The 142,430-nt window shown below is 41.6% G+C and overlaps 7 protein-coding genes across 11 annotated transcripts in view; 2 read left to right on the top strand and 5 right to left on the bottom strand.

Moving 5' to 3' along the window:
• Positions 1–3,800, bottom strand: part of CHRNA6 (cholinergic receptor nicotinic alpha 6 subunit) — a 10,077-nt gene extending 6,277 nt beyond the window's left edge. The window contains exons 1-2 of one of the 2 annotated variants that reach the window (XM_005530917.2): positions 3,013–3,131; positions 543–682 (exon numbers count right to left, since the gene is read on the bottom strand). In XM_005530917.2, the coding sequence (XP_005530974.2) occupies positions 543–682; positions 3,013–3,091 (219 nt within the window). In that variant the 5' untranslated portion in view covers positions 3,092–3,131. Of the gene's footprint in view, positions 1–542; positions 683–3,012; positions 3,132–3,791 lie in introns of those variants that run through there. The other variant, XM_088054102.1, reaches the window with a different exon arrangement.
• Positions 3,801–26,510: 22,710 nt separating this feature from the next.
• Positions 26,511–72,039, top strand: IDUA (alpha-L-iduronidase). The gene is made up of 14 exons (XM_005530915.3): positions 26,511–26,651; positions 29,785–29,925; positions 58,321–58,403; positions 58,925–59,032; positions 59,677–59,772; positions 60,330–60,532; positions 60,967–61,146; positions 62,768–62,984; positions 63,571–63,786; positions 64,403–64,524; positions 65,799–65,924; positions 66,531–66,607; positions 67,408–67,508; positions 69,092–72,039. The coding sequence occupies exons 1-14, from the start codon at positions 26,527–26,529 to the stop codon at positions 69,190–69,192; spliced, it is 1,896 nt and encodes a 631-aa protein (XP_005530972.2). The 5' UTR covers positions 26,511–26,526; the 3' UTR covers positions 69,193–72,039.
• On the bottom strand, positions 32,229–48,612 carry SLC26A1 (solute carrier family 26 member 1). Of its 2 annotated transcripts, none has more exons than XM_014259664.2 (3): positions 48,582–48,612; positions 38,356–39,006; positions 32,229–36,995 (listed from the first exon to the last, which is right to left on the bottom strand). In XM_014259664.2, the coding sequence occupies exons 2-3, from the start codon at positions 38,974–38,976 to the stop codon at positions 35,475–35,477; spliced, it is 2,142 nt and encodes a 713-aa protein (XP_014115139.1). In that variant the 5' UTR covers positions 38,977–39,006; positions 48,582–48,612; the 3' UTR covers positions 32,229–35,474. The 2 variants fall into 2 exon arrangements, with proteins under 2 accessions (XP_014115139.1, XP_005530971.1); XM_005530914.3 differs by lacking the exon at positions 48,582–48,612 and adding an exon at positions 45,400–45,570.
• Positions 72,040–74,588: 2,549 nt separating the features above from the next.
• On the bottom strand, positions 74,589–81,509 carry LOC102109447 (purpurin). Of its 2 annotated transcripts, XM_005530916.2 has the most exons (6): positions 81,395–81,509; positions 80,367–80,484; positions 78,788–78,924; positions 77,220–77,332; positions 75,963–76,175; positions 74,589–74,802 (listed from the first exon to the last, which is right to left on the bottom strand). In XM_005530916.2, the coding sequence occupies exons 2-6, from the start codon at positions 80,481–80,483 to the stop codon at positions 74,792–74,794; spliced, it is 591 nt and encodes a 196-aa protein (XP_005530973.1). In that variant the 5' UTR covers position 80,484; positions 81,395–81,509; the 3' UTR covers positions 74,589–74,791. The 2 variants fall into 2 exon arrangements, with proteins under 2 accessions (XP_005530973.1, XP_087910474.1); XM_088054348.1 differs by lacking the exon at positions 74,589–74,802 and having other exon boundaries at positions 75,949–76,175.
• An 11,637-nt stretch (positions 81,510–93,146) lies between these two features.
• PDE6B (phosphodiesterase 6B) lies at positions 93,147–114,987 on the top strand. The gene is made up of 22 exons (XM_005530913.2): positions 93,147–93,805; positions 95,734–95,886; positions 96,221–96,310; positions 98,625–98,765; positions 99,800–99,874; positions 99,965–100,029; positions 100,999–101,065; positions 101,210–101,257; positions 101,443–101,592; positions 102,626–102,769; positions 103,344–103,409; positions 103,970–104,116; positions 105,645–105,752; positions 106,774–106,883; positions 107,949–108,036; positions 108,577–108,677; positions 110,080–110,187; positions 110,512–110,575; positions 111,346–111,420; positions 112,325–112,408; positions 112,689–112,845; positions 113,958–114,987. The coding sequence occupies exons 1-22, from the start codon at positions 93,395–93,397 to the stop codon at positions 114,014–114,016; spliced, it is 2,511 nt and encodes an 836-aa protein (XP_005530970.1). The 5' UTR covers positions 93,147–93,394; the 3' UTR covers positions 114,017–114,987.
• Positions 114,988–120,559: 5,572 nt separating this feature from the next.
• Positions 120,560–122,889, bottom strand: ATP5ME (ATP synthase membrane subunit e). Its single transcript, XM_005530912.3, has 4 exons — positions 122,735–122,889; positions 122,537–122,591; positions 122,168–122,266; positions 120,560–120,687 (listed from the first exon to the last, which is right to left on the bottom strand). Exons 1-4 carry the CDS (start codon positions 122,768–122,770, stop codon positions 120,662–120,664), a joined length of 216 nt encoding a protein of 71 aa, XP_005530969.1. The 5' UTR covers positions 122,771–122,889; the 3' UTR covers positions 120,560–120,661.
• Positions 122,890–123,569: 680 nt separating this feature from the next.
• TMEM175 (transmembrane protein 175) lies at positions 123,570–134,994 on the bottom strand. Of its 2 annotated transcripts, XM_088054572.1 has the most exons (11): positions 134,846–134,994; positions 134,463–134,501; positions 133,273–133,370; positions 132,138–132,189; positions 131,919–131,960; positions 131,245–131,280; positions 129,794–129,877; positions 129,017–129,181; positions 127,629–127,707; positions 126,369–126,510; positions 123,570–125,815 (listed from the first exon to the last, which is right to left on the bottom strand). In XM_088054572.1, the coding sequence occupies exons 1-11, from the start codon at positions 134,981–134,983 to the stop codon at positions 125,152–125,154; spliced, it is 1,539 nt and encodes a 512-aa protein (XP_087910698.1). In that variant the 5' UTR covers positions 134,984–134,994; the 3' UTR covers positions 123,570–125,151. The 2 variants fall into 2 exon arrangements, with proteins under 2 accessions (XP_087910698.1, XP_005530968.1); XM_005530911.3 differs by lacking the exon at positions 131,919–131,960.
• Between the last annotated feature and the right edge of the window lie 7,436 nt (positions 134,995–142,430).

Genomic DNA, 142,430 nt, shown 5'->3' with positions numbered 1-142,430 from the left:
GCAACATTCATTCATCCCCACCTCCATGCCTTACAACACCACTCTTCCACTTGCCACACTTTTCCCTTGACGTCATTTTGAAACAAATAGATTGGAAAAAAAAAAAACCCTACATGCAAAAAAGGAGATTTTTTTTCCCCTGAGGACTACTGGGAAATGACAGTAGCCCCATAGGTCACATGCTACACACAACATGGATATACCAGGTGTCTCTGGTGTGTGCTAGCCCTGTGAAGAGTGCGCTTGAACATCAAGTACTTCTGCCCTGGGCTCTGGAGGCTGCTACCTGAAGCAGAAGGTTTGATGCTACAAAGTAAGGAAATTTATCTGTGTCATTCAAAACACTTGTTCAAGCAACTGGAACAACTCATCTGACTGAGAGAACAGCAAAGGTCTCAGCATGTGTGCTTAGACACGCATGAAATGAAAGCTAGGAGAGTTGTGGGTGTGTGCAGCCATCACAATCACATCTCCTGCTTCAGTGATTTGCATGTGTTTACAAACACCCCCAAAGCTCAGCAATGTTCTGTAGTGAGTCTTACCACATTTGTAAGCTGGGTAATGGCCAGTTCAAAATACACTGTCACAGGATCAGACACATTTTCCACCGGCCTAATGAACTGGTTGTACTGGGAGAAGAGTTTGTGAAATAACCGTTCCTCTGATTCGCAGGCTGTGGTATCTGTATTGGTAAAGATAAAGAACAGCTAAGCCAGAGGTAAGAAGAAGGGGAAAAGGGCGCTGGAAAACATACTAGTTTGTGCTATATTTCTGGATCATGTGCTTGTGACCATGTTTAAAGCCACCAGAGTACAGAGAGGAGAGGCTGCCAGAATGCTGTCAGTTGAAAGCATCCTCCTGCAGAATGTTGGTGCTCCTTGTTTCCTCAAATAGTAAGGTAATGACTTCAGTGGTTGTGTCCCCTAAGCTGGATTTAGCCTGTGAGCCTCCATTTGGCCCACCCTGGTATCACACAAAAGTAGAATAAGGTGGTGTGAAATATGAGAAGTAGAAATGTGACAGATTAAATCTTTGTGAGCCTTTGTGGTAAAACAAGGTGTTTATGAAAAGCATAGCTACTTAGGAATTAAAAGCTCAAGGCTGGAAACTACTGTATCAAAATCTCTATCAGGCGATTAGTAGACAACAATGATGCCTCCTAATCTTAAACACTATAGCTGCATTTTATCCTCAAAATTGATATTTCCACTCATTAGATAGCACAATTTTTCTTTGCAGAAAGTTCATTTATTAAGTTCTATGAACAAGAAAACAGTGGAAATATTAACAGTTCTTACAGAATAGCACACATCTATGTAATACAGAACTGTTCCTTGGGAGCAAGCAGATCACAGCTGTAACCCCTCATTAATGAAGAACAGACCTTAAGAAGGTCTGAAGACTTAGGCTTAGAAGAAACAAGGTATGTGACAGGCATTGAGCTGACTCACTGAAGAGTTAAGAAGAATGCTCCTAACCTGTTACACATAGTCTTGAAACAGTTATTTTCACAGTGGTAAAGGCTATACACTTTGATTTGAAAAGGAAAATATTAAATTTTATTTGCTCTGGTAACATCAGCTCAGAAGAACAATTTTCTTGAATAATTTTGCTATTACAATACATTACGGTAATTCGCCACCTAAAATAGAAATACTTTATAAGGTCAAGATTTAGAATTCCCTTCTCATGCTGTGCACAGCTGTGTTACTAAAGCTATATGATGATCCTAAAAATGTTACTGATACAACTGAGGAAAACCTTGTTTTCAGACTCATTGTCGTAACTTTTTTGCTTTATTCCCAGACTGCACTAGAACACATCAGACAAGCAACCATGATAGGCCTTTATGATTGCAAATATTAAACATAGAAGGGGTTTGTGCCAGGCAGCATGGTCTCTGGCGCAGCACAGGACATAAATTTGCAATTTACATATCCTTCAGTGAACACAAGGGCCTGTGGATGTGCAGGGAGACACTTGGTCTCATTATGCTGCACTTTCATGATTTTACTCTCCTTCCCCTGTTGTTGAAAAAGACATTTCACCTCTAAGGCGATACAAAGCATCCTGAAATTTCAGGGGATTGTCATTACTGCAAGATGAAATGTTGGCTACTGGTCACTTACATGTATGGAAAGAAAATTATAGTAAAATTCAAAAACTTGATGTTTTATTTCATCCTTTCAGCATCATTCAGAGAAGACACATGGATGTCTATAAAGTTTGGATGCATTTATATTATGTATTGTTCCATTCAAAAAAGAACTAAAAAAATTCTTTTCAAATTTCATCATTACCACCCATAGCATTGTGATTAGAAGTACACTACTGTGGCTACATGAAGTCTGATGACTAAAGTAAATGCATCTAAAATCATGTTTCATTTGAAATTTTTCCACTTGCTTCTTAATAGACACATGCTTTAAAATAAAGTAACAAAACCAAGTATTTAGGTCTTATCCCATGGTGCTGCTTTAAGATAATTTCTTATGCTTTGCTAAGACAAGCACTATATTTAATACATATCTTGATCATCCACAGAAGTGAGATGTTCAAAATAAATGTGTCCTAAAAGCAAAAAATCCTGCCAAACTCAGTGAGAGTTGTGAAGAGAAATGACTGCAGCATATTTAAAACACAGATCATAAACAATAGTGAACAATAATAGATTAAGTTCTCACTTTTGAAAGTGTGAGTACTGACCATGCACATTCATAGCCTGCATTATTTAAATATTTGCAAATTCAAGCACCAAATGAAATTACTAGGACCTCTAATCCATTTCTAATGTTTTCTAGGAACAGTTCTTCCATTAGTTGCCAAACAAAAATGAAGAGTTTTACGTTGGAAATCTAGAAATGCTTTAGCTCTTTTCAAACACTGTTGAAATGTTAAAGATTTCAGGTTAGAAATAGCTGGTGGAAGCTTTACATTGAATTTATTCAAGAAAATAGAAGCAGAGATAGTAACTAGAAAATATTCTAGAAACTGGTATCAAAGAGAGCCTACCTTTAATCAAGGGTGTGAACACGAATGCCCACACACAGAAAGCAGGGCAACACCAACATAGCCGCGTCTCAGGATGCATTGCTAGCAGCAGAATAGAACTTCCTTTTGAGAACAGAGGTTTGAGGGGAGAAATAAGATGCAAGAAGACATATAAACCTCCTGATGGTAAGTAGGCTGTTGAAGGATTGATTTCTGTTTTGCATGTGCAGCAAACTCTGCAGCCTGCTGAGCAGAGCAAAGCCTCGCAGAGTTTCTTTCACTACCACTAGGCAAGGAGAGCTTATGCCGTGCAGAGCAGAGGGAGTCAGGCAGCATCCTATCAGGTGGCTTCACATCTCCAGTCACCCGCACCCCTGCCTCGGGGAACGTGTAAGAGCGCAGGAGAGAGAGGGAAGGCAAGACACAGGACAGCCATCATGGAGCAGGGGGAGCATTCACTCAGCTCTTCACCCAAGGGTTAACAACTCTCATCATGCTAAAGCAGCTGCTTTAGTTATTGTCCAGTGATCACCTGAGGGTGTCACTCAGAATAGGCAGAGGTGAAACACCTTCAGTTTCTTAGCTGAGGACTGATTCTTCAGGTGATAGGAATGGAAGTTATATGGTTTTAGCACATCTACCAGAAGCCATGCAAACCTTCAAATAAGCACAGCATCAAGTGATAGAATTGCTCGATAGTATTCTCAGTGAATAAATCCAAGACAAGTAGACTTATTATTGCCATCTGACAGGAGCAACAAAGCATGCTAAGCTCTTTCCTGACAGTCAAATCAGCTTACAACATCAATTATTCTAACTTTTTTTTGCCTTGTGTGTGCAGTCTCCTGTGCCTGTATGCTAGTGTGGAAATGGAGGAGCAGAATAAAGGAAAAAAACACCAGGTGCTGTTACAGACCAAGTTCTCTGCAACAGGGTGTCATTTTTGATCACAGAATTAAAAAAAACCTGATCTCATGATCCTTTAGCAGTTGATGCATGCTCCCTCCTCAGGTGTTCAGTACACATGTCCTTGAAACAGGAATGCCTGAAAAGAATCTGTAGGAAAAGGATCTGAGAAACTGAGGGTCCTGTTTAGCTGCGGCGGGGTGGAAGGCACCACAGGGTACTTGGTACCATCCGGTCCCCCAGAAAGCAGCTCAGACAGGGACTCTGCTTTATGTGTGCTCAATCCAGCATGAACTAGTCTGAGTGACTGGATGAATGATTTGATCAAAACAGAAATGCTGCTGCATTTTTAGGCACTTACATTGTTGTGTAAGTGTAGAGAGAAGAAAAAAAAGCCAGAAAATTAAAAAAGGATGCCCTTCATACTACAAAACGCAGAGGCAAAGCTGCAGTGCAGAATAAGAAAGTAATTTGTCATTTATACAAATTGTTACAGTATGGATAGGAAGGAAGAGGACAGTCTGGAATAAAAAGACTTAGGAATGAGTTGACTGCATAAAGAAGATCCCTGAAGTGGGCCAAGGTGCCAATGACAAGTTTTGAGGGATGAAAAGTAAATATTGAAGGATTACAGGCACCAGCCTTGCTCCAGAGCTCACTAGAGAGAGGGTGCCTTCTGCACAGAGATGAGAAAGCAAAAGAAACAAAACTGTGAGTATTTGGAAATCTAGGAGTCATTCTGCCCTCTCAAAAGCAGCAGTGTAAATGTAGACCACAAGGCTTGGCTATGAGGCTTCTCTAAACTGAAGTTAGATATGAATTCTTCTTGCAAATAATTTTAAGATGAAATTGTGGGTTTCAGCATGGTGATTTTTCTTTTAAATTTCCATTTTGGCAACATTTTCCTGGGAGAAAAGTAAAAACCACAAAAAAAAATCTGCTTTATGCCAGATTTTCCCAAGTTGCAATGTTTTATAGAATGGTGTTAACATAAACTTGCAGTTTCCTCACCTTACCCAATGAAGTTCATGCTTTCTTCTTGAGCTGATGTGCCCAATGGTGCCCTTGGCTAACAGAGTTTCACAGCCATACCGCATCAAAGGACGCCTGTGGCTGGCTGCAGTCATGGCATATGTACTCCTGTTAAAGTCCAGTGCTTCTAGAAGGATGACATATGATAAGATAGTCAGATATAATTTGAAAAAAAAATTCACCCCAGCTTAAAATGCTTTGACATTTTCAAACTTTTTGCTCTTTCAAAAAATGTACCAGGCCAGGGAATCAGGCGGTAGAAGTTACCAGATCTGCACATGCATGTCTGCAGACTGAAAGGTCTTCAGAGGTGAGGGCAATGAGTATGCTTCCCCTCCAGAGAGAAGGAGAGCAAGGCCAACTGGCAAGGATGATCCTTATAGCCACACTTGAGGGAAAGAATTCCTTTGTTATGGGGAGCAAGGAACTGGGGAAGGAGGCTGAATTTGGAGGCAGTACAAGACATTCAGTGAGCAGATGGCAGGAAGGATTGTGCTACTGAGACCCTGCTAGAGTGGGTGCTACCTTTGGGAAAGTCTGAAAAGGAAGGCAAAGTTCAAACTTTTCACTTGAAGTGCCTTTTCACTTGAAGTGGCTGATGAGGCATCCAGATGGAGAATGCAGAGACACCAGCTGAGTTACTGCCCCAGCACAAGGATGCCAGCTGGAAGCAGAGCAAAAAGTTGTGAATCATTGCTGCTTGGGAAGGTACCTAGTTTAATCTAATGTGAACTGGCGTAAAGAGGTATCAAAATGCCAGGCTCAAAAAGAAAACATATATTCACAGGCTTTCATCTTCCTTTCACCCTCTAAATGTGGGAGAAGATGCTGATTTAGTCCTTTCACATGTACTTTTACCCTCCAAGCATATATTCACCCAGAAAAAAACCTCTGGTTTCTTTTCTTCAGGTAAGGTGGCTCAGGAAAAAGAGGGCAAGCTACTTGAAGGGATGCACAAAATGTGTCCACCAAAAAGGTTTCTAGCACATAGATGCACTCCACAACTGGAGCTTGATGTAAAAGCTGCATGGTATTGACAGTGAAAAAAACCAAGAGGACCCATTTGGAGGGTTGCCTATACACCCAGGAGCTGAAGGCATGCACCCTGTTGTTATTTGCAATCCTAATGTCAGATCCATTTGGAGGCTCAGGTTTGAATGACTGTTTTCCTCCTCTAGAGCCAAGCAGTCCTTTGTTGAAGAGCTGTATCTGAGTTGTTTGTAGGATTTGACAATGCAGTGGATTAACCTGCAGTGGGACGGTTAGAAACAGCTCTGTGACAAACACCTTTTCAATCATGAGACACTCAGGTCCTGATCATCTGCTGAGAAGCTCCTGCATCCAGTGGAGAAGTTCACAGTCTGTCAACTCTTTGCTAACTACCACTAGCCAAGTGAGTTTGCACTAGGGGCACTTTTCACCCTTTACTGCTATGGAAGCACTGGAGGGTTCTGAGCCACTTCTCACTGGTTTCTTGCTCAGGGCCACCTAAACATTTGCTTGTGGTGCCTGCCCTGAAACTGCTGAGTGGGACCCCAGCAGCATTTAATTTTATGTCTACTCTGCTACTTACTGGTTCTGCAAGCAGACAGCTATTAGGGAATCAACCAACTCATCTAGAGCTTGGTCCTCTTCACATATTCACACACAGTGCTTCTTTGAGCATGGGGCAACTACTGCTAGTGAAAAGGGACACCAGCAGAAGGAAACTGTAATGGAATAGTGAAAGAATCAGTCAAGTCCTGCCTTCTGACTGACAGTACTGTAGTCAGCCTTGGATAGCTTGTGGCATTAGCTAAATTAAGGTAAACAGGCAACTCATTAAAGCTCACAGAGTGGAGATTTCTGAGAATGGGAGATAGTTAAATTGGGAAGGCAATTGAAGGAAAATCTCTAAAGGCTGGAACATGAAGCTCCTTAGGTTCTGAGTGATGTCAGAATAGTTTAGTTTAAAAAGTTTATATAGACTAGTGCTTTTTCCATGTCTGTGCTGCATGGGCAATTCATCAGCATGATGAAACTGATATTTTACCATTAAATGCTCTGTTCTAATTCATGGCATTTGGATACCATCACGTTCCAGATCTTTCAAGACAGTTGACTGTAGAAATAAAGCAGACCATTCAAGGCTTTGCATTAAGCAGGGAGGAAGAGACCACCTGTGACAACCTTCTGAGGGAAGTGTTTGATCTCAGCAAGCACAGGGCTTAAAGTAGGACTCCCCAAGAGACATTTTTCAAGTAGATAGGCAAAAGGGTCACAAAGATTTACACCTTCTGGAGGCAAAATCAGAATTCTATTCTTTTGTGTTGTCAGAGTTATCCTTCATTAACAAATGTGCATCTATTATGAAGGCAGAAAAAATCTTTCTGTGTTCTCCCATCTGACATCACCCAGACATTTTCTCAGCTGTTTTTCTTGGTTACTCCTGCTCTGTTTCTGAACTGCATTCTCCCAGTCCTATCCCTTCTCTTCCACTTCAATAGGCAAATGATTTTCTGATGGGCTCTTGGTCTATGCTCCTCTCGTTTCCCTCAAACAGTATCATTTCCTACAGCTTCACAGAAGGAATACTGACAGCAGCTGTACCTGCCTCTTATGTGACAACTGCAGTCTCATACAGGTAAAAGATTGCTGTTAATCCATGTTAGCCCTGAGTGCTGTTGGGATCCACTGTTTTGTTTCAGCTTCTGGTATTACTACAATAAATTAGGCTAATAAAGCATTTATCAGAAGAATATTAGGAATCCAGCTATCACTGCCTTGTTGGAAGCCATTCAACTATCACAGAAGCCCCTCAAGGACACTATCCTTTGCTAAAGTGTTATTACAGTCAAGCTCGCCTAGTGTCACACCCTGAGCTTTATGTTCACACTCCCTGCAGCAAAAACTGGATCTCACTTGTGTAATTCCTGGCCTTTGGCCTCTCTCATGCTCTGGAACCTTATATGCCAACAATGTTTGCTCTCTGACCCACCAGACACTGACCAGTGACTTCCAGTGTGCAGGAGATGTGAAGCATGAGTGAAGACAGAATTTCAATGGCTACTGTATGTAGAATACTGTGCTCATGCTTCAGGATCTTTTAATTTAAAGTCTTTTTGGTTTTTTTTTCAGTAGTCATATTTTAGATGTGTGGAAAGAGTCCTTGAAGCTTGGATTGATTAGGGCATTTCCACAAACCTAGCACAGGATTTCTTCAGTAACTTGCTTTGCAATAAAGTCCTTTCTTAATTTTTCTTTTGTATTAAAGAGATTGAACCACATCATCTCTATGAGTCTGCCTCTGCTGCCCCAGCTATGAAGTGGGCAGTCATTAAGTCAGGCAGTCAATATGCACTGAGTAGCCAAGCACAAGAATGGGAATGCCTACTCCCCTGATCCTTTCTGCTAAGCAGATTCAGTAATCAGAGTAATACACAAAGATCCATCTTTTATAAGCTAAAGCGTCACTGATAGCAGCATCCCCAAAGCACTGTCCATTGTACTAACAGCATCACTTGTTTTAACCTTCACTGATCTTCAGCTTGGACCAACTCTTCTTGTAACTTGATGAAGATTATATAGGCTGAAAAAACCTCATCCATTTCAAGGAACTAAACTTCAAACCAATCACCTCTGTTCAGCTTTTTTAAAATTCTCTACTAAAGCACACAGTTCATAGGAGCAGGTTTTGAACATGTAATATATGTTTCTATACTTCTCTAATGTAAATACCTTTCCTTGCTGCAAGCATACTTTGACACTGTAGGGAGGGTGCATTGGATATTTATGTACCCTCTTTTGAGCTCCTTGCCGTAGATGCCATTTTCTCCTCAATCCCAAAATGGGATCAACTCTAAAGAGCTATAACAGAGAGAGGCTGGCAGAAATCTCTAGCTTTATGCACACAGTTGTGCTAGAAGACCACACAAGTTTGAATAGAATCTTGTGTAAGCCACCAAATTCTATATTGATATATGCATAGCCTCTAGGGATGCTAGTATAGCCAACATTTTATTTCTAAGACATTTAGCATTTCTTAAGTAGGAAAATAACCAAATCAAGCAGAAGTGTAAATACAAATGCTTAAAGGGATGCTATTGATGCCTTGAGAAGGCTGACTTAGAACAGAGGCTAGACAGAGTTAAGAATAAAGTTGGTATGTTTTGAAAGGCCTTAAAGGATACACCTTGGGCAGTACAAGAGCCTGACCAGGGCTACACTCAAGATGGACCTAAAAATGGTAACAAAAATGGACAACTGGTCATGAAGTCTCACATTTTTATAAGTTTTGGTCCATCTGCATATTGAGGTTTATTGTCCAATCACTGCTTCAGGTTATGAAGTCCCACCCTTCTTGTTTTCTCTCTTCAGTCCACTGTTGTTTATGCTTTTGGAACTGAAACTTGTAGTGATTGTCCTCGCCATCAAGCCAGGAAAGGAATTGTTTTGTCTACCTACTTTGTGAAGAGAGCTCACTAACAATATGAAGCTCAAAACTACACACCTAGGGAAAAATATGAAAGCTTAAACTTAAGGGCATCACTGTGACATAATATAATGAAAAGGCTGGATTCAGTGACTGTGCAGGGGGGAGGGGGGGCGGTCTCCTCATGTCCTTTCCCTGTAGTGAAAGTGTAGTGAGGATAATGGATATAGCAGCAATATTGTTAGGGAAAATACAATAGCAATGAGTGTGGTAAGTGGAAAGAATGGGGATCTTTAACAAAAGGTACAGGGCCAGACTGAGCTAGTGAATGATGGGAATATGATTGCAGTGAAGAGTTCTAGACTGAATGTCTGAAGCTGCCGAACCTAAAAGGGATTAGGATGCAAGTGCCCAGTTTTAGCCTGTATGAAATAACAAACCATTGGAAAGAGCAAGTAACTCAAGCATCATGTGAACAGCACGCACTTAACAGTGCTCTTGTTGATCCGACAGTTCATGGCTGTGATCATACCCTGGCTGAATAACTACTCTGAGGCTGTGTTCTAGTGAACTGAGATTTAACCTTAACAATATTTTAGCAAATTTGTGGGTGTGTTCTAAAGAAATAATAAAATCCATGGAGAACTTGGTGGTTGGGGAAAGAAAAAAATGAGGAGAGGGGGAAAGAGTCTTTAATTTGTGTGGAAAAAATCCAACATTTGAAAAAGAAGAACCATAGGAGTCATTAGGGAAATGGGCTGGTCAATGAGCTGGAGGAGTGATGGAACCTTATTTTTTGTATATGCGTCTTTTCCCTCCAAACTTCCAATATCTCAACAGCTCTTGCTCAGTTTTAGATCCCTAAGGATCTAAAGGATCCCTAAGGAGTACAAAGCAGCATGTGTAGAAGCTAGGCAGGAGCTATGTGTATGTATGGTGATTAGTGAACTAATGTATATGCGCTGACTCACCATGTGACTTCTACCAAATGAGGTATATAGTCTCTCTGTTGTTTCTTCAGATGGGACAAATCTCATTTGAGTTGTTCCCATAATGCAGTTTTTGATTCACGACAAATTTACAGACACTTTATTTGTTTTAAAATTCGTTAAAAATTGACCTTTGGAAGGGTAAGCAAGTAGACAGAAAAATATGTGATGAAAAAATATTGTTTGAGCAGGAAGCAGGGGTGGAATAAAGAACAGTTCTATTATTGCTTCAATCATTAACAACGTATATAGAAAACAAAACCATCAGATGGGAAATAAGTTAAATACACTACCTGTCCTAATTTTTATCCAAAATTTGGAGTAGGAAGAACACCAGCTTGAAGAAGAAGGATAAATCTTTTCAAAGAAGATTTATCCCCTGGAATATCTGGGCCCCAACATATCCAAGTGCAGCAGAAATAATAAATGTTTGACAGTATGGTGATAAACACTGTATCCATTTATATAATTAAATGTCAGATTCTACCTGGGATAAAAACCTCAGAAACACACCACATCTAGACCAGGCAACTTGACATTCTTCTGTCACTAGTCTTCTGTCAGAGGACAGAACTTAAGAGAAGCTAAGGGGGAAGGGTTTGTCAGGCTGGATAATGAAGTAAACCCATTTACCTTGCTGATGATGGAGGAAAGCCTTAGCAACGTGTTGGTAATCTGAAAGTTGAGCTCACAGCAGGCACCCCATCCAGTAAAAAAAAAATATGTACCATTTGAGAGAATTTGTAAATATACAAGGTAAATAATCCAAGTCTGTAGGAATTCTTCTGTTCATGTCTCAGATTTCCCCTGTCATGAAATTAATTAATATCCCTTTGAAAATATCTATGGTACCTTGGACTGAAATCTGAAACACTTTCCCAGAGGATGAAAAGGTTGAAGGACACAGCTTCTACACATATCAAAAAGAGGTTGAAAGCTTTGTTTGAAACTTCTCAGGACTTCAGCCCTTACTCCTTATTTTGGAACATTGAAATGATCTACTAGTGTTTCTCTTAAAAATTCTTCATGTCCAACTCTCCAACATTTCCCAGGACACTACCACGTTTTATGGACACTGCAAGGATGTTCGCACATGGCAAAAAGGACTCAATATGTTCAAGACATAGTCAAAATTTTGTGTGGGAACTTGCCTTATTAAATGCAAACAAATGGGAAAAAAACTGAACCGGGGCTGGGAGTTTAAGTAACGCTCTTTGTTTCAGAGTCTGTGAGATGCTTTTATCCTTAGTGTCCTGTAGATTTTGAAGAAACAGTCTTGTTTGGGATTATCTGTGCTTGGTTTTGTCAGTAATGTCAATCTGTTGTGATTGGTGAGCATGTTACTCTTATTAACTTAGCTTATTCCCTTTTTTGCTCCTGAAGACTGTATCACCACTTTGCAACAAGAAAAGTAGTAGTAAAAATGATTGTGTCTGACAGAACCCAGTATTTCCCTGTTCTCTGCCTGTTTTTCCAACCTATCCCAAAGGTTTCTGGAGTTCCTTAATGCCAGTGGGAAGTGAGGATGTAGTCATGTAACGAGTGGGCAGCCAAATTTCAGTGTCAAAAAAGTTCCGGTGTCAAAAAGATTTACTTTGCAAGAGCTCTGCACAAACACACTGACAGGCAGACAATCTTCAGAGGTGTCAATTTCTAAACTGGTATGAGAGGCAAGGCAAGGAGGAAAGCAGGAGCTCAGTGGTCACATGAACAACTGGAACAGTCAGCACTGAGCAATCAGGGGAGTCAATAAAAATTGAACATGAAAATGTGGGCTTCAATGCACTAACCACTTACAGATACTTTCTGGACAATCAGACATTCACAATCATAATTTCATCTGAAAATAAACCTCTTTTTCTGTTTTTCATCAGATTACACTGGAAATTGGTCAGGGGGAATCCTTCTGGGAAAAATTATAGACACAAGTTCTTGAAAAATTTTAGAGCAAAATCAACAACAGAAACAGGCAGGAACTTAGTCAGTCAGAACTCAACAGTCCTGCAAAGATTCCATGTGGAACTATGAAATGGTGTAAATTTTTCTTTAGACTCTGTGAAAACCAGTCATAGCACAAAGATTTAGAGCAGCACTGATATCAGATCCTTAACATGCAATAAAGCACATTAAGTGTGCTTGGATTTCCCACCAGCTGAGACTTTTGTCAGAATTCTTCACAGAGGACATTTTTCCCCTCCAGAAGGAGCTGGTGCAATTCTCTGAAGAATTTTGATCTCTTTGGAAAAGAAAATTGTTATCTCAGTGCTAAAAATAAGTCTGTACTGTGCCATAGGACTTGTACTCAGATTGTGCCGACATGCCTTAGTAGTGCAGTTTTAAATAGCCCAAAACTACTTACCTGAGCCATCCTACAGTTTATAAGAAAATCATGCAGATTCTCACAAGCAATTTTAATTTCCTTTTAGGCAAATTGCAAAAAATTAACTAAAGGAGTATTTGACCAAACCTAAACTTCCCCAACAGAGCTCCTGGTGAGGGGAAGCATGCTATAACTGCAGTGACATACAACACTCTCAGAAGAGCAAGCAGCCAAGTGACATCTCCCATGAAATCTCATCATGACATATCGCCTCTGCAAAATATTTCAACTGCCAGTTAATTTATATGAGGGACAGGGAGTGGACTCTTTTATCCTTAGAAAATGGTGTCATCCTTCTATAAGAAGAACCAGTCAGACAAAAAAACATTTCCTTAGCAGAGAATATTTTTAATCCTTTTAAAAATTAATTTCTGAACCCCTTAACTCTCATCCTTCTTAACTGATGGCTCTCAAATGAAGTATGCTGAGGAAAAGACTGCTATGGGACTGACAGAATTTAAATCAGCAGCAGCATAAAGAACAAAGACACTGCAGTGTAAGTGACCAGAGGTCCTGAAACACGATTTTTTAACCTTTCAGGGCTGGCTTAAGTTTGCATCTGGAAGGAGAGCACTTCAAGTCTGCCAGAGGAGACTAGCAGCCCATTCCAATTTAAATGGATAATGAATTAAGATCCAAATCTTCTGGTAATTCAGAAAGAAAAAAGTAACACCTCCTCCTCTGTTATGTGAAGAGAAATCCTGCTAAGAAAACAGTCATTTTGTAACCGAAGGCACAAATGGAAGCATTTAAGTTAGCAGGAGCTAAGTGGCAAGATTCTGCCTCTGGTAGGTCAGTGGACTTGTCCATCTCTCCTTATGGATAATTTTGAATTAGTGAAGGAGGCAGGAGGCCATCAGCAAAGTTGACTGACTCTTCTTTATATAGCAAAGCTTTATTTTTGTTCAATTACTGTCTGACAGCTACAGAGTTCTGTACACTTAATTTAATGCATGGCTTTGTGAACCTCATGCGTTCTGACATTTCTAGGACAGGCTGAGCCATCAATACCTCTTATGCCTCTGGCCAAAAAGTGTAAGAGAAAGCCTGATGTCATTATGGTCAGAAACCATCTTTTCTTTTGTGCTCTGTCTGAAAAAGCTTTTGGAAGGAATATCAGAAACATCATAATTGGAATTGTGACTGAGAGAGGGAGAAGATGGAAAAATTAATTTAAAACATAATCTGCTTTAGTTACAGAAGTATTACCACTGGCTATTACCCCGAAAGGCTGTGCCTAAAGGGGAAAGGCTTCAAGTTTTGTATACAGCCTTAGGATTAGACCAGGAGTGTTTGGTGATCTGATGCCAATGCACAGTCTTTGTGACAAAATTTTAGGTTTAGGCAGAGCTGAGATATTCCTGCCTTTGCTTCAGGCAGAAGTAGATCATCTGATTAATGGGCATTCATTCCATCTAGCTCTAGCTGTACAGAAATGAGGCATCTATTTCAAGGCTTTCTTTGCTATCAGTAGATTTGCTGCTGCAGAGACTTCAAAGACATCTCAGAGCCTGTTCTGCAGGGACTAGCTAACTCTGCCTTCTGGATGGTTCAGGCTAGCTAGATCCCATCCTTTTTACCCTCATTTTTTCACCTGGCACAAGAAGATAACTAAGTTTTGCATCTCAAATCTTCTCTAGGCTCTGAGAATGGCACAGAATCCATTCTCTGTTTGCTTGTACCACCCAACACCCTCTAAAATTTGACACGTAGGCAGTTACAAGAAAGATGTTCAGATGGATAATCATCAGGGTAGACTTACATGAGTAATGAGAATAATATGCTTGATTTTATGGACAAAATTGGGTGACAGAAGTGAGGAAAAAAATGACAATTCCTTTGCAGGCCTCCAGAGGCTGTGCAGCAGGTCCTATGTCAACTTTATATGATAGATGCCTTAAGGCATTGTACCAGTAATATTGTACATCTATGGTGTTTGAGGTCATGACTCATCTAAATCAGTATCTGATGAAGCAAAAACTGGTGCAAAATATGTGATAAAAATCAGCAATAGAGTCGGGCAGCTGAGTGCTGAAACTAAGTATTGTGATTTGTTTTTTGTCAGAGCACACAGTAATACATTATTAAAAGCATCTTAAATCATCCTGCATTACCTGCTTAAGGAAGGATGTAAATATGAAGATATAATTGAAGCCAGAGCATGTGTTGAGATGGAATGTGCATAAAAAGACAAGTTTCAACTGTCATTAATTTGTACTATGGAACATGAAACAGTTCTGAATCAAAAGTGGAGAAGTAAATGAAAATTGGCAGGACACCCCTTGGATTCAGGGTGCAAATTCAGTTAAAATGTTCCAGGGTCATAAATGCAAACATTAGGGGGAAGACATGATGAAGAGGAAAAACTGACACACAGTGTCAACTGGGCATCACAGCGTGTTGGTGCCATGTCAAACATCAGCACCAAGACAAGCAAGAGTGGGTCACTGATTGTCTGACATATTTACATTGTCATTGAGCTGCAGCTTGACAAGGAAGAGCAAAGGGTGAAATTCCCTGAGCAGACCATGAGAAGTGAGCAGCAATGACAGCTAACATCTGCTGGAACTAAAGTGTTGATAGCTCAGCCAACAGGATCCTGTTGTTTAGAGATGGCTAGAAGCCTTGCAATTCAGAAAAGATCAAAGTTTGCAAGATGGCAGAAAATTTAATGAAACACATTTTTTGCAAAGAGCACCTAATTTTTCTTGGTTACCTCTGTGGCCAGCAGAAATTTTTCAGATAAAATAATTTGTGTTTAAATTCTAATTTGATGGGTTTTTTGCAGTTAGATCTCTTTAAAAGAAAATGGTTTGTTTTAGGAAGGGAAAACTATTAAAATTCAAAGCCAGTCTGATAAACACCTCTGGATTTTACTGCCTTGGTAGTCTGTACCCACAGAATACTTTGTTACTTCTTAAATAATTAGCTATCAAAGATATTTATCAGTTCTATTTTGTTTCTCTTGTTACTATAGCTTGATTCATCCTTCCACCTTCAACCAAAAAAAATCCAACAACTGTGAAAAAAATTTTATCAGTATGGTGGAAGTTTGCAAAACAAAAGTGAAAGAAGAGGATCTGGTTTGGAAAATAAAAGGTTTAGTCAGATGGAAATCTGGGAGCAGCAAAATATGCCCCATAAAGGAAAACGAAGCCACCATGTAGAAAAAGGATAATGTAGGATGTCAGCATTCTAAGGAGACCTATTTGCAGACAGTAACCACTCATTGACAAGAAGTTGAGAGTTGACTCTCTTGGTAAGAGTTTTGTGTTTGTGTCTCTGTATGCATATACATTTTTACATGTATCATTTTGATAGACAGAGAAGGTTAAGTGCGAGGACTACTTGAAATGGATGCACTGTGTTAATCTTATCCCTCCAGTAGTGCTGTTCTCTCCAGATCACGCTGCACCACAGAATGTAATGGTACAGATGCATATATCCATAAAATCCCAAATGAGTGTGCAATGCTCATATCTGCTGAGCTGCTAAATGTGCTTTGGGCTCTGGAGGAAAGCAGGTACGCTCCAGCTCAATGAGTTTACCAGTCTATTTTCAGAAAGAGGTAAAACTAGGAATTCTAACTGTGCAGAACAATTCACATTTCTGTGTGGGAAGCAGCTGCAAACCCTTGAAGCTGAATGACCTTGTGGTCTCTTTTATTATGTTGTGTGATCTTCAAAACCAGCCTATTTTAACATGCATTATTTTAAGAGTTCTTTTCTCTGAAAAAAAAATACTCAGTCAACTTAAGCACACCCACTCCGCCACTGTGCAAATGTGAAAAACTTACATGGAAAGATTTCCCATTAATTATCTACCCACAATTATAACCTACACCTTCTCCTTGAATGGAAACGCGTGGGCAAACACAGCAACAATCTTTCAAGCCATGCAACAAGTCCACCTTACTTTAGCTTGGGTACCACTGTGCCCACATAATTTCAGGATTACTTGTTTTGTTGTCGTTTTAATTAGGAACGGCGAAAAGAACGACACAGACTCTCAAGGGAGTCAGAACAGGAGAATTCCTTAGTTTATTGCTTTTGGCTTGTCTTATAGACTAGTCCGTGGAAAAGTACAGAAAGGAAACTCTTATTAGTTAGTTAACTGCTACATCACCATCATTGGTCAGTGGTGTACACCACCTCCTGACTTTCTCCTGCAAGGAAAACAAGAGGACAGACAAACAGCACCTGGCAGTTGTTTTCTGTCTCTGAGGATTGTTTTGAATTCCTCCTATGAATTTCTCAGGCTAGCTCTCAGGCAGGGAGCAGTTTCTGCAGGCTCCCTGCAGCTTGCTCCAAAGCTAGCATCCACATTTTGTCGCTCTGCATCAGGCTAAGCATGGCTATAAGGCTGAGGTACAAACCCTGGGGTTTTCACATGACAGTACTGTGTGCTTTAGCAGACTCCTGCCATTACAGAAAGCCTGTAGGAAGCACTGTATAAAATAATGAAGCAGCTGGCAAGAGGCTGTTGCCCTGGGACTGGTCATTGCTCCTGTAGAAGAATGGGCTTCATGGGGAAGCTGTATGAAACTCTGGCCATGAATATTCTGCACTATCATTTGGAATGGCAATGAAATGGGAATGTTATCACAAACTGTCACCATTTATTAACGGCTCATGTAAAACTGTGAGCACAGATAAACTGATCAAGATACGAGGTCTGTTATGAGTCTAAGACAGGTAGTGCAGGGGAGGATATATGCCAAATAATCAAGTACCTAAAGGAGATGCAAAGCCATATCACAGAGAGCTTGAGATTGCCCAGCTCTGGAGGGCTTAGGTCACAGATTTGTTCTGGTACTGCAAGGCAATGCACCTGCAGAGCTGCCCAACAGCTGAAGTTGTTGACATCTCTTCCTTTCTCCCTTCTGGTGCCTTATCTGATGCCCCAAACACTGGGAGAACACAGAAAGGCTTTTACCAGCCTTTCACAGCACACTTCCAAGGCCACGCTAAGACAGCAGAGATATCTGTCATCCTCTAGACACCTTCAGAGACCTGACAGTTAGTGCTACTTCTTGATGGAGAGAGAACTGTGTAAACCCATGGAACAAAAATATTGCAAGTTTTGCACTGCTGAGAAGATATCTCTGAAGCACAGCTCCTCTTCTACTGCACTAGCATTAAACCTTTGCAAAACAACTAAAACAACTTAATAAATTATTAGGAAAAGTATTTCCAGTGGCTTTCCTGAGCTTTATTCCTTCAGTTTCTAAGTATCACTTAGTGGCCTGTTACCCTGCTCTGTTCTGCAGTTCATGACTAAAATAGAAAGGCTGCAAAGCTACAGGGAAGATACTGATGGACAGCTCTGCAAATTGTTCCAGCTGAACCATAAAACTGTCAAACAAATGATACATATTAGTTGTGATGGCCCCGTGCCTCCAAGAAATAAAGTGATTCCTTAATGGAAGACTTTAGTAAGGAATTAAACATTAATTAGGGCTTATACGAGATAGACATAAAAGGGATTAGAGACAAACCACAGGTTTGCTGTAGCACTGGTAGAATGAAAGAGCCCTTCTTTCTGAACTTTGGTGGACTGGTTATAAGCAATAAAGCTGAGAAGGCAGAGGAAAACATCTTTAGTCCTTGTTTTGAAAGGGGTAGTGCCCCAATGCCTTTAGTTTTCTTCACCTGTTTCACAAGCACAGTGCTGCAAAAGTACTTATGTTCTCAGTTATTGGCATGGTTCATAACTGGAAAAGCTTCTAATAGGTTGACTCACAAGCTCATGTCATAGCCACAGGAAGTCTAATACAGAAATTATGGCTATACTTGGTGTCAAAGTGGCAAATAGCTTTTTAAAGGAGATAAAATTTCAACTGAGTACATCTGAGTTGGCTTGATTAGACAAAAGTGCCAACTTAAGCTTTCCAGAGGACTCAGAGAGTGCCCATTCTGATTTTTCTAGAGATTTGTTATTATTTTTGCCTCTGCCTCTCCACAGCCCACATAAAACATCAGTTACAATCCATGTCCTATGGAACAAACAAGTCAGGATGTGTACATCCTGTGCTTTTCCATTTTGGGGGCAGACTTCCAAACGAGTATTTATTAATTGTTGACTGGCATCTAACCTGTTCCATCCATGAGTCATCCTTTCTACTAGCACAACAAGCATCACAGATTTCCAAAACTTGCTTTTAGACTGAATACAGAGGATTTTAATTCTAATTCACAAAAAAAAAAAAAACCAAGATATATAAATAATAAACCCATCTGTACCAGCTGCAAAATAAAAGCTGGCATGCATGGCTTGTAGCTTTTGGGAGTACCTGAAAACTGTAACCATAGATGCCCCAGCTACCAGTGGCTGATCACAACCTCACTTTACCATGAAGTATAATGTCTCTAAGAAAGGGTTAAACTGGTTAATGTTCTTTGCATGGTAGTTGCTGAACCACTGAATTTGAAAGTTTCCCTTCTGGTGTTCAGCTATTCCCAATTCTGAAGAAGAAAGGTGCTGGGATAGGATATAATAAAGGTGCTGATATAGGATAAAATAGATCCACTACCCCTTGTCATCCAGACCCAGTGCACATAAGGTATCAGAGAGTTGCAGACAGTGTATACCCTTGATCTTTGAGAAGCCATGGTGGTCAGGAGAGCTGGCTGAGGACTGGAAGAAAGGAAATGTCACCCCAGTCCTCATAAAGAGCTAGAAGAAGAACCCAGAAGACTGGCCAGTCAGCCTTACCTCAGTCCCTGAAAAGGTGATGGAGAACACCTCATTCTGAAATGAGGCCATCTCTATCCACATGTATGACAAGAAGGTGGTCAGGAGTAGTCAGCATGGATTCACTAAAGGGAAATCATGCTTGACCAACCTGACTGCCTTCAGCAATGAATGGATGAATGAGGGAAGAGCATGTTGTCTACCCTGACTTCTCTTGAAATGAGCTTGGCAGAGCAAGCTGTGGAAATCAACTTTCCATGCTCTGTCCACTGATGCCAGTTCTAGCAGCAAAGACAGTATCAAATACTGTTGGGGTTTGAGGGACAAATCTGTTCTTCACTCCACAGTCAGCCTCCCTTCCTCAAAGCAAGAGGTAGAACATGCTCTGGCCATAGGTAAATACATGCAACTCTTCATTCCACCCAGGGACCTAAAGGAGTTGTAAAATAAATTACTATGTAGGGTGCCACAAAAATACATGGCAATTTTTACCCTGAAGAGCTGATGCAGCCAAAGAGGGAACTGAGGAGAAAAGGTGGCTTGTTAGAAGGATGCAAGGCAGTGTATCACCCTCAGATAACCAACATAGTGCTGCCTTGCTTCTACCTGACTCCATTCATAACAGATATGATTGCCATTAACATCAATGCCATTCTCTCCGGTATCTCTACAACGCTCTTCCTACATTCTAAAATGAATTTTGCTATGGGCAAAAGGGAATACAGATTATATGTGGAGCTCAGAATATATTATTAATTTAATTAGGGTCTCCACAGTCTAACTAAAATACAGGAGGTCACTATCTTTGGTTCAGTTACAGTAAAATCAACACTGTGAAAATAAGAGTGAGACTGATACAAATTAAATTCCTACTATCTATCCTTTTTCTCTATCCTTAAGTTTAGCCTGCCATTGTCCTTCTGAGTCCTCAAACTTAGGGAGGACACAAGCTCTCCCCACACAGAAAGCTGGTATCACAGTCCTTGGCATGCCAATTTCTTCATCAAATGTAGGCTCTTGGTCATTCTAGTGTGGTTGCCTGAGCCCCATTTAGGACTATTTTGGATGTTTTGTTAATAAAGTCTGTTCTGCTTTCAGTAGTTCCCATCTAAACTTTGATACTCAGTGTTCCTCTTTATTTAGGGACAGTGGAGCAAATCCAGAACTTTACAACTGGTAGTAAAATGTTTCAGATTTATTTCCCTCCCAAGCTAAGTGTAGATGGAATACATACTAGTCTCAAGCCCAATGCCCCAATCCTCCTGAAGGGGAGGAGCTGGTACTTAACCCATTATAGGAAGAACACTGCAACTTTACAGTAGTCCTTTCTATCTATGAGAACTAAATATTGTCATTGTTTGCAACACCTTTCCCTTTCAACCCAGAAGCCCCATTCCAGAGGGGTTTCAACCCCTATCCAAGCTATCTTGCACAAGTGCTGATCTCAGCATGGCCTACATCTGGCCACAGATCTTTGATCTAGACTGACTGATTCATAGACTGACTTCCCAGCTTGGCCCCAGACTTGTCCTGTCACAATACTTGCCTGGTCCAATTTAATGACCTGGCCTCAGGGCTGACCCCATTTGTCACTCAGCCCCTGCCTTGCACCTCAGTTCAGAAGCAGTGGATGGGGCTGGTGATAAGGATCCAGTTTCCTCTGGCAGGGGATAAGCCAGCCCTTGCTGAGGCCTGTCACATTTTACCCTGGATGCTATTCACTGAGCTAAGCTGAAAAAATTTAGGAAGTAGTCACACAACTATCAAACAGTCCTTACCACAGCTAAAACAATCTCAGGCCCAGACAAGCCCTAAGACTTGTCAGGCCAATATGAAGCCCTCAGCCTAACAGTCATAATGACAGAATTAGATGTCTGATGCCAAAAATAGTTGTACAGTGCTGAACTGCAGCAAAACAATCCCCTTGAGTCATGTTCAATCATGGTGGAATGGAAGGTGACATCTGGTCATCTGGATAAGGTACATGTCCCTGGAAAAATGAGAGAGAATTTAACAAATAACCCTAGGCTACATGCACTGGATGAAATATACTGAGGTATCATAAAAGCAAGGAGATGTCAAATCCTGGCCTTGAATGTAGCCAGCTTTGGGACATTAGAGATATGTACATGGATGGTGTCTAGAATTTCAAGTATTCACATAATAATTGTTAAATTTGTTGTATTCAGCAGAGGTGATAACAAGACTTCCTAATCACCTCTTAGGCAAACTAAGTATGATGAGGAAAGCACTTGTAAAGAGCTGCAAAGTATTTTCATCACTCTGAGTCTGTTTGCATCTTCCCAGACTATGTTGTATACCAGCACTTGGTCTCCTCAGGGCACAGAACACCTCTGCCTTTGCTATGAAGCCTAGAAAGTCCACTGGAAAAGCCATGAAACACTTCTTAACTTGTCAGAATTGTATCTAGACCAAAAGTGGGAGTTGGAAAAAAAAAAATATGGCATCATACCAGGAAAGAAGCAGAAACTAAAAAATCTGAAGCCCTTGGGAGCAAACAGCACACCACATTGTACAACAGAGTAACGCACCCTCTTCTCTCCTATACAACTGATCAACCCTCAGCAATCCCACGCAATTCTACCATGATACGTCCCGGAAACCTTCAAGCATTCAAGCTCCCTCAGTAGTGTACCCCTGTTCCTGCATCATGTGCCACTTCTGTCTGGGGCTGATCACTGCAAGAAAAGCAAGTCCAGAACACGCAATCACCACCATGGAGCAGGTATTATGTCTGTCTGCAACCTGCACAGCCTGTGGCAGAAATTTAGTGCTAGAGGTACTGCATGTCTCGAGGAAGCACAGCACTGCCCCACCAAGGGGAAAGACAACAGATAGCTGCAGGCCACATGCAGCTCAACAACTCATCCCAAAGGCTGGAAATAAATGGAGGAAGTAGGAAATCTTGAGGGTCACAAAGGCCACTGGATCATAGGTAAAAGCTGCAACATTGTCATAAGCTGAGCTTTGAAAACAAGCTGTCCATAAGAAAAGCAGGACTAAGATCCATGCCATGTTGCTGACAAGATTCCCAATATGAGATATGTATGTCTGATACCTTTAGTATGTTACAGAAATATGAGTGCAGCAGCAGTTTGGTGATTGAGATGGGTGTATCAAACTGCTAGACTCTTGCAAGAAACAGGATCACTTCAGAGTTACATTTTACAAGGCGGACCATTCTATGGAAGCCATGAAGATGCAAGAGCTGGAGCACAATTTCATACTATGCCTTTCTCTAGCCTACCAGCAGGCAGTTCAGTCAGGGCCAGTCTCATTCTCTCCTGCCTCTGTCCCTGTGCTTCTTCTTTCGTGGACTACCAAGCTTCACAGCGTCATGTCTCTGCAGCTTACCAGAAAAAAAACAGTGCACCAGAAAACAAACTGACTCAAAAAAGGAGATGCTTCCTAGGCAGTCAGCTGGATGAATTATCCTCCTTTGAGCTTCCTTGGTATTGGACCTGACATATGGGAAACAACAGAACAGGCAAGTAGTGGCAGGGAAGAAGAGCAGGACAGAAGTCCCAATTACACTGGATTAGATGTAACATGAAACTTGAGACTATTCAGCCAAGTGCATCTGCCCAAAGACCAGCTGCTACCATGTGGGAATGTGTAGTCATTAAAGAAGCAAAGGCTGTCATAAACCTTGGAAGGTCTCACCAGTAGTTAGTAATTTACAAAAGTAGTTAGTTATTACAAAAATATCCAGATAACTCCAGATGATTTTCTAGACTTCAAGTTTCATATGCTACAGTAAAAGTCTTGTTCCTGCCATGTGGCATGAGATGGCTGCGTGACAAAGCCATCTTGGCATTTCCAGGGATGGTCTTTAAAGCCAAGCTTGTAATTCAATTAGGTACTAAATTAGCTGGAGGCATCTGAACAGAAAAGCACACACATACATTCACAACTCACACACACACAACACTCCTCAACGCATACACCCAAATTTCCAGTGCATAGTGCAGGTATCTCTTCACAAAGAAAGAAAATGCAGCAGGAAGTTACCAACTCCTTGACATGTCTGAAGGAGCCTGGAACATCTATATTCTCAGAACATCTTCAGGGATGCTGCAGGGAGAGCTGCTGGGACTAAATGCCTTAAGCACTCTTTCTCAGAGGAATGACTCAGCTCAGGAGTAACAGATTTTACGTCTCTCATCTACCCAGTTTGAGACACTGGATTTTAAGCTGGCCAGACAGCTGGGAAGGGTCAGCATCAATAGACTGGAAAGAGACAGTGAACAGTGCTGCTCTCCATTCCCAATACCTGTGTGCCTCCTCAGGAATGCCTCAGTACAGGAAGAGCTCTCACTCAGTCTTTGCAGGGAGATGGGGAGAGGCTGTGGTAAAATCCTCCGTGTACTTTGGGTGAGAGTGTCAAGTGTGGGAAAGCTCCCTGGTAAAATGCTACACAGAAAAAACTGCTGCTGGACACTTCCCAGCCCTTGGAGGAGCAGAACAGAAAGTCAAAGGAAAAAGGAGAATGTCCCCTTGACCAAGGTTTTTATCATGGCTCTGCCTGATAATCTCTAGAACCATGCTCACAGAAACCTAAGCATACAGGTTTAACACTGAATCAGATTTTTAAACCTAGGCAAACTGTGTGTTGGAGGTAATCTGAGGTACTCTTGGCATTTGTGCTGCCCCTGGAAGAAGAGGACTGGGAGGATTGATGAGCAGACAACTGAGCTTCACCAGTGTAGTCTGGCATCTGATCTGCAAATGCTGCCAGAACATGTTGATCCAGTTGACTACCTTGATTGGGAAAAAACAAGCCATACGCTCCCAGCTGCTCTCTCTCCAGCAGCCCTCAGATGCTTTAGGAACAGAGGTGTATTGGGCTCCTTCACGGGGTGAAGATGACTCTGATAGATTTTCCTTCTCTGGCAGGAGGCACCAGAGCAGCTCTGGTTCTCTCTGTGAGAAAAGATTTCCTGTGGGCAATTGCAGTTCTTCAGAAGTACCTTAAAAAGTCTTGTTAGCTACTTTTTTAGACATGGAAGAGAAACCTGTGGGTGACAGAGCCTTTTGTTGAGTCTCTCCTCTAGCAGGGGTTTTGACTTCTCTTTTGTCTCCCAAGTTCAGGCCTGGTGTGGCTGGTGTGCTACATGCAGGACTTGCCCATCCATTGGGATAAGCTGCATAAACCAAGGGAGGCATTCTCTTTAGCCCCTACCCCAATCTCTGAGAAGGACCCTCCTGGAAGTGCTCTGGAGGTCATGTTCTTGTCAGACTCCCAGGGAAGAGACTTTCCTGGAGCTCTGAGAGAGACTTCTCTGAAATAGTAATGGAGCACCATTTTACATCCATGTCCCTGTGGTGTTTCAGGACTTTCTAAAACATGCCTGAGGATAGACAAAGTTTCCTGGCCAAAAAGAAATTTTGGTTTTGGTTTTGGTTTTACACCTTGTCTTCCAGACTGGGCATCGAAATCAGCCAAGCTGAACACAACAGTTCTGTTTTAGCAGTCTCTGAGGAAAAGGCAGCTTGGTCTCCAAGGGTCAAGCCTTCCTGATGTCAGTGGGAATGGTCTGTGGTAGAACCTTGGGGAATTCAGGAGAACTCTCCCTTGAAAACAACTTTTTGCTGAAATTTGTGGACAAGTCTTTGACTGGGGACTGAGCAATTGGCTCCTCTGCAAAGGATAGTTTCCATGTTCATCACAGCTAGGTGCTGGAACTGCTGGCATCTTGTGCTGGCACCATAATGAACCTTCCCCACTTAAAGACAGAGAGGTGCAGGGTAGGTGTTAATTAGCCAGAGATCACAGTATGGTGTTTGATTGTCAGATGTTCATCTCCTCCAATCTATCCCTCTGAAGGGAAAGCTAACAAAAGAGGTGGCTTAAGTGGGTGCAAGGTCCTTCTCTCACTGATCGCCCTCTCCAACTGGCAAAATGCCATCAGCCCTCACTGAAGCCCAAGCAGCAGCAGTCACCCAAAGACAGCTGTTGTCCCACCTCAGGGTGCAGCTAGCGTAGAACTGGACTCCCTGCCTGGAAGCCTTGACAAGATTCCTGAAGGCACAGCAACAGGTAAACAAGAATGATCCTGAAGACAAGAGTGACACCCCATGGAAAACCTCAGGTATTCATGGTAACAAACAAGCACTTAGAGAATCAAGCTGCAGGCTGTGTGTGATAAAGCACATTTAAAGCTCTACATAGACTCATGGTATTACATAGAATGTTAAAGTTTGGAAGGGACCTTCAGGATCATCTAGTCCAAACATCCCCCTGCCATGGGCAGGGACACATCCCACTAGACTGGGTTGCTCAAGACCTTATCCAGCCTGGGGGCATCCACAACCTCCCTGGGCAACCTGCTCCAACATCTCATCACCTCCACAGTGAAGAACTTCTTCCCAATAACTAAGCTACACTTTTTTTTCAGTTTGTCTCCGTTATTCTCTAGGACTGAACAGCCCCGACTTTCTTAGCCTGTCTTTGTAGGGGAAGTTCTTCAGTCCCTTTATAAACTTCACGGCCCTTTTCTGGACTTGCTCCAACAAGTCCACGTCCTTCCTGTAGTGGAATCCAGAGTAGGATGCAGGGTTCCAGGTGGGGGTCTCACCAGAGCAGAGCAGAGGGGCAGAATTCCCTCCCTCGCCCTGCTGCCCACACTGCTTTGGATGCAGACCAGGATGCGGTTGCCTTTCTGGGCTGGGAGTGCACGCTCCTCTTTGGCAAGCTGAGATCAATAAATTGGTTTACACGTAGCCAGCGGACACAGCTCCTACCCTGTCCCTACGCTTTTCCGGGGAAGGAGGGCGGTTCCGCTCCGACAGCGCGGCCTCCCCGGCCTGGCACAGGGAGCGCGGGCGTGGCGGTGCGCACCGCCCCCGTGTGGGGCGCGGGAGAGCCGCAGCCGCCGCCGCCCGCCCCGCGGGACCGCCGGGGGGAGAGTCCCGGCACCCGGCGGCGCCGGGACAGCGGCCACAGCGCTGCCACTCGTGAGCAGCGCGGCAGGCAAGAGGCCCCCACCTCGGCCGCGGGGCTCCGGGGGGCGGGGGCCCCTCGGCCCCTGGGCGTGCCCTGGCGCGTCGGCAGCGGGCGGCGGGGGGGCCCCGCTCCCCGGCCCCGCGGCCCACGCGGCGCCATGGGGCCGCTGCTGTGGCTGCTGCTGGTGCCGCTGGGCGCGGGCTCCGCGGCGTACGAGGTGTACGTGGATGCCCGGCGAGCCGAGCGGCCCCTGCAGCACTTTTGGAAGAGCACTGGCTTCTGGTAAGCGCGCACCGCCCGGTCCCGGGCCCCCAGCCGCTGGGCTGAGGCTCTTCGGCCCTCACCTCGGCTGCGTCCCGCCCTCTCGATCCCCAGGGCGTGCGGGCGCTGCCTTCCCGGAGGAACCGAGGTTCTCCCGGGCTTGCTGCTATGGGGTCAGAGAACCCTCGCTGCCCCTTGCTGCTTAGCCTGGTGTTGGACCAGCTCCACAGTGTAGGGTGGGATGTGGGATGTGGTCAGTTAATATGAACTGGCCAAAATAGGCCTAGTCGACATTCCTTCCCCTTCTCTGACTTGCTTCCTTGCCCCTTCGAACATACAAAGTCCATCTTCTTTCCCAGCACAGTACATATGTTCATACTCAGAACTAATTTCCCTGTACTTTTCAGTGTTTCCATTGCCAAGGCCCCTAAAGGGCCCCAGGAAAAAGTTCTGATAGTTCTAGCACTACCAAACAAAAGACTGATAGTTTTAGGAATTTGTTCTTCTTGACAGACGTTTTCCAGATGCACCACCGGATGCAGCCAGTGGGTCAAGTTGACCCAAGTTTGAGGGAAGGCAGTGACCATGCAGAAATCCCTGTATTCTGGTCATGCCTTCCTGGAGAAAGTCTGGTCTTGCTCAGCTAACTGGGGTTGGAAGAGCCTTTAAGTTTTGTGAGACTACTGAAAGCTTTTAGCAGGCATGAAAGCAAGAGATAGTATATTCCACTGCCATGCTTGTATCTTACTTTAAAGTGATTATGATCTCCTTAATTTAGGCATATAGTGGGTTAAATAACACTTACATGGAAAAGAATTGCAATAGGGATGGAATGAGCATGTGCTTTGGAAACAGGAATGTGTGCACTTTTTTTGTATAATGCATAAAAGTCCCCTAAAAAAAAACTTCCAAGATTTTTCTTTTGTTTTCTTGGGGAGGAGGTGGGGAACAAAACAGGATCTAAAATACATTCTGATGAAGAGAAATGTTTGGGCTTTCAGGTTTGTTTTTGGTTTTTTTTGTTTGTGTTTTTCTTTGGGTTTTTTGTCTTGTTTGTTTTTGTTTTGTTTTAAATTTTTCTTGCAATATTAGGAAACATTAATGAAAATCTTCCTTAAATAAAGTCCATAAAAAGAGTTTAGCCCATTTAAACTGCAGCCTGTGAAGCAGTCCTAGTTTTAATTGTGTGACAAACTTTGGAAAGCTGCAAACATGAAAGATGTGCAAAGGAAAGACAGAGGAACAGAAGCAGAGGCTATCCATGGGTCAGCAGTTACCTGGCCATCACTAGTATTTCTGAAAATCCCTTGAAAGCTCATGCAGTGGCACAACTGCGTTACAGCTGCTAAAGCTTCTTTTCTGGGAAAGTGCCTAGCTGTGGATCAGCAGCTGAGAAAAGCTGGGACAAGGCTTGAAGTTCTCTTGGATGGGCACTTTGCACTCAGAACAGGAAAGGATGGATACTGATAACACCACTAACAAAACCCAGTGTTCTGTCAGCTTTCTTTTGTATCCCATCATGGTTTCTGTAAGATTTCTCTTAGAAGGTGTGAATTTCAGAGTATTTATTCAGTGTGGACTAAGGAAAAATAATTGTCTTTGCCACTGTTGAATGGAAGCCAGTTTGAATTTCAGAGTAATAGTAAAGCACTCTATCAGATCTGATTGTTACCATTGTCCTTATTCACTGGCACAATTAAAAAAACCCAAATGGCTGATGCATTTTTAGTAAGAGTGTAGCTGGTAATTTCTCAATATCACTTGAATGACTTGAATCTGTTTTATGGAGATGGTTTTCAAGTGCCTTGCATGCTGGTGAAACTGCAGAGAGGGGCTCACATATATCGGCCAGTTTGTAATAGGCGTTACGAAGTGGTTTGTGGAAAGACTTGAACTTTCAGGTAAGGATGCAGGAGATGGGGTAATAGATAGGCAGTCTCGGTTGTGTCAAGTTCTTGTCCAGGTGGGGTCAGGTGTTTCTCCCTTTGTAGACAGATGGTTATACGGTAGCAGATTCACTGGGTAGGGCCCTTGGTGGCAGGATGATTATATGGATGGGTACGGAGTAAACAAGGATGACATAAATTACTCCTCCCAGCAGAGGAACAGTCAGCAAAAATCTGGCCAACATCATAGGAACCAGACTACAACAGGCAAGGCATAGACTAGAACAGTTTTTAACAGTTTGTATATAGTGTGTAGTTAGAGCACAAGTCATCTCTTGCTGCAGTGTAAAGACATATGGATGTATTTTACTAAGCCTGAGGGACAGTGTTGTTTTATCCTTCTTGTCATACAAATGGTTTATCATTCAGAATGTGCTTGATACGAGGAGGCTTAATCCAAGTCCTTAAGGATACCCAGACCCAGTGAACTGTGCAGCATTCCAGGTTGCTGACTTGTGAAGGGTGGAATTGAAATCTCCATCTTGCAGTATTTTTCTGTGGAGATAGGGACGACAGAATTTTGCCACAGTGTAATGTTAATTTCAGTGGAATAAGTAGACATCAAAGTCGATATGATTGTTGCTGTATAGCCATGAGCCTGTTAAACTGCTTGCAGAATCAAGCATAGAAACCTCAAACTGCACATTCCTTTGCTTTCTAATGCATAAGAGCTAGCTGAACATGGCTGAAGAATGTGAAGGCTCTAATTCTGCTTCTAAAAAGTGTAGTAGCTTCCGCAGCAGAGAAAGAATTGGTGTCATTACATGAACTTCATGTAATGCAGGAAGGTCAAGCCCACCTTCTTCTTACTGCAGATGTCATCAAGTCTGACTTCCACTGTAAAGCCTGAAAGACAGTGAACTCCTTTATGATTGGTTACTCAGAGACAAGGCATTTGTCACTATTAGGTTTCATCTGGCCACTGTTAGCTAAGATCATTGTCTGTGCAGCAGTGACTGCTGACAAGGTTTTCCTTTGAGCGTAGCACTGAGGTGCACCCAGGTCTACTTTGCCAAACAACAATGTATAGCCAGTTGGCCTCAAATAATCTGCAATTCCATTTTGCTTTCATCTCATGTTAGGCAGTGCTCCTCATGCCATGTAGGAACATGTGGTGGTGTATGGCTGTAACAGGAATATTTGCATGCCCAGAGGAGCTGTTACTTAATATTTCAATGTGTTTCTTTTCTGTCCATGTTTTCCTGAAGCCCTCCTTTACCTCACAGCCGTGCTGACCTGTTTGACCTGAGCAAAGATCAAGAGCTGAACCTTGCCTACATTTCTTCTGTTCCACATGGCGGCATTGAACAAGTTCGGATTCACTGGTTACTGGAATTAGTTGCTCTTAGGTAAGCAAACACCTCAAGTTGAGGTCTAGGAAAACGTGACACATTAAAGGGTCCAACAGGTGCTCACTTTGGTGTTTATCTTAGCTGAATTGCAAGCTGGGCATATCTTTGCTCCTGTAGAAGTCAGCTAAGTTCCAACAGATGGGAATCATGCTGGAATTTTAAGAGATGAAGAAAGACACTGTTTCTACTGAGAAGCTGAGGGACTTGAAAGATGGCTTACTTTTTAGTTCTTTAATGTAGGAAACATGATACAGAAAAAAAAGTCCAACAAAGGTAGACACAAGCCTGATTTACTGAGAGGTCCAAATGAAAGCTGCCACTACTCCTTCTGCCTATATTAGGAATTACTTTTTGCTTCCTGAAGCCTCCTGTGCACTGTATTAATTGACAGGTAGTGAGAGTTAAAACAGGGTGAATTCAGGTAATACCAGTTAATACCCTGTTCCAAAAGGTTTCATATACAAAAACCTTTAGTTTTAGGAAAATACATGTCAGAGTTTAGGAGAAAACTTAGAATTCATTGCCTTTCAAGTTCCTTTTAACTCATCTTGAACACACTGTTACTGTTATTCAGTGGAAACAGCTGAATAGCCAGATGCCTAGAGCAGGAGCAATTGGTCTATGAAGAAAGACAAACCATAAAAACCCCATGAAAAATTGTAATAGCTCTTAAAAGTTCTGCCTGGCTTAGGCTCTTGCTGAACTGAGCATATTTACAATCCACATCATTGTTGCATCTACTATCCCAGGCACAGAAGAATGGGAATTTACCACTGTGGGGAAGCAATAGGGAAGGAGAGCTCAGGCTCTGAAAATGGCGTGTGAGCAGAGGAGTAGGGAATTTCATAATGTGCATTAAGAACAGAACTTTTCTTTCCCAGTATTAAGATATGCTTGTGTGTGTCAGTTTTTTAGGAAGGTGGTCATAAGTCCTGCACACAGTTAAGTACTGCATCAGTACTCTAGGATGGCCTCTGATAGTCCATCTGTGAATAAAGCAGGTAACAGAGCTCCTCACTCTCATCTTTCCCTGTGGAAGTTTCCATTTAACACCCTTTCCTGTGTGTGTTTCCCTCTCTTACTGGGCTGTGGAATATGTACTCTTGGAGTGAACCAGTGTCAGGGACAACTGTCACTGGTCACCACTTCCGGAGTCCCTGTCTTAGAGATTTCTCCTGGGAGATGTATTGAGTCTTCCAGATTTCTGTAACCAACTCACTTAGGAAAAATCAGTAAGTACCTTTGGAAAGAAAGCAGCCACACCTACACTTGGAGCCCAGAATCCCCTCTGGCAGCCTGTCTTAGCTGTGCCATTGTGTTGAATTGGGCTTTACACATGACTGAGGGAGAGGAATGCATCTGTTATGGATTCTGCTCAGCCTTTGTGGACACTGAGCCACTGAGTCTTTTAAAAAAAGTGGGATACAATCCTTGATATGATCAAAATCCTAGGACTGTGTAAATATAGCAACCAATGAAGAAGTCCCCAAAAAAGCTGTAGTGTTTTAAAGGTAGGATGCTAAACTACTAGTCTCAATCTTTAGCCCATCTTTGATATGTAAAAATTAGAAACTGGTGCTGTTTACAACTGAGCTAAAATGTCTCATTTTGCAAAAAAAATGTGCATTTGTCAAGGAGAAGAAGACATTTAAGTTGTGGGAGAGCAATCAGTGCGCTAAGTGTTGGCAGTTTTGAAAGGGGAAGGAGCATGGAGCCTGCAGACAAACACTGGGACTGAAAAAAACAATAGGAGCAGGAATGCAAGTCTGAGCAGAGTTCAGTGCTGATGCTTAATTTTGTGTATGTATAAATCTCTTTCTGAACCAGTGATTTCCAAAAGGATGTAAAGAGGCTTTGAGTGCAACCATCTGATTGCAGTACTGTATTAGATCATGGGGTTGATGAGTAGAGAACAATCCTTGGAATGTGGAGATGGGCACTTGACTGAGGAATAGAACTTAGAAAAAACAGAGGACCTCTGTGAAAATCTAACAGAGGCTTTGCTTTTCTTCATAGTTGCTGCCATCTGTAAAAAAGGTGACACAAATGTTTCTGCCAAGAAGTAGATATGCTCAAATAAAAGACTGCCACCTTCCCTGTCTTATTGCTGTCATGGTCTTTCTCATTGTTTTCTAATCCCCCAATATCAAGTGCATCCCTTTATTTTAACATTTCCTAGTAAGAAAGTGTCCCTCTTCACCTTTGTCTTTATTCAGAGTCAGCCCATTATTTTGCCACCTGTGAAAGGACACCATAAGGCAAACTGTTTCCAAAGAACTCCTCGTTTTATTTTCCAGCCAATAGCGCACATTTGTCTCTTGGTCTTGGTCTTGTGACACAGGAATATTCATGATTGTGGGGAAATCCAGGGTGTCATTCATAGACTGGACAGTTCCCAGTAAATAGAGCTATTTTGACACTTCGACCACACGTTCTGGCCATGCTTCACTAGTCAACAAGACAGGACACATTGAGCTGAAAACTCTGGCTCTTTGCCAAGTTCCAAGGGACACACACAGTCCACAAGTTAAGAATCGTTTCCCACTCTTACGTAGCAGTACTAAGATCTGTTGGATATATGATATATGGTAAATCACAAGGCATCACAGTGAACAAAAACAGTCAACCTACATGAAGCATTTAACATTTCCTAAAAGGCATATAATGGTTTTTACTCCAATATTAGTATTAACCTAGTTGGAATTACAAGCCTATCCCCAGCTCCTTTCCAAGACACGATAGCTAATTTCTGATAGATTAGGAGAGAAGAGAATCAGCAGTTTTTGTTAATTTTCAATCTTTGTATCTTTAATCTTAGTATAACTCAGTATAGCAAACATAGAGGTACCAGAAAAAGGCTTGCTTTTTTAGTTACATTTTACATACTCCTTAGAAATAATTCAGTCTGCCAACATCCCTACATCATAGCGCTGAAGCTGTTTCCATGCTTTGTTTGACAATGTCCAATGCAGTAGATGGTGAACCAGCTCTGCCAATAAAACCAAAGCACGAAACTGTTCTTACAGTTTCTTCTGACCAATAGTTTCTTTCTTCATAGCGTAAGTTCTAAAGTTTACCTTCTGTCTTATGTGTAGTTAGGTTTCTTTACTTAGGTATCCTTATTCTCTTCATTATTCTCCAGAGACTCTTGCAAGGATACACCTTCCATTGGAATTTCTTTTTTTTTTTTTTCTTTTTTGTCTTTTAAAATGAGATTAATCTGGAGTTAAGGGTATCTTTCCATTTCCATGTTTTTTCTTTGTGTTCTATGTTGGTAGCTGGATCCATAAAGCTAAAAAAAAAGCGTAGATTGGTAGGGTGTTTTGTTTTACTTCCAATGACAGCTTGCTTTAGCACAGTGGCCTAAGACTGTCTATATTGAACACTGTCTGGTAGTAACCCTTCTAAACCCACTTGCCTTGCTGGCCCAAACAGGACCTTAAAAGAGGTATTACCTGATCAAGGAATGGTTACAAAAGCAGGTACAAAGCAGTTTTTGTCCTTGGGCCCCGCTCACTTCCTTTTACAACTGAAAGAAGCTAATCATACCAATTCAGCAATTTAAATAGTAATGTGGATTGTTTTATGACACGAAAATACTGCTAATGATCAATCCTTTAATCTCATGTCAGATGTTTCTGTCAGGTTTTGCTGCTTTAGCATTACTAACAGTGTGCAGCTGATAGGCTTCTTTTGTAATGAGAGCATGAGGCATCAGCCTTGAATAACCTAAATACTGTGCTAGTCCTAGTCCCCGTGAAGATACTTTTTGTCTTTTAGAAGTGCACTGCTTTTCCTCTAAGAAAATACTTGTTTCTGAGAGCCAGACAGGCTCTGGGACACTTGGAGAACCTCAGTTTGTTTATTCTTTTACTCAGTGACCTAAAAAGTTGAAATGAGCAAGTCATATGATGTGTTGACTTCACTTCTTTTTTTTTTTTAAATGGGACAAGAAATGGCTTCTACATATATGGAACATGTTTCTAGAGTCTGCTAGTTGTGAGATACAGCTGTGATAGAATTTCCTTCCATGCTTGGTGATGTCTGAACCTGACGTGAAAAAGGAGAGAGAGTGAGCACAGCTGTCTTACCTTCTGTGCAGGTAATTATGAACTCGAGTATGAAATGGAACATTCTGCCCATGCCATGGGCCAGAACAGTGAATACTGCATTACAATCAAAACCCAAGTATATTCTTATTTTTGAAGAGAGATATGCATATACAGCAATACAATTGATGACATAAAGCATAATGAACAGCAGTTAATGCAAATTATTATAGAAAGTAACCAGTCCCAGAAAATACAGTCTAGTAGACCTCAAATCAAAGATTAATATGATAGGAAAAATATACCAAACAAACAAAATCCACACAACATCTGTAGTATGTACAATCAGTGGTGAAAGTTTTTCAACATAGAGGGATACACAAGTTACAAAGCATTGCTTCATTTACTTGACCCATGTATGTTACTTGTAATACTTTATTAGCATTGCATCAGAGAAGACCAGCCAGGCAGTTCTGACTGATCCATCAATCCCCTTCAAGAAAACTCACAGATTTACCTTCCCACCCTACCCTTATTTTCTTTTGTTTTTCTTTGAACCCAGGCAGGCATTTGTAGGAAGATAGTGATGTGCTGCAACACAGCTCTGAGGTTTTATGTTTGATGGTCCTTATGTATCCCTGAATTAGAGTTGCATCTGCCCACCAGAAGCAACTTATTTTACAGGGTGGTACAACTAGCTAGGTAGCTGCCAGTTGAAGCCATTCATTTTTCTTAATCCTGTTTATCCTTTTACTAGTTAAAAAGTTGTGCATCAGAGTCATATTTATTCCAGCATAATTAGGGGTATTACAGTAACTAATTATGACAGATTTAATCCAGTAGAACAGATGAGTCCTGTGACTCCAAAGCCAGAAATTTTTGGAAATGGTAATTTTGAGAGGAACCTGAAATGGATCATGTTTTCTTCTCCTGTGGCAGGTTATGCTGTTAGGCTTGTGTGATCAAGGAGGAGAGATATTCTACATTCCACAATATTTTATACATTTTATTTTTATGCTAACAGTGGGGACTTGTTTAGGTGTACACCTAGAATGATTGGAAGGGGCAGGGCCTTGCAAGTCACAGTTTAAACCATTATGTGTCCAGAATGCCATATTGATTGCATTTTCATGGGAGTGGCTTAGCCTTCTTAATACAAACCAGCCATTAAATCACTGGGAGAGCAACTGGGAGAGCAGGCCTTCCACCACAACAATTCCCTGACATCCATGCTGGGTCACAACTGATCATGGTATCATGGACAAGTTAATCCAAACTGCCTTTGCCTGCATTTTAAAGTGAAGGTGGGAGTCTAACCTTTCCATGCTTGTCCTGGGCTGCCTCCCCAGTGGCTGCTCTTCATGGCATATGATATAAAGTGGAACACTTTGTGGGGAATGGCTTTACAAAGCCAACAGTGTATCTGATAAGTTACTTGTTGCAAACTACCCCTCTCCATCTGTCTCTTTGTAGTGAATCATCCCAGAAGACACAGGGTTAAACTGAACAATCTGCTGGAAGCTTTTGGTCTTTTGCAAACAGCACAGCATTATGTATACTGTAGAATAGCATTTCCTGCATACATCCAAAATCCTTTCCAAAGTAACCTCCCCTTTTCAGAGAGTCTATCACTGAGGGATTGCAGCAAGCCAAGAGAACAGAAATGTTTAAATTCTTGTAGTCTTTCAGGATTTCCTTTAAAGTATTAACTCCAGTGGTGTCCAAAAATGAGATGGAAGAGCAATCTACAACAAGGGCTTGGAACTCAATTTGCTTAGGAACTAGTTGCAAAGTGGTTTCTCCGATGCCCAGTCCATTAGGAGTTCCGTGATTTCCCTTTTTCAGATGCTGCTTTTCTTTCTTCTCATATTTCTTCCTCATAGCAGCTTCTAGGTTAGGATCTAAATTGGTCAATCTGTATAGAGACTTCAGGAAGTAATTTCTATTTGCATAGTAAAGTGGGGCCTCAAACCGAAATATTTTGACCTTTGGAACAGTAGAGAGATTTTCATATTCTAAATCATCCTCATAAAAGCTTGTGTCTTGGATCTGAGCAAGCAGGGCTGTCCGTGGCCGCTGGGTCCGAACAATGATGCATAGCATGGAGAAAACAATGCCAACCAACAGCCCTATTTCTGTGCTGACCAAGGCAGAGGCAGACATGGTAACTACCCAAACAAGTGTGTCCACCTTATTCACATGGTACCGTGCTGGCACATCTCGGAACTTCCTCAGGGCTCCCCGAAGGCTGACAATGATAATACAAGCCAGGACACACTTCTGCAAGGAGTAGAAGAGAGGTGCCAGGAAGAGCAGCACCAACAAAACCACCATTGCACTAATTACTCCAGAGATTTGAGTCTGGCAGCCTGTAGATGTTTTGACGAGTGTTTTTGCCAGAGCTGCACTGGTTGCAAAAGAGTGGAAGAAAGAAGGAATGATGTTGCAGAACCCCACAGCAAACATTTCCTGATTGGCTCGGATGGTGTAAGCATATTTCTTTGCAAACATTTCAGAAAGGGATACAGTGAAGACAAAACTGACTATGGCAAGAGGCAAAGCATCTAGAGCAACTCGGAGCATTAAGTTGAACTCTGGTACCTTTGGAGGGATAAATCCTGTTGGAATAGCTCCAGAAACACTGGATGCATACACTTCATTTAGCTTACCATAGTGTGACACTAATGTTGCCACAACAATAACTACCAGCTCTGTGGGAAGAGGAAATTTCAGTTTATGCTTATACCGATCTCCGAGTTCCTTAGCAGTGACCAGCACTACAATACAAATGGCACTTGTGATGACATCACAAAGGTTAGCCTGAGAAATGTTCCGGAAAATGTTAATCCAGGTAATAACAAGCATCCCATGCCCTTGGCTACGTGGAATTTTTATTCCAATCAGATACTTCACTTGAGCTGTTAAAATGGTTAAGGAAGCACCAGTTGCAAAGCCATCTAGTACGGACTCAGATAGGTACATAGATACGAAACCCAGACGGAAGATCCCCATTAGAACCTGAGGAAACAGAAGAGGAAAAATAAAACAAACCATGAGCTGTAACCATTACTGCAAATAATTAGGTTCAGATGGGGGAGAACTAGCTGAAAGCCAGTATTGGCTAATGGCTGCTTCTTGAAACAGGAATTATAATTTTTTGTTTCCAGTCTGTTTTAAAACGTGATTCCTTTTGCTGTTGTGGAACGCTACAAACCCAAGAGGTGAATGAGGAGTTTGAGACAGGGTGGTCAATGGAACATATGTCTGAAGTGACTCACTGAATTGGCTTGCCTGATTTTTATTCCACATGCAAAAGAAGAGTGGGTCCAAAATACTTCTTTTATACCAAAGTCAATTTTCATTTTTTTCTGTCTTAAAGTGAATAAAGTTAAAATGTATGGCCTATTCTGTGTAAACAAAACTTAAGTGACAACAAATAAGATTCCTACTTTAGCTTTTGTATTAAAGAACTTTTAATTTTAGCCCTGTGGACAGAGGGAAGAATGGAGCACAGATGGCCTTTGTGGCATGCGTAAGATCAGAAATGGCAGAGCAGCCCACAGAGTCCACAATTCTTTCCTTAACTAGTTGATTCTCCTTCCTTAGGCGGCTTTGAAGAACCCAGCTTCACAAGGGGATTTTTTGTTCATATATGTAACCTGAAATTTCTTACTACAGCAGGGAGATAGGTAGGTCTTTCTGCATTCATACATATATACATACACACACACACACACACACACACACACACACACACACACATACACATATATACACACAGAGTTAACAGATAAGTATGTTCATGATGCTTCCTTCTGTGCTCTCTTGATATCCTTGTGACGGCAGCATGTTGATAAGTGTCAAGCACAGCCATTTTCTGAAAAGTAGGTTAGTCAGTCTATTTCTCGTCCGTTCTTCAAATTATCTTTAGGACAGCAGTTAGCACCCCCTGTCAAAATACTGAACTGCATATTCTGAACATGTAGAAGTAGTTGAGTAGGTACCCCTATTAAAATATTAAGGGAAAGAGAGATGTTTCTTCATTGTTAAGGTCAAAGCTGCATGGGAATTTCCTACATCTGTATTGGACCTCATTGTCCCATGAAAGGAGCAAGGCCAAGAAGCAGAAGAATATCAGAACAATGTTAATGGTTTTTTTGAAGACTCTTGTTTTACCTGTGTTTGCTAGCAGCCAAGAAAACTGCATGCCTTATGGTGTCTCTGAGTTGCCTACAGTTAGGCTTCCTGGAGAAAATATGTCCAAGGTACATTCAAATTAACTGATGATGTATCTCATTGAAAGACAGTCAAAGCTTAGGTCATGCAAAAAAGCTTTAGGAGCTTCATACCTTGCCTCTGGATGTCAGCAACCACTTACCTGATACACTCCAGCCATGAATGTCAAGGCTGTAGCAATGCCAATAGCGTAGCACTCTTTCCCACACTCGGCATTTATCCCCACAATGGTAAGGTTGAAGGCAGTTGTGTTGGACAGATTGTCATTCTGCAGTGAGCCATCACCCGAGGCTGGTGAGGCATCATCATTCAAGTCAAATCCAGCCAAGAGAAGTTCTCGGTCCACAACTTGTCCCACCATTAAGCTTATCAAGCTGAAAATGCCAACTGAGACATGTCGGGATGTGCCCATTAAGAAATAGATGATGTTGGCAAAGAATGATGTGTAAAGGCTATAAATGGGCTTCAGACCTGCCAGCAGTGAATATGCAATTGCTTGAGGCACCAAAATGATCCCAATCACTAACCCAGACATAACATCCCCCCAAATGTACTCTTTGCATCGGTACTTGGGAAGCCACCGTAAAACGGGAAAGAAGTCCATAAGAAAGTTCTTCAGCTTCTGTGGCGTGCAGGTGCAACTCTTTCTCAGCTTAGCTAGCATGACTTCTTTCCGGTTAGTCTTGACATGAGTCTTTCTTTCCATGAGAAAGCAGGGTGAAGTGTTGTCTTCCATTCTGGTAGCCTCAAGTGGTCTTTCCATTTTCCCAGTGTTTACTTCATTTATGTGTTCCTGCAAAGTGAAGAAAATCTCCATCAGGCTGCAATTCGTGAAGGTTTTTTTTAGCACAGTTCCTTAACTCTAAAAGTTTATCATCTGATTTTGCTCCTAAGGAAGCATCATCCCAACAAAACACTCTCACAGGGCTCCAGTGATGCATAAGGCTAAAAAATTAATCTGCCCTTTCTTGCACACATTAAGGAGTACTTTCGATTGAATCCAGTTTGTTCTAATAAACAAAAATGGGGTTAAATTGTTCATTTTTGTATGACAAAGATTTCTGTCATCTATTCTAAATGTTCTGTCATAAAGGTCTTTTTGACCAGAGGCAGCACTTGATGGTGTGCAATAAACATGCACTAGTGAGGTAGGCTGTAATGTTTTTGTATAGCAAGTACGTCTTGTAGTCATTGATTAATAACTCTCATGGGGTATAATGATCTGTCACTGCAGTTGTCATCAGTGCAGAGGAGAAAAATGTTTCTGGTAGGACCTGTAAAGCAGAGTTTTCTGGAGAGCAGCAGTTTCGTCATACATAAAAGATATGTACATAAACCATTGATGGACTCTTTGTACCTGCTATGTAACATGAACTTGTTTGTAGATTCTGGATTGTTTTGATATGCAGCTTCTGGTAATAAATATCTACTCACAAATACCACCATATTGGCAACATACGGACCGAGCACCATGACATTACCACATTGGAAGAGTGCTACATGCTATTATTTTCAGGTTTAAACCCACAGTTACCCAACTTTGTTATCCCAATAATGAGCTATAACAAATAATTATATGTACAGCAGAACAAACACAGCAGTGTTTCCTATGGTTCTCCTAATTGTTTTCTAATATCTGATGGCTGAGATTATTTGTATTCCTCTGATGGGGATGCTTTTGATGTCTCTTGCCTCAATGGACACAACTGTTTTCACCAAATTCGACATTAACAGCCAGGATCTCTGCATCAGAGCTGTTTGGTGCCAGGAGTGGCACTGCAATAGTGTCAAAGCCTGTCTTCACTTAAAAGCTATTTCTTTCCTCTTTCAGTGTTTAGAGGCAGACTCTGTACCCATCAGTTTCATAAAACTTGAAGTTAAACTTACTGGCACAGTATTCTGTTGGTAAATTTTATTGGTTTTAGCAGTTAATACACAGTTTAGGTGCTACTGACAGAATTCTCTGTAAATTTCATAGGATTTTTTTGTTGTTAAGAAGAACGTTTTGATTTATTAATGTTTGGTCACAGCCTGTTAAGGTGTAAAATTCTGAATTTAAAAAAAGCATTAATGAATCCAACCTGGAAACATAATTTAAAAGCAAAAGAACAGATTATCAATGGCCTGTAAGCTTTTGACCTGGAGCAGTCCAAATAGAGAGTGGCTTACTAGAAAGTGTTTTGTCTATCCTGCTTAGAAAGAGTTTTCAAGATTTTAATAATTGTGTTTTGCCACCAGATTGAAAATAAGAAGATGTGTATCTGTAACTAGTGCAGAACTTTAAAACAAGTTCCCAGGTATTATGATACAGCATACAGATAAGTGATACAGCATGATTTCAAAGGCTATTCAAAGTTTAACCACAATTCAAAGCAGCATTTTCAAGTGTTATAGGTAATTTGTAATGTGGTAAAAGGCAGAGCAGAGATTCTTGTGAGAATTGTGTGGACTGATTGTCCAAGTTGAAAAGGACCTGCATAGTAGTCTAAATATATTTTAAAAAATCAGTAGATTTTTATCCATCCCAATTACATAAACCCATTTTTAGCTCCCATTATATACATTTCTTTGTGTGTGTAAGTAAGGTTTATTTCCATCAAAAGGGAACACTAATTGCAATTTAATGTTATTATTTATAAAGATCCATGTCTGTTTTTTTTATCAGTGCTAAGTTTGCTTTAGACCCTAATAAACTGCATAGTTATGCTAATCAAGATCTGCTTGGACAGGAAAATAGATTGGATCTAGTCTTTGTTAGAATGCAAAGGTGACAGAAAAGATAAATGAAGTTACAGCACCAGGTGAAGTACTTAAGAGCATATGAATGAAGTTTACCAAATACAGAATGCTAGCAAGTTTAATAAAGACACTCATTTTTAAAAGGCAAAATCCCAATACTTCCTGTCTTACCTAAATTAGTTTGGAGAGTGAGAGAATTGTGCATGAGGACAGCAAGTCTTTATTCAAATGCCACTCACTTCTTACAGCCAAGTGAATTCAGCCAGCCAGGAAATAAATATTGTGCCCTTGCTCTGCATACTTAAAAGCTAGTGGGCAGTGCAATATCCAATGAGTGATTTTTATAGGCTACATCGAAGAGATTGCATCAGCTTCTGTACACTAGGCTCATATATTTAATAGCATAGTTGCTGTTCTCAGATCTCATACAATTTACCTGGAAATAATTTGCCATTTACCAAAAAAACCCCATTACAATTCAGATGTGTGTGTTGTTTGTGCAACTCCCTGAGGGATAGTAGTGATTTTTAATACATAAGATGATTGGAGCATAATTTCTTTGGAAATCTATTAAGAGATCTTGTGTTTGAATAATAGTTTAGTAATATATATACTACCTATACTGGCTTACTGGATAATCAAAATAATAGCTTTTTGTAAAAAACAACTAAGCCTCCCTGCCTCCCCCCACTCCTCCCAAAAAAGATAGTACAGTAAAGTATGTCTCTTCTGTGTTCAAACTGACAGGAAGCAATTTTCTTCAGTTTTTTTTTTTTTTTCCTGAGCATAAGGATTTCCTTCATGTAAGTTACTGTTTATTCTGCTATATATGCTTTCAAATTCCATGTCAAATGAACATGGTAGCTATTAAGCAGTCAGCTCTCAACCTAGATTGGTATGCAGACGCTGTTAATATTTAAAGTTTCCTTGTTGCTTTTAGAATGCCATAAAGCCACACCAAATAAGGGAAGGGGCATTGTTATCAACAACCCATTTTTCAGCTGTGTAACCCAATAATTGCCAGGCTGTGACGCCTGTAATTCATTGCTTCACCTGAAGGAAATGGGATTCCACCCCAGATGTGTGCTATCCCCTTACACAGCCTAACAGAGCTTGGAGCTTCCAGGGTTCTTGCTATCTCCAAAGACAGAATGGAGGAGAGGAGATCTGTCTGCTGTTGTGCACATGAGCAGACTCCAGCCTTCTGCTTCTGGCACTGAGAGACAACACCATCCTTCCAAAGTGGTAATACTTTAGCAGAATGCAGGAGCCCTAGCGGGGTCAGGTTACTAGTTCACCAAATGACCCATTTACAGCTTAGGCTACACTAACAAATGGAAACCCACTGTTCCTCCCTTTCTTCCTCCAGAGCTCCACAGAGCATGATGTTTGCATTTTGTTCAAGTCATCATTTGCTGATAGAGCTGTTCTTAACAGGGCTGCACAGATGAAGCAGCACGTAGCATAAAACATGTTAGTTTGTTGCATTTGACTTAAGTATTGGAACAACTGTTTAAAACAAGTGAAAGTTTTGTGCACATTCATGTACATGTGTAACATTCACATAATTACAACAGAAAGTAGTTCTGGTTATTTTACTTGTACTTTTATGTTTTGAATCTTCACAGTGAAATTTTTTCAAGTTTCCCTTGACCATATAAGCAAACATAATTCAGCAGAACCTTGTCTGAACCATTTATTCTTTCAGGTTAAATGCACTGACTCATTTTATTTTGTGAAAAAGAGAAACAAGGGAAGGAGCCATTCAAGCCAAACGAACTGCTGAGTTTCCAACTTGCCTTAGTCCCACCTTTCTTCCTATCTTTCCATCATGCCTGTGACCTGACAAAACGTCTCTTTAGGGGAAGAAACACTAATCACAGTATGTTCATGTGTAATTTCTCTTTGCAGATTCTTCAGCAGCAGATTGTTGCTGCTACTGCCTGTATCACCATTCTGAATGAATGAATTGTTCTTTGTGAAACAGCACAACCCCCAAAATCTTTATTCTTTTGCATCCTTTTGCCTCCCCATCCTGACTGTCCACCAAAAAGTCTGAAGCTGTATCTCTAAAAAGCCCAGAAGAAGTAGCAAGGGTGAGCCTGTCTCCCTCTGCTGAGATATTTTAAATGCTTTATTTAAAGCAGAAGTAAGATGGTATCACAGCTTTGTAGCAAAATTGCTTTCTTGCTGAAATAGTGATTTCAAGTGTAAGTTAGGATAGAGCCATTTAAAGAGTTTGAGCCAAGTGATGTTTGCTGTTTTCTTCACATTAGAACTATGAAAAATTCACTAAAAACTAATATGGTTAGTATGGATTTTGAATTTATTTGTTGCATAACTCACTAAAAAACATCAGAGACATCAGTCTCGTTAAACATTTGATTGGAAACACAGATGTTGAAACAAATTAAATTGTTCAAATTGCTCATCGTTCATATCAGAACCCTTTTCTGTCTCATAGAAACGTTTCTTGGCTCTAATGGCTATGATTACATTACTGTTCTCGTTTTGAGCAATGACACAATTTTGAAAAAGCTCCGTGGTTAGTCTCACAGTGCACAGATTCAATGTACAGGGGTGTGTTATTCTTGCAAATTGGGGTTTTTTTCAGAGGAAGGTACCTAGAAACTATGCCCCGGTGCTCTTTGACCCTTTATGGTGGCATAAAAACCTAAGCCAGCAATTGGTGGTTTGGACATATTTGAACAGATGTGGGGAGTACATTTAGTTTGTGAGAACTGACTAGACTGAAATTAAGTACCCTGAGCTGCATGTACTATAAGGCAATACTGCTTTAGCACCTACTGCTTTGATTTATTAATCTGCTTTTGTTTGCAGGGTTGCTTAGATATGTCAGCATAACCTGAAAGCTTTAGAAGTCATGAGGTGCTAAAACAGAACAAGTGAGATGAGTATTTCTTTCTATCTTGCAATAGCTATTGTATTTTTGTCTTTAGAACTAAGATATACTTGGAAGCAGAGGTAAGCAAGGCGCCAGCAACCAAAACCATTTTTTTATACACTGACCTAGCAAGCTGTCAGACTACAGGCACAGAACATGGCAATGCCTTTTAGGAAAATCATGTGAAACTTGATAGGCTTGGTTAGTTTTTTCACTATGTTGGGATAAAATATTGTTGCTTCAAAGCATTTTTATGTTGAGTTTCAGTGTTATAGTAAATCAAATGTGAAAGAGGAAATAGGATTCCAGCTTAGTGGTTTCTACAAGACAGGAAAGCCAGATCATGTCCTCTACAAATGAAACTGCTATACTAAGGAGAGTTTTATTCTGAGAGTCTTTTAGATTTGTGTATTTCAAATTAAAATCTCCAGTTCACAATTTTTATTTCCAACTGTAAATTGGTTTAGGATTTTCCAGGCAAGTTATCTCTTTATTGAATGCCTGCATTCACCAGCAGCTGTGATTCAAGTCTTGTTTTCCCAAGGATTCTCAGTTCCATATTCGAGTGAGTAAGTTGACAGCCACTGACAGGTAACAATCCTAGAACTGATAAGTGGGCTGGAGCAGTAGAACTCATACAGTCAGCCAGCACCTGTTCTTAAGGCTATCCCATCAAGATCATCTTTGGGAATGATCATACATGCAAATACAGATCAAGTAGTTTAACTCGTTCTGCAGAGACAGATTTTGTTCAAGGATTCCAGAACATGCTGATTTAACTATTGACATGCTCTTGAAGGCAACACAGCATTATTCTTCTGGAGAGTCCTAGGACATGACCACTAAAAAGGCATTTCCTGTGGATTCAAAAAACATTACTGAAAATCTGATTCCTTGTTTTTGGGAAAGTAGCTGTTTCAAAGTGAAAGTCTGTTATTTAAATAAAAAGTCTTTCAAGATAGCTTTTCAGGACCCTGGTCATCATTCATAAAGTTGAATACTAAGCTCTGTTTTCTGCCCTGTGATTTTGCTGGGCATTGTTTAGCCATACTAAGCTCTCACAGATAAAACCAAATTGATAGTCCATTCTCACGGTTTTTCCTGTTGTTTTCTGTGACATCTTGTGTTTACTACATGCAATAAAGATAGTATTTTGGAAACACTCTTTTCTTGGGAAAGACTGTACTTAAGCCCTAAGAAAGTGCTCTCAGTTTCAATATCAATGTAGTACTTTAAGAAACAGATAAGCCTAGTATATGCCATTTTCTTAAATCGAACTAAAAACTAACCAAATGGTTGAACTCCTGGTTGAGAGTTTCAGGAAAGATAATTGCTATACCATTTACAGCTGACTATATGTTTTACAGACTTTTGCTCAGTGTCTACCTTATAAGCAATATTTACGAACAACAATATAATGATAAACCAAAAAACAATAGCATGAGCAAATAAGTGAAAAGAGGCAATTTTGCACCTTTGAAAACAGGCAAAGAACAAATTAACCTGAATTCAGAGGCACAGGAAGGGAGACAAATCTCTTACCTGGATAGCTTTTAGACAGGAATGTACCAGCTCTGTTTTTGCACGTTGGAATGAATGGAAGTCTTCAGCCAGACATTTCTCTATTTGCATAAAGGATAATTATTAGCTAAATATTCCCCAAGGTAAGAATGTGTAGTTTTGGAATCTTGAGCTTGCTGTTTGGTAGTGTATTGTCACTTGTATCAATTTGTAAAGCTGGATATATATGTAGCACTAGCTGAGGATTTGAGTTTAAATAATTCATAAGATTATTAATTAACTAGTGCTGATCCAAAAATTGTGCTGAGTTCAGGCTAGCACATCTCTGACCTTTGAAGCTAATTCTCATATGAGATTTGATTTGGTTTTTGCATCCTCATGTAACATTAGCTTTTGATTTTACTTGTTCAAGATGTAGGAATAGAACATCCGTCTTGCTTGAGAATTATGTCCTTTGCAGGCTGGATTAAGTCCTGTTCTGCTCAGTGCGTAGGATGAGAGAGCTGGAGGTCAGAGTTCTGTTTCTACATGTCAGCACATTCAGATCACAATATTTTTTGCTTCTGTGTAAACCAAAGACTGTATAATGTAGGCAGATCAGCAGGACAAAGATATACTTCTGTTGAAAGTCTACTTCATTCTTGTGAGGTATATAAATGACCAAGTTCCCTCTTGGTTATCTTAGATCTTTGTGTAAGTGCAGACCTATCCAAGTGATAAATAAACATCCATCTCCTCCCCTTGACAAAGGTGATAGGTAATAGGTGATAGGTTACTAAGCAGTGCAGATTAACAGGTTGGGCACAAGGCCATGACTTGTATGAGCTGTATTCAGCTGGCCTACAAGCTAAGGGATGAGGAGATGTGTCTATTTCTCAGCCAAGGAAGAACACGAGCTGGCATGCAGTAAGAATCTGAGATGGTAGTTGCAATGCCACAAAAAGACTGTGTTGCTTGCACACAAGCAAGACTAGAGAGGGCCAGTTTCCAGCATTGTCTTTTGTCCCTGTGCAAAAAGTTGTTTGCTGCTCTTTCAAAGTAAGAAGGAAACATAAAAATTATGTAAATGAAAGTCAAAACTTAGATGAGGGAGGAATCGAAAGGGAAGCATCTTACAACTCACTTCTGTGGTGTTAAGCTGGTCATGGATTCTTAAAACTACTGGCTACTGCCAGGAACTTAGACTTGGTGGTAGTAGTTGTGATTTTCTAAACCCAAAATCTAAAGGTAATTTCAATCTTGCTAAAATCCTGTTTCTTGCTTCTTTGTAATGGAAGGCCCTGTCAACCACTCCTATCCCTTTCCCCTTTGATAAAGTACCCCTTACTAAAACTGGGATGCAGTAATACACCTTATCTGCATAACGAATTTTGTACAGTGGTTACAAAGACAGTGTGTTTCTTTGATTTGTGCTCTACAGAATAGAAGATTTCACTGCTTCTGTTAATTTGATTTTAGCCTTGCAATATTACTTCATTAAAAATAAAGTGACTTAAACTCAAGTGTCTCAAATTCATACTTTCATCCATTTTATTGTCTAATTCTTAGAACTATCTAGCGACCTCCTAAAATGTGTGTGCCATCTGCCTCAGTACCTAAGTAAGTTTGTTCTCCTTTTCAGTGTGTCCAGTATTTGGAAACTCTGTTACTTCTGGTATTTGCAGTCTTGGAATTTGCAGAATAATTGGGGTTTTCCCAATTTAACAATTTTGTTGACAGGGACCTTTCTGCATTTTTCTCCAATAGCACTTTTCCCCATATCAGGCTCCTAAGATAAAGGAGGATATTATTGTATCATTATCACTTTACCCCTTCCATATAAAGTTGTAATTTTGTTTTGCTTCAAGCTAGCCTAAAAATAACACCTTTTTTCTTAAATCTAAAAGAAAGAAACTTCAAATAATAATTTTGAATATTTTTTTTCAGTACGGGACAGTACCAGTGAGGCTAAATATCTCTGGACAGGACAGTTCCACACAGGAAAAAAGAGACAAAATGAAGCTATCTCTGTAGAAATTTTGAAAATTACATAATTTTGACAGAACTGTGTTTTATGATGAACAAGTTTTACTTAACATACAAATACAGTGACAACAGAAGGTTCATTAGTGGATTGTGGAGATGAGAGTTCATACTCCATTACATGAAGTCATTCATCAAGGCTTCAGTCCAGCAGTAATTCTGAGTGGGCTGGTTCTGGCATCCTGGTTGAATTCTACTGGCACTAACAAAAAGGACTCAGTTCTAAAAGTGCTGTCTTTCCTTGTCAGCTGCTGAGTTGTGGAACAGTGGTAACTGGCCAAAATAGGTACTACAATGAAATGCGTATCTCTAAGAATAGGAACTACAGTAGAAAAGAACAATGATCATTGACCAGTAATTTTGGTGATTTTCCTTTGTGTGACTTACTATTTATGAAGAGATGCACAGTTTCAATTGGTTTAAAAACTATATAGGGTTAAGAGCAGAATTGAACAGAAGTACTTATGAAATAAATGATGTAAAGATATAAAATGTATTTGACTCTGTTGACACATTTACTTGAGGATTTTCAGATATTTCAGAAAAATTCATGGCATTGCTGTGTACAATTCATAATTGATAATCTAACTATTAAAAAAGTTAATGCAAAATTAGTCACATATGGATGGTTAATCTTAGAATCACAGAATCATCAAATCTTCAAAAGTACATAGTCCAGATGCAGTAACCATGTTCTTCTTTCTGTGCAAGTGTTTGAAGTTCAAAAATTCAGTGAATTAAAAACACTCTTAAGCCTAATGCCTGCATTGTTTAAAGAGCCCTCGAGCTTCAGTTACTCTGTAATTTACCTTTATATCATAGCAACCATGTGATGTACCTAAAAAGGACCCATTTGGTTGCAATTTAATAGGAAAGATGGGTGTACTGAAAGTAGGCATCCACTCCCTTCCAGTCCCCTATGCACTGCATCAAACGTTCCTTCTGTAGCTGTGAGAAATGACTGGTGCAGCTGAAAATTATTTATATATATATATATATAGATATATATATATATATATAGATATGCAGAGAGTCATGTTATTGATTTTTTTAAATGAAAAAATCTGTAGTTCCTGTTGTAGGTGAATGCAAATTTGTATATTCAAAATTGAGGAAGGCCGTCGTTCAGCATGCAAGCCCCTTTCTACTTCTCACTACAAAACCAATGGATTAGCACTTACCAAAGGCACAAAGTAGCTGCAGTAGTTCCACAATAGCTTTTTATCAGCACCCAGTAGCACAGTACCTCAGGATCACAGCTTTCTATAAGAATAGATTAGAAATTGTATCATGATGTAGTGTGGGCCTTGCCAGTTGGGTATCACTCTCGTAATGTTTACAGTGAGATAATATAAATAAACACTAGCACTGGAAAAATCTTTGTCCTGTAGAGTGTAATCACAGGTAAAAGATAAACTTTCAATCATTGCATTACAGAAGCTGGTAACCTCTGACTTCTTACTCATCTCTGCTATTCTGCTTTAATAGATGTTGTTACACTGTATGGAGTTCAAATAGAATTGCAGTCCTGACGCAGCTTTTTACAGTCTTTTAAACAGTATCGGGGTTTTATGTACTTAATTCAATTAGATGAAAAAATACTCTTAATGTGTTAAATGAGATTAGGGCAGGAAACATGTGGAACTGTCAGTACACTTAGTGCTTCATTGTCAATGGTCATTAATCGAGATTTGTCCTTTGAAAAAGGATTTTTATTAAAATAAGTCATGAGGGGGGTCTAGCTGATAAATCTTATATCATAGGAAGAATTTACGTAAATCAGCTGGCACTGAGTGTAAAATGTCTGAGCTTTCCTGCCTTTTAAAAAATCCTGCCTGTTTCATCCCCAAATAGCCAGACCTGTAGAAGCAAAGCCTGCTTGATGAAGAAGAATGTTTCTACTGATATTTGTATATCTTAGAGGGAAATTTAATGTAGCAAGGATGGTCTCTCTAGAATTCTGAAGCTTGTTCACTCATTCCTTGAAATTTTGTCTAATCTTAACTGGATATTGAAAACCCATTTCTGGGTGCAAAGAAAACAGATGATTTCTTACTGCATTGTGAAGTAAATTTTCATATTTCATAAACACAGAGTGTAATGCATCTTTATATTGAAAGGGGAGATATTTTTCATATTAATGGAAGATTTTTAGGATGTAGGAAGAATGAAGGAAAAAGGGTAATACATGAACATGAAGATCATGGAATGTAAGAGCTATCATACTATATTTAATAATACACCACTAGTCTAACTTGTAACATCAAACCCAGGTTCAAAATAGAATTATCAGATCTCAATTTGTACAGACTTGTAGGTTTGCATCTCATAGAAAACTGTCTATAAATCCAACTGGCTAATTTTAACTCCTAAATTATAAGAGGTTTATTATATTTATATCCAAGAGTGAAGAGCAGACACTGGCATGCCATTTAAAAGCTGCTCTTTCCAGATTGGCTTATGATTGGTTGTCAGTAATACTCAGAAACCACTCATCACAAAAATTCTTCAGGATTTAGAACAAGACATGGAAGGCATATTCATTGTGCCTTTTCACCATCAGAAGTTACTAAACACTAGAAAGTTGGAAAATAAACTCAGTATCATTTTGAGAACAAGTGATATATTCAAGTTAGATATAAAGTTGCCCATGGGGGATCAAGGATTGTTACAGAAAGATACACCTGAAACTATATCTGATATGCAAATAGGTCCAGCAGGTGCTGGACTGCATCAGACACCGTGTGCTATCTGTATACATCAGCTGAGAAATCTAGCTGCAAGTCTTCACACCTTCAATATTTACCTCCATGTTTTTCTTAGACATGGTCCATGTCCATTACATGCTCCTTAGTACATATCTTGACAAGTGGAAACAAGTTTTGAGAACGTGAGATGGAAAAAGTTAAAATCCTGGTAAAAGTAACGCATTATGCATTAATGCAAAATTTCAGGTCCAGTTACAGTATGTGCATGAGGCACCAAAGTGCTTGCAAGAGCACACTAAGTAAAGCATTGCTAAATTTGGTTCTTGTTGCATATTTGGCAGCAGGGAGGGTAGTTATTCCCTCAATATTATGATTTATACAACAGTAAATAAGCTACGTTCTGTGATACAGTTGGAGTCACATACTTTTGGACTGTGTACTTTCTCATACAGCTAGCAGGCAAAATAATAGATGGAGCACAAACAGTAAATAACGATATGAACATGAAGGAGTAATAATACCAGAACTGTGAAATGAAAACAGTTAGTCAAATATGTACCATGCAGGCTCATTTCAGAAGGTGCAGTATTGTGTGTACTTGAATTAGAATGCTGGATGCATACAGAGAAATGTTCTGTCACTGCTGGAGAAGAAAAGTTCAGTGACAGCTTTCCCAGGCAGTGCCAAAAGGAGTTACGTGCTTAAAGTGAGCTAGTTTTAGCATTTGGTTTCTCTTCCTTGCACATCTTTAGTCTTCATTATTGATGAAAAATCCCTGCCACCCCATTTCAAAACTTTTGCTTATAGGTGACATTATTTGGAGTTCCATCATCAAGGGCAGCATCAAACCACAATGAACATATTACTTGTAGCCAAGTGTTATGCAGAAGGAAATCTGATTCATACAACAAACTCAATCAGAAAGGTATCCTCTATCAGTCATCTCACATACAGTGACTGAACCTTTCAGTCACTTGCAAAGCCTTTAGATTTTTAGTGAAGAATCAACTGAAAGCATTTTCTGCTATTTCACCTTATTTAATTGTTCCCTTTGCAAGTGAATGTGAACATAACAAACCTGAACAAGGGATCACAAGGTCTCACAACACTGAATTATCCATATTTAGGTGATCTGATAGGCTATGTTCACGTCTAGAGAGGTCAGGTACTAAAATAGCATATGCTTTTGCCTAAATTACTTCGATAGCCTGTTTCCTCTTTTACATCTGGAATTTATTTTAAAGGGGAAGAGGGATATAGGGGAGGAGAAGAGACAGAACAGTCTAACATTATTTTCCGAGGCTAACTCACCTCAGCACAGGAAGCTGTTGGTGCTTTGTCTGCCTCTCTCTTCCCCTCACACACAGCACGCTCACTGCTGAAAGAAGGGTTGAGACTATGCTCACAAAAGCAGGCTGAGTAAGAAATGGAAAATCATAGGCCGTGATTAGCATCAGATTGAAAACATCCATTGTTTGCTTGCACTTCTGTGCCTGTGAATTTCAGCCAGATCACAGCAAGGATTTTGTGAGCTGCTTTGCAAGGTGAAGCTCAAATACTGCTGATTTCAAAGAGCAAAGACGCTTATTAAGATGCTGTATAAATCAAAGTAAATTCTATTTTTATGTATTTTAAAAAAATAAAAGATTCAGCTGAATGCACAGCCTCTTGGCTGGCTTGTAGAAGAGACAGTGATTTCCAGTAAATAACAGCTGATGCATTCTCCATATTTGAAGCAGTTTATTCCGAAGTCATAGAGATTCATTCCCATCCTTCTTTTTGCGCATGTACCACGCTGGTTGGTTGTGTGGATGGATTAACTGTGACAAGCTGTGACATCAGCAAAGGCTGGATGCTGCCTGGCTCTGTGATTTTGTAGTGCAGCCTCCCATTACTGCTGGGCTGACTCACTCCTGCTATACGGTGAGCCAGCACTGACTGAAGTGTTGAGCAGTGTGCTTCTGTGCAGAAGCTGTGCCATAGTTGTAAAGCAAGCAGATTTTCTAACCCTGCTTACACAAATGATAGAGCTGAGAAGCAAATTCAGAAGAAATGTTAATACTAATAGACACAGAAGTGGTAAAATATATGAGTTATTTAGTGCAGTAGTCATTGGCCTTTGAAAAAGCCTCTGAATTAGGTTTTTGGTCTGCAAAGCCTGTGAGAAGCACAGGCTTTGTTTTGCTTGGGGACCACCACAGAGGAAGAATCAGTGTTCATCAGACTGAAAACCAGCAAGTTATCATGGTATTTTGGATTATGGGGATTTCGTGAACAGGAGCCAATTTACTTTACCTGTAATGATCACAGGAAGTGAGAGTGAGTGGAATAAGAACATGGTGGAAACAGCTCTAGTGTGAATGAGTACTATATTGCTAGCTTCCACTCAATTCAGGAGGGGTAAGTGTTGTTTATTAATAACACAGGAGTCTACCAATTTCTTAGTTATTGATCTTGTACTTAAACCTGAAATACCAAACTAGTAGGATTTTTGGTTGACGCTGAAGAGACCTGGAGAGAACTGCTGAGAATTCAGCCTCTGGAAAGGTGGATGCTAATGAGGGCTATTCTGCCCTTTGTATACTCTGAGGCATCATTTCAGTAGTGCTCACAGTCCCTTAGGATCTGGTTTTTAAGGTCCAGAGGTTTCATAAGTACTCAGCAGAACAAGAAGCTTATGTAGACAATTGGTTGGTTTGGAGCAAACAGTGTCTTTGTGAAAACCTGACCTTTAAGCTGGCTTCATTTCATTCCTCATAGCTGCAAAAAGTAATTAGAAAAACCAAGGAGGTGGCAGCCTTTTGTGTTGTAAGAGGCACTTGGGGGGCAGCAAGTTTCCCTTCTGAAAAAAATAAACTTGCTGACATTTTCTGTCCAGAGCTTTTCACCTTCACCTTGTAGATGCTCTCCTCTTAAGCTTACATGCCTCCCTGTCCATTTAACAGCCTGTTCTGGTTAAAAACCAAGATGGGTACTTCTGAAGACCATTTCTTCTGGAGGACCTTGTAGCAGGAGGAATTTGAAATGGCATAGATTACTGTTGTTTGTTCTGTCAGCAGTTACCATTGTGGGAACATTTGGAAGTTTGTTGTTTCCTTCCAGTGAACAGCTTGACTTTGGACACTGAACTCCTTTCTAGGGTAGATGGACACTTGTTGTGTTCTGGAGTTTTATGATCCCTAAAATGGCATCTATGAAATGGATTCTAGAAAGGTGGCAAGCAATTGCTTGGGACACTGTATCTACGGATGCTCCTTACAGTAGTCACTTACTTCAAGAATTGTTTTCACTTCATTTAGTCTTGAGAGGGGGAATTTAATTATCATGCATATTTACACTCATCAAGAACAACAATGATGGTGTTACCATTGGTCCACATCCTGGACCCTGACACTGTGGACAAGAATGTGTGATTGCAGGAACCCCCTTACAAGGGTGGGCAAAGATGGTCTGGCACACAGCTAAAGATCTTTATCAAGTTAATAGTGGTGTGTAATATGATCATTATCTCAGCAGAGATACTAGATACTGCTGTAGCAGGGTAGTCTCTTAGCCTGCATGTTGCTTCTCAAAGATTGTAATGCAGAAAACCTTCAATGGAGAAAAGGTTTTTTCAGGTGGCTCTTTCATGGAGTTCACCTTCCAAGTGTGAGGTTGGCAATAGTCTGCTGAACAATTTTACAGGCGTGAGTTGCATCTCTCCTCTGCTAACACCTTGTGCCAGTTTTCTGTCCCTTCCTCTTGGTTACATTCACAACTAGTTGAGCAATCTTTCAAAGAAGAAGCTCCTAATCAGGATGTAAGCAGGCTGTGCTGCTGTGGGAGTGGTGTTAGCCAGCCACTATGGCTAATCTGCCATAGAAAAGAAAAGCTGTTCTCAGATATTGATGGAAGCAAGCTAGATAGTGTCAGCTTTTGGTGTGTGTAGTAATTATGTTTAGCAGAAATGCAAAAGGGAGACCATACTAACTGAGTGAGAATATCAGGATGAGGACAAGTACTATTCTAGTATATTGGTATTTCCCAACCTTGATCCTAGGCTCTCTTCAACAGAGTATCTCTGTTGATGGTTACCGTACATGGTACATTTGAATTCCTAAATGGGCTGTGACCTACTGACGGGGGTCAGCCACAAGGCTTCCTATCCCAGGAGATATAGTTCAGTACATTATAATAAAGTCTGATAAAGTTATCTTGACGTGTTATCAGAGATTCAGTACTTGACTGAAGATCACCTGGAACAGAAACACTCCCTGCCTGTGGTTTTTGTTCTCTCTTCTCTGTAGATAAGATATTTGGTCCAATGTCTGTGTGTGCACATGTTTTCCAGGACGTGCAACTATATTCCTGGAAGGATCAACGCAGGGCTGAAGAGAAGCAACAGATGCTGTGATGCTGGGCACAGGAGGGAAGCAATAGGTGTAGGCTAAGGAGTAGTATCTGCAGCTGTGCTAGCTGGAGTAGATCTGGCTGTGATGCAAGGTGTCATCAGCTAAAGCTATCTTACCTCTGGCCTCCCAAAGGATTCAGTTTGTGAATGGGAGCAGGCTGAAAGTGGCATGGATAAGACGCACAACATGACTATCTTACCACACTTTGACAAGCTATCTAGTGCTACCTGTGCACCTGTAAATAATTTCTCTCCATTCTTGAAAAAAATTTACTTCAGTAATAGGAAGTAGTTTAAAGCTGTTAAGATGGGCCTGTAGTCTTTGGTTCAGCAAAGGATTACCCACAAAGCAAACCTTTCCAAGGAAGGGAGCAACCAGATTTTGTGACAACCAGCAGACACCCCTCTGTACTCATCACTGCTCTTCATATTCACAGCATGTGTTGCTCCCAAGAGGCAGCACGTGGATCTGGAACTGAGACCATGATACAGACTGGAAAGATTCCTCACTAGCAGGCAACAGTCTCTGGAATATAGCGGCCTCAGGCCCCTTCCATGGGCCTTGGTGCTACTGTGCCAGTAAGTGTGCTTTAGTGTAGTTGTTTATAATGACTGAAGATGAAGAAGGTCTATCTGGCAAGCTTCCCAGAAAAATCCCAGCTAAGAAACATTTGAAAACCAGGCACAGACAGGACAGTGATTGCTGCTTGACCTTCAGAATACCTGACAGCAAACAATGAACAATCCCAGTCTTGAAAACATTCAATGAAATGAGTACAGAACCTTCTGAGCATTTATAAATGTGGTGTCTAGAAACCACGACAGAAAGATTGGAAGAGCAGGCAAAAAATTGACTGTTAAATTCTGTGAGCTTGAAACTAAGAGCTCAATCATAGGTACATGATGTTCCATCGACAGTTTAGATGTAGAAAGATGTTTTGAACAACTTTGGCAACGTAACGTGGATTTATTATCCTCTGCCATGGATTTACCTTGTCACATGCCCATAACAGTTTTGATCTGGTCTTCAGTGTCCTAAAATTGTCTTCAGAGCACTCCTGGCAAGGGCCTGGCAGTTGAGCCAATCTTGTCCATGCAGAACTTGTGTAAATAGTACCAGTTTCTGTGCCTCAAGTGCAACAGTCAGCATGGCTTCCAGTCACTACATGGCAGGCAACCATGCAACCCAGATTCTAGCGGTACTGTGTATGCTGTAAAAAAATGCATTGATCTCACATCAGAAATGTAGTATAGGTAAGGATAAGATCAAAATCTGATGAAGTGTCAATCTGTCAGTCAAGCAATCATTTTATTAATGGAAGCATACTGTCTGGTCCACTTGGGAGGAAGAGGAGATTCTTATAAAGTGACAGGTCAGCCAAAGAAAGTAAGTGCCTCTACACCTGCACACATAACACAAGATCTCATGTACCATCACTCAGTCATGGTCGTCAATGGCATCCTGTTTTAAATGTGTTACTTAATTGGTGCAGTAGGAAAAATGTAAATGTCCTTGGATCTTAAGTGTACAGACATCAAATAAAAGGTTTAATTTATGCATATTTTTTCACATAATACTGTGTAGACCTTAGACTGAAGTCAGGAAGATGCGAGTTCCTTTGTTTTTATCTGTATGGCATTACTAGCTTTTTAGAAGAATGTAGTTAATCATTCTTATACACACTGACTGTAAGTGTGCATGTAAGCAAATATTTCAATAGAACACAGAGTACAACTGGAAATAGTTAATGGATCTCAGGGAGCAGAACTAGTTTTAGCAAAAAAAAATTGTCTTTGAACTTTAGAGTAGGACTTTTATTTTTAATCTCTGCGTCAGCAAAAAAAAAAAACCCAAAAAACCAAAACTGGCTCCAAATGACCATTCCTTAGTTCAACAGTGACTTTTAAAATACTTTTAAGTATTTTAAAAATAAAATAAATTTCTTTCTGCTATTTGCTTCTTTTACAGCTGCACCATTTGACTTGGCCAGGAATCCTAAACTCAATGACTGCATACATTACAATTTCTGTCATGGTAGTAGGACACACCTTAAAAATAAAAACCTGCTTCAGGTCTTTGGTAAATTAGTGTGACCAGGCTGGGGCTAAGATTGTGTGCTTTGTTCCATAACATATGGAGCTGGCATAGTGGATATGGCTTATGTTACACTTACTTTGCCTGCCTTGTCTTCCTCTTCTGGATCCTGATCAGAGAGTTTTCTTCTTCATGTTGCACAGTTCTCTTGTTTATTCCCTAGGCAATTCTGTCAGCCTTTCTTAATTCTCTGAGAACTTGGAACTGCTATTACAGTTTCTTCACTGAAACCTCTCCTTGATGAGAAAGCACAGAGGAAGAGCCTCCATGAAAGAAACTCAGAAATGCATGGGGAGGCACAGAAAGAAAAAAGTTGTGACTCTCAGCACAGAACCCATCATTGATTTAAGAGCTCTGTTGATGGCCCCCCTTTTCATGTCTAATCCTGTTTGCTTGTCATGCTGTGCTAGCACTGATCAATTGCAAGAACTGTGATTGTCTCTCCACCTTCCATTGTACTGGCAGCATTGCATCTGTAGTGCACTTGTGTAGCTTTCCACCCAAGCAAAGGCAAAGTGCCTAGGAAAGAGCAGGCAAGACTTCAGGAGAAGTGGTCAGGCTGCACTGTACCAGAAAAATTAGTTGTGCCCTGGCATGGCTGAAGAAATCAGCTTTGAGAGGGGTTGCCAAGGCTTCACTCAGTGCCACTGTGACCAGGGCTGGACTTATGTCAAGGGTGCTTAAAAAGTCTTTTGCTGAGGTTGTCCTGAGGCCAGAATTTGTCTGTCAGGCCAAGGCTTTTTCTTGGGCCAAAGAGCAGTAAGTCACCCTAACAGAATGTTCTCAACAGAAATTCGTTGTTAATTCCTATTTGGCACTTCATACTGGCAAAAAAATCCATTCCTTTCAGATTTCAGTAAATCAGGCCATAAGTTCAGAAGCTGTGGGAAGTTGACCCACATAGTACCCTGCATTTGTTTCTGCTGGATACCAGGCAAGAAAAGTCTTTCAGGAATTTAAAGCAAATCTTCTAGTGTATCACATGTAAATTGCAAATGCCATTTTTCATCCCCTGGGTAAAAGAATTCCTGTGTTCCCATCCACATGCATGTCCACATTTTGGTACCTGGGTTCCTGCAAGACTCCCTGACACAAAGGAATGCATCCTAGTGTGCTAAGTCTTCAGCATTTATTCAAAGCTGGATGAAAGATTTGCTGCCTGAGATCCTTGGAATACTGGAGAAATACTAAGCAAATGCTTACAATGAGGTAAAAATCACAGATATTGTGTGTATAAATTCAGCATTCTTTGAAGGATACAAAGTTATTTTTCGTCTGAACCTAAATCCATAAGGAGTGCTTCTAAGTAATCTGTATTCTGCAGATTAGGAGTACATTAAGAAAGACTTCATATGGGGCAGTGTGAAAAGAGTTGGCCCAGCAGTGGGTAATCCAATGGAAACTGAATAAACAGCTTAAGCAAAAAAATAAAATCTATGTAAATTTTACTTCAGCAAAGAGTTAGAAATCTTAATATTCTGTGAAAAATCAGAATTCAGCAAGCAGATCCATTATATTGCTGCTGAAAAAGGTCATGGATTTGTCAAGAGACATGGCTTGCTTATGATGAACACCTGTTACTTTAGAGGAAGGAAGTTTGTATACAATTCCAATAACCCAAGTTTCATGTAAATTTTGAGAAGGAAGCCTGACTTGTTATCTGTTAATCAAGTCCTATCTTTCCTATAATATTTACAGCTGTAATTTTTATTACCTCTGTTCTTCAGAGTGGTGAATGGCAAACTTAACTATGATTTTACTGCCTTGGATAACCTAATGGATCACCTGTGGGAAAATAAGCTGATTCCAGGTAAGAGCAGCTCCCTGCCTCCACAGCTTGCTATATCTGTTTGTCCATATTGTACAATCATTAGAATACTCTTAAAGAGCTTTTCCAAAGCTGGTTTTGATAAAAATTGCCTTTACATCATGTCCACGTCCATCTCCAATGTGTGAGCAAAATGGTATTACAGCAGTTAACACAAATGGTTTTACATTGCCTTTGAAGGCAGTTTCAGATGGTTGACCTTGTAAATGAGATCTCTTGAAGAGAAGATTGTACCCATTGACATATGCCTAAAAGGGCCTGAGAAGCAGATACTTCAGATATAACTTCCCATACATTTATTCAAACATCCGCTGTTTTAAGTTTCCTCTGAGCCCTGCATTTATGTTGACATAAATTCTATGCTCTGACTACTATAGTCGCTGACAAGGAACAAATAAACAGCCTCAAATCTGAAATTGGGTGGGAACATGTGGAAACAGGAAAGAGAACCCATTTAAGGATGCTTCTTCATTAACAAGTGTGTTTTCTAATGTCTTTTTTAGGATTTGAATTGATGGGGAATCCATCAGGTTATTTTTTAGATTTTGAAGATAAAGAATGTGTAGTACAATGGAGAAACTTAATTACTGTTCTGGCCAGGAGATACATAGGTAAGTTATAAAAGAAAAGCCTTGTTATTTGTTCTGTTGTAATCCGTTCTAGCTGTTTCAAATAGTTTTGTGTAATATGATCAATTTCAAGACCCTGGATTTCAACACAAAACCAAGAAACAAACATTCCAGAAACAGACCATGGAGACCATGGGATAATACCTCTTTTTACTGATCTGTGGCCAGCATCCAGCATGAGTAGAGTGTTCTGGGTATTACATTTGACCTGGCTCGAAGGACTGACTTTTAACCTTGTTATATTGTTGTGGTTGTAAACTACCAGCTTTCACTGGAGCATGATAACCTGAATACTTCTCATATGCCAGCTTCAAATATTTCTAACAAGACAGAAGGGTTAGAATTAAGGGCAGGTGAGTGACTTAATCACAAAGCTGTAAGTCATCTCCCTCTCACCTTCCATCTTTTTCAAACATTTGTGCATTTCATTAAAAATGAGAAATCATTTTGAAACTCGCAAATTACATTTCCCTCATTATTAAAAATAATGAGGAAAATTATGTCGTGGTAGTTCTGGGTGCTGAGCCTCACCTGCAGGCCGAACTAATAGAGTTGTGTGTATAAGACACTTATTGATAGTATTGTCTGGATATGCAGCTCACTGATAAATGAGGCCTCTCCTACAGATAGGTATGGATTGGAGCATGTGGCTAAATGGAATTTTGAGACATGGAATGAACCAGACCACCACGACTTTGACAATGTGTCTATGACAGTAAAAGGTGAGCATGTTTTGGAGCACTTTTGAGTGTGGTGAGGTGAGACAGGTGTGTGGGGTGAGCAGAGGGGTGACAGTGAGATTTAAGTTATACTGACAAAGAAGTGAGGTAGACAGGTGTAATAATGAATGTGGACCAAGTATGTTTTGCTAAGGTCATGTTACTGACTGCACTTTATTCCCTACTTGGATACTTCCCTATATGGGGTAGTGGCACAGAAGAAACAAAATGGGAGTTACACTAAGAAGATGCAATTCATTAATTGGCTATAAGGTGTAGTTAGTAGCAGTAAAGGAGTGAAGGGTGGAATAAGAGGAAAACTCCTCACTGAAGTTGCATGCTTTGAGACCATGCTCATACAAGACCTTTAGAAGAACCTTGTGAAGGCAGCTTAGGTTTTGATGTCTTCTTGTGTTGTCAGTGCATAGGAAAGGGTAGTCCCAGTTCGTGAGGTGTTGCCAATAAATCAAATAATAGGATTATAACATCTCCTTGTAGTTTTAGATCCAGTTTCTGTTTTAAGGTACTGTCTTTGATATATTAATCTGCTTGGACTTCAGGGTTTCTCAACTATTATGATGCTTGTTCAGAAGGATTAAGAGCAGCCAGTCCTTTTCTAAAATTTGGAGGGCCTGGGGATTCCTTCCATCCCTTACCCAAGTCGCCCATGTGCTGGAGTCTTCTGTGTCATTGCTACAATGGGACCAACTTCTTCACAGGGGAGACTGGTGTAAGGCTGGATTACATCTCTCTCCACAAGAAGGTTAGTCAGAGATTTCAGTTTAAAGCCATTTTTTCAATCAGTTCAATCAAAGTTACATTTTATTCTGATCTACAAAGATGGTGATGATGGTGATGAGTGTCCAGCCTATAGAAGGAGGCATGGCTACCTATTCTTGCAAAACTTTGAAGATGTTCAGTTACAAAACTTCAACTCAAAGCAAATTTTTATCTTTGCCTAATTCCTGAAGGGAAGCAATTCTTCTACTTACCTGTTTTATATTCTAGGAGGAGTTAATGCAAATAGCACATGTTGTAGTAGACGAGGTAAAAATACTAATTTTGTTGGTACACAGCAGCTTGGTGACCAAGGAATGTGTTTTCAGAGTATGTTTTATGTTTATGACTCTAGGTTATATCTGTATGTTTACCACTGTTTTCTCACTACCACTAAGCAGATGTGAAATATTGTTGCAGGGAGATGGGAATTCTCTCTACATCTTGCAACAAGAAGTAGAAGCAGTTCAACGAATTCAGAAGCTGTTTCCAAGTTTTTCTTCTGTTGCCATATATAATGATGAAGCAGATCCAATGGTTGGATGGTCCATTCCACAACTCTGGCGAGCTGATGTGACCTATGCAGCTATGGTTGTAAAGGTGACAGTTCATTGGTAGTTTTGGCACAGTAGCGTCCCCTGATGTATAATGCCGTAATAAAAACAGACTTAACAGTTAGCTTTTAAACAGCTACTCAAGCTAATAGATGCTAAAAATGGAGATCTCCCTTCTGATACAGTGGGGGTTTCCCTGAATAGTCTGGTTTTAGTAGCTTGATTTAATTTGTATTACTTCATCTTTCCTGAAAAAAAAAAGTCCAACCCAGAACCAAACTGAGAACCTGTCAGAGAAGTGCTAGAGAACTGAGTTGGAGAATGTATACAGTCCCCCAGTTAGACCCATCTGATATGATTACTGCCACACTTGCCCTCTCCTTGTAATACTGCTCTGGTGTCAGTACTGCTGGCTGTCACCTCACATATGTGAAAATTATTTCCCAGTTCCTTCATAAGTTTATCTCATCAAGAGATGTCAGGTATAATAAAGAAGTTCCCTGAGCTCTCAACATACTCCATTCTTTGGTTTGAGGTACTGGCTATACACATCATCTTATTAATTACTGCTAGTAATTACTGACGTTGACCAGAAAAGCAGAAGGAGAAGAGAATGCTCAGCATTCCCACCTCTGCAGTAATTGCACCTTGGCCCCTGAGCAAGCTCAGCTCTTCCCCTGCATAGCAATAATTTCCACTGTGGGCCTGGTGCTTTATGAGCCACTACCTTAAACAGCACATAGAGTCCAAGGGTTTCTGTGCAAAGGAGTAATACCCAAACACAGGAGCATGTATGTCACCCAGAAAAAAGATGCATCTTATCAACTGCTCCTGGTTAGACAAAAGGCTCCCAGTTCTCTGAGACTGCATATACAAGCAGTCTTCTCTAAGGCAGCAAGTCATTGACTGCATCACAGAGAATTTGCAAGACAAAACAACAGTGTTTATAGTGATGTGGTGATAAGAAGGGAGAAAGAAAGTCACATCCAATGGAAAAATTAACGCTTGGCTGTATAGAAGCTGAAGCACTGTGTTCCTTCAGAGACAACTGTGAGACTGTTCAGTTGTCAGCCCTCTGAAGTTCTGTTTAATTCTGATACTCAGGCACAATCTAATAAACAGAGAACTTAGGAACTTTGGTGTTTTGCAGGAGAGCAGTATAGCAACCAATGAAACACCAGGAGAATTAATTCCAAGTTAGCACCAAGTGGGAAAAATTGTCAATTGACAAACAGAATCCAGGACCAGCTCACAGACACTGATGTAGTGGGTATAAAGTAACTCCAGATTTGAGAACCATTTAGATTTAATTCAGATTGTAAATCCTGATTAATAATTAAGTATTCAAGACAGAGGAGCATCATTTGTAGTGCAATAGACAAGGAAATGTGTTCATTATTTATGAAGAGTACTAGTAATAATTATTTCAGAGACTTACTTCTAGCAAAACTATGCAGGTACTTGAGATTTTACAATGATTGTTGTATCACCTAAAGTACAGTTTTTCCAAGACTTACGATAACAATTATTTTCTTCAGTCTTTTTTAAAAGGCAGAGTGACAGTTCTTTGCAGAATTCTGTAAAGATTAAAAAAAAAAAAGTGCAGGGACTGCATGTTTGTTGGCTGTTCTCCAAGGTGAAGGTTCATTTTCTCTATGACTTTGCAGGTAATCATCCAGCACCAAAACCTGCTCATTTCCAAAGCTAACAACACCATCAACTACTCGTTGCTGAGTAATGACAATGCCTTCTTGAGCTACTACCCCCATTACTTCACCCAGCGGACTCTGACAGCACGTTTTCAGATGAACAATACAAAGCCACCTCACGTCCAGATGGTGCGGAAACCAGTGCTGACGGCCATGGGCTTGCTGGCACTGCTAGGTATAGTAACCACTGATTAAAGAGCACATCAATAAGTCATCCTACGTAGAAGCTTCCAGTCTAAGAAAGATGGTTCCAGCCATCTCACTATTCATAAAACCATGAATTCTCCTAGCTGTGTTTGCTAGCTGTGTTAAGAAAATGAAACATAATTTTCTCAGAGAGATTGATAGCTCAGAAAATATTCCTGAGGGTCTGTTATCCTTTTGATTTAACTTACTGCTTTGATTATATCCTCTGTGTGCCAACCACTCATTTTTTGTTGACTGGTACTTCCCTCTTGTGATGCAGGGGGTATATCCCATCAGGCTGCAACTGTCTTTAAGAAATCCCTGCAGCTGGAAGACTCATGCAGCATATTACAGGGAGAACCTCATTCACTGTCACCTGTTTGCATGTTGCTAGCTGAACTGCTTAGCATAAGAACTGCTGTGGTTGTAAAATAGATCTGACTGAAGGCTGCAGCTGGTAAAATAAGTCTGAGCATAGCTCAACCTATGCTCTATCCATTTGCATGCTTTGACCTTGCAGCTTCTGACATAGGACTGACTACCAGTGATTCTTACTGTTGTCATGTTTTTTAAAGGAGAAAAGCAGATTTTTGCAGAAGTGAAGATCAGTGGATATGAAAGCGCTCAAAACAGCACAGTTGGCGTGCTGGCCTCTGTGCACACCCCAAGTGAGACACAGCCCTCAGACAGCTGGCAAGCTACAGTACTGATGTATTCAAGTGAGGATAACAGGACTTCATCCAACATCAGCACTGTCACAGTGAACGCTACCCACTTCCCCAAACATGGAGGTAAACAAATATCATGTAGACAGCTCAGGTTAAGTGATGGTTAGGACAGAATATCAGCTGGAAAACTTCTACTGAGTCACCTTTCATTGCAAGAGTGAATTTAATTTCCTAACTTCTTCTCTCATCTTTTGTGCACTCCTAGATTTTCAGAGGTATAATGGTGTTCTTCTTTGAAAGGTTCATTCCTAATGCCTACACTTTGATCCTGGCTTATTTGGTAGCTGCCAAAGCACTATCTTTTTGGAAAACTACTGATCTCAGGGTACTTGGCAGGATATTGCCAGGCAGCAATTCCCTTAATGAGATGACACTGACAGCCAACACACGAACATAGAATTGTACAGTTGATGCAGTTACCCAACAAATGCCTGCAGCACCTGTGCAAAAAGAAGATTTCAATTCTGGTTGTGGAAGTAATAGTTTTAAATGTAAACTTGGCAAATGTAAATTGTAGAACCTCATGAGAATGCTAGCCATGGGGCTTTCTAGTGGAAGTCAGGCTCCAAAGTGCTGAAATCACTTTTGAAAAGGTAGACTTACACACCTGATAAATTTATTCTTGTTAATCTTTAAATCCAAGTGAAGAGTTTACTTTCTTTTGTTTCTGTTCCTACAGAGCTGGTGTATGTGACATACTACATGGATAACAACCAAACCAATCCCTTTCTGAAGTGGAAAAACCTAGGAAGCCCTGATTTTCCTTCTCCAGAACAGTTCCAGCAAATAAGGGATGCTGAGGTATGATTATGTGTTTGCTTGGAGTGTTGTACAGGTAAAGTTCTTGTGAAAAAGACAAGAAATCATGCCCATAGTCAAAATTTCCTTAGCCCACAGTCATTCACTTTTTATATACATAAAAAATTCACTTTCAGTCCTGCAGATAAGTATAGCTCATACACAACTTATACCTTTGTGTTTATGTTGTACAACCTCTTTACTCTGGGCCTACCCATAAAATAAGAGGAACAGCTGCTCCTGGGGAAGTTCTGCCTTCTCTCAGAATCTTGAATGAGTTTTGGACTCTTTCTGTTCCATTTCCCCAAGTAAGTCACATTGCCCTGTGTATGTTACAGAATGGCCAAATTCCTGCATTAGAGAGTTGAAATGAACCTCCTTAATAATAGAGAACAAACACCTCCCTGAGGTGAAAACTACCCAGTGCAAGTTCAGAAAACCGTGAGGGGCTCTCAGGGAGACCAACAGTTTTCCCTCATCCTCACTGGTGCTGAATGCACCATAGAGATAATGAAGGAGTAAGTCTTCTCTGAGAACTCCTCTCCATGTGGATTAAAGTCATGTGGAGATTATTTACTGTATGGGAGCATATGTGAGCATATGTCACTTCAGTTCCCCCTACCATAGTTTCCCCTATACATTCAGACTCCCAGGTTAAAAAGAAGAGGTCGTCTTTATTCCCTTCAGGGTCCGCATTCAATACTTGCTTTCTGATTTTGGTCAGAAAATGTCAAAAAAAGACATACAGTACTGTGTCTTCTCTTCCCGGTCACCCAAGTGACCAAGTGACTATTGCTAATGCCCATTAGATACTGTACGAGACATCAGCTCTTCCTTGAAAAGGACAGCAGCAAGATTTTAGATGCTCTTGGCTGTCTGGTGCAGCCTCATCCCCAGAGACCGGCTGTGTAGGTGTCATAGCTAGTAGTAGCATGCTCTCCACACTGGGAAGAGATGGGGCCAGGGTTTGTAAAGACCTCTAGCCTGAAAGACATCCATGGGAGGTTACAGAAGTAACAGATTGTGCCTAATGGCACTTGTGATCAACCCAATTTGTGAGGTGGACAAACCCTCTGTTTCCTGAAGAGCTGGAAAACAGGTGAGTATAAAGTCTCCCAGTGTGGAGAACTTTGATGCCTGTAAGCATTAGCAGTACCAACTCTATTGGAAATTTGGAGTCCTAAAGTAAATACACAGGCACTTTACACTGGTTTAGCAGTTGGTCTTTAGGTGCTGTAATGAAAGATTTTTCACTACGCTATTCTTTGGCTCCACAGGACCCACTGGTAACAGGCCCGTTCCCATTTCCTGAAGCTGGCATCCTGACACTGAAGCAAGACTTCCCCATTCCCTCAGTCTTTCTTATCCACATCTGTGCAAGACCCAAATCAGCTCCTGATCAAGTATGTGTTGTATTCTACCATTAGATACATCAAAACTGAAACTGCTTCCTGCCTTAAGTCTTAGAAGAAGACCATTTGAGTTAACTTTTTGTTAAAAGTACCGTGTAAGAATTAGTAAATAATTCTTCTCTGTTTTGATGAGAAGGCTCTCAAAGATATAATTCAAGATACATGGCAAGTGATAGGAGCAGCCACTGAGATGAATGGAAGTTCCCATAGTGGGAAATTAGTAATGCAGTACTGAAAAGTGCAGTATCTCTTTAAAAATAACATGGTATGCTACAAGGATTGACAATATCTCTTCAGTTAATAATTGACAGCTCAAGCTAAAATCGAATCATGGCTTCTATATTAGAAGTCTGTATCTGCTCATTCAGGCTTACCCATGTTCATAGTGGTACCCAGAGCCTCAGAAGGTCCTCTGCAAGGTTGATGAGTGAGAGACATAGGCTGCAAAAAGCTACAGAGCCACAAATTTTGTTTTTACACCTGATCTCAATGGAAAAAAATCAAAGTAAATAATTAGTAAGGAAGGATGAACACAGAAATTTGACCTGGCTGATTGGTTTGTACAGTTTTCTTACATGGGCTTGTGTCTTTGGACAGGTGACTGGTGTTCGTTTGATCCCTCTCACAAAGGGGCAGGTCATTGTGCTGTGGGATGATGACTGTGTAAAGTCAAAGTAAGTAGCTTTAAAATAAAATGGATACAAGTGAGTTACCAATATACTATTCCCTAAGTTTCCACAAGCCCTACACAGTAAAACAAGTTCACAAATTAATTAATTGTTGCTCCTTGATAGATAGATAGATAGATGATAGATAGATTTGTCTGACAAAATGAACTGTTGGACCTGTGTGCACAAATTGTGAAGAGCAACCCTGCCTAATTTGATCAGGCAGCAGCCTGATCAAAGGAATCTGCCTGTTGCTCACCAACATTCAGTGGCATTTCTGAGGGAATTTTATTCAGCATAGCAGACAGATTCATGATAAAAGTTATATTATTAGCAGATGCCTTAGTGGGATCTTGCAGTGCTCTGTAAGGGATGTGAACTGGAAGAGAAGACCTCCCACTGCTTGCTTCAGCAAGCTGGACTCGACTGGAAACCCTCTGTAGGTGAACTCTGAAAGGTTATGCACTGTACAGCTAGATTGCCTCAGGAAGCAGTGACTTAGCTGCTTTTCAAGCCAGTCTCCCTAGATTCTTCATTCTTGATAACCCTGGAGTCTGAGTGAAAAATGTGTGACATTTTGTGATGCTGCACATACCCAAAGCAGCAAGTCTAGGTGTTTTTCTGGGGGCTGTTGAAGCCTGGTTCTTCCTAATAGTGGCAATTCATGCCATCTTACATTTGGTAGGAATGAATCAACTGAACATTTCTTATTTTTGTCCTTCATGTTGAAATAGCCCTGAGACTAGTATTTGATAGTTCACACATTATCAGTTGTATTTACAAACCTCTCTGGTTCTATTTTCTAGGTGTATAAAGACATTTGAAGTGGAATTCTCATCAGATGGAAAAGCATACCAGCGGATTAATGCCAAAGACACAATATTCACTCTCTGGGTCTACAGTCCAGGTATGGCAAGAATACTCACATTAGGTAATATCATGTGATATTGCCACCCATGAGTATATGAACCATTGTTTAGTAGCTACTGAAGGTAGGTAACTTGCTAGTAAAATACAGTCCCTCACAAATAAGAGCACATCCCTTCCTTTAGGGTCATATTCTTTGTAAGAGCTTTATTCTCAAGAACTTTATTCTCAAGTGATCAACAAGTAGGACAATAAGGACATTATTAGTAATATGCCATGGGTGATTCCTTGTCACAAAAGCCAGTCACTGAGCTGCAGCCCTGTCAAGGTCCCTGAGGAGTTAAGGAGCACTTTTGTAGCTGGTACAGAAATATGCAAAAACGATAACAAAAAAAACCCAACAAAAAAGCATGACCACAACTTGCAATAGAAGCTTACTCAGATGAAACATCCAGGTGAAGAAAGATAGTGATGTTTTATTTGGGTATTTTTTTTTTGTTTATCTGCAGGTGGAGGGTGGTGGTTGTTGATGTTTTATGTTTGTTTGGTTGTTTTTTCTTTTTTAAGCAAATGCAGTCTAGTCTGCAACATGACCATCCAACAGTTATTGATAATAAGCACTGATGAGTGCTGAGTGAAACAGAAAAGCCTTGCCTTATAGTGATATTATTAAAAAGCAGTTGAGAGATATTTTTACTAGAAACAAGGGTTTATCTTACCCTGAAAAAGTCTTAACAACAGCAGTGGTTTCATAAAAGTTCAGAGCTATTATTGCAATGCAAGGATTACACAGGCAAGCAAAAACTGTGAATCATGGCTATGACAAATCTCTGAAATTATTATTCGCTATTATATTATAATATTGTATACCAGTTTTAATAGTTTGTTTCAAAACCAACAGCAACAAAAAAGACTGCTTGAAAAAATAACACTTCTCAGCAGTCCTTATTGCTAGGAACTTCCTCCTCACCCATTATTTCTAGCATTCTTTTTTTTCTAGAATAAAAACACTAAAACACACATAGAAATCAATTGATTAGATAAAATACCCCCAAACATTGCTTGTATGTTCAAAGATTCTGCTAGGGAAAGCTCTGTTCTTTGAACTGGATCAAGGATAAAAAGCAGTAGAACCACAGAAGATCAGCTCACATACCTTTAAAGTAAGTATTGCTGCTTCCTGAGTAAAGCAGAGGGTTTTCAGTCAGCCTATGTGCTTCTTGTTCTGCTTCTTTGTTGAACCTGTCCCCACATGACCTGTTCCAAAGACAAAATTCAGGCAGAAAAGCTGGGAAAAAAGGAAATTACTAATTGTGTGTTGCAGATGTCACAGCCTTCTTCCAAAGGAACTGCTAGGAAACTGGTCCTGTAGCTGTACTTGCAAATCCTAATAAGTAGAGAGGATATCCTTGGTGAAACAAGATAAAAAAGCCAGTACTTGGCCATGAGGAATTTGTTATAATTTTTAATCAGACAGGCACAGACACATGTAGGGTGCAGAACTGATTTCCCCAGCCCATTCCACAAACTTACATATTACAGGAGTAGTGCCTGCTTCACGTTTTCCCAGTACCACAGATGTTACCATTTTATAGTGACCATTTCTAACCTTTTCATTTGCAGGAAGCTCAGTCTCCGGCTTTTACAGAGTGCGTGCCATTGACTACTGGGGGAAGGCAGGCCTGTTCTCTCTTCCCGTGGGGTACGTTGAAGCTTTCAAGTGACACTGAAGAGTGGTGCCTGGCTTGGTGTCAGAGGGATGTATGTTCCTTGCAAATGACAACTCCCCAGAAAAAGAAACTCCTCCCAGGCTGAGGAGGGCGTATGGAGACGACCTGATGAAGTTAGGAACGAAAGTTAGAAACAACTGCCCCTGTTAACTCTTCACAGCACAAAAGACAGCTTTATCAAACAATCACAACTACCAACCCAACTGGTAAGAGGTTACTGTAGGACAGGGATTCAGCCTGCTAACTAGGAATTATGGGAATAAATATTTATTATTCCCCATTTTTCACTGAGCTAATGGCCAGGGCAAACTAAGATTTATAGAGGTCACAAACTGTAGCAGGAACAGAACCATTGCTTCACTGTGTGAGTGAGGATGGTAGCAAAAGCACATGGAGGACCTGCCTTAGCTGCCAGGCTTTAAGGGTTAAAGGTTAGCTGCCTTGACTTAAGGGTTTGATGGAAAAGTGCACAGCAACCAGACACATTCAGAGCATGAGGTAAAGAATCCCTTATTCCCTGCTGTCTAGTCACAGTGGGTTATTTCAGAGCACTTGCCATGTCTTCAGGTGTATGAGGTTTTTCATACAGAGGGGTTTCCATCCAGCTCTCTCAGTATTTGTGACCATTACATGGATGTCAGAGCTATAGGCAGAGGAAGGAGTATCAGCTCATTCTTGGAGGGGAGAAGGCACAGAAAGCCCTAGCTTCCAGATTCCCTGCCTTTTCTCTTTTTTGTTTTTGCCCAAGTCACCTGTTTTCTCTTGGTCAGCTGCTGCCTCTTTGCGGTGGAGGCTCTAACCCTGAAAGTCCTTTGTCTCCATTGCTGGAGACAAAGCAGTGGAGAAAGCAATGGAGAAGCTTGGTATCCTTCAGCCCTTACAGCTAATACATCCCCTCACAGACTGTAAGTCACCACTCAGCTGTGCATGGCCAGGAGAAAGCTGAAACACTAGTTAGAGCCTTTTGTGTTTTCGTATGACAGGACAGCACACTCTTGAATGTACCAGGGCTGCTACTTATAACACTTAGGAAATTAAAAAAGAACAGTTTGAGCTCCTGTGCTTTGCAAAGCATGTGCAGGAGTGTGTGATAGATAGCCCTAGATCACGGGCTACAGATCACCACTGGCTGTGCTTGCAGCTGCCAAACACTTTATGTAAACAGCAAAATTCCCTGAAATTGCAGGGGTGCTGCTTTATTCTTCCCTTTTCACAACTGGCACAGTTTGAGCTGTGCCTTTAACAGGCTCACAGAGAGAAGGATAATGCCAATGAAAACAGCTGGAATGTTTTCCATAAGAGGAGTGGCTTTGTCACACAAACATCCCCTACTGCTCTCTTTGCTGACATCAGCCACCTCACCTACATAACAACAAAAACTGCATATTTGATGAAACATTCAGGTCTCAGAGAAAAAGAAGTGCCTAAGTTTGCACAGTAGGAGAGAGCTGAACTACCTCAAATGCCCTCAACTTTTACAGCACAGAAAAGAAACATATGCAAAAAATTAGTGCACGTGAGATGTGGCCTTGTATCTCCTTACTTGCTGGTTACTTGTTCATGTGCTTGTACTGAAAATTAGCCTTAAAAGATTTATTGTGTCACAAAATTCAGATGAAATATTTCTTCCCTCATTTAAGTTTTAATAAGGGGCCCTTGTCACGTCCTAGTCCTCCAATTCTTTGTCCATACAGGCAGAACAGAAAAGGGCCATGGGTCCTACTGAATTGAAAACCATCTCAATTTAAGAAAAGTTACTGAGACATTCTACTTGGATGCAGATAGTAAAAATATATTTTAAACTTGTAATAATTGCCCCTGAGTGAAGAACCAGTGTACACTTACAAGTAAAATCTAGCAGTTAACACATGTTGTTTTGCTAGTATGAGGTGGAACCACAAATAAAATGATTTAGAGAAAAATTAGGTATAGGGTTTTGAGAGATTTTAGTGTGTCTGAAGCAGGAGATGTATGAGCTTGAGTGGAAAGTTTAGTGTGTTAGGATGTCCTACCTGAGTAGCCCTTCTGCTTTAAAATTTTATCACTCTGGCAATCAGACTATAGCAGTCTTTATCAAACCAAGGACTATGTACTAGTAACAGGTGTATTAAAAAAAGAAAAGAAAAAAAAAAGAAAAAAGAAAAAACATAACTGTAGTGAATAGTATTGATTTTGTTATGCAGGGATGAAAATTTATAGATGTGCAAACCATGAAAAATAGAAGATTTCTTCTGAAAATCTTCTTTGCTGCTATGATATAAACTCATTCCTTTAAGAAATGAGCATGTATTAACAATTCCAGAGAGAAAAGAAGTTGGTATTTCCAGGTATGAGTTTATTTCTAACAAACCATAAAAGTTTTGAAATGGCGGGGGTTTTTTTTATCATTTAATGTCTACAGAAAAACGCTATTTAGTACTTGAAAACTGAGATTTCTGTAACTATATGTTGCTGACTCTGATAGTGTTTCCAGAATAGCATGTTTAACTAATCTTCTCTGTTACATGTAGTGATCAGCCTCCCATTTTCAGAAGTGCCAAGTATCCATAGCACCAGGTGTGAATAGCAGGTGCTTAGTAGTTCAGTAGTATCATAACCAAAGCAAGGCTGCAGAGCACTCATGTATGTCTTTTGCTGTTCATTAATCCAAATAAGAATATGTAACTGCAACTGCAATGTGGGATTATTTGCCTGCGCTTCAAACAAAAGCTTGTGAGGCTATATAACCATTTTGCAACTTAAAGAACCTTTCAACTGAGTATTTTACGTTGTCTAATTGTGTATATGCTACATTTGTTACCATCTTTTGTGACAGCAAATAAAACAGTTTTTAATCTTTCACATGAACCCTGTAAAAACAGGATCTGGTCATTGTGTTCCAGAAACTACTCACAACTCTTATGTCACCAACTTAATCTTGGAAAGTAAAAACTGTTCTCTAGGACTGTCATGTTTTAACTCCAGCCAGCAACCAAGTACCACACAGCTGCTTACAGTGGCTACTAGCACAAGGAGTAAAAGGTAGCTTGGACTTGTGGAAGTTCCAACATTACATAAAATTGAAGCATGAAGGGAACCTTACCATTAAAAATGTCAAGGCTGAAGTAGAAACCTAAATGCATAGATTGCCTCAGTTACCCCAGCCCAGGGAGAACTGTTCAAACTCAAGGTGGTATCATAGTGTCTGATCTCAGGACTTGCAGTGTCCTTGGTGGAGGAGGTTCACTGGTGTGTGAAGGACAATATCCTTGCAGGGTCCCTCCTGCTGTTGCACAGTCATAGTCTTCCTGCCAGCACTAAAGGACTTTCTGAGGACAAAACAACAGTCCTTTTAATGCATAAACAATTTTTTTATTTTGTCTTGTTAGTGGAAAGTTTGTGCAGGACAGAGATTATGACTTGGGACCTATACACACACTTAAAACCCAGGAATAATAGACTGATTTTCATCAGACAGCTCAAGCAACAGCCTCTAGATATACCTGAGATGTTTCATGCTGAACTCAGCAGAATTTGAGAAGTGTAAATCTCATCAGAATACATTCGTGACCACCTGCCCTATTCTGCCTTGTCTTTAACATTTCCTGCAGTCATTGAAGACAAATGGATACAATGTAACTCCCATCTGCTCATTAATTTACCACATCATACAATGAGGATTTGCTTGTGGTCCTGATGGAAACATGCTCCCACGAGTACAATTCCTGGTTCATGTGAGCTCTATGGTGTATTCAGCTAGAATTGCCACTATATTTCTGTTATCCTGCCAGCTTTGCCTTATGTGGCTGAGGAGGGATTTCACTGCTTATTTCCTCTGGACGGATTACACCAGGATGTACATAAGGATGCACTGGGTCCTGCATATTGATTATCTCTTGCTACAGCTCTCATCTGCTCTGGTCATACAATTGGTACAACCACAGACATTTAAAATCCCACTTCTCTAAGACTGGTAGTATTGGTCTGAGAATTTTGCCCAAAGGCCACTCTCCTTCAGCTAAGGGTTAGCGTTGTCTAATCAGTTGTTACACAAGTCCTAAGGTCACAGATTCCACCCCCATACTTCCTGCTGGGAGAAGGGTGGAAGTGGAGAATGTTCAATCACTACACTGACCTTGCACTTAGTCCAGCAGAAAAGACTGATATTTTTTCAACACTCAGTAGTTCTCTGTCTGTGTGGGGTTTTGTTGGCATTGCCTGCTAGTATTACTCTGTTTCTGTCCTTAGCTTTAGGTGGTAGCTCACACCTTTTTCCCTGTCAGGATAGCTTTCCCTTGACCTGAAGAGCAAAGATGTCTTTGTTGAAGCAGGCTGAGAGCCTTACAAGTATTGCCAGGAAATGCTGGGAAATAAAAGTTTGAAAGACTTCACTGCATCCCTGAAGTGGTCCTGGTCCTGGACAGTGTCTCTCGTCTTCGGTTTCTATGTTCTTTCTGGTTACTGTTGGTAAGTTTGTGCAAGCATCTTGCAGAGGCTGTTTAACACTGTAGTGCTCTGAAGGTCTTCAATCAACATTAGCCTTGTTCCACACACCTTTTGGAAGCCTTAGGAGTTGGGGCTGTTCAGCTTGGTCTTACCTCTGTGCTTGGTGATTATAACTTGTAAAAATTTGTGTAGTTGACAAACTGCAGGGTTCAGCAGGATGCTGGGGTGTTCTAGACCAGTATTTTTATAATTAGGAAACACAAAGTGAATGTGATTTTACTAAAAGCAGTGGGATATACATGTCAATAATGCTGACTCAGGTTACCCTTTTTCTACATGGACATTTCTAGGTACTTTTCTTCTGGTTTTATCTATCTATGAAATTCTTTGCCATAACCCAGTCTGTTCTATATAATTCAGTTCTATACTTTTCAGATACTGAAAACTGGATTATGAATGCAGAGGGAAGCAAATTACTGGTAATGCCATTAGAAATGCAAGCACGTACTCATTTAAAGTAATGCCCAGTGTTATTGAAAGTAGCATCTGCTTTATTGCATTTGTAGTTTTCCCCTTGGGAGCCTTGCTGCTGGTAGCTCTGCCTCAGACATGCTCTTGAGTCCTGTTTTTGGCTGGAGCCATCTCACTGATGTGCCTGCACCCTGCTCTGTGCCTTGCCCTCTTGCTGGCTGGACTTTCTAGGTGAATCCCAGACTTGCCCTGTCACCATGCTCTTGTCTGATGATAGCACTGTCAGGGGATGTGCCCTGCTCACCATCCTTGCCCTACCCCCCGTGTCCAGTGCTGGGGAGTGACTCTGCCTTGCCTGTGCTGGGAACATCGTGGCTGCTGTCTCACCGCTCCTCAGTGAGCATCTTCAGTCCTTCTGCTCCCCAACAGACAGGACAGCAGGCAATAGAAACCAGTTCCAGAGGTGACTTTTTTTCAAAAACATTTATTGACAAATGCCACATTAGGTATTTCCTTGAAAATTCAAATATCACTATTATATTGCACACTGTTTAAAGATCCCCCAATATTGTCATGTGTTTTTCAGGAAAAACACACTATTCCATACTATGATTTTTTTATTATTATTAGTTGAGTGGCAACTTCAAGACCAAGAGGTCTGGTTTCTGTGCTTAAGGATAGGATCAGAAGCATACTTTTAGCAGGCCCCTGGAAAGAAAGAAAAGTAAACTTTAGACTGTGTAAGTAAATTTGCAAAGTGCTTTAACAGCCTTTAAGTCCCCAGTGAATCTATAACTACAACCTTTCTAGATACTTCTGAATCACAGTAAAAGACTAGGATGCCAGGTGCAAAAGTTGCTGTTTGCATTTCTCTGTGTCTGTTGGCAGAGATACAGGCAGTCTTTCCCAGCTAGCCATGGGCTTTTGGCTTTCCTGAGCCACGACCCTGCAAACCAGCTGCCTTCCCTCTGCTACAGGGAGCAGCACAGAGGGGTATAGGGCAGGGATACCCATGCCATGCTCACAGCCTTGGGTGATGCCAGTACCTGCTCTGTACTGGAGGACTGGCTGACACAAGAATGTGCTGTTCAGGAGGTTTTCGCTGCCGTTCCTTGTCCACTATGCGGTACATGGGTGTTACATGGCTTAGTAAAAGGTCAACTTCCAGGCAGGGCAGTGAGGTTGTGAAGGGTGTGAGTGCTCAACTGCCAGCAAAGAGGAATTTCTGCCTCCTGCATAGCCCTAAAAAAGTATGTGCCTATTTCATGGACTGCATTTGAACTAGAAGATCAATTCCTATACCTTCAGAAAAATATTCTTGAAATGGGCTTTAGACATGGTCTATTTGCATGTATGTGGTTCAACTGCTGACTCCCAGTGCCAACAGATGCAGTCAAAAATGCTACTCAGACCCCCTCATCCCTGCTGCTCAGACCACACAGGACACATGGATCACAAGTCATGATGGAACTAAGGAGGCACCTCTCATCTCTTCCTGGAGGACACTGCACAGATCCAAGGTAAGATGCTATTATGCAAGTAGCCAAGACAAGCATGTGCAGAGATACTGGCTTGTTGCATCCATCCCTGTCCTGTCTACTACAGTAACAAAGCTGATCTTCTTCTGGTAGTGTACCACTTTCAACACACAGGATTCCTGTAAGTAACAATCTTAAGGCTGCAGAACCAGCCTGTAGCAGGCTCTTGTCCTTGCATGGACTTCCTTTTGTAGCTCTTCCTATTACATCTAACATGACGGAAAGGTTGCTAAAAAAGAGCAACTGAGTTTGCTGTGGTTCTGTCACATTAACAGCAAAGGCAATCACCTATTATACAACTCAGTGAGTTTGCTAATTAGCCCAAAGTACCTGACTGAAGCACAGGCTGGAACTGGCCAGACATGCAGATTTCTTCCTGCTTCTGGCGCACAATGCGTTGGATGGCTGGGGGGAGGCCGCGGGGGTTGCGCGAGAAGATCAGGGAGTAGCCATCATCACAGGAGCCGTCCTCCTTCAGGCTGCGGCAGGCGTAGGTGATGGCATAGTTATCATAGTCAGTGTCAATCACCCAGTAGTTGTCCCCTGAAACATCGAAACACACAGGTTTGTCACAGTGGGCACAACAGGGCAGAGGTGGATCCTTCAGCAGGGAGATGGCAAACTTCACATGGCAGGGATAGCTTTACAAAGGTTCTGTAATCACGTCACACATCCAGCTTATCTCCACACCGTGAGGGGAAGAACTGGGACAAACACAGGGCATCTTTGGACCATGATTTTCCCCACCATGCTCAGTGTATTTTCACCTTTTGTTTCTTAGGCTAGAAGCATTAGGAGGACTAGGATTTTCTAGGTTTTCAATGACAAAATATCTCATTATGGTGCTTGCTCAAGTATTGTTGAAGGAAGGACATACAGTACAGATTACAATTCCTATACAGGAAGTAAAAAATATGTCCTGCTTTCTAGCCTTGGTCACTAAGTTCTTTTTGGTGTGGCTTATCTGCCAGTACTAAGGAAATGTACTTCTTTCTTACACATTAGAAGTCCTCCCCAACTTTCACAGCTGGAGAACCGCAGCTGTGGGCGGCTCAAGCACAAAGGGTGGACTTTGAAGGGCAAGTAACTGAGGTTCAGCATGAGCAGTTTCTGAAAAGGGAACTTGAGTTAACAGCTGCATTTATTCGAGTCCAGCTGTGTCTATCTGAGGAGAAATGTGTCTTGTTGCTGGGGTGCAGCTGTGGGCCCACATGTCTCCTTTGTTTTGGTATGAGGAGTACAAGGATGACTGACCTCAGCACTTTTAGAATGCCCACAGTAGGCCCCAGGATGTATGGCTTCCCTAGGCTCAACACGACACTTGGCTGTACAAAACCCATTGTGTGTGGCCTCTAGGCCCCCTTGTTAACATATATGGTGTATAAGAGGGATCCCTGGGGAGTCTCTGGATGCTGCCCTTTCTGTGGAGATAAAACGCACTGCTTGGATAAAGCATGTCCCCCAAAAAGGATGTTTTGTCTTCACTTGGAACAATCTGAGCTGAATTGTTTTTCCTGCTTATGTGTGGAAACACACATCTAGACAGCTGTAAGCAATTGTGTCAGGGGGCTCGAAAATTTAACTCACCACCACTGGAGAGATAGCTGGCCAGTCCCTGGTAGGTCATATACATTTTTGCTGGAGTGGTTGGGTCAGGTACTGTGTACTGAGCAGCCATGTCAGCACAGATCACCCAGAAACTGCAACGAGATCCACAAGATTGAAGGTACAACCTGCCAGCATGAGGGCTTGAAATGGGTGTCCTTCACTCAGGACTTGGACATGACTGCCTCAGGCATGGGCATGGTCTTTCTTAAGGCAAAATCACTGTCATTAAGTAATGCAAATCTGTGGCACCCCCCAAACACTACCAGTGATTGCTGCTGCTGTCTGGTCCCCAGCTCTGCTGTACGGCTACGCTGTGGCTGGGGCAGTGCCCTGACCCTCCTTCAGTTCAGTAAGCTTTTTGCTACCCATTTCTATATAAGCAGACAGCCACCAAGCACAATAATCAACATTGTTTATTGGGTCCCTGCTAGTAGTCTGCATCTGGGCTCTTTCGGGGTCAGTAGCTGTCCCCAGGAAGAGCCAAGGAGTTGTCTCTCCCCTGTCTATCCCTTCCCAGCAGTATGGGCACAGGAGTGTCTTTTACAAGCACAGTAATAGTTACAGCCCCTCTACCAAGCTGGTGAAAAGCTGTCACAGCCGTTGAGAGCCCTGTGGGACACCTGTGAGTGTCCATTTGTTCCATGCCCTTCTCTGTTTGGTGTCTGTTTAGTTTGAACACCATCTATATTTCAACACTGTTTGTCAAGCATTACTGGATTTGTGAAACAGTGGAAGGGTCTTCATTCCCTTCATTGCTCAGGCTGTGCTTCCCCTTATCCTGCCTCTGCAGAAATAAAATACGCAGCAGCCTTGAGACCCCACCTGTTTTCTGAAGAGTCCTTTCAGGCATCTTCTCCCTTGCACAGTATGGCATGCCTGCAAAACCTCATTTGCCCATTCCCAAAATATTTTGGAATGCTGCACTGTGAAGGTGCATAGCCTCCTGCTACTGCTAGCGTACTGGAAGCCACAGATTTTCACTTCTACTCTCAGAAAGCTATTTAATCTCTTTACATGCTGTAATTCCTTGTAGTAATCATGACCAACAGGCAAAACTCTAAGCTCCTGCCATCTGTCCATCCAGGCATTGCAATTATATCTAAGACTTAACCACAGGTTTTCCTCAGAAATCTGTCCAACACTGTATTGTGACATCTGTGGAAGTAATGCTCCTCTCCTTCCCCATAACCCCTCAGTGAAATGAGAGTTGTCCTGCCCTGAGAACTGTCCTGTCCTGTCGCAGGCCCACAGCCTTCACTTGCTCCTTTTCTTGATTGCAATTAATTTATGTAACCATTCCATCAATCAAGATTTGACTTAATAATTGACTTTATGCAGTAGTTTTGTGATGGACCCAAACCAGAGCCAGGCTATGAAGAAACTCAAAAAAAAAGTGTCTAGCTTCTAATCTAATACTTTGGCTGAACTTCTCTTTTTGATGAAGAAAACCCAGCCATGTTGTGTGTTCAGGATAGATCATCATCCATGTCCCCCCCTCATCCAGTATCTCATGACAGCAACTAGAACTGAAAGTCAGGAGAGCTCACCCGAAAAGCTTCACTCGTCCTTTGGAGGATGCTGTCATTGTACCATCTTCCTCCACAGTGTATTCAGCAGAGATGTTGTCCTGAAGGAAAAGGCCTTCTGGATCCTTCTTGGCCAGGGCATACCATTTCCCTGCGTACTGTCATGAAAGTGTATTAATATCTGGTTTAGCCACCATCACAAGAAACAGAAACAATTTTGTGATCAAAGTGTCTTTCTAAATCTCCACTGCCTGATAACTGCCAGTCTGAGCTCAGGAGGGAATGTAGCGCACAGACCCTGCAGTGCTGCCTGATGAACCCTTGCCTCTGTGCCACGATCTGGGTCTAGCAGCTCTGCACTACTGAGTGCATGTAGTCCTTGTCAAGTGAGACATTCCTGTCACCGTGACCCCGCACCAAAAGCATCTCCTATCCTAAGATGTCTTCTGAGGGTCAGACTGGTTCTTCCCTGATCAAGCCCTTCCCCTTCTGTTCCATGGAATACCATACCAAATTCAAGACTATCAAATGCAGGCACGAAGACTGTAGCAATCTGTCTGGAAGCAATCATTGTGGCTGCCACTAGCCACAGTTGATCTCTGATGGGGTAAAGGGTCTACCCAGCAAAGCTGAAAGTGATGACTACACACTCAAAACAAGGAGAGGGTGTGTTGGGGATAGTAACAGCAGAGGGAAATGTAATGATATTAAGGAAAGAATATGTCCATACGAAAAAAATGGGCCACTGAAAATGTGCAAGAAGTATCTAGTACAATAAGAACAAAATCTTAACAGGTGACTGAGAGGAAGACCCTTAAAAGTTAGCACTATCAGTAGAAATACTGAGAAGAGCAGGAGCTAGCTGTGTTAAATCTGATTCTGCAGTGAAGCTAATGACAGCTGTTAGGCAAGCTATGTGCTTAAGCCTGCAAGGCCACAATTCCCAAATACAGGTGCCTGAGTGAAAACTTTGACTTTTAAAAACTGGGATATTCCCAAAGCTCTCCCCAGACATGTTTTGTTTTCAGTAAAGCCAATCCTACAGAGAAAGTGCTTGCCACATCCCAGTTACCCCTGGAATTGTGGTGTTTGCTGACCATTAGTTAAAATAGGTATTGACACATATCTGGACCTTTCCAGCAGCAGGCTAGTCCTCCTTTTCTCCTCAGAAAGCACAAATGATGTTGTTTAAACAGGAGTCATTGTTCAGCATCCCAGACTAGGTAACATTTCCGTTTGCTGTGACTCCCAAGAATGAGTAGTGGTGGATGCAAGTACCCTAGGGCGTCTGCTTGAGCTTCCTCTCTGATACGGATCTGAACTGCTCCTTTCACAGAACTGCTCAAAGCTCAGAGTTGTGCCAAGCTAACAGAATTTGAGCTCTAGTAATGTCCCTGTCTTTCAAGGCCAGTTTTACCATAATGTTCAGGTGATTTAACAGTACTGAGAAAAGAAAACTACAGGAAGAAGCATTGACAAGAATATGAAAGAAGTTAACTTTTTGGTGAAGGACCCCTTTAGATGAACAAAACTCATAACCTGGAGAAACAGTTTTTAGGTAAAGCTTCTTCCCATGTACTATTGAAGTAAATGTAATTACCCTTTTTGGATCAAAATTGTCTTTGACAGAGAAAGACTCCACTGCACACGTCTGAGCTAGGCTATATTCAACAGTGTAGAAGACCGAGGCCAGGAAAACATACTGTGCGTATTTCATTCTGCAAGACAAAAGCAAACATGGGTGTTTATTTCATGCAGCAGATGTAGTGCTTCCATCATTCCAAAACTAGTTTCTTCTCATATTAAGCAGACAATCAACTCTTCCACTGATACTGGGTCATTGTGGTGCCTAAATTCAGCCAAAACTGAACATCAAAGGCAATTGTTTTGGAAGAGTATTTTGCTTTCCAATAGTAGGAATGCAGTTCATTGTATTTTTGTATTATAAATCAAGCCAGACTATGAACTGTAAATCCATAATCTATGGACCAGCCAGTAAGAATTGCTAAAAAATTGAAACATTTTGAATTTTGTTTTCACAGGAATAAAGATGTTCTGATGAAATGTTCTGGTAAAGCACTGTATATTGTAAAGATGTTGTTTTGAATTATTTCACAGTGTCTACTTTGCTTTCAAGCCAGCAAAGCTGTGTTCTTTATCACCAGTTCTCCTCACCAAAACAGGCCTTTCCTACGTGCCTACTCTAACACTATAATACACCTTGGTATTGGCTGCCCTCTGACCATTCCTTCAACAAACATGGCAAATAATATTAATTTTCTGGAGGCTTGATCTGTCATTGCAGCACAACCACTTGGTATCCATGACTGTTTTTCTCCTTGGGTATCCCAGCTCATCCATACCCCAATACGTTTATTTCTCAAACTTTGGGAACAGAGAACTTTCATGATATATTCATGCAGAGTATTTGACACTGAATACCTGTCCTGATGCCAAAAATAAAACAGTTATCTAATGCTTGTCAGCACCATCCAAGCTGAGCTACCAACCCAGAGCCCAAACAGCCATGCAGCTACACTAGGCTGTTCCTAGCTGCTGCCATGCAAGCTGCATTTCCCTGCTGCGAGAGATGCCAGTCTGATCCACCGCTGCTGAAGGGAGACCTACCTGCTGAGTAGAGATGTTGGAGATCCTTGAGAACTCCTCTGCTTCAGTCTTTGTGCTGCAGGTAGCAGGAGAGTTTTGTGTCACTTGCCCTCCAGCTCCCTTTAAATAAGGAATCTGCAAAGTCACTAATTGGTTATTTTTGCTCGTGTGCCTGAATAAAACACTTAATCTTGGATAATCCATTATGTAAAAACCAACTGTAATCCTCACACTGGTGGGTCTGACTGCTATAGTAATACAAACACAGCTTTTACATAATGGAAAAAGCTGCCCAGAAAGCTAATAAATCTGATGATTTGATTGTACCACTGCTTTGTCTCATTGAAGCCTCTCTGCTTCTAACACATGTTAGGAGAATAAGCACAGAGCATTAATTAGAGAAACACTTGGACTATATACACGCATCTGCATCGGCACGTGTTCAAGTTTGACAGCTTGCATGAAGCAGGTACAAAATTAGCTGTTCTCATACCTGCATCATCAAATTAAGGTGATTCTTTCAAAAGTAGGAAGACATCATGCATTACCCACATGCAGGAGGGGACAAAAAAGTGCAAAAATGCAGTTTGGCCTCAATGTTCATATCAAAATGTTGGAGTCCTCAGTTCTCCTGTGTATTTTTTTGCATTCTTTCTTTTATGCACGTTCTTTCTAGCTAATTTTGTCAATATTTCCAGTTACATAAATACTGCAGGTCTCTCTTCCCAAAATGTTCCCTCTAGTAGCCTTTCATGGGAATACAATACATCAAAAAAAGACAAGAAGGCAGAAATCACTAGAAGAGTTCTTTTGGCCACAAACCATGTCTGCCATCCTCCAGCACCCAAAGAATTTCCCTAACTGCAAAGGCTGCTCCTGAACTCTTTTTCCCAGGCTCACCTGGGAGATCTAAGACTTCAGACATTCAAATAGGAGTTGGCTGTACTAGCAGTTATTCCTCACACTGGGTGCTAAGTGCTGGGGAGCCTTGGACATAACCACTAGGGACAACCCTGTAATTCCTATGGAGTCAGCCCAGGAAGTCCTGAAGCTTTTGATTCTGATACAACAGTCTGGACTTCTAGAGTAAGGCTAAAGCCTCTGGATGTTTTTGGCTTGCTCCAGTGATAACTTACTGCCTCTTGGCCAGGACTTTGTGAAGAGAAGCACACAGCTTTGCCCTGTACCTGGTGTGAGCTCTCTTGCCTTCCAGGCAGCTTGTTTAAGGCTGCCCATTGCCTGGAAAAAGCTGTCCTTGCCTGCTGCCTGCAACTTTGATTTGGCCTCTGTGCAGCTTCCATTTACACTTGAGAGGGAGGCTGTGGTGCTTTGAATGCAGTGTAGTGACTGAGCCTGTCCTGTTCATGCCATCTGCACATCTTCAGAGGCAGCCTGGGCAAGTGCACACAGGAATGAGCTCGCGGTAACTGGAACTGCTTGGCCACTGAGAGTCACATACAAAGTAATTTCTTAAACTGCACTTCAGTGCTAGATGCCCATTAGGTTTTAAAGGTACTGACACCAAATATGAGATAAGCTATTTCACCCTGACATGGGGATTTGACAGAGAATGAATTGCAGTGTTTTCTGTCAATTAGAAGGCTTCCAAACACTTATCACTTCATCTGGTTCCAACAAAAGAGATTAGTTTATGTCCATGTGAGACATAGGTGACACTCGAAGCCATGCTTAGATGAACCACTTAATCCCCCAGGGATTAGACACATACTAATAATAGCTAATCACAGCACAAGATTTTGCTTGGTGAGCATAACATCTGTCACTGCATTACGTGCTGTTTAGAGCATGAAGAAAACAAAATCAAATTGAACTTAATTTCTGCAGTATTATGGCCATTTTTGCTGGGCCTAGGGAAAAAAATAGGGAGGAATCAAAGCATTGAAACATATTCCTGGGCTTGTTGAATTTGATGTAACATGGAACGAAATTTATAAAAAAAGATGTCCTGCTGGAGAACACACATCCCAGTTCCATGTTTGCCAAGGGTTGAGAGGATGGTGACAGTCTTCTCCACTCCTTTGTTGGGGATGCAGGATGCAGGAGAAGTAAGGCTTCCCCACAATGGAATGCCAGAATTAGGTTGTGAACATAGAGATTTTCATTTTCTGTGGCTTCTGCTCAGAAACATGAATCTTTTCCAAGGAAGTGAGTGGTGCAATACAGATGAAGAGGAAATTGTTTGAAGTTTGTTCTCCTGCGGTTCAAGGGTAAGATTCTTGGGTGTGTTATATAATCAGGTTAAAAAGGCATCATAAATCACTGCTTTAGGACTTTCAAGGCAATATTCGAATACCTCACAGTTTTAAATGACAGAAACTGGGAGACGCCTTTCCCTTCTCAAAAATTTTAATGTAATTCTTGCTGAACGTGTTGACTGACAATTGGCAGAGCAGGGCCTCACATGCTCCTGTGCACACAACACACCTCAGAAAAAGGCACACACTTGTCACCCTGTTTTCAAGTGAAAGAGTGGGCTGCTGAAAGCAATAGGGGTCAAGAAGCCTCAGCCTCTCTCTCATGACGGGCAGTCAGCCTGTGGGGAACAATTTTCTGAGAGCCATTGACAAGAGCTTGCCAGAAAAATTAAGTTCCAACTTCTCTTCCAAGCCCTTCCACATCTTGCTGCCTTGGTAGAACAAGCTGAAAGCAGAGCTGGCTAAAATCTCTCTTTTAGTGAGATTTTACCACACAGTGATCTGCTGGCCAAAGAAGCATATTTAAGGTTTTGTGCCATCTGCTGGTTTCTGCACAACCATGTGGATGATGGTTGCAGCTTCATCAGTGACCTGCTGGATTTCCTCTCCAACCATGGCAGTTTCCCAAATGGCCTGTTGCTAATCTCTTCCAAAAGACCATTCAGGCCTAAGGCAACCTCATGAAAAAGAGACTATTTTGGGGCCATCAGATAAAAAGACGAACTTTTTGTCGTTTTCTAGTACTTACTATAAGGCATATTGTTGACATATCTCTATATATATGTAAGATTTACTACTACTGAACTGATCCATTTCCAGACACTGGCAGGTTTATTCATTTTAGTTGCAGCATTTGTTTAAAGATACAATATTTGCCTTTTTCATGCCAAGCTGCCACGTCCTGGAGGGCAAAGCCCAGCCCTTTCAGTACAAGACTGTAGAGTCTACCATTTCACTGTGGACAAGGAGGGAGTCTTCTGGAAGCAGGAAAGGTGCTCAGTTCTCTGAAGATAAGGTCTTTACACTTGAAAATATCTCTGATATATCTCTATGGCCTGATCCTATTCTTCTCTTGGGGGAAGGTGAGAGGAAGGAGATTGTTTCCTTCGGGCAGGAGTAGCCTGTCCCACATATCGAAATGATGTAACAGACTGCAGTTAATTTAATCTCTGGTGTTATTCCCAGGATGCCTTCCAAAAAGCAGGAGGCCTTTACAGAAGTCATGTGAATATTCCTGAAGGTATAAACCACACATGTAGTATTCTCTTTCCTTTTCTGTTCATGCAGCAGAAACAGCTTAGTGCAAAAAGTGCAGGAATAAATCTGTAGGCTGTAACTGGTTGCAAAGAGTTAGGAGACCATATGTTTACACATTTCAGACAGCAGACAGTAAATTCTGCCTCCAGATTATTGCACCAGATTACTCCAATGGGATATATACAGCTCCTTACGTAGCATGCATCCCAAGGTGCTTTACAAAAGTGATACTGCTGGCACAGAGCTTGAGTAGTTACGGGTAAGCCAGGATGTCCATGCCAGCCCTGATGATGGATTTAAAAGCTAAAACCAGAAGCACAAATTACGAAAGCCAAGGAAATCTGTATGTGCATGCAGTCAAAAGCCATTAGCTGGAAACCTGTCCTTAGTAGGTGTTAGAGGATGCAGTTTCCATGTGCAACAGAAGGTGCAAGGAGGGAAGGTTTAGGTCAGAACACCTTTCTGCACTCCAAAGGGAGGGCAGCTGTGAGCACAAGGCTGATTAGCGAGTCACAGAGCTAAGAGAATAAGCAAAGGCTTTCACATACAACTGCACTTCAGATTTCTATATCTGCTTCTTCTGCTGGGGAAATGGATGGAAGCATGGAATGTGGGGAAAGAGAGGAGTTTTCTAAACTGCCAAAAATGATAGAATGATTTTTTTCTTTTTTCATCGAGGATTTTTTTGTTTGCTTCATGTTTTAAGCAGCTGATCTTTAAAGCTGCAAGACCTTAGATAGCCTAAGTCTTCCAGGGATATGTTTTCACCATGGCACACTTCTCACCATTTACACAGAAATATTATTAATATTACAGACGAGCCCAGAAGTTCCAGTCAAATCTCAGCCCCACAGTGTCACCACCTCTGTAAATTTACAGCCAGAATACCGAACCTGAAGATCAAGCTTAGATCTGCTTCAGACTGAGCTACAAGCTGGAAACACTGAAAATTGCAGGGTTGCCTCAAAGAGAGAGGCCCATTAAAATACCACCACAGCAGCCACCTCTGGTGTAGGAACTGGACACTAAGCATCCCTCTGCCCACAAGAAGGGAAGGAAGAGGAGACATGCCACATTATGGCCCAACATCACCAAAACCTCTGCAGGACTCACTGCAGTTCTGTGCCTGCAGGCCTGGAATGGGGAGCTATGGCCACTCCTGCTAGAACCAGTGAAACTCCTGTATGACCACTCCTGCTGCTGGTCTCTGGAACAGGAGTATCTGCTTCCTCCTTGCTGAAGCCTTGTGTCTGCCAATGCTGCAAACCTCTTTATACTGTTCTGACAGGTGCACTGAGACTACACTGACACTTCCAGCTTCTTCTTGTGATTTTTTGGCTTGAATTCTTACCCGTGGTGGCTATGCTTGTTCCTTCTGGTTCCACCAGAAGGTGGCTTTTTATTGTCTCAGTAGCCCTTTTTAATTCCTCATTACTTGCTCTTCCATTACTCATGAAGTTAGTAATTTTCTCAGCTCCTTTCCTTTTCTGCTAACCATCTTGCTTTTTTCCCCCGTTGTGGGTGGTCCTGTTTCCCACAAATCACTTCCCTCATCTGTCATGCTGTCCTCTTGTTCTGCAAACTTCTGCAAATCCTTCCTTAGAGCGTCTTCTCTTTTCTTCATTGTTTCTTCATTACACTGCATAAGCAAACTTACTTCTGGGTACATCTCAGCACATATTTTTTGTCATTCTAAGAGTTTTCATATGTCCTACACCACTATGCCTTCCTTAATTCCATGCCCAGAGCATTTTGGGAAGAAACTTAGGAAGGAAGTGTTTTGTGCCTATGGCTTAGTGTGAGAAGAGTTCAAAGATCTTTTTAGTCCTTCAGCTTCACAGAACATTTGATGAATGAAGTAATCTTCTTATTCAAGGTCCAGTGATTTGTGCTAAGAGCTTTGGATGCAATCTGTCAATTGAAACACAATAAACTTATGTAGGCTTAGAAGTCTACATGACATGCAGGAATTGCCACTTATACAGTATATTTTATTTAAAAATATTATATATAAAAATACTGTAATATTTTTTAACAGAGCCATCTCTCCATGAAATTAAGAATAAGAGAATCTGTGCATATTTGCAACATATAGAAGGAGGAGGAAGTCAAGAAGGCACATCCAGCCTGTGGTGACTTACAGAGTCAGGTGCATTTCCAGTCTTCTGGCATGGCAGAGGTACATTTCCTCAAAAATATCTCTCAAAATTGTAACAATCACACTTAACAACAAACACACTTAACACTGACGCATGTGCTTTCAGAAACTCATCTCCCTTCAACAAGAACAATTCAGATGGAAATTTCTGACTAACTCCTGCAATTTACCAATGCAATACAAAAAGCTGTATACTATTTTTAAGGTAATTCTCCAAAGGAATTAATAAATTGAGGGTTGATGTTCCTTTGTCATGACAAGGTGAAGTCAACATTCTGGCTAAAATGCATGCATATGACAAAGTGCTTCCCCTTTGCAACTGGACTGCCAGCAGCACTTTCTCCTGTACACAAAAGTGCAAGGGATTTATACATTATTGGAAACATTTAATGAACTCAGCTATCAACTGTCCTGCCAGCAAGCTCTAGCATAACCAGCTCTGGCTCAACTGCATTTTCTGCAGGCCTAGAGTCTGCTGCTGTGCTCCTGTGTGTGAGTCAGATTGCTGTACTTCTGTGTGATAGGTTGATTGCACTAAAACAAATACATCTCAAGCTGTGCTCATGCAGTTGCCCCAGCTGACAGCTGTCCCCATGGCTGTCCCCTGCACCGAGCACCGGGGGCAGGACTCGGTGCTTGCCCAGGCTGGAGGAGGTTCTCCAGCCCCTGAGCTGGTGATGAAGGGTGGCCCTGACCCCTGCACCCCCAAGCTTGGTGCCATCCCCAGACTGGCCCAGGTGCACTCTGTCCCAGTCCAGCCTAAATCAGCTTGACCACATGTGTAGACAGGGAAGCTGTGGCAGTATCCCACCCACTGGTGGCTGCACTAGCTGGGACCACAGGCCAGGACTAGGGCCCAGCAGCATCTGGGGTGAGATCCCAGGTGGCAAGGTTGTGCTGTGGTGGCATCTAAAGGTGTCTGGAGAGCCACAGAGTGGAAGGACAGGGGGAGGATGCTGAGCAAGAGCCATAAGGTTTTGCATGCTAACCCTCCACGTGACAAGTGACAATCCATGTGCAGCTGAAGGAGGAGGCCAGACTCTGGGGGACAGAAGAAGACCCTGGCACAGGAGGGATGAAAGACATGGCTCTGATCCTCACTGGGCTCCCCTGGCTGCAGGCAGGAAGGCTTATTCTTGTATACAAGCAGGTGGCATGAGAATATTATGTGGTAAATCAGATAAGCTGCAATCTCGTTATGCCAACAGATGAGTGGGTCAGAAAGGTTTGCGTATAGCTGTCAATACAGCACCCTGTAAGGAAAGATAATGTCTAATCAAATTAGCTTAAATATTTGCAGCTCCCATACCCACAGCTTCTTGGTTAGGGGGAAAAACAATGTTCCCATGAAGGAGGAGCATAAGGCATCTTAGGAGCCCAAACACCCCCCACACGTACCATCCCTCTTTCTGCTTTCCAGGCAGTGTCTGCACCCACTGCTTTGGACACAGTCCCATAAATGGCCCTAAAATTACTGCTTTTCCTGGGCAGTATGTTTTGCACCACATCAGCCAGATGATTTTACTCTACAAATTTTCAGTAGTTTTCATGCTAGCACTAGGGAGAGACTGTCATATGAGTTTTTGGGAGGGTAGGAATTTTATTCCCAGAAACTCCACCTTGTTTTCCTAGCTACCAGCCAAGCCTTCAGGAGAGCTTAAATATTTGAGTTTTCCAGTTGGAACACTGTTTCAATGGCATCTACCAACATGCAATAAACAAGGGGTCTTATGCCAATTCTGCAATTTGAGTTTAAAGCTATTGGAAACAAGTTTGTGCAACCACACGTGTTCACATGTTATTATGCTGTGTGACAGCCTAGCACAAGTTTCCTAAAATAGCACCCTCATCCTCCTCCAAAATCCTCCATTGTCTGCCTAAGGCCATTCAAAGAACATTATCCTATTGCAAGCTTAGGCTATATCCACCTCAGTTATCATTGTTATGCCAGCAATGAATATCCCTGAAGGCCTAGGGAGCACTTATGCCTCTTTGCGTCACGCTTGTAATTCTGTGTACATCAGCCCACCAAAGGGGTTACTCTGGCTCTGCTGGCTCCATTTGCAAGGTGGATTTAGATTTCCACCTGCCTTTCCCACATGGTTTCAATTGCACAGCAATTACACGGTCCTGGCTTGCCTCAAGAAATACCGCCTCAGTTTCTTCACTTCTGCAGTCATGAACATCAGTATGTTAGGACCTTCATTCTTCCTCCTTGTTAAGAGGAAATGTTCTTGCTAAATTTCAAAACCTTAGTGCAGAAGCAGGAACTGAACTCAAATATTTCATTATTTGGAGCCTGGAGTATCACTGTTGAACACAGCTTTTCTTAAGAATGTTTTGAAAAAAAGCATTTATCTTCAACTGAACATAACCTTTCATACCAAATCAAGTATGAATATCTGTAAGGTTTGGATCCAAAAGAGTGCCAATTTTGATTCAATATGAATAATTCACGCTTTTGCATATTTTCAGCTCTGAAATCACAGCTAAAAAGTACATACAACAACTTTCATAACCCTTAGTGCATCCACAAAACCTTTCTTTTGGTCAAGAAAACACCACACGTTACCAAGCCCAAAGGACCTTCTGTCCAGATGTAGGACATCCTGAGTACATCCTCTAAGTGCATAGCTCTGTCCTGTGACATCCACTTCATATAATTGCTGGACATTTGATCACTCATATGATTCTTGGACTTTTAAACATTTCTGAGAGCTCCCAGGAGACTTTCTCTTCCACAAATTCCACCTGGTATGAGGAGGATCCAATGGATTGTAAAAACTTCCAGGCAACAGTATGCTGGACTGTAAGAAGAGCTAAACTTCACTTCAGACTTTCTTCAAAGACCTGGTGAGAGTAAATTTAATTCCTTTGGGATACCAGAAACCAAAATGTTAGTCCCCTTGAAAGAGATATAGGTTGTTTTACTTTACCCTTTTCCCTCACTGTTACTGTGGGATGAAACAAGGCTTGTATTTTATTGTGCACAGGAATGGCCCAGATTGCAGCTGGAGTTGCAGAGACATTGAAAGGCAGAAGGCAGTCTCCAGCTTTCCTTGTGTTAACTGTAAATAAAATCACTCCAATCACTGGGAGATTTACACAGCTGCAAATGAAGTTTTTACTGGTATACAAGCAATGGTTTCCTTACATATAACTGGCCTGACAGGCCATAGGCAGGAAGGCTGGACCCACAGAAAAATATGTTTCCCTCCAGTTGTAAGAAGTTGTTTGTCTCTATCAGTTCCAGCTGGTTGGTATCATTACGCGTGCATCTCTTCTGACTAGAAATGCTTCCCAGGAAAAAGGATGACACCCTTGTTTCTAGGGGTATCTAAGATAAGGTGGGAGAAATCTCTTCCCACTGTTTTGGAAGACTTTTATCTGCAGGTCTAAAATCTACTGTCCTATATGATTATTGAGAACAGACTGTTCCTTTTTTCTTAGCCATAGCCTTTTATATAGTTGGGGACTGTTTTAAAGAGATGACTCAATAAGAGACATGAGAAACCTCAGTCTTTCCTCAAAGGTCACATTTTCCCACTGTATTCCAGGTGAGACATCTGTTTAGAACAATGTGGCATCATCTCTTACGCAAGAGAAAATCCATCCTAATGGATGTACACCTCCTTCTGCCTGGAAGTCTTGACACTTTGTGCAGCCTTCATTAAGCTGAGGTAGTGACTCATCCCCATGAATTCACCAGGTGACTGTTCTCCACGTAAGTAGGACTTCCCATGCCTCCTTGGTGAATTCTAGTCCTCTCCTCCTGAACTCATATGTCTGCAATTTAGTTTTAAGATGGTGCTCAAACACATTTACAGACACCTGACCATGGCTTACTCACTGGCTTAATATTTTTACACCTATCAGTGGAAATACTGAGATATTCTACATCTGTTGCAGCCTCCACAGAGAATCCTACTCAAAAAATCCTACATTTCATTAGTGAGCTACTAAAACAAACTCTTTGGCTTTCAAAAATATTTGCCACCACCTTCTAACTATCTCGTCTAAGCCCTCAATGTAAGACACAAAATATCTATTGTGTTACTTCCTCATCAGTCAAGAGTTGTGACAGATTACTTTCCTTCTGTCCAGAGACTTCTGACTCTGCCATAGAGGAAACTCCACTCTACACAGTTTGCTCTTGATTAAGTCACACTGGCTGCTCTTTCTCTCCTCCAGTTATGTACATAAACAGGTTTCTTTCTGTATTTTCTTAGAAGCCAAACTTTAAAAATTATCTGTTGTAGAATTCTCCAGTCCTTTCTTTTTCCTATTCTGCTGAAAGGATCATTACATCTACTTTTTCCCAGACTTTCAAAACCCCAAAAGATCCTCCATTAGCTGTCAGAAAAAGTCATTAAGGGTTTAGAGGTTACTTTACACAGCCCTCTTAAAGCTTAATTTCTTCAGTACTTTTCTTGCTATTCATTCTTTATTATTATCATAATAAATAGAAAATTTTCATTGCTTTTCATTTTACCTTTTAAATTGCTGTACATTGCTGTACTGTACATTGCTTTTAATTTAACCTCACGTTCGATCTTGAGTTTTCTGACTTTCTATTTTCACTTGTTCATGGCATTTTTATACATATTTTCAATAATTTCACCACACTTACACATATTCTGCCTGTTTTTCTCTTTTTTAAGATCAACAGGAACACATAATCTACAAAAAAGGCTGTTTTCTCCAGATTGAAATTTTCATTTCATGGTCTCACTCACCTGAACTGTCTTCTACCTTCATTTCTCAGCTAGTTCTTGCTGTTGCCTCTACTCAAAGTAAAAGAAAATTGACTCTTGCTATTTCTGCCCCCTTTGTTACCCAGAAAACTGCTGCAGCATATGACACCTTGCTGAACAAACTGCACCCTGAACCGCTACCATCCCTAAATTCCTTAAAACTAAAATTCCCTGCTGCCACCAAGCCCTGTGCCTGGGACAGTCCTGTTTGTTGCTCACAAAAAGGCTTTGTGCAACCCAGACTCGTGGCCTGGAGCAGCACCCCACCATGCCAGAGCTGAGCAGGACCTCGTTCCTCTGCTAGAACATTGTTGTGGAAGGCAGCGTGGCACACATCACCTCCTCCACGTCTTCTTGAGCAATAATTCTATTTTAATATCCTGAATGAATATTACCACAACAAGCCACCTTCCTCACAGGCATTCACATTCACTTTTGGGCTGGATTGAACCACTCCTGGCAGAAGTGACAGTACTCACAGACACAGGTAACCTGGACCCTTAGACCCTTATTCCTTGAGGAGGTGAGCCTTGCTTATTTTCCAGCAACGTAGTAGATGGGGTTCACCCTTGTTCTCCAGTAATGAAATCTCCTGTGCATTGTTTAATTCCTCTGAAGTGTAATGGCCTCTGTAGCACTTTGCCTCCCAGCAATACACTGACCCAAACCTGCTGTTTTGCAGTGTTGTGGCTTCATTGATGTGATACAACTCCTGTTTCTCACAGCTGTAATTCTCCCCTTTTCTCCACTGATAGTGGTGAGGGAAATATTTCTACCTTCCCAGTTTGCTTGGGTTTTGTTTGGTGCGTGTTTTTGATTTTGTCTGCAGGGCTTCCCACATTTCCTCAGAGTGCATCAATTCAGCAATTCCAAACAGAAGCTCTCCAGATTCCTTCCTATATGGGTGCCACTAAGAGGCATGTTTTCCTGTTGTGGCTCTTACTAGCAAGAAACCAAGACCATAGACCTTGCCGGTTCAAACCCTGAACTAAAACATCCAGGATTGGTGGTTCCCTTGGAGAACAGCTCTGATAAGAGCTGCTGTAGACCCAGGTAGTAGTAGAGACCTAAAAGAGCAGTTTTACCTCACTATTTTTGTTTTGGCCACCGAGTCCTTTTTTGAATAATGCACTTCTGCTAGTGCTGGGAGCTGGGAGAGCAGAAATAATAAGATGGTCACCTTGTTAGCCAAGGATTAGGCCCAAGCAGTATATATTTAATTAGACTTTAAAGAGCTTATTTCAATGTTAGGAGATGCACTCCTTCCCTGTTGCTGCTGCCTCAGTAGAATTGTTTCAGTTCTGTTTATCAAGAGAAAGGAGAGCGTTTTCAGACATTGTGAGTACTCAGTTTTTGTTTGCAGTTAGATTAAGAAGAGGAAAGTTGACCCAAAGCTCTTGTAGAGGTCATCTAATCTCTTTGGTTGAGAAGATCTGTCCTCCCACCGACTCACCTTCAGCATTATAAAGGAATACATCTTCCTGATGACAAGCCCTTCTTTGCAGGGATACCTCAAACTTGGTTAATCCAGAAGCAGAATCTTCTATTATAAAAATTTAAGAGACTCATGAGAAATTAGAGTGCTGCTTGCACATCTTTGGACTACTACTTACCCACAAGATCCAGGGCATTCACAATGAGCATTAGTGAAGACGATGTGGAGAAGTTTCTTGATGGCAACCCTGCTTTTGCCAAGCAGTATTTTGAGAAGAAACTAAAAGCAGAGCCCTGGGATAACAATGAGAGTGAAATACTGTTTGAATTGATCCAAGACATGCAAGAAAGCATCAACATGGAGAAAGTTGTTTTCAAGACCTTGAGAAGAATCAGGTCCCTTATTCATGCTGACCGCTGCAGTCTCTTCATGTACAGGCAGAGAAATGGCACTCCTGAACTGGCGACAAGGCTTTTCAACATCCAAGAAGGAAGTACTCTGGAGGAATGCCTGGTCTCCCCAGACTGCGAGATTGTCTATCCACTAGACATAGGCATTGTGGGCCATGTTGCTCAGACCAAGAAAACCATGAACATCAAGAATGTCCGTGAGGTATGTTTTCCACTTATCTGTTATCTGGGTAGAGGAGAGGCTCACTGGGGTCAAGAGGCAGCAGCACACCACAGTGCTTGGTCAAAGCTCGTGTGGTGTAGTAGCTGTGTACTGGAAACAAGTAACAAGTCTGAAAGTTCCTTTCAATTTCATTTATGGGGTGAGGTGAAATTAAGCACATTGATTACACTAGGTCTTAATGCCTGCGAACAGTGCACTGCTACACTTTGCCTGTCTAACAAAAAAAATAAATCACATCTAACCCGGCAGAAGAGAGTGAAGTAGTCAGATCTGCACTGAATGCACATGGAATTTTCCACTCAATTTTATATTCTATGAGTAAATGGCAAAGACATAGATATTCTTTACAGCGAGTTCAAAGAGGTTTTTCCAACACAGAACTTTGAAAATGCTTTCTGTGATAAAGGTTTAGCTAAGGGCATTTAGAGGCATTATTATCAGAGGGGGGACCCCAGAGCATTACAGGTAACCTGTGTATGGGCGATATTCATCAGAAGCAGCAAGAGACAATCTTACTTAAAATCTTACAAAATTTTAAAAATCTTACAAAAAAACCCAGCAGAAACTTCAGCTGCAGTATCAGCGCCATTTTAATGTTTTATGTTTATGCCTTCATGACAGTATTTGCTCCCCATACTTCTGGTTCAATCGTGTAAACCTGGATGGCAGGAATAACAATCTGCTTGTTCTAATCATAGGTATAAAACCAAAATCCATGTGACCCAAATATGGCATTTGGGATTACTCCATCTATTGTTTGCTAGTTACAAAGAGACCATCTGTTCATTCATTCATTCATTTGTTGCTCAGCGCTGGCATATCCCAACCCTCCAGCAAAACTTTCCTTGTCTTCCACAGAACATACTGAGACGCTGTTTTAGCTCTGCAGCCTGGGTTTTTGGGGTCTTTTTCTGGGGGTATTGTTGATTTTGGGAGAAACATCAGAATATGACTTAAATTTTAAAGTATTTTGTTTTCTGGTGTTTCTCCATATACGCGGGGCGATTTCAGATCTGTCAGTTAAGTGCTGCAGTGCAACTCTAGTGGTTTTAGATATTGCCATAGTACAATTTCTTTGAAGAAAACCCAGGGACTAAATGTTTGGTCTACCTCATTTGGCAGAAAAAGCCAGCAATGGGGAAGCTGTGGGGAGAAGATTCATTAGGGAGTGATCATTCTTTCTAATGCAAACTTCTGAATATGATCATAGTTGTGCTGCTTTTTCTAACCCAAACAGAAAGACTTACAGATGGCAATTTATTCACCTGAGCAGGGACAATATCTTTGGTCAGCAAGACCATCCCTGCACTCCCTGTGGCAGGTGATGATAGTATCAATATGACCCCTGTGCAGGTGAAGTGATTAGCCACCTGCTTTCCCTGGACTTTCCTTTCTCTGCTTTTCAAGAGAAACTAAAGGTAGATGCTGCAAGCTTGACAACAAGCTTCATGGTAAAAGCAGAAGAAAAATGAGGGTGGGTGAACTTGCCACTGACTGCCCTGGTTTATACCCTGTGGCTATGCGATGCTGTCTGGCTCTACCCGCTCTCCAGTGCGAACAAGAAGTCAGAGGAAAGGATGGAGGAGGTCCCATGAAGAATGCCATTGATCTGAGAATAACCCATGGAGAGTCCCCTTGTTCTAAGAGAGTTTGACATATTAAAGGTTGTGATTGGCAAGACCTTCACAGAAAGTGAAACATGCACATGTTGCAGTCAAAAGCCACACCTGCTCTTGATATTAGATTTATCACCTGTGCATGGTTCAATTTTCTGCTAACCCATTTCTTTTCCCCACTAATTTTTAAGCAAAACTTTCTTTAGGCAGCTTACTTGAAGGAGCTGTGGTTGGACTTGGTTTCAAGACAAGTTGTGAAAAATGCTAATTTGTAAATTCTCTATTAAACAGTGTGCCCAGTTCAGCCCATTTGTTGATGAGCTCACCGACTACACTACAAAAAACATCCTTGCGACACCCATCTTGAATGGCAAAGACTTGGTTGCTGTCATTGTGGCTATAAATAAGCTGAATGGCCCACACTTCACCAGCTCTGATGAAACAGTAAGTGGTCAATAGCTGAATTCCTGTCAAAGAGCTGCTACTTTTGTTTTTTAATAAAGATCCCTTTACGCTACTGATGCCTGCTTTAGTGAAGCCCCACCGGTGTGAGTTTCCCTAAAGAGCACTCACACTCTCATAGAAGAGGCTTACAATGAGGATGCTTATCTTAGATCTTTCAGGGAAGATACAGTGGGATAAGCCTCACCTCATGGCAGTGCAAAGCAAATCATTTATCCTGGGAAATTTCCTTGACGCTTTAAAAGCAGTATTATGAAATACCATACACCTGAAGTTGCTACTGCATTCAGTGGAATCTCACAATTTGCCTTTTCAGCTTTTTCTGAAGTATCTGAATTTTGCATCCTTGAACTTGAAAATTTATCACTTGAGTTATCTTCACAACTGTGAGACTCGAAGAGGCCAGGTAAGAGCGAAAATGCAGATTGGCTATCTCAAAATAAAATCAATACAATCTTCTGATTTAAAGGGTGAATCTGGTCTTCAGAGATTTGTTACTGAAGAGCAGAAAGAAAGATGCCCTCAACTGCTTTCAGATACTGCTTCTTTCCCAGAGTCCTTCATCATTCCCTCTTTCTTATGCTGTTGGCAAAACTGCAGGACCTGATGCAATGGCACCAGTTTCAGCAGGATTGACCTCTAGGTGTTTTGTTGACTTGAGGCTCTGAAGCACTCTTGGATCATTTGATCATTTTAGACAGCAGCACCAAGAGATTTTCTGAAACACTTAAGAATGTGATATTTTCCCCCTATAAGCTCATTAAAAAGTGCTATTAAATTTCCTCTTAGAGCCAGTAAAATTGTCATATGCATGTTGTATTGGCCTCCATCAGTAGAAAAGAACCTATATTAGGGGTTTAGGATATTCTGCATTGAAATTCAAGCACCATTCTTTTCCATTAGATGGGTTATAGTAGGACTCTCAGATTTATTGGGATGGATGTGGATCTCTGCAAACACTTTGTGCAGCAGGCAATAGTTGTCACTCAAGAGGACATGGAATTGCATCTGTGCTTCATGGCAGCCACGCTCTGTTCTCCAGTGGGCCTGCCATGGAGAATAAATACCTATGTTAGCAAAATGGACACAGAACGAACGTTTGTTTTGAAGCTTTGGAACAGCACTTATACTTTCTAATTAATTTCTTATGCTTTGCCTAATTTTTTTTGTTTATCAAAAACACGAATGATGGTCCAATGATGCAGACACCAGCAATGCTAAATAATTGACTGAAGTGGAACCAGCAAAGGTTTATTCCTGTTGGGAGCTTAGCAGCAGGACCAGTCAGGGTAAGAAAGGGGCTAGAGGACAAAGTGGAGACCCATAAGGTGGAGGGCCTAATGGATCTAGTGTGGGACTGAACCCAGGAGCCCTTGTTCATGTATTACTGCTGTCTGACAGGTCCTACACAAAGGGAGGAAAGCAAGAATGAGATGCAGGACACACTGCTCTAGGTCTGCCAATGGCTCAATTGTCAAACCTCTGACTAATATAGGTCTCAGGGCCTGTGTGAAAGTTATTACAGTTCATTGTGTTAGAATTTAAAGTACTGAAGTACAGAGTGAGCAAATGACAGTCTCAAAAGTGGTCTAGAATTTTAATATTCCAAATCCCAACAGTAAAGACTTGGTGATACTGTGGGTAAAATGGCTTGTGCAAAACCAGGTTAGTCTGCTTGTGCTCAGATACTGTGTAAAAGTCTTATTAGAAGACCATACAATACATTTTTACCAACTTCTTTACATCATTCCTTGTCTTAGATATTTTTCCAGCTGTTACTCTCAGTCCTCACCAGGCTTGTGGCTATCAGTACTCATTGCATTCTGTAAAGTGCCAAAAAGCTAGACTGCTGCTCATTTTCATCTAATGGTTTGTATGACAACACCACTGTCCTATTTGAGGGGTGCTGATGCTGAACACAGACTTCATACAAGTGGCAGAGTTGCTCCAGTTTATGGATTAGAAACAGAGACCAGTGCAGCTCAGAAACATCTACTACTACATACTACTACTCTCAAAAATATCTACTAGTGCCCAGTGAAGAGGTGAGGCACACTTTTTCTGGTTGTGGCCATGTAACAGTACTTCTTGTTCACAGTACAGGTCCAGTCTGCTTCAGGTGGCAGCTCTCAGTCCTTCAGAAGCACGGCTCCTCATATCTCCTGGGCTCAGAAAGCCAGACACACACCTTGGATACAGGCACACATACATTAACTAAGCCAAGCAAGAGTGTAGATGATTTCCTTACCATTTCAGAGCAGTATTTGAGTAACATCTGCTTTTACAAGTGAAAGAACCTAACAGCAACAGCTTTCTTAAAGGTACATCAGTAGACTGTACCAGAAGATGGGGAAACGGATCATAGGCTGATGCACATACAAAAACCAGCTGCTCAAACATTTTGAGGAAAGTTTCAAACACCAGCCTCTGGAACTTGCAATGCTTTTGGAGTTAACTGGTTTTGGATGCAACATTTTACTGATGGGTATAAAATTTAAGTGGGGACAGCTTTTTGCCTGACACTACTATTTTTTTTTTGTGCTGTATTGGTAATACTTCACTCCTACATAACACTATGATGGCCTGACTCTTTCTCCCTAGTAATTCCCAGTGTGAACAAGTGGTATAGGTTTCCTGTACTTTTCAGGAACTGTAACCAACATTTGGGAAGCCCATCTCTCTGAGAAAGGTTGTGCTTAGGTTTTGATTTTATCCTGCAGGTGCTGTTGTGGTCAGCTAATAAGGTTTTTGAGGAGCTGACGGACATTGAGAGGCAGTTCCACAAGGCTTTTTATACAGTGAGGGCATACCTGAACTGTGACCGATACTCGGTCGGCCTCCTGGACATGACAAAGCAGAAGGTGAGTGTTCACATGCGTGCTGTGCATCTTTCTGATTGCTGCTATCCACTGAGGGGTGATGCATGCAGGTAAGATTTACTGAGGTGGTAAAAGTGTGAGCTAACTTTGAGCCACTATTCCTGCTTTGGTTAGCATATTTTTACTGTGCAAAGATTAAGGTTAATGAAATCGGAGGAAAAGGGAAGAGCTTATCACTGGAATGGGACTGTCGGAGGCTGGGAAGACAGAGGAGGGGAAGATGAATCTGAGTTTGGCAATCCTGGTCAAAGCCTGCAGACAAACATAACCTTACAAAGCCTGTGGTTATCGGAAGCATAGTGAGATGCCTGTAGAGCCATCAGCAAACCAGCCACCTTCCTCAAGGACTCATTCATGCTCACGATATCCAGGTTTTTAGATGAAATTTGGCTTCATGGAAACAAGCTGACAGAATCAAAGTTACCTCTGATTTCTGCTGCTGGTTTACACCTTTGGCAAACTTTATGTGAGGGTTACACAGCATCCTTGCCAGTCTTTGCCCTCTTTGTCCTGTGGTCAGGCTGACTGTCCTGTTAACGGAGCTCTTGTAGCATATTGCCTTGTGAAGAGGTGTATTAAAAGATCATTAGTGTAAGCTAAAGACACTTTGATCAACGTTACAATATAGCACAAGAAAAAAAAAGCAAAACAAGAATTTCACTTCTTCAGTCTGGCAAGTAATAGGTCAGGCAGTAGTCACACTTTGGAAAATGAAGAACACAAAAACATTGTCATATCTGTTGGCTCTGGGTATAGCCAGTGCTCACTGTTCACTGAATGAATCAGTGCTCTGTGTATAGGCAGTATATGGTAATAAGCAGCCATATATATGCACCTGACACTTCCAGATTTGGATATTTGGGTATCATTCTGCTGCCTAGTATTGAATTAGTTTTATTATTTCATGCCTTGTTTACACAACACCAAAACCAGCAAGGTAGAGCAATGGTTACTTTGAGGCTTGAGACAGAATTAACTTTTCTACTCTAAAAATGCTTTTTTAATTTTTAAACCAGGAATTTTTTGACCTGTGGCCAGTCCTGTTGGGAGAAGTACCTCCCTACTCAGGACCTCGAACCCCGGATGGCAGGGTACGTGAAAACAAGATTTCTTTAATTCTCTCCTGTCTGGATGGATTGCCTCACCACTCATTTTAACACCTCTCTTTTTTTTACTTGCAGGAAATAGTCTTTTACAAGGTCATTGATTATATATTACATGGAAAAGAAGACATTAAAGTCATCCCGTAAGTGCCAAGTCCCTGAATGCTAGGTACTGACACAGGGTGTAGCTAAAAAAAAGGTTCCCCACGTTTTAAAGACACCCATGTGGAGAAATGTAAAGGACTGATAGAGGATCGAGAGTCAGAATGTAAGTTTGTCATTCAACTCTCATTTATGCAGGATAAACATTTCCTCAAGGGCACTGGGATCCTAACTTGGAAGTCAGGCTCCAAAATTCACTTCAACCAGTGAATCTTTTTAGATGCCCAAGTGAGCTGCCTTGATTGCCTGCAGTTTTCTGCTCTGCTTGCCAGGCAGAGGCATCACTCTCCTCCATGACTTCCCTGTGTCAGTGGCTGAGCCTTGTCCAGGATGCCCTTGTGCTGAGGTTTCCTTGCTTCTCTCCAATCCTTCTATCACTTACCCCATCTTAAGGCTACCTCTGGCCTGTTCTCCCCTCCTGACACATTGGGACTCCCTCTTTCTAAGAACTGCCCTCTCTTCTTGCCACAGAATTTTTCAGAGGAGCCTTGGGCAGCTTAGGCAAATCTGGCATAAGTGAGGTTTCCCCCAGTTCTGGTAACACTGCTTTACATTAGACATGTGCTGCAAGAAAGGCCCTCATTTGTTGGGTACAGCAGTGTTCAAAGTTCAGGCTGGCAGACATCCTTAGCCAGGAATCTCCTTTTATCTTTCTCTGTGTTGAAGGTATGAAACATGGCCTTCACTCCCAGGAGTGACTCTTTACAAAGTCACTACAAACTGATATTTTATCAGTTATTCTGTTTTAAATCCTTGAAAGGAATGTATTTACTTAGGTGGAAAATTTTTGCTTGTGCATATGGATCCTTGAAAGTAACAGGGCCATTTATGGACTGGGGGTTCCAGGCCTAAACCTGGATTATACAATCAGCTGAACACACTTCATCTCCATGATCTTTTTTCAGTAAACATATACATTTAATTTCCTTTATCCACCTTTCTTTTGTTAGAAATCCTACCCCGGATCACTGGGCACTAGTTACTGGACTGCCAGCCTATGTAGCTGAAAGTGGATTTGTAAGTACTTAACCTAGGATTCCTCAAGTCTGTCTGTGATGAAAAATACTTGTGCTGCCTTCTCAGCAATTCAGTCCTTTGTTTTGGCAGTTAAACTTCTCGTTGCCCATATTGTAATACTTTTTCTTCTGTATGATCCCCTAGATTTGCAACATTATGAATGCTGCTGCAGATGAGATGTTTAACTTTCAGGTATTGTGAAAATTTCCAATTCTATCATGGATTCAACTTTATTTCTTTGCAGAAATGTAATGTCAAGTCAATATTAGGCATATAAATACTTCTTTTGCCTGTAGTCTGAATGTAACACTGGAGTGCTCATGTATTTAGAAAACATATTAAGTACATGATGTCTTTCTGCTTGCTGTTACTTCAAGGAAGGTCCTCTAGATGAATCAGGATGGACTATCAAAAATGTTCTCTCCATGCCAATAGTGAATAAAAGGGAAGAAATTGTTGGTGTTGTCACATTTTATAACAGAAAAGATGGGAAACCGTTTGATGAGCAGGATGAAACCCTCATGGAGGTATAGTTTCTTGCTGAAAGAAATTCATATAGTTGAAGAGGTCACTATTGTTCCGTGTACACTTGCAAAGCATCCCGAGTGCTTTGCATTTAAGTGGGTATCTTCATTGATTAGAGTGGTGTTGTACATCAGAGGTGTTACAGAGCTTGAAAATTTTTGAATTTTGAAAGCAACTGTTTGAAATACTAGGGGAGTTTGGTATGGGAAACCCAACTATGTTCTTGTGATGCTTTTTCAGTGTTCTTGGGTTGTACACCTAGCCATGAGCAGCTACTGTGTGCCAACACTACCATTCTGACCTGTGTTCACATACCTGACAGCTGGCTCTCACTGGCTGGGCAAGTCCCTTGAAAAATTACACAGAAATTGTCTGTGTAGCTAGGATAAAAAGGGAGGCCAGCTATTGTATCTATCAACAGTGGCTGTGATTTAAGACCTTGCTCCTTGGAAATGCTCCTATACTAGTTTCCATGAAGTGTAAGTATTCAGCTCTTGTCACCTGCTGTCAATCAGGACATTTCCTGAAATAGATTTTTCTTATCAAACAAAAAGGTCACAGGGAAAAAAAATCCGTTTGAATTGGCCACTGGAGAGCAAACGAGTTGAAAGCAAGCACAGGATGAGAGTAAATACATGTGAAAGGTGATGAGACCACCTTGCTCTCCTTTGATGTGAGAGCTCCTGACCTGTTGTCACCATTGTGACAGAAGGTCACATTGTGGCCTTTCCACAGGCATGGAGACACCTGCAGAAGCACAGAAATAGTCTTCTGTACCCTGAACTGGATAGAGGGTCCTTCAGCCTCCACAGCATGGATGGTCTCAAGGCCTGGGCAGATTCAACAGGAGGGGAGCTGTTTTGCTGAGGAGCAGGTCACAGCTGGGAGCAAAGTTGTGGTTGCTCATTGCTAGAATTTTGGCCAAAGTTGAGTTTGTCTTTCTTTAAAAATGTATCATCCAGTGTCATATTTCTGTGTCTTTGAGGAACACATGTCATGGCTATCTCACTGTTTCCTTCTCTTCCCCTTAACAAGTCCTTGACACAGTTCCTGGGTTGGTCTGTACTCAACACAGACACATATGATAAGATGAACAAGTTGGAGAACCGTAAGGACATTGCTCAGGACATGGTGCTCTACCACGTGAAATGTGACAAGGATGAAATCCAGGAAATTCTGGTAATGCCTCACAACGTGAAGCTCACACCCAAGTGTACTGGCCTGGCCCATGACTTATGGCAGGGTTTAAGACACAGGTCTTCCACTTCACAGAGATGCTTCCAGCCACCATGACATGGTGGCAGCACCTGAGCCCTAGTAACTGCACAGGGGCAGAATGAGTCTTTCTTTTGGCTCTGTGGTCTGCCCTCCACTGTGGCACACTGCGCCACTAAGCTCTTTCTAACTTCCTCAGCAAAGCCAGCCTTGGAGGTGCTACTCAGGGTAAGGCTGTAGGAGTGGAACAGAAATTGATTTATTGCTCAAAACCCCCTTAGTGCTGAGGAGGTGAAGTTAGAGGACCCAGCGGTGACATTGGCTCTAGGAGGACATTTGCAAGTGAGGGAAACAAAACAAAATCAAAGAGAGGAAGAACACTACCGGGAGAAATGTGTTGAAAGATGAGAAATTGAAGTAAGGTCCAGGAAAGAAGCACAATTTGCATATGAGAGCTGCCCTAAATTGCCCCAAAGCTGCCCCATGCAAAGTCCAGTGGGGTTCAGTTGTCTCCTTAACACACCCATGCTTTTTACAGCCGACACGAGAAAAACTGGGGAAGGAGCCAAGTGAGTGTGACGAAGAGGAGCTGGCAAGCATTCTGGTAAGAGCAATGTACTGCTGGAAAGAACAGCCCTGGCAAGCAAATATCGCCTGCATAGATGTAGGGAAGAGTTCCCAGTGTTGGCATGCTGTTACCTGGTGAAGGGTGAAGGCAAAGCATACCCTGCCCTCCTTTGCTGTGTGATTTTGAGATTAGCATTAGTATGCGTCAGCAAGTGCCTTCTGCAGCTCCTGGGGAGTCCCTCCTCTCTGCCTCTTTATCTTAAGGGGTTCAAAGTCCATCTGGAAGCACGTCAGCCACATTGGCTTGTCATGTATTTTATTTTTAAGAGTAACTAAGGAGGGCTGTAACTCTTACCCCATTTTGAATCTTCAAATGATATCAAATCAAATGTTTAACAGGAAACAAACAATATTTCCCGCACAAAACTGCCCTCCCTCCTCCTCCACTAATGGGCTTATTACAAAAAGCTTCATTTTAGTCTATTTATGTGCTATATTCTAAAAGAAAAGCAGCATCAGACGGATAAAGTTTTTATTTAGCAAAGCTTAGGAATGATATAAGCAGCACAGCAATAAACCAGCCCACCTCTCTTACAGAAAGAAGAACTCCCGGGACCCACTAAGTTCGAAATCTATGAGTTCAGGTTCTCTGATTTTGACTGCACTGAGCTAGAGCTGGTGAAGTGTGGCATTCAGATGTACTACGAGCTTGGCGTGGTGAAAAAGTTCCAGATCCCACAGGAGGTATGAGCTGGCAAAAGCTAGGATCTCCTGCCTTGGATGTGCAGCAGACTCACCCATGCTGCGGCTGGCACTGAGGTCCCTGTGCACGCCCAGCACAGCTCACGGAACAGCCACAGGACTGGGTTCACGGGGCCTTGCAGGGAGGGGGTCGCGGGTCCTGAGCCCCCTCACCCTGCTGAGGGCAGAGAACAGTCTCTCCTGTGGGACTGGAGCATAAAGTTAGCCTCTTCTGATCTCTTCCGCTCCTCGCTGCCTGCCACAGGTGTGTGGGCTTGCTGTGAGGTCTCCATGGGTGAGCGGCGGACTCTGCAAAAGGTTGTTTGCACATTCTGTATCCAATGCCACTCACAGCCGCCGTGCTAAAACAGTTCCCAGGAGCGACATGCCGAGTGCCTACCTGTGTGCCTTTTTCCTCGGCTAGAGTAGGCACCCTGCAGCTTCAGCCACGATATGCTGAAAGCCACTCTGGCAAGCCCTTTGGTTTTTCATCTCCATGCAAACATGGACGTGCCTTCATTTGGAGCAGTTGGCACCAACCTGCCGACAGGAAAGGTGTGACCCTATGGGAACAAGGGCCCCATAAGCCCTGACTTGCGAACTCACGACTTCTGCAGTTCAAAACCCGATAGGAATTGTGAACCTGGCATTCCAGCAGCTCTGCTGCTCCCGAAGGGATTTCTCTGCACATCATGTGAGGTCGATTTCCATCTAGTGGGATCTGGGGGTAACTGCAAGGAAGAATTTTCTCACCCTGGAAAGGCAGGGTGGCAATTGGGAGAGAAGTGAAGGGGAATTACCTCTGTGCTTCTTACACGCAGAATGTCAGTGTCAAAAATATTCCAAATATCTACTCCGGAACAGCTAAGCCCTGGAAGATGTGTGAAAAGCAGTGATCCTTATAGTTGAGATTTTAAGAAATGAATTTGCTCTTTAATGAGAAAACGTGCATAGCTGCAAGAGGGAGTACACATGGAGAAGTAGACTGCAGAGGGAAAAAAACAATTTTCTGTTTAATGCCTTATATTGTAATTCTTTAGGTGATGTAAATTTCATTCATCTCTACAGCTATGGATCCATGTCTCTTGAAGGGAGTGATCAGTATTAATCAATCACAAGACAAAGGGAAAAATCTTATAAGAGACAACCTAGAAACCTAGAAAAACAGAAAAATGCAATAAATTCACAAACAGTAAGATGAAATAGTTTTTCCTTTAGGCAGTACTGATTCTTGTTTATTCCAGAGGCCTCTCTGGGATTTTATTTTTCTTACCAAAAAAAAAAAAGAAAAAAGAGGGAGAAAAACCAGCTAAATTTTAGTGTCCACTTTTGCTCTCCGCTAGGCTTTACTCTATCAACATTGATAGTCTCTATCAATATCTGATGACATTACAACTTCTGATCCCTTTCTGGGCCCACCTCTGTAGAGCTGGTTTGAAGCTCATCCATGATTTCTGTACATGACCCTTATTGGAAGATAAGCAGGCAGCAGCTTCATCACCCACATTAACATCCTCTTCCCCACTGGCAGGTTCTCGTAAGGTTTGTGTACTCTGTCAGCAAAGGCTACCGGAAGATAACTTACCACAACTGGCGGCACGGCTTCAATGTTGCACAGACCATGTTCACGCTCCTGATGGTAAGGTAACACCACCCTGGTGAATTCCACAGCACACCTTTTTTATAGCAGGTCTTCTGTCACACCTGAGAAATACGCAGGGCTCCCTTCCAACCTTGGTGTAAGAAAAGGTTTGTCACTCCTCCAGCAGCACAGGTCCTGCTAAGCAAGGTCTCCATTTGACTGAAGTGACAGTGACTGCATTACATGCAAAGAAAGCTTTGGTCAATACTGGCTAATGAATGGAGAGCTCTGATTCTCATAGATACAGATGTGTATGGTGCATGTGAGTAGCTTTCAGATTAGATCCTTCTTCAGAGTAGAGGAGAGAGGCTACAGGACTTCCACTCTTCAAGTAGATTCTGACAGTAAGAGCCAGACTGAAGTCAGCTGGCTGGGATGGAAGCAAACTCTCGCTTTCCATTTCCATCTAGAACAGACACAGGTGGAGGTCTAATTGCTAGTGTGAGCATGGCATGTGTAATTTCTCACAGGTCCTCAGGGCAACAGGTGCCTCAGCTAGGACAGCAGGTGTCAGACTGCTGCTCCACACAAGGGATTGACCAGCCAGGAACCAATTAAGATGGTTCCACATCTGTCACACATCTGTCCACACACCTGGCAGCAGACTTATGCCTACCACCCCTGGACAATCCTTCAGGTGATTCAGCTTGACGACGACATTACCCAGAAAGGTGCAGAGCCTTTTCATGGAGTACTTTATGTCCATTGACTGGGAGGGGTGCTTATGACAGCCTGGGTGAATCCTAGGGCCAAGGCTTCTATAGCAGTGGGCAGCCAACCCTGCACGTGTGCATCAAACACATAAACACTGCAGATGTGCCTGCCTGGGTCTGAAATATTTTATTACCAGCTGGTTCCCTGTTTTAACCTAAGTCAACTGTGCACTGTGTTTCAGTTCACAAATATTTTCAGTTCTTCTGGACCGTCCCAGGGCATCCCCAGCACAGAGCAGTCACCATTCAGTACCTTTTCCTGTCAGAAATGTTAACACATGGAATATAAATTCTTTTCCCTCCAGACTGGCAAACTGAAGCGTTACTACACTGACCTTGAAGCCCTTGCAATGGTAACTGCTGCTCTGTGCCATGACATTGACCACAGGGGAACCAACAACCTCTACCAAATGAAGTAAGCATTTTCTTACCACTTCAAGCTATTTTCTGTTGCTTCTGCTTGGAGTGGAATCAGGTTGGAATCACACCAAACTCCAGTACAGCTCTGTTTAATACACAAGGGTGTCAACCTTCTTTTACAAGTTACCACGCTTTTCAGCTTGCTGCAGTGTTTGAGCTTATGCTTTGGCCAGCGGGGAAAATTTGCAGTGCTCTCTGGGCCTTTCTTTAACTCTTAGAAAACCTCCCTTGGTTAAAGCAGAACTCTACATCACCATTACAGTGTAGAACAGGTGCAGAGCAGGCACTCAGTATCCTGAGCATTACAGGAGACTTAGGATGCCAACAGAAGCATTCTGGACATAAGGTGACAAATTTTTTTCTGTATCTATGGAGAAAGCACCATGCTTGGCATTGCCCTCACTACCTACAGAAACAAAACACCTACTGAGCAACAAAGAATATTGCTCTCAGTAGGTAGTCATTAGCTACAGATAAACAATTGTGTAATTTCATTACCTAGTCAAGGCTCTGTTGCTCACTTAAAGTAGTCAGACCACAGCTCTTCTGCAATGCTTGCTGGCTATATTGCCTTATATTTCCTGAAGCTTTGGAAAAATGTTCAGTGAAGCTGGTTTGTGTTTTTGACACCTTTTCAGCAAGGTGTCCAACAATTGCAGGTGTCCTTGCTGTTCAGGAGGTGTCCAAGGATTGCAGGTGTCCTTGCTTTTCGAAGGTGCCCAAGGATTGCAGGTTTTTCTGTTCCTATTATCAGATATCAACATGTAGTTATTCAGGAATTAAAGAGATTTACTAAGCTGAGTAATTATATTCCAGTCATAAACATATTTGGAGTGAAGTCTGTAGTTGGAAGACTGTTTTACACAGTGTCCAAAGAGTTATAAGCAATGTCATTAAAGTTTTCTATCAGACTGAAGTCATTACCTATTAAAAAGTTCTACTCATAAGCCTTTTAAAAATAATTGAACTTATGTGTATGACAGAAATTAAATACTAAATTAGACACTTTTCATTTCTAAGTGCTGCACTAATGTCTTCAATTTTTCCTTTATACAAACAGATCTCAAAATCCTCTAGCTAAACTTCATGGATCCTCTATTTTAGAGAGACATCACTTGGAATTTGGAAAATTCTTGCTCTCTGAGGAGGTTGGTAATGAACTGTAGTGTAAGGGCATGAATAATTTCCTTTTAGGGAAGTTTTTCAGTACAACAGAATTGTCAGCACAAGGCTTTTCTCTGGCTTGGATGCCAAGAAAGTGCAGCTGCCTCATTTCCAAAGGGCTCTATGCTCACACAGGACCAAAGCACATAGACTTCCTAAGTGCGCGTCTTGGTTTCTTCAGAAGCCTCATGATTATCCCCTTATGAATGTGTTAAATGCAGGGCTGTTCTCCTGTACCCCCTCTGACAGGGACAAGGCTGACACATTCCCACAGCCAACTCTTAATTTCTGGCAAATTTGCGGTGGAGTCAGGGGACAGGGTTTGTTTAGACACTCTGTAACAACCTTCCCCTGTTCATTAAAGGAGAAATGGCACAGCACCTGGTGAACCGGCCCACGCCCCTCCCACCCGACAGGAGCAACATGAACCTTGGAAAGAACAGTGAAGCTATTTGGGAAAGGGAGGTGGCCCAGAGGTCATAACAACATAGAGCTTGGATTTTTCAATGCCCTTTTCTTTTCAGTCACTGAATATATGTCAGAACCTCAACCGCAGACAGCATGAGCATGTGATTCACCTGATGGAAATTGCCATTATAGCAACAGACCTGGCACTCTACTTCAAGTAAGTTGGTCATGTACACCGTGTGTGAAAGGCAGAAAGCAGCTGGCACTGTACAAAGGCCAAATGTGATGCTTTGCTCTGGAAGCTCCCCACCCATGCAGCAGCTCTCATCACAGATGCTGGCTCTAGGAGGCTGCCTTTAATACTGACCTCAGACCTGGTGAGAGAACTCAAATCATTCTAAAGTATTTTTGACTTCTACTCAATTAAATCACATATATGACTTTTTAATCCTCTATTGCCAACAAGGCAGGGCTATGTGATTCCCCTATGGGAAGAAATGTCAGGATTTTTTTGTTTGTTTGTTTTTACCTAGCATCACAGCTCTGAAAATACTCATAAATGGCAAATGGACTTGCCAGGACTATACTAACTTCTCTGTGAGAGCGGAATGAGACAAGTAACAAGTAGTTCATTGTAGGTGAATGTCCAGCTCATAGTCTATTTTACACCCAAGGGCCAAAAAATCAAAATCTCAGAGCAGTGCCTGCTAATTTTCTGGGTCACAAGGTTGAAACTCAATGACATATAACCTCCTAATGAGCAAGGAGCTTTCAAAATGTGCTTTCAAAACACTGTGTCAAGCCCAGAGACTGCTTCTGTGTTTTGCACTGCAGCATAATCACACATAGTTTAAACAGTCCAAAAAACAGAATTTGAGGGAGGTTGGAATCCCCAGAACACTTTCTCTGGAGATACAATATCTATATGGCACTATCTATCTATATACCACCGCTTTCTCACCAGCTGGGAACAAACTGGTCCTTGCCCTCCTTCGTCCATGAACCACAAGCAAAGACTTGGCTAAACTAAGACACAGGATTATTGATGATAGAACACATGCACAAGTCACTTTGTGACATGGCCTAACTCTTTTCTCTGCTATTATGGAAACCTCAGATTTCTCCAGCTCTCCTGCCCCTCCAGACAAGGGTGTATTGTGTATAAACCACTCATCAGAATTCTCTGTATATATTTAGATGATTTAATCAAGGTTAACAATTTCAGACTAAGTATATAAAGCCAGGTAGCTTTAAAAATACTCCAGCTAGTTCTAGGGTTCTGCAGTTTGCTTAACATTTAAAGAAAAATACTTCTTGTACTGCCAACAAAGGTGGAACCATTTATCACTGACATAACTTGCAGTATCTCGTACCTTCAAGGACCTGCTCATATCTCACCACTATACTAATTTCTAAGGCACTTGCAATAGTGAAGGGAGTAGATGATGGTGCTTGGTTTTGTGTCAGGACAGCAACTGCTGGAAACACTTCTGGCAGAGTTACCAATACCAGAAGCTGCCACCTGTTTTGGCATGTTTGTTTCCTTGTTTCATATATTTTTTCTTTTTTTAATTTTTTTTAACCTTCCACCCTGCCCCCCACCCCCCCCCAAAAAAAAGAAAGAGAACAATGTTTCAAAAGATCGTTGATGAGTCTAAGACATATGACAGCGTGACTGCCTGGACTGAGTATCTGTCTCTGGAGACAACAAAGAAGGAGGTTGTCATGTGAGTAACTGGATCTGGGGAAAGGTTAGTGATGTGGACACCTGGTGACAGCTCCAGGTTTCTGAACAGCTTTGTTCAGCCCAGTAAAGCAGCAAACATCTTAATGTCTTAGTACCAGAAGCAAGTAGTTCCCCATAATAATTCCATTATAATCAAGAGAGCAGCCTATGATGAGTGTTCCAGTCAGAACCAAGGCTGTTACAGCAACACATCTATCAATTCAGAAGGGGCCAGGGGATACCTTATACAGTACTGGGGTATGAGGGTCCTGAGCCTGAAAAAATAGGGAATAAATTATCTTCTTTCCTTCTTTCCTGTTTTTAGGGCCATGATGATGACTGCCTGTGACTTGTCAGCTATCACAAAGCCTTGGGAAGTCCAGAGTAAGGTCAGGTGCTTGACATCCTGGTGGATTTCTATAGCTTATACTTCAAAGTAATGCAATTTCTAAGCTGCCTAGAAGCTAAATCAAAGTCTCCTACCAAAATTACCAAAAGGAATAGCTGTGGTTTTAATGTATTAACCAATCTTTCAGATTGTGGTTTTGTGTTCTGTACAAAATTCATGTTTACAAAAAAACCCAAAAAACAACAAAAACCAAAACAAACCTTCCAGTTACATAGATTTTTGGGTCACAGTGAGATTTTTTTACATGTTACATATGCACTGGCTTTATTTTAGCAATACCTACCTGCAGTTTGCTCAGTTGTTTGATTTCCTTTAGGAGTTCATTCCTGAACTGTACTTAAGCAATTGCTAAATAATAAACACTAAAATTTAAAGGAGGGTAAAAGAAATAAAACCTACCTTCCTGTTCAGCATGAAGAAAGATCAACAGAAAAAAAAAAAATTTTTTTTTTTTTTTTGGCTACTGGTAAGCAGTAGGCAAATCCTCAAGGGGAATGCATTGGAAATCTTTCTCATTGGATGATCAGTGACCCAGTGAGATCCAGTGCAATGCGACTTTTGAGCTGTCACTAGACAGGTGCAAGCCTATTGCCACAGCTGCCCTTCCTGGCAGAAAGAGTGAGGCTATGACTGGACAAGAAGAAACAGAAGGATAAGAAGTGAGATTTGCTTCAGAATGGAGACATGAAGTGCATCAAGTTATGAGGCTGAAGCTGATGCTAACTTTTTTTTCCCTCTGCGTCAATGTAGGTAGCTCTACTGGTAGCAGCTGAGTTCTGGGAGCAAGGAGATTTGGAAATAAGCGTCCTTCAGCAACAGCCCATTGTAAGTACCATGCAAGAACCGGCGGTTCAGCTCAGAGAAGAAGTCTCAGCAGAGATTAAATACAAGCAGTGCTGCTCTGAGTGCTCTTTGTCTGCCTGAAATCACAGTGCTGGCTGAAATCCTTTAGAAAAGTGTATTCTGAGATAGCGAAGAATATCCCTGACAGTGAAAAGTGCCTCTTGTTCAGCTGTCTATATAATTAGATGGGTACAGTGGCTGTGAACCATCAAGGGATGATTCCCTCTGGAGATTTTGTGCAGGTCCCTTACAGAAAAATGAGAAAATAGCTAGATAAGTCACAAAAGAAAGGAGAGATTCTAGCAAAGAAAAAAAAACTGCAAACACAGATTTCATCTCGTCAAGGAATTATTAGTAAATGGAAGGGCATTTCTAACATTTTTTTTTTAATACATGAATTTGACATTGAAAGAGCCAGGAGTCATTCCTTAAAGTGGCCTCCACCTCTGTGCTTTGGGGATTTTTAAAGTAGGCTTTCATGCACTCCCTCTACCCACAGTGGCATCACAAATTATATAGTAATTAACAAGATCTTGTAAGAATATAATTTCTTGTTCAGTCATGTTTTAGACAATGTAAAACCTCTTCAACACTTTACCACATGAACCTTTTCTGTTATCTGTTTGAGAGGCACAGGGGAAAAAACCTATTCTCCTCCCCATCCACAGACACTTCAAATGCTGCCTAAAATTTCTGCTAAAATAGCAATAGAAATGTGCCCGCTTCATTCCTCTGCAGCTAAGGAAGAGGACTGTGAGGGAGAGTTTTTAGGACAGCAAACAGAACTGCCAGACTGACACAACAAGGCAATTTTGGGGAGAAAACAGAGGTGTGTTTTTCAATTAAATGTTCATATAAATCATGGTGAATTTGTGTCCTCCCACAGCCCATGATGGACCGAAGGAAAGCTGCTGAGCTTCCAAAGCTTCAAGTGGGTTTCATTGACTTTGTGTGCACATTTGTCTATAAGGTAAGCAAAGTGCACCCTTACACACCCCACCCTTATCAACAGGGGTTCAGATCCCAGCTCACTGTGTCCTGGTGCAGCCGTGCCATTCCTGGGAAGAAGGACAGGTAGACAGGTGAAAATCTGCCCTTTCCTGGAACATTGAAACATGGTGCCTCTTTCTGCCATTGATACTTTCCGCAAAGCATCAGCTTTGGATGTGAAGTGTCAGGCTTTATCCAGGGGTATGATGGACAAGCATTCCCTCTGCACTGCATTGTACTGAGAGGTGTGTTTTGATTAGGAATTTTCCCGTTTCCATGAGGAAATACAGCCTATGCTTGATGGGCTGCTGAACAACAGAAATGAGTGGAAGACCCGTGCTGATGAGTATGATGCAAAAATGAAAGCTCTAGAGGAAGAAAAGAAAAAAGAGGAAGAGAGAATGGCTGCAAAGAGAGGTCAGAAAAAGTAATTAGCTTTTCATTCCTTACTCAAAAACATGCTTATGAATACTCTCACAGATTACAGTGAGCTTTGCTGACACAGCAGAGTAAGATGGCCAGAAAAAATTTCATACATTTGGCTCCACTAGCAAGGCTGAAAATACCTTGCCTTCAAAACTGACACTGTGACAGGCTGTCAAAAAGGCCACCAGCTTACAAACCCAAGCACTATTATCTGAGAAACCAGTGAGAATACATTCAGCATGAATTTCCATGCAGCTGGAGACAGCACAATGTCATGTGCTGTCCCTGGGAAACAGCAGGTTAACATCCATTTTGCTGATCTGCTGTCCCACAGGTCATGAAGCAGAAGCCAAGAAAAGTTAAAACTAAGCCCTAAAGTCCTAGGAGAATATTTAAAAAATAACATCCCATTTCTAGCCCAGATTAGGTTCTACCTAGAAGCAAGCAGTAGTAGCAGTACCCAGTAGCAATTTATTTTGGTTGAACATGGTTTTCTTCTTCTGTGGGTCCAGGCTGTGTAGTACTGAAAACCAACAGCAGTAGTGGGCACTGGTTGAAAGTTTTTCTGATAGCCTGAGGATTTCTTTGACTCTCAAAAAGGCAGAAACATGAGGTTCTCCAGGCCTCTCCCAAATGTCTGATCAAATATCTGCCACAACTGGGTGCCTTCACTCCACAGAGACTGTATCTGAGCTCTTCTGTTCCAAACTGGACCAAAATTTCAACAGCCAATGGTGTGGACATTGCTCAAATGACACAGTTTAGAAACTATTAGACTGTCTAGATGTTTTATCTCAGTTTAATTCACAGTAGTTAACTTAAAATATCAAAAGTAACTGTGATTTAGAAATTCTCTGAAGAATTGTTTCCTGAATAAGTAATTGATATTCAAGCAAGGATAATTTCCACTAACTCTACAATACTCTTTCCAAACAGCCTTACATGTACAATTATTTTGCACAGCAGACAGCTGTAGATAGGGTGCTATAGGTATGACCTATGCTGATCATTGAATAACATAAAAGTTTTTAAAAACTCCTGCAATGACTAAGAAGGAAATTTAAGGCTGTGCCTCTAATTCTGTGTTTCTTTTTATATGGCAGGTGAAATAACCTGTAATGGAGGAACAGCTCCAGCTTCCAAAACCTGTAGCATACTTTAGACCTATTCCCACTGCAATATATGCCACCCAAAATGAGAATGTCCACAATTAAAAAAAAAGCAACAAAACAAAACCAAAACCCAAACCAAACCAAAAACAAAAACAAAACAACAAACAAACAAACAAAAATGGCATACAAATACATACTTGATTGGACTATTCTGATAATTTATTAGGCTTGTCATCAGCCAGGGAAGGACTAGATCTTGTTTGCCTTAATTGTATCTCTTCCTGATGGTAGGGAGCTAGTTCTGGCCTGTTTCCTGTTCCTCCATTTAATGCACCTGATGTCAGATGGCATGTGACAAGTCAGAACAACATTTGGCCCAATAAATCAGGTTGCAAGATTATGGAAAAGCATTTTTCCTGCACTGAAACACTTCTTATCCCAAAGCTGATGGGGATAGTCCTGCTCCATGCAACCTCATGAGACTGACAGAGAATGCAATCACAGCCTGCACAGTGGGAAAAATGAAGAAGAGATAAAGTTACCATATCTAAGTCTGTATCTGCCAGGATATCAGAAGGAAACCTGAGGGTAAGGATAAAGCATGAAAACTGACCATAGTAAACTTCTGAACTGCTCTAAAATGTTATGATTCCATGTAAATCCAAGAAACACTCTGACAAATAATACATCTGCATTCACTTCAAGAATCTGGGTAGGTTGCTATTCCAAAGCATGGAGACATTCATGCAACACACAGTAGCTGCCTTCTCTGGGAGCAGGATCCACTCTGTGTGGTAATTGAAGATTCATTCCTTCATGTGTCATTTTGAGATGATAGTGTTATCATTACCCATTACATTTCCTCTTACAATTAACCAAGCAACCTGAATAGTGACATCTCATAAAATTGTTCTCTTTTGCCTCATAATGCCAGTTAACACAATTGATGAGAACCAACTGTCCTTCCTTTCCTCCTTGTGTTCTGAGATGTCTGGTTTTTAGATCATACTCCAGACTTGTGGCTCTTATTTCAGATGAAAGTTACTTTTCATGTTTATTCATGCAAAAATAGAACACTCACTTACTCAATTTTGTAGTAGTAGAGACACCCTCATGTCCTGCTTTCCTCCCCTCCCCCTCTTTCTTTCTAAAAATTGTTTGGAGATCTGTTTTGCTGGGGATTTTCTTCTTCTGTTACTCCTGCTACCTTCAGGGTTTTACCCTTCAGTGTACTGTTTTGCATTAAAAATACTGCAAGTAAAAAGAAAACTAGAGCTGTGTTGGTACCTGGTGATCATTTACCTGTCTTGGTGTAGTAAGCAAGATGTAATCCTCTATCACTATGCAGCAATTCTGTGAGAGGCAATTTGTCTTTCAGGAAAATACAGGAACTTGTCCACTTGCATGAAAGTTAATACACAGCAGGTAGAGACACCATGTGGTATGTCTTGGTTTCAATATGAATCTCAGAATGTTAAGGGTTGGAAGGGACCTTCAGGATCATCCAGTCCCAACATCCCCCTGCCATGGGCAGAGATACCTCTCACTAGATCAACTTCCTCAAAACCTTCTCCAGCCTGCCTTTGAACAGTGCCAGTGTTGGGGCACCCACAGCTCCCTGGGCAACCTGTTCAAGTGTCTCACCACCCTCCCAGCAAAGAATTTCTTCCCAATATTTGACACAAATCTCCCTTCTTTCACTTCGTACCCACTACACCTTGTCCTGTCACAGCAGTTGCTGATGCAGAGGTCCCTCTCCAGCTTCCCTGTAGGACCCTTCAGATACTGTAGAGGTGCTAGGAGGTCTGCACACAGCCTTGTCTTCTCCAGGCTGAACAGCCCCAGCTCTCAGCCTGCCTGGGGGAGGTGCTCCAGTCCTCTCATCAATGCCATGGCCTCCCCTGCACTTGCTCCTACACTTCCATGTCCTTCTTATGTTGGGGGCACCAGAGCAGCTCTCAGTGCTCCAAGTGGTGTCTCATAAGAGTAGAGGACTATATGGGAAGCTTTTATCATACAGCAAAAGAAGTCAAATAAGTTTTGTTCTGTGTTTTTTTTTAAGCAGAAAAAAATGTCACAAGGTTATTGTATGGCACGGTGGTAAGCAGTGAGCTTTTGATGATCACCCCAAGATATTGTACACTTAAATGCTGAGAAAAGCTCCTTATGTTCTCAAAAGTTATCTGGGAAATAAAATCTGGAGGCTAACCTTTCTGCTCCCTGTAACAAGTGTGAAGCACTCAGAGAACTGCAGGGTGCTCCAGCAGGGCTGCTCACACAAGGAGCATGGGGTGCCTGCCGATCACACCCTGTGAGTTGTGGGTGGCTGTGCCGTGCCTGCACACATGGACTTGGGAGCACAGCACATCCTCATGGCATCAGGGAGGGCATGCTCTCAGGTTTTCCAAAGGGGACTATGCATGCACAAGGTGTCCATGGACGCTCTGAGTGGCGTGCCAGTGGAAGAGGCTGTTTCTCAGGGGTGAACCCTTTCCATGAGAGCCGTGAGTGTTCCTCAGTGGATGTATTGGCCAGTTAGATGCAGGTGAAATTTGGCGTAGTTCCTCCTGCAGTGGTCTGCCTTTGCAGCTGGGAGCCAGCTGACTGGATATGTTAGACATGGAGGAAGGAAAGGGCCAAGAAATAGATTTGTTCACTGCTTTCCCAGGTGTGATGGACCAAGCTTTGCTTGGGTGGGCTGATTGAGACAGTTTCCATGAGAACCTGAGACTGTTGTCTCAAACAAAGTGTTTTAAGAACATATAGGGGAAAAGGCACACCAGAAGCAGGACCTGCAGAGGTAGGGTAATGCTTTTTATCACACCAATCTCCTTCCTTCTGGTGGGGCACAACTGCATCTAACAGTGCAAAATTCTCCCTCCAGGGGAGGCATGCAGGTGTTCACACATAGGCCTGAGGGTATTTCTCCTTTCTGATAAGGCACAACTTGCAAAACTATGCAGCTGCCAGAAGCAGGGCCAAACAGCAAGTTGTGCCATTAGAAGGCAACCTAACCCATCAAAGATGCCTGAAGAACCACCCAGACTAATTTCCACAGTGTTGCATCAGGTACTGTAAAACCCCTCTCCAGGGGAGGTATCAGGGTGTTCCCACATAGGCTTGTACAGATAATAACCCATGGAACTCCTCTTTGTTGCATGGGCCTCTACCCCCAACGAGGTGGGGAGATCCAGACCAAGAAGATCAAGACTGTGAGCATCAGAGTGATGACCATGCAACTAAAATTGAAACAATCAAATCTTGTCACTGGATCTTTCCTCTCCACTATCCACTCTTGTCCTTTCCTTCTGTTTCTTAATTTCCTTAGGTATTTTCCTTGTGATATTTTTACCTTTTTTTTTGATAGAACCAGTACAGCTACATACCTCCTTTCTACTGCAAATTGTTTTAAAATAAACCTGCCTCATGTATGCATATGAGTCATTTAGTGCTGTTTCATGCTATTTCACCCAAGGGATCTATTAACACTCACTTACCCTGATTCAAAGCCAGGTCAGAACACCAGGCCTGGTAAAAGATGTATGCCATTGCAACACAGTTTCAGGAAAGGTCTGTTGAGGGTTGTAAAGAATTTAAATCTGATCATATTTGCCTACAATTCAGTTAAGTGTTTTCACCTTTGGCTTGACACAGCTCTCAAGTGTGGTGGGAGACCAGAGGGGACCTCTGTTTTGTACGTGCCTCACTGAAGCAGCTAATACATACAGACCTCCATTCTTGGTTATGAAGGTGGTGGTTGTGGGGGTAGGAAAATTAATATCCCTGTGAGACTGGCAGGAGAGGTTTTCTAAGAGAGATGCTCAGGGCTGGAATGTAAATCTTCCATCCATGCAGGAGAAGAGGCTTGCCTGATTGAGAAACTGATTTTTGATCCTGCATCCTGGCCATCATCGGCTGTCCCCGATGGAAGGGGTAGGACAAGCTGACACAAGACAGGACCTCTTTGCCAGTGAAAAAGAGCTTGTGTATGCCTGTGGTGGGTTGGCATGACAATGTCCTTCAGGCATTTGTTCTGCTAAGTCTGGACTGCTACTGGGTTGTGAGTGGAGACGCCTCACCTGGCACAATCTGAGATGGGGAAGCACGTACAAGACCTCTGCTGCTGGCAGAGCTGTGAGGGTGGCAGTTCTGGCAGAAAAGGAGGGAACAATTGACATGGAGATTGGAAAATGTCTTCAGCCACCTCTTGTCGATCTGAGAGAAATGCTTACTGTCTTTTCTCAGCTGGCCAAGCTGGTTCAAGCCTGACTTGAACTAAGCCCAGGAAGTGCTCCTCTCCTCCCAGGCAGGCAGGACAGGAACAACTCAACTTTTAATTGGTTCTTCAAACAAAGAGATGGTATTGAACACCACAGGAAGGGCATGTGGTGTTCCACCTTTCAGGCAAATGGGTTGCATGTCTTGGTGCACATGGTACACCTGTGAGGGCTCTGTCCTACCAGCATCTTCAGATCCTGTATAAGGAAATCTCCATGAAAGCCCAGAGAGTACTAGATCCAAGACTTTAGATCCACTCAGTGGATCTAGGCTGAGTGCTTTGCATCATCATTTATGATAATAAAACTTTAAGAGGAAGATCTTTTTTTCTCTGTACCTCTTCCTCTACTCCTTCCACAAAACTATAGGATTAGAAAAAAACATTCAGTAGATTCAGCAGAAAACCAGCCAACTCACTCTCAAGAAGCAGCAGAGTACTCAGGAGTCACACAAATGTAGTTTTAGCAGAAGAACAGGTGGATGTAGTGTTTTCCAGAATACAGAACAAACATGAGGGGTCTTCCCTCTCATACCCTTTGAGAGGACTTTTTTTCATTGCTTCTTTCCTTTTCTTGGCCTTTTTTTTGCTTGAACCTGATAATCATCTATTGTCTGATCAGAATATGATGGCAGAGAACTAATTTGGTTCCTATGGGATGCCTGTCAAGAGATACACGGTACCTTTCCCACCCCCATGTAGGAATTCTTCCCAATCTTAAAGGTATTACAAGGATAGCTTTCTTGCCTGAAGCCAGTATATGAAGACTGTATGGAAAGTGACAGGCAGACCTCTCCTGTATAATCAGGATGAATAGCAAGTCACTCTTTATGAAAGACACACACTACAATTCCGCTGTAACTTAGTTTTGAGGAACATCTGTCCATCTGTAATGTTTAGAACATCTGACTAATGAGTCACCACCAGTTCCTCAGATCACAGCATAGCTTGACAACCCAGAATCAAATCTGACTGCTCTGCCACTTGCAAAAATTGAGCAATAATCCACTCTGATAACAAAGCAGAAAAGAAGACAGAAATGCAGAATTGTGATCAACAGCTCATTGTCCATGCAGACCAGTGACAGGCAGTGTCCCTCCGGGGTCAGTGCTGGGGCTGACACTGTTCAACCCCTCTGTCAGTGACATGGACAGTGGGATCAAGGGCACCCTCAGCAAGTTTGCCACCAACACCAAGCTGTGTGGGACAGCCAACACGCTGGAGGGAAGGGATGCCATCCAGAGGGGCCTGGACAGGCTGGAGAGGTGGAGCTGGAGCTGTGCAAACCCCATGAAGTTCAACAAGGTCAAGTGCAAAGTACCTGGGTTGTGGCAATCCCAGACACAGCTATAGGTTGAATGGAGAAGTGATTGACAGCAGCCCTGAGGAGGACTTGGGTGTGATGCTTGATGAAAAACACAACATGACCCAGAAATGTGTCCTCACAGCCCAGAAAGCCAATGGGATCCTGAGCTGCATCCAAAGCAGCGTGGGCGGCAGGGGAGGGAGGGGAGAGCCCCTCTGCTCTACTCTGGTGAGACACCACCTGGAGCACTGAGAACTGCTCTGGTGCCCCCAGCGTAAGAAGGACATGAAGTGTAGGAGCAAGTGCAGGGGAGGCCACGGCATTGATGAGAGGACTGGAACACCTCCCCCAGGCAGGCTGAGAGCTGGGGCTGTTCAGCCTGGAGAAGACAAGGCTGTGTGCAGACCTCCTAGCACCTCTACAGTATCTGAAGGGTCCTACAGGGAAGCTGGAGAGGGACCTCTGCATCAGCAACTGCTGTGACAGGACAAGGTGTAGTGGGTACGAAGTGAAAGAAGGGAGATTTGTGTCAAATATTGGGAAGAAATTCTTTGCTGGGAGGGTGGTGAGACACTTGAACAGGTTGCCCAGGGAGCTGTGGGTGCCCCAACACTGGCACTGTTCAAAGGCAGGCTGGAGAAGGTTTTGAGGAAGTTGATCTAGTGAGAGGTATCTCTGCCCATGGCAGGGGGATGTTAGGACTGGATGATCATGAAGGTCCCTTCCAACCCTTAACATTCTATGGAACTCCCCAGTCAAGCCATTTAAGTAACAGATTCATGCAGTCAGTACCTTCCCAGTCTCCACCATCTGCCCATATATATAAAATTGTATGTATTTTCTTATCACAGTCATTACCTGTAGATAATGGGGGAAGCCACTGGCTTTTGCTGGGGGAATACAATGGCCTGTTTCAGTAGCAACAATAACTAGATTGTGACAGTTGCTTCCAGTCACATTCTGTCCCTGTTTCTGCTGCTCTTCTGTGCAATTCACTCAAGAAACACCAACTGAAGTAGTAAGTACTTTATTGATAGAATATCACACAGAGTTCAAAAGCCACTGGTCAGCTCAGAGCATAGGCATGTGTGAAATTCAGATGAAATCTGTTGTCTATTTCAGGATGGAATCTTCACTTGCTAAAAGGGAAGAAAACACAAACATGGTTAGGACTATTAGCCACTCCCGTGCAGAACTAAAATATGCAAATCATTAGTCGAATCAAAGACTATCTTTATGTAATTTCTTTCTGGCTAGTGTTTATGATTCCCACTTCTGTTTATTCAACAGAATTGTAATTCACAGCTCTGGGGTGAAGGCAAACTTTTAAGATTACTCAGTAGTGAAAGACAGTTTTCTGAACTGACAAGTCAAATAAGCCCAGAAAAAGCTACCACTAGAGCTGTATCCATCTTTAAGGAACAATCTTCGGCAACTGCACTGCACATAATGAGAGTCTAACAACTGCTTTTCTGAAAAAAACAGAAACAACAGACCTGTCACTTCTGTGCCACTTTTAAACACACTAAACATTCTAAAGCAATAATCAAGAAAATTTCCTTACTAGGTGGCCTGGCAACATTACAGCACAATCTCTACCTCCAAAAATACATAAAGTTTCCTCTAACTAGAGAACATCTAAAAGACCCATTTATTTAGTCCATGACTAACATGGCAATGACAATTACAATACATGACAATGTATTTAAGAAGGCAAAATAGGTCTATCTAGTAAATCATATACAAAACATATTTGATTTTCTGTATGTGTAGTTAAGTTCAGTGTTTTGTTTAGAACAATGCAAATGTCACTCTTTTGCATGGAAAGTTACTGAGCATGTATCTGCATCAATAACAGCCTGAGTTACTAATCAATTTTCTTAAAATTCTTCTTAATTTTAAGTCCACCTAAAAGCCCTAGGTGAAACAAAGCTAGAGAGCATGTTCCTCTGTTAGGCAGCAGGGAAGAAATCCTCTGTTAGAGCTGTACAGGGAACACCAGAAATAATCCTAAGGACAAGGGAAACAGTGCTGCAGTAGGAGAAGGGAATGAGAACAAATGCAGCAGTAACAGTTGCTAGTGATGCTCTCCAACACATCCTCTTCCTGTGAGAGATACAGCATATGTAGCTGACCTCTAATGCTGCAAAAAAATCAAGCTGACCTCTAACATGTGACACCACTTAAAAATCTCAAGTTGCAATTACATAGCATTGCCTATGCCCTATATTCAGCTGTATTTGTGAGGTTTCTACACTGCACAGAGAAAAGGGTTTGCACATCCAGAGTAAGGCACATAATGCCACAGCTGATATATGGATTCAGTTATTCCTCACAGAATAACCAGCAGCTTTTAGCAGCTTGTTTCCTCAGCAGAAATTCAGCCATTTAACAAGTCCTGACTGTCATAAAACAGTTAACTCTTGTTGTGATGAGCTTTTCAAAATGCAGGCATAGTTAAACACCAGCACTATTTACTCCTCACACAGCCCTAACCACCACCTCCAAGGATTAGCTGCAGGCCTCAATTTCTCTATAGAGCACTGCGGCGGAACACCAGTTCTGTAGCCTAACACCTACAAGACAGCGTGGGATGAATACACTAAACCGAGGAACTACCTTCTGCAATCTCTTTTGCAATCCGCTCCAGTTCTTCACGCTTCTTTTTCTCCTCTGCCTCTATTCTTCTTTCTTCTTCAGCAATCGGCTTCAGGTAGTCTGCCATCAACACAATCCCTTTAAAACACAACTTCCCAACCCCCCGGCGGAAAGCTCCGCTCCTGCGGGTTCGCTCAAACAGGAGAAAAAGGCAGTTTTGCAGACAGAAAGGCACATTTCATAGTGATCTCTGGCCTCACACAAGCAGGGCCACCCTGGTAGGGCCGTGGCCGGGCCGGGGGAGGGAAATGGCGGCCGGGCCATTTCAAGGTGCCCTTGCGGGGCGGGCGCGGGGGAGAGGGGAGCGGCCGCCCGGGACGCTCCACTCACCGTATCGCTTCTTGCCGTAGATCATCCCCACGAGCAGCGCCGAGTACCGGGTGAACTGCGGGAGGCAGAGACAAGGACGCGCCCTTCGCTCAGCTCACAGGCACGGCCGGACCCCGCCGCCCCTCGCCCAAGCCCGCCGGCCCGGGCGGCCCTCCCCGCGCCCCGGGACAGCCCGGGTGATCCCCGCACCGCCCTCACCTTGATAAGCGGGGAGACCTGCACCGGTGGGATCATCCTGGCGGCGACGGCGGCCGGAACTGAGCGCGGCGGGGGTAAGGGGCGGGGAGCAGCCGTGACCTGGAAGCCAAACGCTGTGCTGCGCTCTGCTTCCCGAGTGTCGGCCCGTCCGTCACTCAAAGAGCTCCGGCGGCGCCCGGCCCGCAGCGCCTCCGCCACCAGGAGGGGCTGAGGGAGCTATGAGAAGGATCTCGGGGGAATCTCATCAATGCTTTTCAATGATAAAAGGACACAGACTGAAATATATTTTTTTTTTAACTCCCAAGGATAATTTGACATTAAAACCTGTTGAGCCCTTTGAAAGCAGATACTGGAAAAATATTTTCACTGTCAGGGTGATCAGATATTGGTGTAGCTTGGCCATGGAGGTGATGGAGTCACCATCCCTGCAGGTGTTCGAGAAGCATGAGGATCTGGTGCAGGTGATGTTGTTTACTGGTCTAGAGCTTACAGTGGCACTGCTGGGTGGATGATTTTAAAGGTCTCTTCCAACCTGAATGACTCCATCATGCTACAAGCTATTGAGTGGTTATGGTGTCTCTGTGCAGATGTTCAGTCTGACTGGACACAGACCTCTGCAATCAACCAGTCTAGCCAACCCTACTTTAAGATAGAGGGTTAGACTAGGTGGTCTAACATTTCTTTACATCACATTAAAAGTGTTTTGGTGTTTTATAAAAAAAATCACAAAACTGCTGAGGTTGACCTTGTGATCTTGTAGGAAAAAACCCACCTAACATAAATTTAGTTATCAGCCTTAATGCTCACTGACAGAGAAGAAATAAATGGCTTGAAGTTTTTTTCACTGATTGCAATTTATTACAAATACACATATTCACTACTTACTATGTATCTGCTGCACATTAGGAACAAAACCATACAGAAAAGTGCTTTCATTAAGTATCAGAAAAACTGCTATACACAACACAATATAAGTAATTTAACCACAATTAGGTATAAATCCCCTTGAATAGCTGAACATACTCTTCACAAGAAGTATGTAATATTCACAATTACGTATTCGGTATCAAGGTGCTTCAAAGCAAAAGCACAAGTGCTTTTAAGACTGATCTCAACTGAAACGAGATATCTGAATTTGATTTCACATATAATTTCTTCAGGCATATTTTGCCACTTTTTTTTTTAATGATGAACAGCAAAATTCCCCAAATGCCTTTAATTATGGCATTAAAGTTGTCAGGCACTAAGACAATTCAAGATACAAATTAATCACTCTGCCAAAGGCAATGTAATGGCTTCTAGGGCAGCCAGAGCTTAGATGATTGGAAAAGCACAAAAGTTATCCAGCTGCATGTAAGTGTAAATAAAACAATTCAACATATCAAGGACAGGAACTTCTAGGGGTTAGTTTCTTCTGCTGTCTTCCTGAGACACAGAAATCTGTGGGACCCTTTAGTTGTCCACAACTAAAGGAGCTCAACTCCTTTACCTAATGTGGAACTCCCACACATTGCAATCTCATACTCTTCTTGAATATGACACCATGCCTTCTGAGTAACAGAAGGATGTTCCATTGACAGACATAAAACAGACATAAAAAGCCTGAGAAATATGAACACTTCAGATGAGCAGTTTCTGCAAAACACAAAAAAAACTTATGTCTAATCACAGAGCTCTTTTCCCTCAGAAAATATCAAAGCTAGTTAAAACTTGGATGCAAACGCACATGAATCCTCATTTGTTAGATCCTTTTTAAAAAAAGAATAGGATATGCCCAAAGAACTTGTGTTCAGGTGGCTTGGAAGACTGCTATCACAATTGCAACTCCAATCTAAACTCACACACAGAGCAACTCAAACACAGTTAGATTTCCAACTGCTATCCCCTGTTTGTAATTATGCAGAACAGACAGTGTAACCACTGAAAAAGAACCCGAAAAAAGAAAAAAAAAAAAAAAAGAAAAAAGGGGGAAAAAAAGGAAATCAGTAACTTGTATGCACGTATGTTCTACTATGATGTGCCATCCAGAAATTCAGGTCTCCATGTTTTCCATGCCTCACATTCTCTTACACAGAAGCTCAACCCACTTCTATGCCTGTGTTTTTGCTGCCATTTTGCTGGGTGTCTGTGCACTTTTTAATCGATCATTGCTGTAGTTACATGTCAAGCAGCATTTTTCCTATAGGGCAACCCTAAAAGAAGGGGAACATGCTTTTCTTTGCATCCCCTGTTTACCCAATATTTTCAATAGCAGATTTTGGAGAAAGGGTCTCGAGCATGACCAGCTTAAACATAAATATGCCGCAGTTATGGTCAATACAGGCTTTGGTTTACATCAATATAATCCACACAGAAATATAATGCGAGTCAGAGGAACTGAAGTTGATCTTGTAACTTCACATGCACTGTGCGGAAATTTAGGACACTGTTTCATTTGGAGACAAACATGCCTCTTCCTCTTCTAACAATACAACCTTGTGTCTGGAGAGAGACATCACAGACTTTATGGCAGTTAAAGAAATTCTAACAAAAATGCGTAAGGCAAGAAAAGCAAATGGGATTACAATCTGCATAAGATGGAAAATTGCTGTGCTAAATTCACTTAACAAGCAAGTTAGAAAGAAGGCCCCTAGGCTTACACAGGGGTAGAGAGCCAGCTTGGCAAACATGAAGGCATGCTCCTTGCCACCATACCTAGCAAAGGCATGCAAAGTTTCCTCTTCATTAAGGAGGGCTGTAGTCCATATTGCAAACTGAAATATGCTGGCAAAGAAAGTGATAACGCAGCTGACCTGAATGGCTTCTATTTCATTATGAGACTTCTCTGCAAATTCACTGGTCAGCTGGTAAGCTAGTGGAAGCCCACCAATGAAAGCCAATGAAAGTATGTTGAGCAGTCCCATTAATCGGGTAGCTTTTGTTACATAAAGGAAAAGAGAGTGATGGACAAACCACAGGAGACCAATTGTAACAAATGAGCCAAAATAAGCAAGGTAGTTTGGCCCATATTCACTTAAAGCTTCAAGAAGACTGCCATGGAACTTCTCCTCAACTTCTCCAGGATCAGGAACATTGTCTTCACTGTGGAGAGAAAAATTACTTTACTCTGCATATTATTGTTATAAAAACACATCTGGAGCAAGACTGAACTATGCTGCTTTAGTTTGAGCAAGTACTGAACAACAAGAATCCACTCTGTACTTTTTAAATCTATCATTTAGAAACTGTTTCAAATAACAGCTCTGCAAAGAAATCATATATAAAAGGAAATCTGAATGCAGGTTGGAATTCCTTTGGGTTAATAGTCCCTACAGTGACTAAACAGCTTTTATTGATAAAAGGCTTTCATCTGAAAATTTAACTAAACAAAAAAGGAAACTGTTCTTCAAGACTCTACACCCCAATACATATTACGCACACTGATGATCATTACTGCTGGAATGTGGGTGTCAGAGGTATCTTTGGTTTGTGCTCTGTGTCCTTACAGAAAATCATACTTTAAAGTAAATACTGTGCTGCAGATTTTGGAAGTCAAAGACAATGTTTGATTAATTTTGTTTCCTCAAATATTACATACAGACAAAAGTTAATATATTTAACAAGATGAAGTGTAAGAACTAGCACAAAGCCTTACCATATATCCAAAATGAGCAGAGTTGCTACAATGGCATAGACTCCATCACTGAATGCTTCTACTCGTTCCTTACTCAGAGGCTCACTGAGGTAAAAAGTGAAGGTTTCTAAGCTATGATGTTCCTCCTCTTCACCTCTCTGACCTGGAAACAAACCCAGAGGCTTAATAATGAAAATAAGTATAAAATAAGGTAGTTCAACAACCTACTGTGACATCCCTTTTTCCCCATCTGCCAAAATTTCTCTTTAGACAAAAGGATGCCAGTCATCCACACATGTCATTGACTCACTTTTTTTGACATATTGACATTTTGACAAACCTGAAATTGGTTTCTTTCAAAACAACTGCTTCAGGAACAACAACAAAAAAAATCTCTGTCCTTTAAACTGTATGGCAAACCATTTCCACCAAGTGAATAATGACTCAAAGCTGTAATGAACAAAACAAATCAGATGCTGCACCTCAGGAAGCCCTAATAGCTGTAGGGCCTCTACAGCTTGGAGAACTTATACTACATGGCAGAAAAAAACCTGTCTTGAGCATGGGAGCTGAACTGGGATATCGGATTACCTCATTTAAAATAATTCAAGCCTTTTGTCAAAAGGTGTAGCTTTTATAAGAAATGTCAAATCCATCTCTAAACACTGAATGCAGAACTGCCTAGCTAGCCAAAATACACTGCTTCAGGTGTAAAGACTGGACAAAGAAAAAGGTTAAGGTTCCACAGGAGTGCAAAGCAGGTGTAATTACAGGAAACAAGTAGTTAGATTAATAAGATATAATACCCTGAACAGTTGACTATTGTGAGGAAGTTTGATTTACAGGTGCAGCACTTGCCTGTTTGAAAATGTGTGACTATTCAGCATTGCAGGGAAGACAGTGATGAAGGCACAGAGTTTGCTTCCTTATGTTCTTCTATCTCCATTCTCCCTCTTGAGGAGGGAAAAGGGATAGACGGCCTGATGCCATCATTCATATACCTACATGTGTCTGCATGCACTTGAACTATCAAGACAAACCAGAAAGGTTTTGCACTGGGAAATTATCTTTAAATGTGTTGTGCCTTAAGCAAATCTCATCAAAATTATGGGAAAACAGGGAGCAAGGGAGACACTGTTTAGAAGCACATCAATAAACCCTAAAATCACTATGTACCGAGAATGAAAATGAAAGCAGCACTGAAATCACTTCATTCTGGGCTGCCTGCATAACATGTTGACAGCCTATTCTGAACATATGCCTAAGAATTTTGTTACTTACCAAGAACTTTGGTTTTACACCATGTAATTAATCGAGTGAGATGAGGAAAAACAATTACAAGTCCAAGAAGTACGTAAGACTGTTGGGAGAAGAAGATGAACAGTTTAAATATAGTTGTCAAAATATAAATTACCTTCCAGATTTAATATGAAACTCTAACTCTCAATCATAGAACTAATCACATTGAGAAAAAGAAATCCTGACTTTCAAAAACAAAAAAGCTCAACTGAAATGCTCATGCACCTCCTGAATATTACATGTGGAACCAATGTGTAGTATTGCTTTTTCCTAGCTAATTTAGTACCAGTAATGAAGCAAACTAAAACAAGCAGGGAAATAATTCTGCTAACAAACTAAGCAGAGAATAACTGCTTTGGAAGTTGAAGAATTAGCCCACAAAATCCTAGTGGTCCTTCCAATTCATGATGTTCTAAGCTTCTACTATTTGTGTCTCAAAACCATGTTGGTGGGTCCTAAGTGGTTCACAGGTTTTGCACAGAGGTAAGCATAGGAGCAACCAGGAAACTAATTTCACCATTGTTAATATTAGAAACAACCAAACTACAGTGAATGGAGTGAGGAAAAAGAGTAAAACATATTTTCATTTAAAACTAGGCCTTTTCAGGTTTGGGCTCATAACTGTTCCTTTCCTCAAGAGCAACCTGATTTCTCATAAACCTGGGGATTATTTAAATACTGCTAATTCCTGTGGAGTCTTTCTCAAAATTCAGTTAAATCCATCTTTTCCTAAAGAACAAGAGGAATGGAAGCTCAGAATACATTCAAAAACTAGATTTCAGTTCCACATAGGGGTTCCAGAAAAGAGCTGAAGCTATTAATAAGTAGGAGCAACTCACTGACATCAAATAAAGATGGAAGAGAAAAAGGCTGTGTAAAAGCAGTCCTTAGACAAAACTTGTCTTGCTTTGAGATGCAGGTGAGCTAACTGGTCTCCCTACTCTGATTGCTCTTACATACACCCTAAGTTAGTGCAGCAATTGCATTCACTCTTCTTCAGTTTCTGCAATGTAGTGATCATTTCATGTGAGCTTCCATATTACCTCAACTATTTCTGATGCAGAAGATACTAAGGTAGGGTTTAGAAGACCTGCTTGAAACAAACAAAAAAAAAAAAAGCAGGCATAGCAAGTAATACTGTAGCAGAATATTCTTTTTAAACTATTCGAACTCATGGATCAAGTTACAGGTTGATACATGTGATTAAGTACATTCATTGCAAAATAGCAGTCATGATTACAACACCCTAGAATTGGCAATTGAGAAAGTCTGCATAATTAACATGGACATCATTATTTTCATACACAGTCCTGAAGACGGCTCATATAAACTGCTGCATCAAAGTTTTCCATTAAATTAAGAGAACTTACCAAAGGAATAAAGAAAAAAGAAAAGATGGCTGCTAGAAAACATAGAACTGGTCCTCTTAGGATAATCTTTAAGATATGACGTTTATAGAAATTCTGATTTTCAGACTCCTGTATCTGTTGATTCAGTAAGTGTGGGTGATAGAATCCATATGCTACTATCACAGCCTGCAAGGCAAAGAGCATTACTGAACTTATTACATATAAGATATAGAACTATAAATCAACACATTCCAAAACACTTTCAAACTTATTCTTCACCCCCATATGGAAGGTTGGTCCTAGGAACTCTGAGATTTGACAATAGACTGCATGTGAAGATTTTAGTCTCCTCCACACAGAGCCTGTCATGACCTTTGATCCTTAATGAAGAGGAATGAAGACCTCTGTAATAAGGAACTTAAAGCAACAAAGCAATTGCAAGAGGGCTGCTGGACTTGAGGCTGAAAGCCTGTGTTCCCTCACCCACTGCTGCACAGCTCAGAAAGACATCAGCAAGAAAAGTAGTTGTTCTTTCCCCAAGGCATTTTTGCAAAGAGTGAGAAAGGAATTCTACGAACATTGAGATCAGCTGATTTAGTTGCATAAACAGCTTCATGGGACAGTGATCTTTTGTCTTATGTACAGATACTGTATTATCACAATGGGGCACAACTTTGAAAAACAATGGTATACAAATAACACATTTAGCAATTTATGCTCCTCACTAAGTAACTCAATTTCAGTTCTACACAAGAAAATCTATTTAAAAGTGAAAATGTAAATGGATAGCTCCAATACCTGTATAAGGCCAATGACAACAGCACAGACACTGAACAGGAAGATGCCAAAAGGTACACCTGGAAAGGAGGCCATTAAGGAAAACTGGAAAAAATCAACAAGATCATATATTTAATTAAGAAGCAATGTACGATTAACAGTAGAGAAACAGAAGCACACTTCATTCAATACTGAAACTCATAAATCTAAATAATTTGCATTACATCATAGTTCCATTAAATGCCATTTCTAGCCACAAATACATGCAAGCATCCCATCCCATCTAGAGAGATGGTTTTGCTCTGATGTTGACAGTGGTAAACCTTAGCCACTCTGGCACTGTGCCTCCATATTAATTACAGAGTGGCTTGTATGTGAGCATAAAATTTAACTGGTTATGATTTTGGTACGATGTCATAGCTGTGAAAATTCTTGATATTAGGATACCTTTTTGAATCTTTTATTTTGTCTACCTCCATGGCTCCCTGTTGTATTAATTTCTGCAGCTTCTTTAGGGAAGGATAAAAAAGTAAAAGAAAAAAAAAAGAAAAAGAAAAAAGAAAAGCAGGGTGTAGTATTAAGGTAACATTGATAGCTTTCCAAAAAATAATTTCAGCTTCAATGCAAAATTAGAAGTATGTTCTCTTGCTGATAAAGATCATCTTACTCACCACAGCCTTATTTTTTGCATACTAAATGTAAGCCATATATGCCTTACATATGTGCCTGTCTTACACATACAACAGTCAAGATGAATTTTAAGCAACTGTTTTGTTCTGTTAATATAGTATTCATTTGCAAATATTCTTTTGAGGTCATATAACCAAAAATTGTGCAGATTTTAAACACAAACCATCAGCTGCCAGAATCAACCCTGCAGAGCAAATCAGAAATTACACCACAAAATCAGTCTAAATTACAAAAAGAAAAAGTCCTGCCATGTAAAGAGGAGTTTGAAACACCATTTTATCTATCTTACCAAAAATCAGATAACCTGGACCTTTTTCAATACAGTTGCTTTTTTAAACGAAATCATGGGAATTTTTTTACCATGAGGGTGGTGAAACACTGGCACAGCTGGAGACATACACAGTCCCTGGAGACATACAATGTGAGGTTGGATGGGTCTTTGAGCAACTTCATCAGCTGCAGTTCCTGGTCTTTTCAGGGGCTGGACTATGGGACCTTTAATGGCCCCTTCCAACCCAAACTATTCTATGATACTATGACTTTGCATAACTGTAATTTTTGTTTCTAGAATACCCATTTTCTGCCAGGTCTAAAACATGCAATATTTGAAAGTTATAAAATAGCTTCATGAATTTTAAAGAAGTAACACTTAACTACAATAATGGATTCAGGGTTTGTAGTATAACAACACTTTCCTGAATACTTTGGTAAAGTTTTTCCAAATAAATGAAGACACAAACACTGTAATTCAAACATATGTCAGATTTTAGAAAATGACTTACTGTATATGGCAAGAAGGTTATGATCATCATACAAGCCTAAAACAGAAAAAAGCATATTGAAACACTATGTATGTTCTGGACACATCTTCAATGAGGACATTGCTTGCTTTGTATTTTACAAGAAGATCAAATGCTTGTGCTGCATAATGAAAAACACCCATGTTTCTAATGTTTCTCAGTTTAGACTACAACAAATGGCTGGTTTTGAACACATCTTCCGTGATCTATTCAAATTTTACAAGTGTATTTTAGAAAACACAAAACTTTGGTTTCGTTATCAATACCCCAGGTAAAAGTTTTGTTATGGTTTTTAAGAGACTTATTTCGAAAGTAGCAATGCCAAATATACCACACTTTCTAAATAGGTGTTTATGGTTTGTCAAGAACATTAATATCTGATTGTAAATATTTCATATCTAAAAAAGAAAAAATTAAAAAAACCCCAGTCAAACAAAAGCATAAGAAAATGCCATTTGCTTGAAAGCTACATTAGGTAAGAATTAGATGTCTTAGGCTATTCTTCTAATATTTTCCTCTAGTGTTATCTCATGGAGCTCAAACAGTGGTTTTATTAACAAAAATAGAGTAACTGTGTGGTTGCATACTTTCAGAGAATGAAGTTTAAAACAACACTGTAAAAATACTCAGTTCCCTCAGATGAACTTCAGACTAACCTGCTGCAGAGCTTCTTTTGCTTTACAGTAGAACATTTGCAACTGAAAAGCAAGTTATTTATCAATCAGTCGCATTGAAACTGAAGATCTTTGTATTTTCCTGACCTGGAAGTATGTCAGAATAATGCTATTTAACGTAGAAACTTTTGGATATTCACAGACACACTTAGGTGACCTGTATCTGCTAGTTAACCATCCAGCTTGTCTGACAAGACTCACCAGATTTAGAAGAGCCAGGACATCATCTATGTGCTCTATCACCTGAAACAACCTGTCAAGGCAAAGTAAGGTTATAACGAACAAGCTAACTCACAAAGTACATTTTACAACACTACATATAAATTGTACATTTATGATAGTATGGGAGAACCCAATTTCCTTTGCCTCAGAATTAATACACTATTCCAAGTGCTACCAAAACTCATGTAGCTCAAATATGAAAGTAATTTGTTAGAAAACTTTTAAAAGCAAGATACAATCAAGTTTAATCATGGAGCAGTTATTAAGAACCTGGTTTCTATCTGAATGGCAGAGTATTTTCAAAATTTTAAGGCCTAGAATAATTTCTTCTGAAGAGACAGCACCCAAAGAAAAAGCTTTCCTTTGCAAACATCCCCTGATTTTGTTAATGAAACTCCTCATTCATGAAACTGTCACTTAGAACCAACAGCATCCATCACCCTCCACAAAACCCTGAGACTCTACCTCAGCATTTACTTACAAGCGAAGAAAAGCACTGTGATGAAGGAATGGATGTGAGGTATCAGCTTCCAGTATTGAATTACAGGTTGCACACCTTTATTGGAATGCAGCCAATCCACTTGCATAGTAATATTTGTAAATTTCAAAATTCATACAAAAACTTCCCTGGCTCCAGTATGATGCCTGCATGCCAATTTCTTTTTAACCACCAAGACACAGCCGGTGGAGGTGTCCTCAGCTCTATAAAGTACAGAATCTGCAACATGACAATTGATTTTGTGACAACCACTGCTGAGGACTGAGATGAGCTTTAGGCCACATGTACAATATCAGTTCCTTTGCTGTGGAGCATGCAAGTTACAAATTTATGTTTATTCATCATAATTAGAAGTCAAATTCCATCTAGCCTTCAAGATAAAATTAAAAGTAATTCTAAAATATATATAAAGTCTGTTTTTCTTTGTAACACTATGGCAGTGGTGTAAGAGTATCTATTTACTGCTAAGGGTAGCATTTTTTTACAATGATTTTCTAATATTATTCAACAAAAGGCAATTCAGAAGTCTGACAGCAAGACAGAAGTACATCAGAGACATGGTTATTTCCTGCACTTTCTAGCTTTTAACTTTAGATTTAAATACTGTGCTCCTACCTTACATGAGCTGCCCATGCCACTGTGACTATTAAAAAGGTCATCAAGTAGACCGCAATTTTTGCTAGAAGAAGCTGCTGAACACTTTCACCTAATTTCTGAAACAGAAAGCCACACCCAAGGAAACAAAATTTAAATATTATGTTACAAAATTATTACCAACATCTGAAAAAGAGATGCACAGTAATGTAATACATTTTTGGAAAATGCCTCCCAAGAATGCAGTTCCCATTCAACAATCTCTTTAATACATTGCAGAGAAACCAGTTTATTAGGAACTTGTTAAGTAGGCTGAAATACGGCATTTGATGTACCAACACATCTCATCAATCTGTGAAAGGGTTTCCCAGTGCTCTCACTCTATTCACCTTGTTATTCATTTATGCATTCCCTCATCACTGTTACTATAATAATGCATTTCAGAGGACTGCATACAATATAACTCTTTTAATTGCACAGCTCTGACTTCTTTAGTAGAAGCATTGCAGAGGTTTCATGTGACAATTGTTAATAAGGAGAAAGAAAAGGGCTTAACCTCAGCAAATTTTGCAAAAACCACTACAAAGGCTTAAACAGACTCATATTTGCTGTGTTACAGATCTTATCTGAGCTTCTTAAACTAAGATTTAGGTCTGTTTAAGAGTAGAAAAATAAAAAAATGATAAAAGAAAAAACCTGTAAATGTTCTCAAAATTATTAGTATTTCCTAAAATTCCTGGGTATTCTCAGAATTAATTTATTTAATGCAGCCTTCTTTTTCCACTTTCATTTATTCAAATTATATTTATTATATAATAACTGACTTTAAAAGTAGCTTTCAGATTTTGCTATGTAAGTGGCTTCTCTCAGGGATGGTTTATCACCAAGAACAGATGTTTTCTAGAAGATGTTTTGGTCAGATGGGAAATTCATTTTTCATAGAAATGTAACTAGATATAATCTATGGCCTACAACATACAGCTCATTCAGGCTTTATGTCACAAAATCTGCATATAACACAAATCTTCATCTAAAAGTTTTACACCCTAAGTTCACCAGCTCCTCGCCCTATGTGAAATTTCTGTTAGGTTTAATGTTGCTTAATGGCTTCTGCTTTTGAAAGCCTCTAGCTCGAAATGAAGCAGGCGTGCAAAATGAGGATGTTACATCTACTTGGGAGGGCACAAGGAACAACAAACGGCACGCGATACCTGGTCAGGATGTATTTTTGTGTGAGCCACCGGCAAAATCTGAAATAACAAAACGCTTATTAGCACATTAGAATGCTTATTAGCACTTATTAGACGTTCTTTTCCTTGTTGAGCACTTCCCCAGAACCACACACCCCTCAGGTGCCCGAGGATCGCGTAGCCAGGAGCAGCTCTGGGAATCACAGCCGCTCTCGGGCCGCGGCCCGGCCCGTCACGGCCGCCGACATGTCGCGACAGTGAGGCGGGCGCGGGGCCGGGCGACAGCGGCGGTCGCGGCCCCGCTTGGGGGCCGAGCGAGCCGGACGGGCACGGCGCGACCGGAAAACCGGGACCAGCCGCCGCTGCCCCAGGCTTCTCCCTCCCTCCCGCAGCCGGGCGCTCACCATCACGGTGGCGATGATGGACAGCAGCGCGTCGCTGTAGGCCAGCAGCCGGTGCGATGTCTGCGTGCTGCTGCCCGGCTCCGGCCCCAGCCCCAGCCCCGGGCCGCGCTCCCGCGCCGCAGCCCGCGGAGCCGACATGGCCCCGCTGCGCTCGGCGGCGGCGGAGGCGGCGCTTCCCCTCGCCCTCAGAGGGGCGGGAGCCGCCCGCTGCCCCTGGCGGGCGGAGGAACGCTGCTCTCGGAAACAATGGGATACATGTCTGTGAGTGGTCGTGACGCTGGGCATCCGGCAGCTGAAGCAGTAACCCCGCCTATAAAAGACCTTCCAGTTTACCTCTCCGTTTTCCATAATAGCATCCTGGATCTAGTGACACTGACGGTGTTTTCTGCACCCGCCAGGAAATATCAACAGAAGAGGCAAAAGGAAAGCATGACTCTTACAGAAGCAATTGAATGTCCTCAAACCAATTCCCTTTTTAAAATGGGAAGAGCATGTCAGCAGTTGAGGGAGGTGATCCTGTCCCTCTGCTCAGCCCTGGTGAGTGCTGTCTCCAAATCTGAGCTCCTCAGTAAAAGAGAGACTTGGAGCTGCTGGAGTAGGCCCAGCAGAGGACAACAAGGATGACTGAGGGACAGGAGCATCTCTCTTACCAGAAAGAAGGAGGTAGGTCCATTCAGCCTTGAGAAGAGGCAGCTGAGAGGGGAACCTCAGGAATGCCTATAAATATCTAATGGGTTGGTGCCGAAAAGATGGACACAGGCTCATCTGTGTGATGCCAATAAGATTAGAGCAAGCAAGCAGAAAAGCTGCAACTGAGTATGAGGAAGAACTTCTTTAATATGTGGGTGGTCACATCGAACAGTTTGCCCAGAGAGCTTGTTGGGTCTCCCTCAGTGTCTTGGGTTGCAATGCAAGATGTAACCAAAAGTATGTATTCTATTACCATCTGTTAAAACCAGATGTGTTCTTTTATCTCTTCCACGGCCCATCCTCCCTCCAGGGGAACATCATTTGTTAATGGGCCATTGAGTCTCACTGCATAAATTATATCATCCCATTGTGAGACGCTCCACCCAGGGGGAGGAGCCAAGCATTCCTACCTGGATATAGTCGGAGACTTGGAGCACCAAAGGCAGCCTTTCTCCATTGGATTGTCAGAGGAAAAGGGGTCCATCTACACCATCAGACCTTCAGAGGAAAATGATGCCCTTCTACAGGATCATCGCTTCAACAGAACCACATCTGTCACTGCAGGAGGACTGCAGCCACTATTTAATTGGACTCCTACCAACACCCTGACCAACAGGGTGTCAGGTTGTATTCCGACTGTCAGTGGGTTTGTTTTGGTTGGTTTGGGGTTTTTTTTGGTTTTTGGTACTACTGCATTTTTATTTTCATAGCAAAAAACTGTTATTCCTATTCTCATATCTTTGCCTGAGAGCCCCTTGATTTCAAGATTATAAAAATTCAGAAGTGGGGGGATGGTTTACATTTTTCCATTTCAAGGGAGGTTTCTGCCTTCCTTAGCAGATACCTGTCTTTACAAACCAAGACAGTAAATGAAGATACTCAAGAGCCATCTGCATGCAATCCTGTGCTATTGGCTCTAGAATAACCCTGCTTGAGCAGGGAGGTTGGACCAAATGACCTGCTGTGATTCCTTCCAACCGTAGCTGTTTTATGATTCTTTATTGATCTTGTGCAATAAAGACCTGTGGAGCTACAGGCCAGTCAGTCTCACTTCTGTGGCTGGTGAAATCCCCAGGGAAACTATGGTAAGGCATATGGAAAATAAAGAGGTGGTTAGTGACGGCCAATGTGGTTTCATTAAGGGCAATTCATGCCTGAGTAATTTGGTGGCCTTGTGCAGTGGGGCTATAGAGGTGATGGGTGAGGGGAGAGCTGACCTCATCTACCTGGATTTGTGCAAAGCATTTGGACCCAATGGCTTGGGTTGGAAGGGACATTAAAGACTGACTGTTCCAACCCCCCTGCAGTGGGCAGGTACACCTTTCACTAGACCAGTTGCTCAAAGCCCCTCAACCTGGCCGTGAACAGTTCAAGGATGGGGCATCCACAGCTTCTCTGGGAAATCTGTTCCAGTGTCTCACGAAATTTATAGTACAGAATTTCTTCCTAATATGTAACCTGAACCTACCCCTCCTTTGGCTTAGAGCCATTTGCTCTTGACCTGTCACTACACGTTTTTGCCCTAAGTCTTCATCTTCCTTGTAGTCTCCCTTCAGGCACTGGAAGCCCACCTTCTTTTTTCCAGGCTGAGCCATCACGATTTTCTCAGCCTTTCCTCACAGGAGAGGTACTCCCACTCTCTAATCATGTTGGTGGCCCTTCTCTGGACCCACTCCAGCAGTTCCATATCCCTTCTGTGCTGAGGACCCCAGAGCTGAATGCAGGGTTCCAGGTGGGATCTCACTGGAGCAGAGCAGAGGGGCAGAATCCCCTCCCTCCCCTGCTGCCCACACTGCTTTGGATGCAGTCCAGGACACGTTTGGCTCTCTGGGCTGGGAGTGCCCATGGCTGGGTCATGTCCAGCCTCCCATCCACCACAGTTGTCCTGATGCAGGTGCAGTACCTTGCACTTGGTCTTGTTAAACTTCATGAGATTCCCATAGGCCCACTTCTCCAGCCTGTCCAGGTCGCTCTGGAAGACTTCCAGTCCTTCAGGTGTGTCAACCACACCACTCAGCCGGGTGTGATCTGCAAATTTGCTGAGAGTGCACAGAATCTCTTCATCTATGTCACTAATAAAATATTGAATAACACTGGTCCCAGTATGGACCCCTGAGGGACACCACTTGTTACTGATACCCATCAGGACTCTGAGCCATCGACCACTACCTTCTGGATGGTCAATGGCCCAGAGTCCTGATAGACATCCATGACAACTTCTGATACTATACTTGGACATATTGGAAAAGAATGGTCTATGTGAACCCTTTGTGATCATGTATTTGTAGATAACATTACTGGAGATAAAAGTAATCACTTGAATATTTGTACTTGTATTTTTGTTAGAACTGTGTCCTTAATTATCCAGGTCCTATCACATGTTACAGTTGTTATGACATGATGATTTACAACTACTGTCAAACTAGACCTATGAAAATGGATAAAAGGCTCTGATCACTGTCCTTCATAATACAGATGAAATACATGGTGTCTTGGAATGGGTGAAGAAGGATGGAGAGCATCAGTGGTGGGACACCCTTTTCAGATGGTCACTCACTGCTGTGAAAATTTTCAGTAGACTGTTTCACCCTGTTATTCATTTAATATTGACTGTTTTACTTTAATAAAAGCCAGGTGTGTAAAAACGTGTAATGATCCATCAGCTACACATAATGTCTGGATGGATGAAAGATGTTCAGGAGAGGGATAAGGAATTGCCCTATAAGGATACTCCAAAAAATTGATTATGTGCAGGTGTGATGGAGACACTGATTTGAAGGTGTGACTGAAGCCATAGCACAAATAATGTAGGAATGAGACGTAAAACCATGAGTTATGGTGGGAGATATTCAGTGAAGGGATTATGTGGCTGTGATAGCCATCTGATGGGAGCAATAGGTCACCAGGCAAAGGCTGAATGACCACTCCAATCAACAGAGGGAGTGACACTACTAGTTCTGTTCCATTTTGCTCAAACCCCCCGGTTTTTCTCTTTGTAGTTCTTCATATCCCTCATTTACACATAAAGTGTCTACCCTTCCCTGCCATTTAAGATGAAAGTAACAGGATACTTGACTGCAGTCTCACCCCCACTTCTCCCAAAAGTGGAAATGGGCATTTGAAATTCCCTGCCTTAAAGACCAATCTATGGGTTGGCTCTTCTCCCCAGAGAGGACACCTCTTTAGTAAGATTTCTGCCTCCAGCTGCATTGGAGAATGCATCCAGGAGCACCTGGGAGACTTGTACATAGCACTATACACTTATATTTTCTAGGTCTAGGCAGTAGCCTTTATCACCAGTAATCTAACAGGAAACTACAACCTGTTTGTTGTGGTCTAGAAATGGTACTCCCCAACTCAGTTCCCCAACCTCCCCAGACTCTTCCAAACCACATGCAGTTGGCTTGGCTTCCCCTCCCTTTTTCCCCTCCAGGAATGGAGTTGAGAATTGAAGGCACAAAAGGTGAAAATTGTGTTGAGACAAGGCTAATTTGCTGGAAAGAGCAATGACATAAGGTATTACAGAGAATAGTCACAGCAACAGTAGTAAAAATGAAAGTATAAAGAAGAGAGGGTAATTCACATGCAAAAATTCTCACCAGGGACTGGGACAATGAACAATGTGAGACAGGTTCCCCACACCACCACACTTGTTGGTCCACCAGAAACAGATGCCCTTCCTTCTGGAAGTGAGAAAGTCCCTTTTCTCCACTGCTGGCAGTGATGTTGTTTGGTACCAACCAAACAACACGATTCTTGGCCATGCCCCCTCCTGCTGATCTGGGCTGGAACCAGGACACTGTTGTTTCTAAAAACCACACTATTGGTTCGTTTGTGTTTGTGAAAGCTCTTACTGAGCTTGAGCAAACTTGCAGCACTGAATTAATGAACCTCACTATTTGTGAATCTGGGATCGCTAATGTGGCTGGATTTCTGGTGTATCCCAGATCTCACTGAACATGACCAGACTCACAGTGCCTAGTTGTATACAATCAGAAATGAAGCCCAGATGCACCCTGCCCCTCTGATCTCCCAGGACCAGCTGGAATGACAGAGGGTTTTTCTTCTGCTGTATTTCTATAATCTTGAAGAAGCACTCAGAAAAATTGACTTTTCTTTGTATGCATTTTTTTTTTTCATTTTACATTCAAGGTTGGAATTGTAGTATACCCTACTAAGGAGTATTTGTTGAATGAGGATATTTTGTAAGATACAATCACAGAATAGGTAAGTTTGGAAGGGATCACTGGAGGATACCTAGTCCAACATCTCTGCTCCAGCAGGATCCCCTAGAGTACATTACACACAATTACACAATTGTGTCCATATGGCTTATGAATATCTCCAGAGAAGGAGACTCCACAACCTCTGGACAACCTGTTCCAGTGCACCATTACCTGCACAGTAGAGAAGTTCTTGGCCATGTTCAAGTGGAACTTCCTGTGCATCAGTTTCTGCCCACTGCTTCTTGTCCTATCACTCAACACCAAGAAGAGCCTGGATCCATCCTTTGGCACTCTCCCTTCAGATATTTCTATGCAGTGGTGAGATGCCCTCTCAATCCTCAGTTCTCCAGGCTGAGCAGGCTCAGCTCTCTCAACTTTTCCTTTTAAGAGAGATGCTCCAGTCATCTCACCATCTTTGTCACCCTCCACTTGACTTGATCCAGGAGCTCCATGTATTTCTTGCCCTGAGGAGCCCAGAACTGTACACAGCACTCCAGATGTGCCTCACCAGGGCTGAATAAAGGGGCAGGATCACCCCCCTTAACCTGCAGGCAGTGCTCTTCCTAATGCACCCCAGGATCCCATTGGCCTTCTTGGCCCCCAGGACACACTGCTGGCTCATGGATAGCTTGTTGTCCACCAGGACACCCAGGTCCTTCTCCACAGAGCTGCTTCCCAGCAGGTCACCCCCAGCCTCTGTTGGTAACCCAATTGTTTCTTCCCAGGTGCAGGACCCTGCATCTGCTTTTGTTCAACTTCAGACAGTTCCTCTCTCCTGATTCTTCCAGCTTTTCAAGGTCCTTCTGAAGCACAGCCTCTGGGGTATTGGCCACTCCTCTGAACTTCATGTCATCAGTGAACTTGCTGAGGAAGCATCTGCCCTTTCATCCAAGTGACCAAGTTGATCAACACTGGGCCCTGTATAGAACCTTGGGGGACACCACCAGTTACAGGCTTCCAACCAGACCTGGTGCCACCAATTAAAAACCCTCTGGGGTTAATCTGCAATTCAGCCAGGTTTCCATTCACTTCACCATCCTTTCATCCAGCTTCTATTTCCTGAGCTTACTTACAAGCACGTCATGAGAGAGAGTGTTGAAATCCTTCCTGAAGTCATGGTAGAAAATATCCACTGCTCTCATCCATCCATAAAGTTGTCCTATCGTAGAGGCAATCAGTTTGGTCAAACAATTTAGTAAATCCATACTGACTACTCCTGATCATCTTCTTGTAATCCAGTTCAATCCTTCAGGACGAGCTATTTCATCACCTTTTCACATGGAACAACATAAAGCACAAGTACTTTAGAATGCAGTGTAATATGAATTCCTTATGGAGGAGACTGAAATTATTAATTTTTTATTATTTTAATTATTAATGTTTTCCCATGCTTTGTATGAAGTGTTTAATGTCAAGATGTAACTTGATTTCAATGTGTATTTATTACACAAAATTGAAATATTTCCAAGCACACAAATCTCTGTGTAGCTAGTATAATTTTCTACTGTATCATAATAAATTCTGAAACTAAAGAAAGACAATTTAACGGATTTCACAGGGTATTTGTGATAATTATTAACTTGATTTAAAGTCTTCCTTTTTATTGCTCTTCTCCACAAACACTTAAGCAATCATTGTTCTCTGGAGAACTGGCGTTTCTTCGTGTTATGTGTTGAAAACTTTTTGTTCTTCGTGTTATGTTTGAAAACCAAGTCCTCTTCACATACCACTTTCCAGAAGGGTTGTTTTCACTGTTAGTGACTGGCCTATTGCAGCACACTAGCTATCACTTGCATTGCCACAGTAAGGCTGTACCTTCTCCAGTCATTGCAGCTAAGATATAGTTTTGCTTTATTTTTTTAAGGGTTGGCCTTGTCTTATTTGTTTAAGCGCTCTGCCTACATTACTGATTTCATTACCCCATGTACCTCACTACTGAGAAGTCTCCTGAAGTGAAGTCGTGCCTCTTCCTAGCACCGAGGACTTCAGAATGAGTATACATCTCTTGTGAGATGTTTGATGGTGGCCTGGTAAAGAATGTAGTTCACTCTTGATGGACAGTTGAAAATCCTTCTGCTGTCAGCTGTTTGTACCTGCATTTTTTTAACATGCTTGCTGCTGTTTAACATGCTTAGGTTTTGGAGCAACACTTTCAGAAGTGACGAATGATTTAGAGAAGCTGAGCTCACAATGATGTGTAGCAGAAATGTAGAGCTGCTCAGAAGGACAAGGGTTTTTAAGACCAGACACAGCTGGTTTTTTTCCCTAGATAGCTTTTTGACACTGCTGTTGTCCTGAATTCTGGAAAAAGACAAAGGGAAACAGTGCTTCCAAATGGGCAGCACTTCTTTGCTCAGTTTGGGTACTTGAGTCTATCTGCTTCCTACTAGTGTATGTCCATTGAGACAAAAAGTATGAGTCTTTGAATTTTGAGAAATGTGAGAGCCTGACCATTAACAAATCAAAAATTTATTGAACTAGGGCTCAATTATTGAGCTTTCACTTTCAAAATTCAAGGTAATGAACTTGTAATGAACCCACTGTCTTCATCCCTGTTTCTACAGAATGTGCTGTTTTGTTGTTTTACAGTTTGTTGCCTCGGAATGAGGCGTAGCGACCCGGTTTGTGGGCGACATGACGGCTAAACTTACAGGCCTGTCAGGCTAATC

This window comes from Pseudopodoces humilis, chromosome 4 (assembly GCF_049639895.1).
Source record: "Pseudopodoces humilis isolate 2021_Gansu_Grassland_sample_001 chromosome 4, ASM4963989v1, whole genome shotgun sequence".
Classification (NCBI taxonomy): Eukaryota; Metazoa; Chordata; class Aves; order Passeriformes; family Paridae; genus Pseudopodoces; species Pseudopodoces humilis.
The sequence above is the reverse complement of the archived record's forward strand: the minus strand, read 5'-3'. Positions and strand labels throughout refer to the sequence as shown.

Coding starts and splice junctions, on each gene's coding strand:
- PDE6B (XM_005530913.2), top strand. CDS start 93,395: ATGAGCATTAGTGAAGACGATGTGGAGAAGTTTCTTGATGGCAACCCT. Junction 103,410..103,969: donor AGGAGCTGGCAAGCATTCTG/GTAAGAGCAATG, acceptor CCTCTCTTACAG/AAAGAAGAACTCCCGGGACC. Junction 104,117..105,644: donor AGTTCCAGATCCCACAGGAG/GTATGAGCTGGC, acceptor CCCCACTGGCAG/GTTCTCGTAAGGTTTGTGTA.
- LOC102109447 (XM_088054348.1), bottom strand. CDS start 80,483: ATGAAATACGCACAGTATGTTTTCCTGGCCTCGGTCTTCTACACTGTT. Junction 77,333..78,787: donor GGACGAGTGAAGCTTTTCGG/GTGAGCTCTCCT, acceptor ATCTCGTTGCAG/TTTCTGGGTGATCTGTGCTG. Junction 76,176..77,219: donor CAGCTATCTCTCCAGTGGTG/GTGAGTTAAATT, acceptor TCGATGTTTCAG/GGGACAACTACTGGGTGATT.
- ATP5ME (XM_005530912.3), bottom strand. CDS start 122,770: ATGATCCCACCGGTGCAGGTCTCCCCGCTTATCAAG. Junction 122,592..122,734: donor AGGTCTCCCCGCTTATCAAG/GTGAGGGCGGTG, acceptor TGCCTCCCGCAG/TTCACCCGGTACTCGGCGCT. Junction 120,688..122,167: donor TGCAAAAGAGATTGCAGAAG/GTAGTTCCTCGG, acceptor CTTCCCTTTTAG/CAAGTGAAGATTCCATCCTG.
- IDUA (XM_005530915.3), top strand. CDS start 26,527: ATGGGGCCGCTGCTGTGGCTGCTGCTGGTGCCGCTGGGCGCGGGCTCC. Junction 60,533..60,966: donor ACATCTCTCTCCACAAGAAG/GTTAGTCAGAGA, acceptor ATATTGTTGCAG/GGAGATGGGAATTCTCTCTA. Junction 66,608..67,407: donor GATGACTGTGTAAAGTCAAA/GTAAGTAGCTTT, acceptor TCTATTTTCTAG/GTGTATAAAGACATTTGAAG.
- SLC26A1 (XM_005530914.3), bottom strand. CDS start 45,489: ATGCAAATAGAGAAATGTCTGGCTGAAGACTTCCATTCATTCCAACGT. Junction 39,007..45,399: donor CCTGTCTAAAAGCTATCCAG/GTAAGAGATTTG, acceptor TTCACTTTGCAG/GAACACATAAATGAAGTAAA. Junction 36,996..38,355: donor TCATGGCTGGAGTGTATCAG/GTAAGTGGTTGC, acceptor CTGTTTCCTCAG/GTTCTAATGGGGATCTTCCG.
- TMEM175 (XM_088054572.1), bottom strand. CDS start 134,983: ATGTCGGCTCCGCGGGCTGCGGCGCGGGAGCGCGGCCCGGGGCTGGGG. Junction 132,190..133,272: donor GCATGGGCAGCTCATGTAAG/GTAGGAGCACAG, acceptor TTGCCTTGACAG/GTTGTTTCAGGTGATAGAGC. Junction 127,708..129,016: donor CTTTTTTCTTTATTCCTTTG/GTAAGTTCTCTT, acceptor TTCTCCCAACAG/TCTTACGTACTTCTTGGACT.